This window comes from Rattus norvegicus, chromosome X (assembly GCF_036323735.1).
Source record: "Rattus norvegicus strain BN/NHsdMcwi chromosome X, GRCr8, whole genome shotgun sequence".
Lineage (NCBI taxonomy): Eukaryota > Metazoa > Chordata > Mammalia > Rodentia > Muridae > Rattus > Rattus norvegicus.
This window is the reverse complement of record NC_086039.1, coordinates 6,776,069-6,920,247: the sequence shown is the minus strand read 5'-3', so window position 1 is coordinate 6,920,247 and position 144,179 is coordinate 6,776,069. Positions and strand designations below refer to the sequence as shown.

Sequence of the window (144,179 nt, the reverse complement as noted above, 5' to 3'; positions counted from 1 at the left end):
GAAATCTAGATATATATGTATAAAGATTTAGAACTTGAATTTTTCTTGTTTTAAGTTTCACATCTATGGTAGATTTTTCAGGTGTCTACTGTAAAATATTGCTTACAAAAAGTATGATTATTTTTAAAGAAATATATATGGTATGTATCTTCAAGAGCTAAAATGTCAGACTGGTTTATTGTTAAATTGCAACTACTGCAATTACAGACAAATAAAAAAAAATCTGCCAAATGCAGTATAATAGAAAACAAATAGTGATTGAACTTAAAACTTCAAAGGGGGTTTTAGCACAGGCTTTTTGAACCCTCTACCTGACTCAGCATTTTTTATTGGTGAAAAAAATTCCAGGATGAAGAGCCCTGTTTTAGAATGCAAATAAAGTAAGAGGCTTATTTTTTAATGTTAGGCAATTTTGAAATCTTATGCCTTTCTGCATGCATGACAGTGGAATGGGCAACTACAAATTCCATATTGCCATTAAAATATATTGGATTATATTAGCATTCACAGATTACTTCTAGTTAATGCTGGGATTTCATTTTTGAATAATGGCACCTTCCATTTGTACCTCCATTTTCTGAAGTACTTTGGAACATATTTTCATTTTAGAATATAGTTCTTAAGAATTTTCTACAAAATTAGTGAAGAAACATAGAGAATGCTATAAAAAGGTGGGTAGGTGGGTTGGTTGGTTGGTTCATTGGTTCATATGACTAAAGAGAGTCTCTAGTTTTATCTGTTGTACTGTCATGCTGAATACGTTATCTTTTCAGATAGTTTTTAAGAGTATGTCTTAGGAGCAATTTGAGGAATGAAAGTCTAGAATCATTTTATTCAGTTGGTTAATAACTTAGTAAGCATTGAATTTCTGTTGGCATTCATATTTTTTCAGGAAGGAATATTCCAAATCACTTATCCAAATACTGATCCAGATATTTAACCACAAATATTTTAAATAGTTATTTTGTGAAAGTCCAGAAAGTCCAGCAGAATGAAATAAGGAGGTAACACTTTTGTGAACAAAAATTCTCAGCCAACCTTAAAGGAACAAAACTACATGCAACTTTTCTTACTCTGTTCTAGTTTGTCTTACTGACTTATCATTTGTGTGATTTTGTTAAGGATAATTTTTGTCAAGATGAATGTGTTGTCTTACATCTATATAAGAGAAATTTATGTAATCCACATTTGAATAAATACATCAAGATTAATGCTTGCTTAGGAACTTAGTCTTTGAATAAGTAGAAATAAAAATATGGAGATAGGAAGTAGAAATCAAATTGATAAAATTTTCAAATAGATGAGTGAAGGTCTTTATAAACAGCTTTACTTCAACTAACAGCCTTTATGATTTGCATTTTTCAGTTTTAGAAGGTAGTTTTATTTTCTCTACTTTTTGCATGGGTAAATCCATTAAGTCACACAATATCCGGATGGGTTAATAATGAAACAAACTTGCATCGTAGCACATACATTGTTCAGAGAAAGAAACTCATTCCACAATACATAAATAACAAAGCAGGTGTTGATCCAGAGTGCCAACAAAATTCTTTTCTCATTGGCACCAATTAAAAAGTTACTCTTAATGAGCATCAATATAGCAATTTGGTTTGCCTAGCTTATTATTTAATAGAAAATTCTAGATTTACATTTTAAAATAAAACCAAAGTCACTTTTCCATGATTTAACACCTTTCAAAGTATTATTGACCAATCAAAGTTAAGGATCAAATAATGTAGTAGCTTAAGTGAAATATGAAAATGCTATTTTTATTATGTGTCCAATGGGAGGGATACACATGTGCCATGCCATAAAGTTATGTGAATTTTCACTTACTCCTCATATTTGTCCTGCACATGAGTAAAATGTGATTCCTGCTTTCTAGCCTTTTTATATACATCTAGGAAGGGAGGTTTATATAAATATATCCTGGGAACTTAGAGGAGATATCAAGTAGCAGGAGTGACATTGGGGCATGCATTTCAGCATCGTCATACCTAACAGGACAAGATGATTTGAGAATTCAAATGTGGCTGAAGTTGAAGGAATGGGAAGAGACAGTTTGAAAAGAGATAAGGATTCAGCATTGGAAAGCTGTTCTTGCCATATAGAATGTTTGCATTTCATCTTGTAGTTAATGTGAAGCCATCTATTAGATTTAAGCTAAAGAATAGTGAGTTTACAATGCTCTTACTCCCTGTTTACTAGTTTTATGTTTTCTTTTGAGACAAGATCTCACTGTTCCTTATATTGATTGCCCTTGAAGTCATGTCCCTCTTACCTCAGTTTTCTGAGCACAGAGATTACAAGTTTACACTACCATACCCAGCTTTATTGCCCTTTTCATCATCTCTGCATTGCAACTAGATATTTCTAAAGTTCAGAAGGAAAAGATGATACAGGCTTGAACTTCAAATTTTAAAGGCCAAGTCTGTATTACCAAGTAGATATTTTTCAGGTAAGCAAGGGTACTTATAGCCAGAACAGGAGATAACATGTGAGAAGTCCTGGAGGCACAATACTTAACTGTAAAAGTAACGATTGGATGTGTGAAAGAAATTAGGATTGACTTGGACCACAAGTATAACTAAATGTCCTTCGAGGTGGTGCTAAAGACCGGAAGGATAATACAGGAACTGTCAGATGAGAAGACAGGTAGGTTAAATACCCAATACAAATATCAGCACATAGAAGGCAGAGTAAAAACGGAGGGCAAAAAGCTTAAGGTAGCTAGAGTCAGGCTAGAACTTTTGCGGGGTGGGGGGACCGGGGCAACCATACCATGCTGCAAAGAAAACGATTAGCCAGTTGGCTTTGGGTTGCTATTTAATTGTTGGTGATATTTACCAGAGCTACTTCAATGAAGTAACAACGTGATTGCTGGGAAAGGTATTAATTTTGAGAGACATGGCTTACATTTGGTCTTTCTATGACCTCCAGATTAGAAATTAAGTTGCTACTCCTTGGTGACTAGCAAGTCATCAATCTTAAAACCATATGTAGGGTTGGTGAGATATGGATGAAGGAAGAGCACTTGCCCTAAAGTGGCAACTTGTGTTTGATCACCAGAACTCAACATGGTGGGAAGAGACCATTCCCTCAAGTGTGTGTAGTATGTGTGCATATATGCATGCTACCTAAATGTATGATGATGTTTTGTTTTTTAAAAAGTTGAACAAGAAAATGGGAATTGACACTGTCATGACTTCACTGTTTCTGCCATGGACTTACATTTGAAAGAAATGATACTTCCTTTCATTTAGCCCTGAATTAAGTACTGGTTTGACCTGATCTTTACATATAAGTAAATTGAGGCAAATGGACATCATGTAATTTGCATTAAGGGTTGTGGTTATTTAATAAGGAAGCCAAAATACCTCTTTGCAGTCCCATTCCAAAGTGTACTTCTTACTAGAGATCTAGGAATTGCTTAATGCTTAGTCCACCATTGTGTTAGTAGTAAGGACTTAATCCTGTTTGAATTTTTCTTTACCAAGATCAAGTTATCTTTAAACTTAAATTTAATTGACCGTATCTGATACAACCTAAAGGAGACTGCCTTCAGACTAAAAGAACACTGTTAATTGAGTTGGGCAACTGCCATGAAATGGAACAGCCCTTGCCAAACCAAGTATATAAAGTACAAGGCCTATTTTTCTAAGTGACTAAACATTTTAATACCAACAGGCAGAAAGATTGATTCATAGTGAACATAAGGACTATTATAAAAGATATTCTGCTGGGTAGTGGTGCTACACGCCTTTAATCCAGCACTTGGGAGGTTGAGGCAGGCTGATCTCTAAGGTTGAGACCAACCTAATATAGAGTGTGTGTCAGAACAGCCATGGTTACACACACTGTCTCAAAAAAAAAAAAATTCATAGATAAGTTTAGTGGGCTAGAGATGTAGGTCATTGGTTAACTGCATGTATTGCTCTTCCAGACGACTCAGGTTCAATTCCCAACACTAAACGTCAATCAGCATATATATATATATAATTTCTGCCTGTTGGTATTTATAAAACATTACTCCAAAATAAACTTACCTTCAAAGATGCCCGAACACAATATACTTATTTTAAAAGAGAAGGGGGAAAGAGTAAGTGAATCTGTAATTCTAATGCATCAGAAATTTTCATCTAAAAAAGACTAAATTCATCCAAGATATGAAAGTATAAGTCCTATGTATAAATTCCAGGTAGGTTTGTGTGTGTGCGTGTGCGTGTGTGTATTTGAGATCTCAAGTCACTTTCTGCCTAACTGCTTTGAGATGGGGTCCCTCATTGACTTGAAAGTTGCTGGTTTTGACTAGTTGATTGGCCAGCAGGCTCTCATGATTTATTTACCTGTCTCTGCCCCACAAAATGCTCTGGTTACAGACACATACAGCTATTCCTGTCTTTATGTGAATAGAAAGGATTTAAATGCAAATTCTCGTGTTTGTACTGCAAGTATTTATCCATTAAAACATCTCCCCAGTCCCCCTGAATGTTTCTTTTTTCCCCAGTATATTATGGTATGCATACAGGTAATAAGATAATTACATAGTGAAGCATATCTTTTTGTACATAGTAACATTTTTTAAAGAGTAGCTAAGATCTCTGTCCCTACCACAATGCCAGTTCATTAACTTTAGTCCATGCTATTTATTACAATTTTAAATTTGCTTATAGCCTGTATCTATTTTGTCTCCTTTAACCTCCCCCACCCCCAACTTGGGGTCACTAATTGATTCATTCTCTCTGTATTGATCAACATGTAAATTATTTTGCTATATATCATACTAGATCAGATTATAAATTATAGTGCATGATTTAGAATTCCCCTAGTCTTATCTCCATTTCCAGAAAAGGCCAGTCAGCTGCAAGAAAGTTCCAGGAATCAGAGGCCATTAACGGAAGACCAGGAAACCTACCTCCCTTTTAGCTTTTCTGCCAATTCTATGCAGTACCCTTTTGCTGCTGCTGCTGCTGCTTTCTCTTCCTCTTTTTCTTCCTCTTTCTCCTTTTTCTGTATTACTGTTTTACCCATATACTTTCCCTCCCAATTCAAATACTCTGATAATTTAGGCCAAATTTTTGTTTGGACCTTTGATTATCTTAATTTTTTTATATCTTAGATTAACCTACATAAAGCACACAGATAGTAACAGTGCGACTTGACGAGTTACTACAGAGCAAGCACACACGTAAGCCACCAATCATGTAAAGAAATGGAATATTACTAATGCCCTAGATTCTAAAAGCTACCTTGTCCACCCATACTCTTCACCAAAGGTGAATATCTGCCTATTCTCTAAAATGACTCAAGTTCTTTTATCATTTACTTGGTAGTATGTGATATAACTATTCACTATGAGTTGAAGTATTGTCTCTTGGAGAGGGGAAGGACTCATCAAGACTTGGGATAACAAAACTTAGAAGTTCTAAAGGCTCTAGAAAGTTACAAGATTCATAAGGCATTTTACCTAGATGACAAGAGCAGTAAACAATTGCTCAAGGAGTGGATCCTTTTCTGTGGAGCTGCCTCCAAGCTGGGTAAGGAATTACAGGGATGTAGTCTTCTAAAGTTATCCCCATGCTGAGATAGGCTTTTAAGTGATGCAGCTGCCTTTTACCCTCCATACTCCCATAAGTAACCCAATAAACTGTTCCCAGGCTGTACATGAGTAGAATCCTTGCTTTGGTCAGCCATGGGTAACTCATCTGAGGTCAACCAGCATATATTACTCTCAGGGAAAGTATACAGCAGTATACCACAGATACACATTAGTTTCTGGATTTCAAATTTGTTTTCTCTCATTTAGAGATAGACACATAAGTTTTTCATTATCATTGAATCACAAGTCTCCTGAACACTCATGACATTTTTGCATAACAATTGACTTCATCCTGTGCATCTCAAATTTCCTCATGGCATCATTTAGCTTAGCTGACATTTAATAAAGTAATACTGTATACCTGATATTATGTCACATCAAAAAGCACGTGATGTCAGATGTCTCACTTGATAGCGTTTGTCACTAATCAACTATTTGATACAGCACAAGGCTAGGGAAATATCTCGGTGTACAATAGGTGCTTAGTACATAAGTACAAGGATCTAAGTTCAGATCCCTTATGACCTACATAAAAGCCCAACAGAATGTCATGCATCTGTCTCCAAAGATCAGTAAACTTCCAGGTTCAGTGAGACAACCTCTTTGAAAACATGACCGAGAGCAATAAAGGAAGATGGTGGACACTGACCTTTGGTATCCATGTCTATACTTTGACACTGGCAGTACACAGCATGCAGATAAATACGTATTTGACAAGTTGATCACTAGACGTTTCTACCATAATCTCAACTTTCTGAGTAGTATGTGTGTGTTGGGGGGAGAGAGTAACTTGTCTTCACACAAATATTACAGCCTCAACACATTTTACTTTAGATTTTAACCCATTGATCCTGACCCTCCTGCGTTCACCTTCCAAATATTTGGATTACAGGCATATGTTATTAAACCTAGCTATTTTCAATTCACACTTTTTCTTGCCATATATATAATTTCCCCTTTTAGGTATATGGAGCATTTTTTCCTAATACCTTTTTATTTATCTTGCAATAAACAGCAAAAGTTCCAAGATTGAATTTAGAGGTTTTGAGAAGAGCCAGGGTGACAAAAGAGAAAGGAAGACATTGGGAATGAAGAAAGAGGTGGCAGAGCTAATTAAAAAGCATGGAAAAACAGCTCAAGAAAACTAGGCAACAACCTTAATGCCTCTCACATGGTCCTGGCACAGGAGAAAGTTGCAGCCACAAAATAAGCCCTATAACCCTCATAAAAACAAGTTATGTTGGCAGCCAAAGGATAAATAAACCCCAGTTCTCCTAAAAACATATTGGGCAGATTTGTTGTGATGTGACTCCTGTTTAGTTGGTCAGCAAGGGAAAAGAAAGCCATTCTGACCCCATTGTGGATCATGCCATTAATCCCAGCAGTAAGGAGGCAGAGGCTGGTGGATTGTTGGTATTCTGGCTTATGCTGAGTGATTGAAGAGAGACACTGCAGTATGAATTTAGGCTTCTCAAGCAGCAGAGGCATCAGCCTCCCAAGAAAGAACACCACCCTTTTTGCAGAACCTCTCTCTTTTGTTACTCAAAAGGCACCTTTAGCAAATCAACTTCACATACCAAAACTTCTGATCTAGAGGTTGACTTGAATAAGAACCATCACCTTAAGCAATTTTCAGCCAAAGAGACTTCCTGGTTTGCCTGGCATTTCTTCCGACTAAGTTATGGAAGAGCTCTGAGAATCCTTCAAAAGAACAATCCCTCAGAGAACAATCAGGCTGCTTCAAGGCTTCATGCCCTTGCTCCTGAACTCATGCCAGATTCAATGGTTATGGTACCTCCGAGTCCCAGGCCAGCCAGGGTTACATAGATAGAGCTTCTCTCAAAAAAAGAAAAAGGGTGGGGAAAAATAGAATTAATGAATAAGAAAAGAAGCAAGCCATTCTAGTGTTTCCCATATTTCAAAGTGCTATAGACAGTCACCATCTTGAGAGAGGACCTATTTGAGACTGAGCTACTCCAGGTACCTGAAAATAGAAAACAGTCACAAGTCAAGGAGGCAGCAGGCAATATGCCAATCTCTCAGCAGGTGAAGAATACAAGAGGCAGTTTGTAGAGAGGACCCAGCAGGGAATTCAGATAAGGAAGGCACACTGGGGGCCTTGCCTTCCATAATGAGAAGTCCTATTGCTTGTGGATTACTGTGGAGACAAAAAACCCTTAAGTATGCTGTCTGTGGCTTCCACAGCCATAGAGCTGCATTCCCACTATATTCCATTTGTTCTTGGGTGGGTCTGATTTCTCAACCCAGGTCTGGCCAAGTGCTCAATTTGCACATACCATTTCCTTACTGCTGGATAGTATCTGAAAAGTGTGGAGGGAGGCTTGAAGACACAGTGCCCAGTTTTCTTGGACCTTGCCCTCAAATTCAGAATGCAGTGTTGTGTTTGCTTCCCCCAGTGTCTGATGCACCCAGCCACATGGTCAAACATCAGCATGGATATATGCCACCCCTGGGTAGAGTTGGGGAGTGCTGGACAGAATGGAAACGTGCCTCTCCTACAGACTGCAAAACCTTTCAAAGACAAAATAGCTTCTAATGAAAGGACAGCATAAACCCCATTTGTCTACATTTAAGGACCAGGCCTGATTCAGAAAGAAGACCATAAGGCACCAGCTCCAGGAACAGACCATAAGTCTCAGGAACTAGTGTGTGTTTTATATAAAAGAGAGAGCCAGGATATGTTTTATAGAGCCAGGTATGGTGAGGTGGAAGGGAATGCCTCTGTGGGAGCATGCTGAGGCTCATCTCTTCTGTTAGCATTTCATGTAGGCTCTGCCCCACAGTTACCTGGCAACAGCAAGGTGTGCCTGACTCACTATACTAGGGACTGCTTGACCCCCTCCCCCTCTCTTGCTCCATTTTCTTCTACTCTTGCTTCTGCTCCCTTACACTCTTGCCCCTCTCTCCACATTCCCCTCTCCCTCTTTCTCCATGTGGTCATGGCTGGCGTCTACTTCTCTCCTCTCGTCTCCTACCCCCTCCCCTCTCCTCCCCTCCTCTTCTCTTCTCTTCTTTTCTCTCCTCTCCTCTCCTCTCCTCTTCTCTTCTCTTCTCTCTCTCTCTCTCTCTCTCTCTCTCTCTCTCTCTCTCTCTCTCTCTCTCTCTCTCTGCCTTACTCTCAAATCCCCTCCCCATGCCCTGAATAAACTATTCTATATTATACCACCAGTGTGGCTAGTACCTTAGGGGGAAGTAATGACTCAGCATGGACCAACAAAGGCACCCCCTTCCATCACACCTTACCACACCTCTACCAAACATATTCCTTCTTCCTTTTTATAAAACACAACATGGGTGCCGAGACTGAGACTTAGAAATTTGAAGATTCACAGCCCTCACTGCTACATGGGGAGCCTTCACTCACTAGACCTATCTACCCAAACTTTGGAGAACTGGTAAGCTCCCTTCTCCCACTGGTCAATGTAAATGTCCCCTGATCCCAAGGGAGGGTTGTTGAGTTCGGAGTCACCCACTGTGCTGTCCTTGAGGATGGAGACATTCAGTCTTTATGACTGGTCTTCACTAACCCTTGTTCTAGGACCTCTAATCCTTGGGCGACCGCTTCCACTTCTCAGAAGTAGTTTTTGTGACCCCTCCCTCGCGGGCTATCCCTGAACACACCTAATCTTGTCTGAAGTGGTTCTTTTCTCTTGCTGCCACAGAAAAAAATCCTGAGCTTAGATAAACCTATATTTTCCTGTTACTCTGAGATTCACATATAGCCACTAGTGTCTGAATGATGATCCTGCAGGTCTAGACCTGACTGTTTGTTATTAATTTTGTTCTTGGGACGCCAGTAGGAACATTTTAATTACTCTCACCCAAAGAGTTGGTCTTTGCACCCTTGTCCCTGCTTACTGGGGACATCTCTAGGTCTAATCCACCATACCCAGCAAGCAATATCTCTATATGGCCACTTAACTGACACTTTAAAAACAACTCTCTCCCTAGAGATCTGTAGGCTTTTCCCCTCACCCTTCCTCGCTGCTTGCTCTGCTCTTGCTCTGGTCCTGTCGCGCCCAACTCGGCCAGCAAGGAAGACTCAACACTGTTGGATTCTTCTCAACAGCCTTTATTGCAGGACCACCTCATTGTTGATACGGGGACCCCAAGCGACAAAAGTGCTCGCCTTTATGGATAGCAGGCAATGGTTATGCTGCTTGTCCCCCAGGGATTGGTGGACCATAAATCGTCTCATTAGCATAGTGTCACCCAAGTTGGGCAAGCGCCCAAGGCAACTCTGCACATGCACAGTGCTGTTGTTTACCACCAGAATGGCACTGGTACACCGGATGTCCGCGCCATCTTTATATATGCGTGCCACTCCCTACATCTCCCCCTTTTTTGTTTTATAAAAAGATCACCTCGGGGAAATTTTGGAGAGTGATGACTGGTCTAGATCAGGATACCCTGCCAAAATGCTCCTGTCTTAGGTTGTTCTCATCCAAACTCGGACTTACCCGTCATAGGGTTACCCTATCGCCACCGGGCCCTGTGTCTTAGGTCAGTCCGAGCTCATGGAAAGTTGGCCGTCTCTGGATACAATGACCTCATATGAGAGTGATACAAATGATCTAGGGCGAACTCTCAATTCTTCAGAGAGGCCAGCCAGATATTGGGAGAGGCACCGTTCTCCAATGCAAACATTGCCTGATAAACAACAGCTTTGTGTCGGGCATGCTCTCCTTTTAAACGGCAGAAGAGCCAGAGACATACTCCGCATCCCAGGAGGACAATAGCTCCCCAGGCTGCCATGCCAGCCCATTCCTTGAAAAAGGAGAGAGCGTTGGTGATCCAGGAGGTAAAGTCTTCAAGCGTGATGGGGTTCAACTTAGTACTGTTAAGGATCGCAATCTGCATTAGCAATTGTCTCGATAGTTGTTCTGCTTTAATGGACCAGTTTCCCTTCAGATAGTTCGAAATTTCTTTGCTCTGTTGAGAATGCTAAGAAAAGTTAGCTTGCAAGGGGGTAATACACAAACCTCTAAGGGAAGCAACGCAGGAGAATTGAGCCATATGATACAGTGCTTCTATTTGTTCTTGAATTAAATCCATCCTTTGATTAGCTAATAAAAGACCCGATGTCAAATGTGTATTGAATTCTTCTTGCATGTCTAGTGCCACTGCAGTTCTTTCTACAATTTTATTTATAGTCTCAGCTGTCTGTCTGTACTTGATAAGTCATGGCTATTGCGGCTGTAGTTGCTGCAGCGGCTGATAGCACAATGGCTGAAATTATAGCTGCCGTAATTCCAAAATCCCTTTTGGTTCTTAGTAAATGAAGTAAAATTATGAAGTAAAATGAATGAAAATTATCTGGATTAGCTTCCACAGGGATAGGCACAAAAGAGGGAAGTCTAACCAGTACAGCAGTACTGTTAGTGTCGTCCCAACATTCGGCCAAATAGCATTCTATATCTGAGCTATTACAATTTAAAGCATCATTACTTGCATAACTACTTACCAAAAAGAAGAAGGGCGGTTTGACACATACTGAAGCATTAGTGGCAGCATCATTTGTCAAGAGACTATTATACTGAATGCGATACAAACTGGTATCATTTTTTCTAGTAGCTGACACATTATATAGTGTAAAATTCTCACCCATCAATTTAGCAAAAGGGGTCAAGGATGTATATGCTCCTTGCTCATTGGATAACATCCATTGATACCATGGCCAGTGATTCCCTACACCAGACTTATTTTGTTCCCAATTATATAATGTCTTGCCAAGGGGTGGGGAAAATTCAAACCCTGGCAAAATTTGTTTTACTGGATGTGCCGGACTTTGACATGGGGTAAAATCAGGTGGGAACTCTTGATACATGGGGCAAATGGGCAAAACTCTACGGTGGGTGGAGTTACATAGTGTATGGTTACTTTGCCCCGGGGGCGATGGTATGCTACAATTATGTATCATAATAAATGTTGTGATGTTCAGATCAGCGGATTGGCTGTTCGATAAGTTACCGCTGCCTGACTGCTGCCCCTGGATGATTTGAGTCAAAGCTTCTAAGATTGGTCTAGTGCCCATAGTGCTTTGGCTCATAGGATCCAACCAATTAGCTAATGTGGCTCTACGTATCCAAATGCAGGGCAGAGAGGAGTTCTGAACAGTAAAACATAAGGTATGCGATAGAGAAAGATTAGTGGCATCATACCATTGGGGTACTTCTCCATTTGGCACTATACATGGAGTATCACGCAAACAGGAGGTGGAGAAAAAGGTTGGCAAGACAGTGGAATTGCTATGAACTGGCATGGGTACTGGATAGGATCTGGCAATAGCCCACAGGGTGAGCGAAGCAACCTGTATTACCATTCCCAGTAATAATAGTAGGGTTTGTAGTCTCATCTTCAGGAAGAGCAGAAGGCACTTTTCGAGTCAAGAGCTCAGGTACCCAAATTGGATTCTCTTGATTCTGCGGAAAAACACAAACAGCTCCCCTAGATCTCGAAATCACAGGATCTGGGCCACACCATTCATCAGTTAAGACATCCTTCCACTTTACTTCTGCATTAGTCATAGGTGTAGTAGCAGCATGGTGATCTGCAGCAGAGCGGCCATGCGCATCCAAAATTAAGAAATTTAGAGTAAAAAGAGCTAAAGAAAGTTGTTCTTTTGATGTTCGGCTGCTGGCAATTCCCTCTTTTTGTTTTTGTATAAGCTCTTTTAAGGTACGATGTGCTCTTTCCACAATTCCTTGACCCTGGGGATTGTATGGTAATCCTGTAGTATGACCGACCTGCATTGTCTGGCAAAATTCCTGAAAGGACTTTGCTGTGTAGGCAGGCCTGTTGTCTGTCTTGAGACTATCAGGCTTTCCCCAGGCCGCCCATGCCTCTAAGCAATGACTAATGGCATTACGAGCCTTTTCACCTGTCATCAGAGTAGCATGTATAATACTGGAATAGGTATCAATGGAAAAATGAGCATATTTTAAATTTCCAAATTGAGATATGTGTGTGACATCCATCTGCCAAAGTTTTAGTGGGATCAGACCACGAGGGTTAATCCCCACCTGAGGAGGGTGGTGAAATTGAACACAATTCTGGCAACGTAACACCACATCACGGGCTGTAGCTCTAGAGATGTTAAATTTCTGTTGAAGAGTAAAAGCAGGAACATGAAACTTTTGATGAAATTCTCTAGCGAGATCAACCGGAGCAACATGAAAAATAAACTCTCTACGAGTACTAGCATCCACCAGGGTGTTATTACTGGTCATGGGACCAGGCAAATTAGTATGGGCTCGAATATGTTGTATATAAAATTTATTTCTTCTGGCCCGTATTAGTTTTTGTAATTCCAAAAGAATGTGACAGATGGTACTGGATGACCGAATCAGCCCTGCCATTTCAAGTAAACGCACAGCATTAACTACATAAGCAGAGTCAGAAATTAAATTAAAAGAATCATGAAATCTTTTAAAAACTTCCAATACAATTTTACATTCTGTAATTTGGGGGGGTGCCTGAACTGTACTGAATTAATACTGGTTCTTGAGAATCAACCATATAGACACCTACACCTGTTTTGGAGCCATCTGTATAAATATCTAACGCTCCAGACAAAGGCTCTGAGGCAGTGATCTTAGGAAAGATCACTGGATGTTCAATAAAAAATTGTAGCAAAGGATCCTTAGGATAATGATTGTCAAACTCTCCATCAAAACAACAGCGTAATATGGCCCAATCATCTATCAAGGCACACAATGTTTCTATCTGAGCTGTAGTATGGTATAATAAATTTCTTGGGTAAAATACCAAAATGCTGAATGCAAGGTTTAACGTCTAACACAGCAAGCTGTGCAACGGCAGAAGGGTAATATTCAAGGGTCTTATTAGGAGAAATATGGAGATAAATCCAAAGAAGCGGACCTTGTTGCCATAGCACTCCTGTAGGCCGACGAAAGTTTCTCAGTATACACAAAAACAGATCCTCCTTTTCCTTGTACCTTCTTAGCATTGCATTTTCCAGTCTTTTTTCTACTTTCCTCAAGGATAATCGTGCTTCCTTGGTTAAAGCACGGGGTGAAGTAAGCTGGGAATCCCCTTTCAGGATCTCATAGAGTGGTTGCAAATCTACATTGGGCATTTTAATATACGGTCGAATCCAATTTATGCTTCCTAGTAATTTCTGAAAGTCATTTAATGTTTTTAAATGACCTTTTCGTAATTCTATTTTCTGAGGGGAAATACTATAAGGAGTGATTTTAGTTCCTAGATATTCCCCCATTTGGCCCATTTGAACCTTTTCAGGTGCTATGAACAATTGATTGTTTTCAAGCACCTTAACCACTTTCCCATAGGCCACTCCTAGGGTGCCACAATCTTTATCGAAAAGCAAAATATAACCTTAGCCAGATTGGTGGGGCATTTTCCAGCCCCTCGGAGACCCACCCTTGCAGCCTGGTGGTAGACCTGGGTGTTAGATGTCAAGTGGCTGACAAAAGAATTGTAACCAGTTCACCTGGGACTTACTTTCAGGAACTCAGTAGCAACCCTTTAACAAAATGTCTCAGTGGGCTAAAGGCTCATGGAAAAGAAAACATTAATCTTTTTTTTTTTTTATTAACTTGAGTATTTCTTATATACATTTCGAGTGTTATTCCCTTTCCCAGTTTCCGGGCAAACATCCCCCTCCCCCCTCCCCTTCTTTATGGGTGTTCCCCTCCCCATCCTCCCCCCCCCCCTTGTCGCCCTCCCCCCAACAATCTAGTTCACTGGGGGTTCAGTCTTAGCAGGACCCAGGGCTTCCCCTTCCACTGGTGCTCTTACTAGGATATTCATTGCTACCTATGAGGTCAGAGTCCAGGGTCAGTCCATGTATAGTCTTTAGGTAGTGGCTTAGTCCCTGGAAGCTCTGGTTGCTTGGCATTGTTGTACATATGGGGTCTCGAGCCCCTTCAAGCTCTTCCAGTTCTTTCTCTGATTCCTTCAATGGGGGTCCTATTCTCAATTCAGTGGTTTGCTGCTGGCATACACCTCTGTGTTTGCTGTATTCTGGCTGTGTCTCTCGGGAGAGATCTACTTCCGGCTCCTGTCGGCCTGCACTTCTTTGCTTCATCCATCTTGTCTAATTGGATGGCTGTATATGCACGGGCCACATGTGGGGCAGGCTCTGAATGGGTGTTCCTTCTGTGTCTGTTTTAATCTTTGCTTCTCTATTCCCTGCCAAGGGTATTCTTGTTCCTGTTTTAAAGAAGGAGTGAAGCATTCACATTTTGATCATCCGTCTTGAGTTTCATTTGTTCTAGGCATCTAGGGTAATTCAAGCATTTGGGCTAATAGCCACTTATCAATGAGTGCATACCATGTGTGTTTTTCTGTGATTGGGTTAGCTCACTCAGGATGATATTTTCCAGTTCTGACCATTTGCCTACGAATTTCATAAGGTCATTGTTTTTGATAGCTGAGTAATATTCCATTGTGTAGATGTTGGAGTAAGCTGAAGAGCCGGTGCCAAGACTTTCTCCTCTTATTGAAAGACCCCCTCCCAGAAAGGGAATTGTACAAGCCCAAGGCCCTCAACTATAGAAATAAAAAGTAAGTTTTTAGATATGTGGGACAAGCTGACCCATCATTTAGACGAAACAGACCATAAAAGAAAACAAAATGCAGAAACCAGACTAAATTACGGGCATTGCTCCATGGGCCACCTGGCAGGGAAAAAGAAACAGTCCCTGAGCCCCCAGAAGCCCTGACCACCATGTACTTTTTGCTAACTCACTGTTATGATTATAGCCAAAATAGGTAACATACATGTATGCCTCATTTACTCCACCAATCACATCCCTGTAACCATGCATCTGCTTCTGTAAGCCTGCTTCTGCTCCCCAATGCCCTATAAAAACCCGTCCCTGGTTCTGCTAGGGCGCCAGTCTTCCGAATTCACTGGGACGCCCACAGATACCTGTGTATCCTGATCAATAAAAATCCTCTTGCAGATTGCAGCCTGTGGACTCGGTCTGGTCATTGGGCTTGAGGATCTCCCTCCTGAGGGAAGATTCTCTCTGAGAGTCTTACATTATCAATATCTTAGAGTATAGCCTGTTCTGTCTGGCAAAACAAAGTTACTTGCAGTCTCCTGCAGACTCTTTCTGAAATTACTTTAGGGGCTCCCCTGTCCCCAAACCTGGAGCATCTTGACCATAGGGGCAAGAACTGGCTGCTGAGGGGATAGGATCAAAGGCACTCTCCATGTCAATGATGACCAACGGGAAAGGTAACTTAATGTTGGAGATCAACTCCTCTCTTGGAATCAGGCCAGCAGATAAGGTAGGCTCCCTTAAAGAACTTCTCTTAATGAACGCTCTCCTTCTGTGAGCAAGTGTTGAAGGTCAGGCCACTAAAGGCAGCAACTGGAATTTTTTTTCTCTGACCCTGTTCTTTGAGGGATGGATAAATTCCTTTCTTGTTCTTGTTTTCCTTAGAGTCCTCCCCCACCTCACTCTCAGCCTTTTCAGATCGGTCCTCCTGTAGCATTTCTAACGCAGCCTGTCCCCTTTTTATAGCCTGCTGACATTATTTCTGATCTTCTAAGATCAGAAGCGCCATACCAACTGAACCCCCGCCTTTAAGGTTCCTTGCTCCCAAGCAAAATCCAAATCCTTCCCCAGCTTATCCCAGCTGCCCACCGTGAGATTCCCAGAGACAGCGAACCAAGGTGCAATGGCATCGCACTCACTAAGAAATCTCTCTATAGTGCTTCTTTTCATCCTAAGCCTTTTTCTTTCAAACAGCTCTTGAAGAGCCAGGAAAATTAGGTGAGACTGAGAAGTCCCCATGCTCGCTACAGCAGCTCCTCGGCTAGTTTCGCTCCCCCCTACTGTGTGGGCTTCGAGCACAAGCACAGATAAAACACTAGGCTTCAAAAAATAACGTTGGCTATCAACCAACACACCACTACTAGAGCGGGGTCCATAAAATTAAATTTCCTACTCACTACACTTGCTCCATACCTGGAGGCCTTATCGCCGCTTACTACCACGGACTTGAATTGTCCCACGTTATCTGGGGATCTTTTATTTACGAGAGGTTTTACGAGTAGGGTGGACTAGCGTGTTTGTTTACACACGACTTCATAGCCTGGCACTTGTTGGCTATTCCCAGCAAATGCACTCCCGTCCGGGACGGTGGCAATTCAAAAGAAAACAAATCCACTACACAAAGAAGAAAAGAAACAAAATTACAAGTCCTACCCACAAAGGATCAATCTGGAAGAAAAGCATTGCTCTACCTTGTATCCCCCTTATCACTTGGCCTCTACACCGAGGCTTTCATCGTCTCTGCTCATCTCCAGAGAACTTTATTGTCCCTTACCCGGGAAATTATGGACGTCGCCGTCCTGAGGCAGGAGTGTTCTGAATCCACGAGGATGCCCTCGAGTCACCATACGGGCCACCAGTTGTCTCGCCCAACTTGGCCAGCAAGGAAGACGCAACACTGTCAGATTCTTCTCAACAGCCTTTATTGCAGGACCACCTCATTGTTGATACGGGGACCCCGAGCGTCAAAAGTGCTCGCCTTTATGGATAGCAGGCAATGGTTATGCTGCTTGTCCCCCAGGGATTGGTGGAACATAAATCGCCTCATTAGCATAGTGTCGCCCAAGTTGGGCAAGCACCCAAGGCAACTCTGCACATGCACAGTGCTGTTGTTTACTACCAGAATGGCACTGGTACACCGGATGTCGGCACCATCTTTATATATGCGTGCTGCTCCCTCCATGCTCCCAGTTCACAGCCCTTTGATTCTGCTGGTGCCACAGGAAAAGCAGCCATCATCACCCCCACCCCCACCTCCGCACTTCTGCATTCTGTTTGGGAGGAGGAAGCTCAGCCCAGAGAGCCTGGTGCCATCCCACCCCTTGTTCTTCCTCTGTGAGAAAGCAGCTCCCCCCATACCCCCACCCTGCACTTCAGGGTTATGCTTGGGACCCTGTTTTGCTGAGACACTGCTTTCCCTCGGCCATCTGCCCCACCCCACCCCCTCAAGCTCTACCTGCTGTCCAGTGGCCACCAGCCACTGCTGCCACCAGCATGAACACAAGTTCTCTTGCAATGCCTGAGCAGAGTTGCTAGGAGACTAAGAGAACCCTGCTGTGGCACCAGTTCTTGCCCCACCCTGCTAGCTATGTCAGCTCTGCTATGGCTGCCACCCAGTGCAAGGTCCCTGTCAGCCACTTGGGAAATGGGCCTGCATGCCTGCTCTCTCAGCCCGTGGCACAGGCCCAAACCAGTCTAGGCACACTCTGTCCCTGGTTGGTACTTGGTTCAACCAAGCTGCTGCACAGCCACCACTGTTAGCCCTCTGATACTTTTCCATTCCAGTCCACATCAACTCTAAGCTAAGTGTACACTAGACAAAATGCAGCCATTTGTCTCTTTGTGTGTCTTCATCTGTTTTTCTCTCCTGATACCACAAGGCTGAGATTTCTAAACAGTGCAAAATTTAAAGATCACTGCACTATATATATATATATATATATATATATATATATATATATATATATATATATAATGTGTGTGTGGTGTGATGTGTTTACCCTTGTTTTTTGCTACTGTCATTAAGTTATAGTGTGCTCCATTTGTTATACATTCTCAAAGAGTAACTAAACAAACACAAGTTGTCTAACTCAGATATTCTTCATAGATACTGCTCTCAGTCTTGTCAGAAATCTGCTAAATGTTTAAACTTATGACAGAGACTCCCAAAGCCTAACAATTACCACCAAGGTCTCCAAGAAGGTAATGGGCATAGTGACAAGACTACCTGGAGTGTGTTATGACAACTAATAAGAAACACTTCCATTGCCTTGCCCACCCCCAGGGCTTGGTCTACACTGTGAACAAACAAGATACCCAGAGAGTTAAATATCTCCCATTGCCTAAGTCAAGGTGGGTCATTTCTCATTTCACACATATCTACTCTACAGGAAAAAGCTTGTCTTCTGAGCTTCACAGTCAGACTGACTCTGCCCAAGTTGTGATGGAGACCTCAGGGGCCTGGGAACCGTTTAGGTAGTGGACTACAGACCAATCTCTATATTTTTATTAATACATGATTCCTAGATTATAATTTATTCTTCCCAGATTTCTGATTACATTGACAGCTAAGGTATCTGTAGCTTGATAGCTAGAAAACAAACAAACCTAGCTTTTAACCCTAAATATATTAACTAAGACTGCCAGATTTCTTACAGGCTTCAAAATAAAAAATTAACAAGTTTAGATGTAACCTTCTGTTACTTCTTTATCAGTTTCCAGTGACAAAACGCTTCATATTTCCTTTTCTTGCCATGCCATTGTCCTAATATTAATCAATATAGTTCTTATAAATTAGTCTAACCCTAATGAAACATTCCACTATATGATCCAACTGTATAATCACAAGTTCAAATATACATTTCCATTGACTGCCTTTAAGATAAAGTGTTTCTTGTACTGAATCTACACTATAAGCTATCAAGCTCAAATGTTTCCCTTGGTTGTCTTTTAACTATGGACTTAAGATTGTTTCTCATTTTGCTAAATGTAATAAATTCAACCTCTTAGACAGAAGGAAAAGGCCCTTCTTGCTCCTTCTGCTCTACAAAAGGTTTTTGTCTTCCATAAGTTCATCTTAAAGAGTGTTCAAACTGTTAACTTTTGTAAACTCATAAGCTACAGGAAATTCACTAAGACATACCTCTCAGGGACCAAATAGACTTCACCTAGATAAGTACACCTGCCAGTCAATACCCTAAGTTCTCACTTGCTTCCTATCCTAGAGGGTGGGATTCCTTTCCTGTGCCCTGGGATTGGAACTCCTCTTACCATGACCACCAAGACCTAAGGGTTTTAAATGTACACATAAGAAAAAATTCTCCTCACCCAAATGTATTTAACTTTATTCCCTACCTATAATGTGTGTGTGTGTGTGTGTGTGTGTGTGTGTGTGTGTGTGTGTTTGTGTGTGTTTCAGCATCTTGCCAAGTCCAGTCCAGGCATTTACTATATCCAGGACAGCTCCAGAAAAGCAACCCACAGATGTTCCAATCTACACTCACAGACACTGATTTCTACTCCTGGACCTGCTCATTCCCTGCCTTCTACTCCTCCTGGGTATATTTGCTTCTTTTTGTTCTAGAGCTTTTAGGTGTGCTGTCAAGCTGCTGATATATGCTCTCTCCTGTTTCTTTCTGCAGGCACTCAGAGCTATGAGTTTTCCTCTTAGCACAGCTTTCGTCGTGTCCCATAAGTTTGCATATGCTGTGCCTTCATTTTCATTAAATTCTAAGACGTCTTTAATTTCTGTCTTTATTTCTTCCTTGACCAGGTTATCATTGAGTAGAGCATTATTCAACTTCCATGTACATGTGGACATTCTTCCCTTATTGTTGTTGAAGATGAGCTTTAGCCCGCGGTGGTCTGATTGGACACATGGGATTATTTCTATCTTCCTATATCTATTGAGGCCTGTTTTATGACAAATTATATAGTCGATTTTGGAGAAAGTACCATGAAGTGGTGAGAAGAAGGTATATCCTTTCGTTTTAAGGATAGAATGTTCTATAAATATCTGTTAAGTCCATTTGGTTCACTACTTCTCTTAGTCTGTCTATGTCTCTGTTTAATTTCTGTTTCCATGATCTGTCCATTGATGAGAGTGGGGTGTTGAAATCTCCTACTATTATTGTGTGAGGTGCAATGTTTGCTTTGAGCCTTAGTAAGGTTTCTTTTATGTATGTAGGTGCCCTTTTGTTTGCAGCATAGATATTTAGGACTGAGAGTTCATCTTGTTGGATTTTTCTTTTGATGAATATGAAGTGTTCTTCCTTATCTTTTTAAATGACTTTTGGTTGAAAATCGATTTTATTCGATATTTGAATGGCTACTCCAGCTTGCTTCTTCAGACCATTTTCTTGGAAAGTTGCTTTCCAGCCTTTCACTCTGAGGTAGGGTCTGTCTTTTTCTCTGATGTGTGTGTTTCCTGTAGGCAGCAGAATGCTGGGTCTTCATTTCGTATCCCGTTTGTTAATCTCTGTCTTTTTATTGGGGAATTGAGTCCATTGATGTTGAGACATATTAAGGAATAGTGAGTGTTGCTTCCTGTTATATTCATATTTGGATGTGAGTTTATGTTTGTGTGCTTGTCTTCTCTTTGTTTTGTTGCAAGACGATTAGTTTCTTGCTTTTTCTAGGGTGTAGCTTGCCTCATTGTGTTGGGCTTTTTCCATTTATTGTCCTTTGTAGGGCTGGATTTGTAGAAAGATATTGTGTAAATTTGGTTTTGTCATGGAATATCTTGGTTTCCCCATCTATGTTAATTGGGAGTTTTGCTGGATACAGTAACCTGGGCTGGCATTTGTGTTCTCTTAGGGTCTGTATGACATCTGTGCAGGATCTTCTTGCTTTCACAGTCTCTGGTGAGAAGTCTGGTGTGATTCTGGTAGGTCTGCCTTTATATGTTACTTGACCTTTTCCCCTGACTGCTTTTAATATTCGTATTTATTTTGTGCATTTGGTGTTTTGACTATTATGTGATGGGAGGAGTTTCTTTTCTGGTCCAATCTATTTGGGGTTTGGTAGGCTTCTTGTATGTTTACGGGCATCTCTTTCTTTAGGTTAGGGAAGTTTTCTTCTATGATTTTGTTGAAGATATTTACTGTTCCTTTGAGCTGGGAGTCTTCACTCTCTTCTATACCTATTATCCTTAGGTTTGATCTTCTCATTGTGTCCTGGATTTCTTGTATGTTTTGGACCAGTAGCTTTTTCCGTTTTACATTATCTTTAACAATTGTTTCTATAATTTCTATGGAATGTTCTGCTCCTGAGATTCTCTCTTCTATCTCTTGTATTCTGTTGTTGATGCTTGTATCTACTGTTCCTTGCCCCTTGTCATCAGCTTGTCTCTGGTGTTACCTTGTTCTGCTATTTCTGACAGTGGCAAAACCATCCTACAGGCCTGTGTGTCAGGAGTGCTGTAGACCTGTTTTCCTGTTTTCTTTCAGCCAGTTATGGGAACAGAGTATTCTGCTTTCAGGTGTGTAGTCTTTCCTGTCTACTGGTTGTCAGCTCTTCCTGTGTGCGTGTGTCCTGAGTCCACCAGGCAGGTCACTTGGAGCAGAAAAGTTGGTCTTAACTCTTGTCCCGGGCCTGAAGTCCCTCCTTGGGGGCTGCGTTTCAGCTCTGCATGATGGCAGCAACCAGAAGGGCCTCCCCTGCCTTTTCTCGTGGCCCTGTGCACAGGGGTCCCAGATGGCGCTAGGCGTTCTCCTCTAGAGTCAGAAATGTGGGCAGAGTGTGGTCTCTTCTGGCTTCCCTGGTGTTTCTGCCCCTCTGAAGGCTTAGGTCTCTGTCCCACGTGATTTGGGTGCAGGGAGCTGTTTGACTGGGTCCCTTCAGAACCAGGTGGTGTTTGGACAGCCAGTTTATAACCCTTTAATGACTAAATCCAAAGACACCGAACTGTTTAAAATGCCAGAGGGGGAAAAATTTAAAAGCTTTGTTGAGTTTTTGTCTTTTATTGTCTATTGTAATGCTAAGTGCAGGCCCCTAAGACTTGGAGTCTGCACATAGCTCCTGGTACCCTGTCCCCAAGAGAATTCCTATTAGTGAATAAAGGTGCCTATAGCTAATACCTGGACAATAAAGACACAGGACAAGAGAAAGGACCAGGAGGAGGGAAGAGGCAAGAAGAAGTCACCATGAAATAGAAGGAGAGGAGGAAGGAGAGCCACCATGGCTTAGCTGAGCCATCGAAACATGGCCACGTGGGCTGGCCAAGTAGAGCTAAGAGCAGCCCAGATGAAACATAGTAAGTAATAACTTGGGTTATGATAGGAAGGTAGATTCTAACAGCATGGAGGGTAGGGAGTTGCCCAGCTATTGTGCTACCTAAGGCATATTAAGATATAAAGGCTGCTTATATCTTTCTTCTGGGAACTCAATAACCAATAGTGGGTTAGATGCCCTAGGCCAGGATAGTTAATATTACTACAAAGTGTACTTTCAAAATCTGATTAGTGACGTGCAAGGGGATTCAAAAAGGTGAAGAAAATAGGGGGAAAAAGTGCAAAAATGAAAAACTCAATAAACCAAATAAAAATGTCCATGTAGATAAAGCAATGATTCTCAACCTTCCTAATGCGGTGACCCTTTAATATAGTTACTCCTGTTGAGGTGACTGTGGCCTTCTGTCTAAGCTCCACCCCCACAGTAACCTGGCAATAGCCAGGTATGTGACACCCCCACAGCTACCTGGCAACATCCACGTATGCTCCATTCCACAATTACTTGGCAGCAGCCAGGTTTGTCTGACTTACTATAAAAGGGGCTGCTTGCTCCCTCCTCATTCTCTTCTCTTTTCTCTTGTTCTTGCTCTCTTGCTCTTGCCATCTTCCCCTCTTCCCCTTTGTGACTTCTCTCCCCATCCCTCCCCCGATTTCCCTCCACGTGCTCATGGCCAGCCTTTACTCCTCTCTTCTTCTCTCATTAAACTTTTCCACGTGGAAACATGTTGATTTGATGTGGTTTGTCAGGACGAGAGCGGAGATTTCTGCCCCAAGGTTGGTGGCCCATATGGGGAACTTGACTTCCCTGTGACCATGCCTGGCCACAGCAACCTGTTGGTCCACAGCCTGCCCCAGGACCCCTGGGCACAGGAAGGCATGGGATTGTGTTTGCTCGGCGTGGGCTGCACACTTGCGCAGGGTTGTGGTGAGGAGGGACAGAGACGCTACACGCACCACCCAAATTCGATTGCCATGTCTTCTAGGTATCCGCCGTGCCATTGGACACCACCCCCTGCTGGCTGCTGTGAGATTCCAGACTTCCACCATGTGAGTTGCTGCTGCAGCTAGCAATGTAGACTTCTGCGTGAGCTGCTGCCCTCTGTGGTTTACCACATGGTGCCAGCTCTTGCCACTTGGGTCACTTAGACAGGCTCTCACCAACCACACAGTTTCACTTTTCCTGCTACCAGACCACTGCTAAAATTCCCACACAAACACTGGCAGATTGGTAGGTTTCTTCCTCTAGTTGGCAAGGAGGACCCTCGATTTCCCACAGTGGGCCTGGCCAACCTTTATGGAATAAAGGGACCGCCTAGCTGACATATGAAATAGGACTTTGATCATTGGGTGGAGATTCCCTCAAAAGTGGTTCCTTGCTCCCCTTCCCCTCTGGGCTCTTTCAGCCGATTAGAAATTCCCAGGTCTTGATAGGAATGCTTTCTAGCTGTATGGCCTCCAGTAGGCTTAAGTGATGGCTCAGACACTTGGCCTGGCAGAGTGCTACTGTTATTGAGTTGATCCTCCAGGACTTCAGTACAGATAACTCAATAACTCCCCCCAAAGGGTAATTCGATGTCTTCAAACATACCTCCAGATTTCCCAGTGGGATGTTTTCTGGAAAATTTCAAAACTCTAAAACTAATGCCTCACCTGAGGACATCAAATTGATACACCTTTGCTATAATGTTTGGACCCAGTATTCATTAGACAATAGTTCAAAATGGCCACATAATGGCTAGACTCCTCAATTTTACAGGACTTTCATACTGCCAGCAGTCTGAAAAATGGGAAAAAAAGTCCTTTATGTTCAAGTGTTCATCTACCTCTGCTTTAACCCCTATCTATGTTCTGCTTCCTGTGGCATCCCACTGAGGTCCAGCAGGCCTCCCCATCACCAAGATGCCCTGCGTGCAGCTGCCTGCCAAGGAGAGTGCCCTCTTCAAGCACGTGCTGGTAAGAGGTGGCCTACTCAACCTCTCTGCATGTTTTTTACCTTAGAGTTTGACTTTTTATGATGTACATATGGTCCTTACTAATAATTTACTTCCGGAGGAATGCCGGCAAGTTTGGGAGCAGATGAGAACACATACAGATGAGATCCATCAAACAGATGGAACATATCCAATTGGATCTGAGGCAGTACCTAACCAAGATCCCTGATGGAATTATAATTCCACAGGTGGTATTTTAGCCAGAGATAGATTCATGACCTGGCTTCTGGCCAGTCTTTGCAGGGCAGCCTTAAAACCAGTGAATTTTGAAAAACTACAAGAGGTCATGCAGGAAAAACAGGAAAACCCATCCCAATTTTTAGAACGCCTTACAAAGGCTTTATTGCAATATACTAATCTGGACTCTGAAAATCCAGAAGGTGAACAACTTCTGATGACCTATTTCTTTTCTCAGAGCTACCCTTGTTGGTGCCAGCACCGACACGGTACCGAGAATCGGGTGAAAGCCTGTGGGATTAAAGAAACACACACACACACACACACACACACACACACACACACACACAGAGGTTATTCGTGTCAAGCCAGAAGAGGAAGGGCTCCCTTGTAACTTTATTCACCAAACTATATACCCCAAGTACACCAGTTAGCAGGTATCTGTGAAGCACAGTGGGAAACCCTGGCTCGAAACAAAAGACCGACTACGTGACCTGAATAAATTAGGGAAATAACCAGGAAGGCCAGCCTAAATCTGACTCAGGTGTGAATTACCAGGCCAGAAATGCTCCTAGTTAGGAACAAAAGGCTTCCACATGCATCAGCAGGGCTCAGCAGGGGTCAAACCCTGCTGGAGACACAGAAGGGTTTTGTTCTGGCTGAAAGCATTCCGTGATTGTAATCTTCTTGTGCCATAAATTCATGGAAGAGGCTTTTTGTCCAACAATCTCAAGACTTATGGCAGTAATCTTAACTGTGGCCATACAGTCACAAAGTGGCCAGGCCCAAATCCAATATGGCTCCCTACAACCATGACCCAAAAGACAAACTTAAAAAAGCTAGAAAGGGGGGCCCTACTTCCACAGGCAGAAGTGTTGGCACTGGCCTTTAAAGTGTACCATGGAAGGGATGAGAAGGCTCAAAGACTACAGTACCATATGCTGGCAAAGGCTGTCCAACCAGCACCAGCTACTGCCCTGAACTCCTGGTCTTCTAAGGCTTAGGGATCACCAGACTCCTGCTACTAATGTGGTCAACAAGGTCACTGGGTGAGGGTTTGCCCTAACTTTGGCAAGGAAAGGGGCCATGTCCTAGGTGCCCTGAGGAGGGACATTGGGTTGTTGATTGCCCTCATGTTGCACAGGACAGAGGGATATCACATCCAAATAACCCTCCAGCTGATCTCCTAGGCTTGGATATGGATGACGAAAGGGGCCTGAGTTCCCTGAACCTAACCACTGCCATCACTAGCAGGGAGCCCTGGGCAACTATCATGGTATGTGGGCAGTCCATCTTCTTCCTCTTGGACACTGGGGCCACTTACTCAGTCCTAATGGAGTTTTAGGGACCCACTTCTCTCTCGCGTTTTCCTATTGTCATGGTAGGGGGGCAACCTTACCTTCCTCACCAAACCATTTAGGTGCATTTTAGAGGTGTACCTCTCACCCATTCCTTTTTGGTAGTGCCAACATGCCCTGTCCTCTTATTGGGAAGGTATTTTCTATCTAAGTTGGGAGCCTCTATTTTGCTCTACCCATTTGCCTAGACCCAAGCTCATTTGCAGCCCCTCTGGTCCTTCTAGCCAGCCAACCTACCAACACAGACATGTTGCTTCCTTTACCAACTTCTCAGGTAGACCCCGAGTCTGGGAGGTTCAGAACCCCATTTTGCTAAAGAGTATTTCCAAATAGGATCTGGAAACTGCTTTCTTTATCTGTCTTTTTGGCATGGCAAACTGTTTTAAGACCTCCGGGACTTGTTCTGTAGGAACGCTAAGCTCCTTAGACTGCAATAGAACCACAACCCTTGATACCTCATCTCTGCCACAGTGCCCTGCAGTTCAAAGCATGTCAATTCTTTATGGTACTTGGGTATATCATCGCCTACCTGCCAGCTGGTGAGGAGTTTGCACATTGGTACCCCTTTTCCCTGAACAAGATAAGACTTTGACTCTTGGGTGAGTATTCCCTCGAAAGCTATTCTTGATCCCATCTCCACTTTTCTAGGTTCCCTAGAGACATGTCACCCCAAAGCAAGCAGGACATAGTCAGAGATCACAATGCCCCTACTCCTGCTCCATGGTCGCCTCTAATTTTTCATTTTTAATTAAACCAAAACAGCAGAATGTTGGCATTCTGTCTAAGTTCCATCCCCACTGTTACCTGGCAATAGCCAGGTTTGCCTGACTTACTATAAAAGGGGCTGCTTGCCCCTTCCTCATTCTTTTCTTTCCTCTCTTGCTCTTGTTCTTGCTCTCCTGCTCTTTCCCTCTTGCCCTCTTCCCCATTCTCACTTCTCTTTCCATTCCCCTACCCACTTCCCTCCACATGCTCGTGGCTGGCCTTTACTCTTCTCCTCTTCTACTCTTCTTCTCTCATTAAACCTTTCCCTGTGGAACCACGTTGGTTTGGTGTGGTTTTTCAGGATGCAAGCCAAAATTTTTATACCAACAATGACCCTCAGCCATATAATTGTTTTTGTTGCTACATCACAACTGTAATTTTACTAGTTATGAATCATAATGTAATATGTAGGATATCTGATAACGACTCCTGTAAAAGGATTGTTTTACCCAAGATGGGTCATGGCCCAAGGTTGAGAACCATGACTAGTAGAGCATCACTAATATAGTTGACCAGGTAGAAGAAGAAATATCAGTGGTTTGAAGACAAGATTGATTATTACATGTGGGTAGCAAAAGGGGATGCAACAATCTCATAACGACATTTAAGCCATCTGAAGCATAAGACCAAACCTATAAATCTGCAGTACAGAATGGAGAACCAATACAGACTATAAAGTGATTGAAACCCTATTTCAAATTTCAATGACATTTATAAAAAAAAGTTCTTAAATAATAAGAAATAAATGAACATCCAAGTACAAAAGGAATCTAGAACCCAAAATAGACTTTCTAGGTTATGTTTAAAATGACAAAAAATAACAGAATACTGAAAGCTGAAGGAGAGAAGGGCCAAATAACTTACAAGGGGAAACTATCAGTATAACAGCAGGCCTCTCAGCAGAAACCCCAAAGGCTAGGAGAGCACAAACCAATGTATTCCAAGCTCTTAAACTAACTGCCAACTAACATAGCTTGTCCAACAAAGTTAGCTATAAAATTAAAGGAAAAAAAGATATTTGTGACATGTATAAAGTAAAAAAATCTGAAACCACTAAGGCAGCATTGCTAGGCATTTAAAGGAATGCTGTACACAGAAGATAAAGATATACATAAGACTGTGAACTCAGGACAAAATATATGTCAACAGAAGAATAGATGGAGAGAATTAGGAAACAAATAGATATTAGTCAGTAATGTAAACTAGCAAATCCCTAAGATAAAAAAGAAATAAGTACATACTTTCAAATAATAATCCTAAATGTGAATGATCTTAGGTAACATACGCTATCTAATGAAATAAAAAACTATTATACAACTGTGAGAAATTTCCAGGAAATTCGCCACATTGGCAAAGACATTTGCAAACTGAAAGAAAATGATGGAAGATAATATTGTATGTACATTGAATTGAAAAGCACACTCCAAGCCCAAGTTAGATTGGATAAAGCAATTAACCCAGTACATATTAACAAATGGAAAAGTCAGTTAGGAACATATAATGATTATAAACATATATTCACCAACTGTATTTATATCTCATTTCATAAAAAGCAGCAACACAACACCACTGGACACAATAGGACAGATAGGTTCAGATGCAATTATAGTGGTTAACTTTAGTTCTCTACTCTTATCAATTGACAGACCACCCAGACTAGAAAATTAACAAAGAATCTTAATACATAAGCAATGCCATAAGTCAAATTAATTTAATAGACTCCTGCAGAAAATTTTATCCAAAAGTTGCAGAATATGCATTTTTCTTTACAACCTTTATGGCATCCTTTTAAAATAGTCCACCTTATAGGCTATAAATTAAGTCTTTTTTTTCTTGGTAAATAACTTTATTCCCGTTCATTATAGGTATATGCTGTAATCTTGAATGATCCCTGTCAAAAGTATTCAGAACAGTATAGAAATGCATGAACAACAAAGATGATAAATAGTCATGAGAGCACTTCCTAGATGTGGGTCTCAGACTAAATTAAGTCTTAACAAATACAAAAATGTGCCTAGTACCTCATCAGATTATAGTGGAATAAAAGTAGAAATTATTAAGAACAGAAACTATAAAGATGGTATAAACCATGTGAATATGAACATTTGAATAGTCAATGGCCTATTGAACAAATCAGAAGAGAATGATATAACCTAGGATCATATGAAAATTAAAATACCACAGAAGGGATAGGAGACAGCAAAATCAACTCTAGGCAGAATTTTATCATTATGAGTACCAACATTCAAAACATCTGAGAGGTTTCACTAGGTGTGAGGGTGGATAACTTTGATCCCAGAAATTCAGAGGCAAAGGCAGAGTCAATCGGATTTCTGTGAGTTTGAGAGCAGCTTAGTCTACTTAGCAAGTTCCAGAGCAGCCACAGCTATGTAGAGAGAGACCTTATAAAAAAATAAACATTGAAATTAAGAATCAGGCAATATTCTGAGAACATACCTCCTAATAAACTGGCAAAATATCTAGAAGATATCAACAAATTTCTGGACACATATGACTTACCAAAATTGAACCAAGGGCTATAAATAATCTAAACCCATACTAGGAAACCAGTGTTATCCTGATAACAAAACCAGATTAGAATACAACAACAAAAAGAAAAAATTAGGTCAATTTGCTTGTGTGAAAATCCTTTAAAAACACATACTGAGGGCCAGTGAGATGATGGCTCAGCAGATAAAGATGCCTGCCTACAGCATTCAATTACCTCTTTCAAGTTGTCCTCTTACCTCCATATACATACTGTAACATATGTGCATAAACAATTTACACACAGAAACACACACATGCAAAAATAAATGAAATATAATTTTTAAAACTGGAAAAATGCATACTTGTGTTTTATAAAAAAAATACAAGGAGAGAAGGAATATGTTTGATGGATGTGTAGTCAGGTATGTGGGAAGGGGGTGCCTCTGAGCACCCATGCTGAGGCATCCCTTCCTCCTGAGGGACCAGTCACACAATAGTATAGTATAGTATAGTGTAGTATAGTATAGTATAGTATAGTATAGCATAGAATTTATTCAGGGAATGGGAATGGGAATTGAGAGGGTAGTAGAGACAGAGAAAGGCAGAGAGAGAGAGAGAGAGAGAGAGAGAGAGAGAGAGAGAGAGAAGGAGGAGGAGGAGGAGGAGGAGGAGTAGAGGAGGAGGAGGAGGAGGAGGAGGAGGAGAAGGAAGAGAGGATAGAAGAGGAAAGGACGGGAAGGGAGGGGAGGGGAGAAGAGGAGGGGAGAGGAGAGAAGTGACAGCACCTGAGCAGCCATGGTATGGAGAACTGGATGTAGGCCTCGGGGATTTAAGAAAAAACGCAGACTCGGGTCATTTGTGCTAAGACAATGCAAAAGTTTTACTGAGGTTCACAATATATATACACCAACAACCAGGTGGAAAAATCCCTGGAAATAAAATGGAAAAGTGAGTTTACGTTCTCAGCAGGAAATCAGAAACTGAAACCAAGAAGTGGCATCAAAGGTGTTAGCTCTCAGGGGTTATCACCCATAGCCAAACAGAAAGCCCAAGGTGTTCCTTTCTAAAGAACAAAGGCTTCCACATGCATCAGCAAGGTTCAGCAGGGGCCAAACACTGAGGGGACCCAGGAGGGTCCGAAAGTCCCCCTTTTTTATTTTTAAAGTAGCGCCTGTCTTAAGTCACTATGGGAAAACCAACCCCCTTGCCTGTCTTTGGGAATCTTTGCCAGTCTCAGAGCTCCTTGGGCATTGGTCTCAAAGAGTTGCCCAATTTTGGCTAACTACTTCTTGTAAAGGTCAAGCCAGATTTGGGCAGAGGAATTGTCTCCTGCCAAGGAGAGCAACCCCTGCTTAGTTGCTGCCCCGGACTGGGAATGTTGTCTGAGCATGTGATAAGATGCAAAAGGCCATCTGCTGTGGCACCAAGAGCCATAACACCAAGAGCCACTGAAAGGTTTTACACAAACATGTAAAAATAGGAGAACAGAAGGCCATAAGAGATCAAACTGTTCCAGTAAAAGCACTGAGTGTTGATTTAATTTAGAATTCTCAATTGTCAGCAACTTCTGCTGAAAGTTTATCCATTGTGCTTGCCATAACAACAGATTAGGAGAGGGCAATCCCAGACACTGTAGCCGCAGTGGCCACAGTGTCAATGGCTGCTACAGTAGCAGTGATGCTATCAAAGTCAGGTCAGCCAACCTTCTCCCGAACAACTGGCAGGCAATGGAACTATGCCTGAGATCCATACACCCAGGGCAGAGTTCCCTGGTCCCCAGCAGCTTCATGCAGATGGCATTCCTGCAAAGAATAGTCAGCACTATCCCCAGCTAATTCAACCAGGCAACACAAACAGTATGAGAAAGAAGGCACATGAGCATCCCACAACAACTGTTTCTGTAACAAGGAAGTCCACCGATTCAAGTTCAGAATTCCTAATTGGATCTGTGAATTCAAACCATTCCAAATAGTTAAAGCTGCAGACTTCTCCAGACAGTTTATCCAATGTGTGAGCAGAAGCCACAGACTGCAATACAGCAACACCAGCCACGGCTGCGATGGCTGTTGGGGGAATAGGGGTCAAGATGGAGTCTGCCCTCCTCCTCTGGCATGCAGCAATGCGTGGACAGGTCTGACCACAGGGCATGGCAGGGCTGCCTCTGCAGCAGCGGCCACAGCAAGGAGCACCATCGCTAGTAGCAGTGGTGGGAAGGGGAGCACAGAGGCTGTAATAATGACAGCAGCAACACCAAAATCTCTTTTGTGATGATGTAAAATGTGGGTAAATCTTCCATCATCATCCAAGGGCATAGAAATTACTCCAGGGACCCTAACCACAAGAGCTGAATCTTTCTGTCCCAGCATTTAGTCAACAAATAGGACAGTTGCTTTTCCTGTCATGCTATTGGTGGCAATCACCGATGGCCAAACTGTGCTCTTTATTCACTGGTGTCAGGATTGGAAGATTTTTTTCCTGAAGCCCCAATAGGTATCAATTTGTACCAGATTCCATAGCAACAGGACATATACAATTCTCAGGAACCCAAATGGGTGCTTCAGCATCTCTAGGAAAAACACAAGCAGAACCCCTAACCCTAACTAGTACAGGGTCAAGTCCCTTCCACAATTCTGATTTCTATTTTTTCCAATGGACCAGACCTTCCTTAGATCTTATTCCTTTCCAATGTCTATCGGCTGGTGAACAATTATTCTTATCTACTAACAGAAAATTTAAAATATAGAAAATAAACGAAAGTTTAGCAGGTGGGGGAAATCTGGTCCCCTGTTTTTGTTTTTTCAAGATAATTCTTAAGTGTTAAATGGGCTCTTTCTACTATGGCTTGTCCTTGAGGATTATAAGGAATGTCAGTTTTATGTACAATATCATAATTCTCACAAAATTTCTTAAAAGGCCCACTAGTATATGTTGGACCATTATCGGTTTTTAATTGTTGTGGGACTCCCATAAAGGTGAAGGCCTGCAAACAGTGACTTTTAACATTCTTAATTTTCTCTCCACTATGAGCAGAGGTAAAGAGTAAGCCAGAATCGGTATCAATAGACACATGGACAAACCGTAATTACCCAAAGGAAGGAATATGGGTAACATCCATTTGCCAAATATCATTAGGCTATAACCCTCTTGGGTTAACTCACAAATTGGGAGAGGAAATAAATGGAGACATTGACTGACTATTTGGGCTGCTTGTTCTTTAGTTACTCCATTGTGAAACCTCAAAGAATTAGCATTAAGATGAAATATTTTATGCATCTGAAAAGCTTTATCATAGGCAGTGCCATTCATTAACATAATAACATGGAGTCTGAGTACAAGTATCAGCCAACTCATTGCCTTGTGCTAAGGGGCCAGGTAACATGGAATGTCCTCTTATATGGCCCACAAAAATAGGTTCCCAATGCTGCCATAGAAAAGCCTGTACTTATAATAGGCAGGCACAAATGGATGAAACAAGAACAACAAAGGCAGCAGTCTCAAGGAGTGAAACAATCTGAAATACATACACGCTATCAATGTATATGTTATAAGGTTCACCAGGAAACATTACCAAAGCTTTCAATTCCGCTAGCTGTGCAGAACAATTAGGAATTTTTATACCTTCCCTCCAGACACTAACACAGCACATCCATTGGAGGAACCATCAGTAAACACTAAACACTAAATGAGCCTTTTGCAAAGGGGAACTAACAATAATTTCTGGAAAAATTACTGGATGTATTTAAAAAATCTGACAAATCTTACTTTAGGAAAATGGTAATCAAACTAACAATAGTGCACATTAAAATAGACAATCTTTAAATCCCTGGGCTAAATATTGTAGCTGTTCCTGGGTATAGAGGGTATAATAAGATCTGGTTCCTTGCCAAAGGTCTGTAAGCTAATTTTTTGAGCTTTGAACAGTAATTGAACAATAGCCTGAGGATAAGCCATCACTATTTTTACAGGTAAAGCTTGTAAATAAACCCACATTAAAGAACCATTCTGCCAAAAAGCCCAGTAGGGGAATGAGCAGATACAAAAATCAAAAACAAAAGAGGTCTAGAATAATCGATATAATTAAGGTGAGCCTCTTCCAAAGCCTGTTGTACTAAATCTAAGCTTTCACGTGCTTCTGGAGTTAATTTTCTAGGTGAATTTGGAGAGTAATCACCATTTAAAACATCAAATAATGGCTTCAATTGTCTCGTGGTTAATTTTAATGTTGGTTGAAGCCAATTTATATCTCCTAGTAAGTTTTGAAAATCATTTAAGGTCTTAATCTAATCTAATTTTAAGTTTTTATGGGTGAGTTCCTTTTTGTAATATTTTTTGTCCTAAATATTGATATGGGACGCTCTTTTGAACCTTTTCAGGGGCAATCATTAACTATGTAGCGTCCAAATCTTCTTGTAAATCAGCATATATTGTTAGTAAACTTTTTTCATCTTTAGTTGCTACTAAAATATCATCCATATAATGGACAATATATGTCTGTGGATACTTCCATCTCAAAGACTTTTGGGCAGAGGCTACATACACCTGACACATAGTAGGACTATTGGCCATCCGCTGAGGTAACACAACCCAATAATGGCAATGAGAAGGCTCCTGAAAATTTATGGAAGGAATGTTAAAAGGAAATCTCTCATAATATTTAGAATCTAGTGGAATAGTAAAGAAACAATAAAGCCTGAAAAGGTGTCACATATCTAAAACCAGAAATAGGAGTAACATCTATTTGCCATAACTTATAAGGTATAAGTTCTCAAGGATTAGCACCATTATGTGATACAGGAAGAAACTGAGGACACTAAGGACTTGTATTTACAATTTGACTTGTATATTTTCTAGGAATATCACATTATTGTTCCAGGTATTACTATTTTGATGATAAAATGTCTAATTATTCCTATGTAAGGCCTAAAATCTGCCTGGTATATAAATCTATTGTGGCATTGCCCTTGCTAAGAGGTCCAGGCAATCCAGTCTGAGTTCTTAAATGGCCTACAAAGGAAAAATACATTCTCTTAAATCAGTTGTATTAGCATAAATAATTGTAAAATTTGAGGGTTAGCAATATCTAAAAGGGAAAAATTTTAATCAATTGTAAACCATAAGCTACACATTAGCTATCAGTATACAAATTGAAACTTGATTTTAACATCTTAAAAACAGTGGCTACAACATGTAATTCAATAGTCCATGCTGAAGTAGGCGGTAACTCAAGAGAATAAACATGTAATCAAAATACATATGTTGCCTTCTCAGTCGATTAGCTGTCTGTAAATATAGTGAGCACATTTTTATGGGCTATATGTATAAATTTACAGGAAATACAAAAGCATGTATAAAGGAAAATTATCAATATTGTCTGAAAAGTTTGCACATGTATTAGACCAAATATCAATATTTTATAATAACCAATTTAATTGTTGCCTGGGACAAGGAATGTTTCATCAGTTTCTTTCTCAAAATACTTCTATGACTCTATCTTACAATTCTGTATTAACACAATAATAGCTTCATAATAGGGTGTTAAAACGTTTACTTGGAGAGGAAAAATGAGTCCACATTCATGGCCTCTTTTGTCAAAGGACTACTGTGGGTACAAACAACCAACAGTTGATCACAGTCTATATAATTAATGTATCTGTTGTTGACACATAGCTTTCTCTACTTTCTGCAAAGCCATTCCTCCCATATCAGTTAATTGTCTAGGGGAATTAAGATTTGCATCTCCCTTGAGGATATCAAACAAAGGCTTAAGTCCTCCTATGGTGAACTTAAGGTGAAGTCTTAGCTAATTAACATATCTTAGAAGCCTTTAAAAATGATTTAAAGTAAACTATCTTTTCTTATTTGAATTTTTTGTGCCATAATTTGTCTAGGATATAACTGATGTCCCAAATATTGAAAAGGACATTGTCTTTGAATCTTTTCTGTAGCAACCACTGCTCCAAAAATTTAAAGCTCGTTGTAAGAACAAAGGCTTATAGTAATATTCCTTCAGAGGGAGAAGCTAATACAATATCTATATAATGAATAATATACACTGGAAGATTTAAAGTCCTAACTTCTTGTATTGAAGCAGTGGCAAATTTACATAACGTAGGGATATTAGCCATTCTTTTGTAAAACTTTCTATTGATATCACTTCATGGGCTCTCCAAAATTATAAGCAAGCAAGCTCAGTAAATGTAAATCTTTTTACAATCAACAGGATGTAAAGAAACTGCATAAAAACAATCTTCCAAATCCATTGTAAGACTCTCAGAGAGAATCTTCCCTCAGGAGGGAGATCCTCAAGCTCAATGACCAGTCCGAGTCCACAGGCTGCAATCTGCAAGAGGATTTTTATTGATCAGGATACACAGGTATCTGTGGGCATCCCAGTCAATTTGGAAGACTGGCGGGCCTAATAGAACCAGGGACGGGTTTTTATAGGGTATTGGGGAGCAGAAGCAGGCTTACAGAAGCAGATGCATGGTTGGTGGATTCAAGTGAGGCGCAGATGTATGGTTACACCCAATTGGCTATTCAAATGAGGTTGTCACACAGCAAGAGAATACGTGCAGGTTGGGGCGTCTGGAATGTCAGGGGCTAGGGGCTTATCTCTTGTTAGGTGGCCCATAAAGCAATATCAATAATTTAGACTGGTTTCTGTATTTTGTTTTCTTTTATGGTCTGTTTCGTCTAAATGATGGGTCAGCTTGTCCCACAAAGCTTGGACACATCTGAACTTTCCCAGGCTTATTTTAGTTCTGAGTCTGTGTATCTAAAAACTTACTTTTTACTTCTATAGTTGAGGGCCTTGGGCTTGTACAATTCCCTTTCTGGGAGGGGGTCTTTCACCATAATAATTCTGTACGTATTTTTTGAAGTAGCAGCTGGAATAAGCAAACAGGCTGTAATGGTCTCACAAGTCCCATAGCCCCATCAAACCTTTGTAAATCCTGTAATAATCTGCACCTGTTTGATTTTTCTTAATCATAAATATGTGTCAGAATCCTGAACCTGTGATTGAACTGTAAACTGCAGCCAATGGAACACTGGCAATTTAACCACAATCTTCAAGTTTCCCTTGCAACATCAGAGCACAATCACAGCTCTGGAAAGCAAAACTTGACCTCCAACAAACAATCTAGTCTCTCCAAAATCAACACCAAGTGTATCACTCCCATGTTACAAAGTTTGGCTGCCAATTCCTGCACATGAACACAGGATGGTGTAGCCTCCAATACCTCAAGGAGATACTTCCCTAAATCTTATCTTTTATAAGTATGGTTTCTAGGATAAGAATTACATAAAATAGTACCCAAGTTAGATTTATTTTTAGAAACCTGTTTCCCTGGGTTGGCTTATGCCACATGTTGTCTAGAATGACACCGTCCAAATTAGTAGTTTTTAAGCTGACTCTCTGTTAACAATATTACAAATTTTTAACCATATCCAATAACTTAAAAGCAAGACATGTAGAGAATATTTATACATTTAAAACCATTCAGAAACAAAAAATGAAGTGGGCACACATATCTTTAATATTTAGATCAAACACAATTATTTTTTCTAGCTGTAAATTTAAGAGAAGTACCTTGTCACCTGTTGAATCTAATAAACACAATCAGAGATTTTCCTAAAAGAAACAGCCATCAGATCCCTTCCCGTAGAAACTGAGAAGGTGCTGGTCCCTTTAAAATCGGCTAGTATATATACTCAGCCCCTGGGGGATTCTTCAGCTGGCCTAGATTCCTAACTACAGGTTCAGGACTCCAAAGGCCAATTGATACTGCTATCTATCTATCTATCTATCTATCTATCTATCTATCTATCTATCTATCTATCATTTTTGAAATGAGTGAAAATTAAATCATGGGATAAACAACCAGCATTTAAAGTTTTAACCATTTTTTTCTTTTGAATATGAAACACAAAACATTCAAGCAATGAGAAACAAAAACCACAGACATAAACTGACAGACATGGACAGCTTGGTCCACCAAGGACAGACAAACAGACATAGAGTGGGAGAACTAGATGACGTCCCAACAAGAGCACCCAAATATCTAGAATTTAGTGTAACTCTAAAAGAACACATATACAAAAAAACTTTACCATTACCTTGTCACTTTTTACAAGGTTTATTTACCGCTGGCCCAATTTTTTTTAAACTTTCCTTGGCATGTGCTTTCAATTCCTGCGGTGTCCTTCACTGTATCTCTCTTACTGGGGCTCCAACGTGGTGGCCCATTCACCCAATATGTTCCTTCCACTTCACTGGCTGGCTCCTGGAACGATCCCGTCAAAGGCTCCTCTCTTTTCCCATCTTGGTGGGACTTTCACTTGACAGCACCCATGCCGCCATGGTACCAAGGACCGGATGTAGGACTGGGGAATTTAAGAAAAACCACAGACTTGGGTCATTTGTGCTAAGAGAATGCAAAAGCTTTACTGTGGTTCATGGTATATATACACCAACCACGGGGTGGAAAAACCCCTGGAAGCACAATGGAAATTCGAATTTACATTCTCAGCAGGAAAACAGAAATTGAAACCAAGAACTGACATCAAAGCTGTTACGGCCCAGGGGTTACCACCCATGGCCGAACAGAAAGGCCAGGATGTTCCTTTCTAAAGAGCAAAAGCTTCCACATGCATCAGCAAGGCTCAGTAGGGGGCAAACACTGAGGGGACCACAGAGAAGCAGAGGCTGACCATGAGCACATGGAAAGAGGAGGGAGGGGAATCGGGGACAGGGGAAGGGGCAAGAGGACAGAGTGGGAGTAAGCAGCCCCTTTTATGAGTCAGGCATACCTGGCTGTTGCCAGTCAACTGTGGGGCAGAACTTAGACAAAATGCTAACATTCCCCAGTTTTGGTTTAATTAAAAAAGAAAAATTAGAAAAAGGCAATAGCAGAGCAGGAATATGGTGATCATGATCTTTAGCTACTTCCTGATGGCTTTGGGGTTGATGTGTCTGTAGGAATCCTAGGAAAATGGGTATGGGGATGTTGGTCCAGTCTTAGGAGAATTGGCTTTTTTTTTCCCTGCTGTTCAGGGTCTGTGGAACCATTTGTGGATAGATCAGAAGGAACATGTCCTGTAGAAGACTCTTTGTCTGTGAGAGAAGATTAGAGCATCTGGGGGCTAGAAAGAGCCCATTTTTTTTCTTGCAAAGGAACCTGGGTTCAATTCCCAGATCTCACACAGTAGCCTATGGATGTCTGCAACTCCAATCCTAAAAGACTGATGGCCTCTTTTGACCTCCGTTGGCATTAGACATCCAAATAGTTCACAGATATATATGCAAGCAAAACACATATACATAAAAAGTAAAAATTTAAAAGCGTACTGAATTCAACAATACAGTTTTAAAAAATCCTATGTCGCGATAAAATTGTATTCATTCTAGGAATGCAAGGGTAGTGCAATAATTTTAAAAAATCAATAAATGTAAAAGAGCATATTAATAGAATCAAGGACCAAAAAAATCAATATTGTTTCCATAGATGCATAAAAGGCCTTCAAAAAGGCCATCCCTTCCTGAGTAAGATGAATAAACTAGAAAGAGAAGAAACATACCTCAACATAGTAAAGTCTGTGTATGACAGGTCTGCAGGCAACATTATACTGAATGAGGAAAAGCAAATGTATTTCTTTTTAAAATCAGGAACAATCCCAATGCTTGGGAAGTAGAACAGGTGGATCTCAGTGAATTTCAGGCCAGTCTGGTCTATATAGTGAGTTCCAGAACAGTTAGAGTGACATAATAGAAAAACTCCATCTCCAAAAAAAAAAAAAAAAAAAAATCAGGAACAAGACAAGTTTGTTTTGTTTTGTTTTGCTTTTTAATTCTAACAGTAATTTCCAATATAATGCTAAAAATTCTAGCCATAGCAATAAAATAATAGAATTAATTATTTGCAAATGATATAACTCTATAAAAAGAGATCTTAAAGACTACCCTAGAAAATGCTTAGACCCAACAAATCTTTGAACAACTGCCAATAACTTCTCAGGCATTAAACTTTTGTAAATCCTGCACAGGCAGTCACAGCTGCTGAGATTCAGGAATGCAGCAATTCTTTTTATCAAAAAAAAAAAAAAAAGAGTTTTCTCTCTGGTCCTCCTGGACCTCCCTGCTCGTCCAGTCTTTCTGCCCTGCCTTCTAGGATGCTTCCTGACACTGGGTGGTAGGAGTGATGTAAGATGTTCTTTTTTGATTAAGCACTCCTCCAATACTTATTCTCTGTACTTTAAGCTGAGTTTCTGTTTTGACCACCATCCACTATACAAAGAAACTTCTTTGATGAGTACTGAAAGCTGCTTTAATCTATAGGTATAGATATGAATTTAGAGAACTATTTAATGCTAGTCTGATTTAGTAGAATATTAGTAGTAGATTCATTACTGGGATCTGTGACCTCTGCAACCATGGGTTCTTGGTCAGATTTACAATAGTGAACATGCATTCCTTCCTAGGGAACAGACTTTAAAACCAACCAGAAAGCAATTTGTCTGCATATTGTTTTATTTCTATAAATATTTTAGGTTGGTTTGAGAATGGAGTTGAATCACTGGAAGCATTTTGAATCTTTCAGGTCTCATTTGGAAACATTTAAGTAAGATTAGAACAGTGTTCTATCTAGTTCTAATTTTGTCCCACTACTGCAAAAGAACCAATCAGTAATTGATACCATGTTCGTTTGGAGGGCACCTGCTGAATTTCTAGGACTTTATGTTCTGCAATCAATTAGGTCAGCAACACATGAATAGTGGTAAAAATAGAGACAGTTTATCAAGGAAGAAAAAAAATACTCAAAGTAGAAATGAAATAGGGTGAACAAAAGAGAGATTCTCCAAATTCTCAAGCCACGTGGCTTGTAACCTTTTATAGGTTATTTGCACATCACCCATGTCTCTCCATATTTGTGTATCATGAGATTTTCTTGTTTACTGTTTGTTATATGTACCTCAGATTGGGCGGGACTTCTTTTTTTTTTTTTTTTTTAGAACAGCTGATATTTTATTTTTTTATCTAGAATTCCCTCTGGCGATTAACATTTTATTCCAATATGCTTTATTATACTCTTTTTTTTTTCTTTCTTTTTTTTTTTTATTAACTTGAGTATTTCTTATATACATTTCAAGTGTTATTCCCTTTCCCGGTTTCCGGACAAACATCACCCTCCCCCCTCCCCTTCCTTATGGGTGTTCCCCTCCCAAACCTCCCCCCATTGCCACCCTCCCCGCATAGTCTAGTTCACTGGGGGTTCAGTCTTAGCAGGACCCAGGGCTTCCCCTTCCACTGGTGCTCTTACTAGGATATTCATTGCTACCTATGGGGACAGAGTCCAGGGTCAGTCCATGTATAGTCTTTAGGTAGTGGCTTAGTCCCTGGAAGCTCTGGTTGCTTGACATTGTTGTACTTTTGGGGTCTCGAGCACCTTCAAGCTCTTCCAGTTCTTTCTCTGATTCCTTCAATAGGGGACCTATTCTCAGTTCAGTGGTTTGCTGCTGGCATTCGCCTCTGTATTTGCTGTATTCTGGCTGTGTCTCTCAGGAGCGATCTACATCCGGCTCCTGTCGGTCTGCACTTCTTTGCTTCATCCATCTTGTCTAATTGGGTGGCTGTATATGTATGGGCCACCTGTGGGGCAGGCTCTGAATGGGTGTTCCTTCAGTCTCTGTTTTAATCTTTGCCTCTGGGAGGGACTTCTGGTCTTGTTTTTTTTTCAACTGGATTGTCTCACTTGTTAGTCTTGATGACTTTGTTTCCACATCTTTATTTTCCTGCTGTGAGTTACTGATCCTCACCAACATGGTCCTAGAAATCTTCCTGGGGAACTGAAGGGTTTTTTTAATCAGTCAGCAGCTTTTTCTCTGCTGATAAGAGGTATAATTTCTGCCTAAGAGGGTCTATAAGTCTTTTTTCAACTTTACCTATGGGTTAGAGAGGAAACTCTAGATTTCCTGTAGCAGGAGTTGAATGCAATCCTTGTATCATAAGCATTTTAATTTGAAACTTTCACATATCCCAGAAGACAAAAATTCAAGATAAAAAAATGCAAGGGTTTAACCAATATTATTATATCAACAAATAACCCCAGAAAATGCAAAAACCAGGAAAGCCACAGCCATGCTTATTCCAGAAAAGTCATCTTTAAAAAAGCACTTTCCTCTCTGCTCCCAGACCCCGTGGGAAAGAGACCTCACCGCCTGGTCAGGTGGGCACTCCTGAGGCTGCAGAGCGGAAGAGACCACCAACACTGCCCACCCCTGCCCACATCCCTGGCCCAAGAGGAAACTGTATAAGGCCTCTGGGCTCCCGTGGGGGAGGGCCCAGGAGCGGCAGGACCCCTGCCTGAGACACCAACGGAACCTGAAGGAAACAGATCGGATAAACAGTTCTCTGCACCCAAATCCCGTGGGAGGGAAAGCTAAACCTTCAGAGAGGCAGACAAGCCTGGGAAACCAGAAGAGACTGCTCTCTGCACACACATCTCGGACGCCAGAGGAAAACACCAAAGGCCATCTGGAACCCTGGTGCACTGAAGCTCCCGGAAGGGGCGGCGCATATCTTCCTGGTTGCTGCCGCTGCAGAGAGCCCGTGGGCAGCACCCCACGAGCGAACTTGAGCCTCGGGACCACAGGTAAGACCAACTTTTCTGCTGCAAGAAAGCTGCCTGGTGAACTCAAGACACAGGCCCACAGGAACAGCTGAAGACCTGTAGAGAGGAAAAACTACACGCCCGAAAGCAGAACACTCTGTCCCCATAACTGACTGAAAGAGAGGAAAACAGGTCTACAGCACTCCTGACACACAGGCTTAAAGGACAGTCTAGCCACTGTCAGAAATAGAAGAACAAAGTAACACTAGAGATAATCTGATGGCGAGAGGCAAGCGCAGGAACACAAGCAACAGAAACCAAGACTACATGGCATCATCGGAGCCCAATTCTCCCACCAAAACAAACATGGAATATCCAAACACACCAGAAAAGCAAGATCTAGTTTCAAAATCATATTTGATCATGATGCTGGAGGACTTCAAGAAAGACGTGAAGAACTCCCTTATGGAAACACAGGAAAACATTAATAAACAAGTAGAAGCCTACAGAGAGGAATCACAAAAATCCCTGAAAGAATCGCAAAAATCCCTGAAAGAATTCCAGGAAAACACAATCAAACAGTTGAAGGAATTAAAAATGGAAATAGAAGCAATCAAGAAAGAACACATGGAAACAACCCTGGATATAGAAAACCAAAAGAAGAGACAAGGAGCTGTAGATACAAGCTTCACCAACAGAATACAAGAGATGGAAGAGAGAATCTCAGGAGCAGAAGATTCCATAGAAATCATTGACTCAACTGTCAAAGATAATGTAAAGCAGAAAAAGCTACTGGTCCAAAACATACAGGAAATCCAGGACTCAATGAGAAGATCAAACCTAAGGATAATAGGTATAGAAGAGAGTGAAGACTCCCAGCTCAAAGGACCAGTAAATATCTTCAACAAAATCATAGAAGAAAACTTCCCTAACCTAAAGAAAGAGATACCCATAAGCATACAAGAAGCCTACAGAACTCCAAATAGATTGGACCAGAAAAGAAACACCTCCCGTCACATAATAGTCAAAACACAAATCGCACAAAATAAAGAAAGCATATTAAAAGCAGTAAGGGAAAAAGGTCAAGTAACATATAAAGGCAGACCTATCAGAATCACACCAGACTTCTCGCCAGAAACTATGAAGGCCAGAAGATCCTGGACAGATGTCATACAGACCCTAAGAGAACACAAATGCCAGCCCAGGTTACTGTATCCTGCAAAACTCCCAATTAACATAGATGGAGAAACCAAGATATTCCATGACAAAACCAAATTACACAATATCTTTCTACAAATCCAGCACTACAAAGGATAATAAATGGTAAAGCCCAACATAAGGAGGCAAGCTATACCCTAGAAGAAGCAAGAAACTAATCGTCTTGGCAACAAAACAAAGAGAATGAAAGCACACAAACATAACCTCACATCCAAGTATGAATATAAAGGGAAGCAATAATCACTATTCCTTAATATCTCTCAATATCAATGGCCTCAACTCCCCAATAAAAAGACATAGATTAACAAACTGGATACGCAACCAGGACCCTGCATTCTGCTGCCTACAGGAAACACACCTCAGAGACAAAGACAGACACTACCTCAGAGTGAAAGGCTGGAAAACAACTTTCCAAGCAAATGGTCAGAAGAAGCAAGCTGGAGTAGCCATTCTAATATCAAATAAAATCAATTTCCAACTAAAAGTCATCAAAAAAGATAAGGAAGGACACTTCATATTCATCAAAGGAAAAATCCACCAAGATGAACTCTCAATCCTAAATATCTATGCCCCAAATACAAGGGCACCTACATACGTAAAAGAAACCTTACTAAAGCTCAAAACACACATTGCACCTCACACAATAATAGTGGGAGATTTCAACACACCACTCTCATCAATGGACAGATCATGGAAACAGAAATTAAACAGTGATGTCGACAGACTAAGAGAAGTCGTGAGCCAAATGGACTTAACGGATATTTATAGAACATTCTATCCTAAAGCAAAAGGATATACCTTCTTCTCAGCTCCTCATGGTACTTTCTCCAAAATTGACCATATAATTGGTCAAAAAACGGGCCTCAACAAGTACAGAAAGATAGAAATAATCCCATGCGTGCTATCGGACCACCACGGCCTAAAACTGGTCTTCAATAACAATAAGGGAAGAATGCCCACATATACGTGGAAATTGAACAATGCTCTACTCAATGATAACCTGGTCAAGGAAGAAATAAAGAAAGAAATTAAAAACTTTTTAGAATTTAATGAAAATGAAGATACAACATACCCAAACTTATGGGACGCAATGAAAGCTGTGCTAAGAGGAAAACTCATAGCGCTGAGTGCCTGCAGAAAGAAACAGGAAAGAGCATATGTCAGCAGCTTGACAGCACACCTAAAAGCTCTAGAACAAAAAGAAGCAAATACACCCAGGAGGAGTAGAAGGCAGGAAATAATCAAACTCAGAGCTGAAATCAACCAAGTAGAAACAAAAAGGACCATAGAAAGAATCAACAGAACCAAAAGTTGGTTCTTTGAGAAAATCAACAAGATAGATAAATCCTTAGCCAGACTAATGAGAGGACACAGAGAGTGTGTCCAAATTAACAAAATCAGAAATGAAAAGTGAGACATAACTACAGAATCAGAGGAAATTCAAAAAATCATCAGATCCTACTACAAAAGCCTATATTCAAGAAAACTTGAAAATCTGCAGGAAATGGACAATTTCCTAGACAGATACCAGGTACCAAAGTTAAATCAGGAACAGAAAAACCATTTAAACAGCCTCATAACTCCCAAAGAAATAGAAGCAATCATTAATGGTCTCTCAACCAAAAGGAGCCCAGGTCCAGACGGGTTTAGTGCAGAATTCTATCAAACCTTCATAGAAGACTTCATACCAATACTCTCCAAACTATTCCACAAAATTTAAACAGATGGAGAACTACCGAATTCCTTCTATGAAGCCACAATTACTCTTATACCTAAACCACACAAAGACCCAACAAAGAAAGAGAACTTCAGACTAATTTCCCTTATGAATATTGACGCAAAAATACTCAATAAAATTCTGGCAAACCGAATCCAAGAACACATCAAAACAATCATCCACCATGATCAAGTAGGCTTCATTCCAGGCATGCAGGGATGGTTTAATATACAGAAAACCATCAATGTGATCCATTATATAAACAAACTGAAAGAACAAAACCACATGACCATTTCATTAGATGCTGAGAAAGCATTTGAAAAAATTCAAGACCCCTTCATAGAAAAGTCCTGGAAAGAATAGGAATTCAAGGCCCATACCTAAACATAGTAAAAGCCATATACAGCAAACCAATAGCTAACATTAAACTAAATGGAGAGAAACTGGAAGCAATCTCACTAAAATCAGGGACTAGACAAGGCTGCCCACTCTATCCCTACTTATTCAATATAGTTCTTGAAGTTCTAGCCAGAGCAATCGGACAAAAAAGGAGATCAAGGGGATAGAGATTGGAAAATAAGAAGTCAAAATACCACTATTTGCAGATGGTATGGTAGTATATTCAAGTGATCCCAAAAGTTCCACCAGAGAACTACTAAAGCTGATAAACAACTTCAGCAAATTGTCTCGGTATAAAATTAACTCAAATAAATCACTAGCCTTCCTCTACACAAAAGAGAAACAAGCTGAGAAGGAAATTAGGGAAATAGCACCCTTCATAATAGTCCCAAATAATGTAAAGTACCTCAGTGTGACTTTAACCAAGCAAGTAAAAGATCTGTACAATAAGAACTTCAAGCTTCTGAAGAAAGAAATTGAAGAAGACCTCAGAAGATGGAAAGATCTCCCATGCTCATGGCTTGGCAGGATTAATACAGTAAAAATGGCCATTTTACCAAAAGTGATCTACAGATTCAATGCAATCCCCATGAAAATACCATTCCAATTCTTCAAAGAGTTATACAGAACAATTTGCAAATTCATCTGGAATAACAAAAAACCCAGGAGAGCTAAAACTATCCTCAACAATAAAAGGACTTTAGGGGGAATCACTATCCCTGAACTCAAGCAGTATTACAGAGCAATAGTGATAAAAAAAAACTGCATGGTATTGGTACAGAGACAGACAGATAGACCAATGGAATAGAATTGAAGACCCGGACATGAACCCACACTCCTATGGTCACTTAATTTTTTATGAAGGAGCCAAAACCATCCAATGGAAAAAAGATAGCATTTTCAGCAAATGGTGCTGGTTCAACTGGAAGTCAACATGTAGAAGAATGCAAATCGATCCATGCTTATCACCCTGTACAAAGCTTAAGTCCAAGTGGATCAAAGACCTCCACATCAAACCAAATACACTCAAACTAATAGAAGAAAAAGTGCGGAAGCATCTCGAACACATGGGCACTGGAGAAAATTTCCTGAACAAAACACCAATGGCTTATGCTCTAAGATCAAGAATCGACAAATGGGATCTTATAAAACTGCAAAGCTTCTGTAAGGCAAAGGACACTGTGGTTAGGACAAAGCGGCAACCAACAGATTGTGAACAGACCTTTACCAATCCTACAACAGATAGAGGGCTCATATCCAAAATATACAAAGAACTCAAGAAATTAGATCGCAGGGAGACAAATAACCCTATTAAAAATGGGGTTCAGAGCTAAACAAAGAATTCACAGTTGGTGGATGCCGAATGGCTGAGAAACACCTAAAGAAATAAGTCATAAGGGAAACACAAGTCAAAACAACACTGAGATTCCACCTTTCACCAGTGAAAATGGCTAAGATCAAAATCTCAAGTGATCAAGCAGATGCTCTTGAGGATGATTAGAAAGAGGAATATTCTTCCTTTGTTGGTGGGATTGGAAACTGGTACTACCATTCTGGTAATCAGTCTGGAGTTTCCTCAGGAATTGGACATTCCACCTTCTGAGGACCCAGCTATACCTCTCCTGGGCATATACCCAAAGGCTGCTCCAACATACAACAAAGACACATGCTCCAGTATGTTCATAGCAGCTATATTTATAATAACCAGAAGCTGGAAAAAAACCCAGATGTCCTTCAACAGAGGAAAGGGTACAGAAAATTTCGTACATCTACACATTGGAGTACTACTCAGCTATCAAAAACAATGACTTCATGAAATTCATAGGCAAATGGAATGAACTAGAAATTATCATCCAACACAAATGGTATGCACTCATTGGTAAGTGGATATTAGTCCACAAGCTAGAATTACCCAAGATGCAATCCTCAGACCACAGGAAGCTCACGAAGTATGATGACCAAAATGAAGATGCTCCCACTCCTTCTTAAAAGTGGGAAAATATCCATAGGAGGGGATATGGAAGCAAAGTTTAGAGCAGCAACTGAACGAACGGCCATTCAGAGACTGCCCCACATGTTGCCCATTTATATATAGCCACCAAAAGTAGATAAGATTGATGAAGCTAAAAAATGCATGCTGAAAGGGACTGGATATAGATCTCTCCTAAGAGACACATCCAGAGCATGTCCAATACAGAGCCCAATGCTAGCAGCAAATAACTGAACTGAGAACAGGACCCCCTTGGAGTGAATTAGAGGAAGTATTGAAAGAGTTGAAGTAGCTTGCAACCCCATAAGAACAATGCCAACCAACCAGAGCTTCCAGGGACTAAATCACTACTGAAAGACTATATGTACTGACCCAGGGCTCCAACTGCATGTGTAGCAGAGAATAGCCTTGTTGGGGCACCAATCGAAGGAGAAGCCCTTGGTCCTACCAAGGTTGGAATCCAGCGCAGGGGAATGTCGTGGGGGGGCAGTAAGGGGGAAGAATGGGGGAACACCCATATGGGGGAGGTAGTGGGGATGGGGGCTTATGGACAGGAAACCGGGAAAGGGAATACCATTTGAAATGTAAGTAAAGAAATATTTCTAATAAAAAAAAGAAACCCACCAACCAATGAGTACACATGGAGGGACCTATGGTTCCAGCCACATATATGGCAAAAGATGGCATTGCCTGGCATCAATAGGACGAGAAGCCCTTGGTCCTGTGAAGACTCATTTCCCCAGTGTAGGGGAATGCCAGACCGTTGAGGTCGGAATGGGAACACTTCACAGAAGCAAGCAAAGGGGGGAGGGGGGAAAGGGCATAACATTTGAAATGTGTATATATATAATTCAATAAAAAGAAAAAATTTGCAATGGCAAATTATATAATAGAATTATTGACTAGGAAACAGACAGAATAGCATAAAGGGTAGCTATCTGCCCAGCTTTTGAGCTGATTAAGGCTTAATGTGAATAAGGAAAAGTTGTGTGTCTTTTATCCAGAAAATGAATGATCAAAGGCAAGGTGGAAACCCTGGATTGAAGTTAAATATTTTTTGCAACATAGAGCCCTTAAAGGACATATTATACAATGCCATTTAGATGAAGCTTAAGAGCAAGTAAAACTAAGGTTTGGGTTTGGTGGGCTCCCACATGTTAGGCAATTGCTCCACTGCTGAGCTATACCCCAAAGTGCTCCTTCTCCCTCTCCCTCTGTCTCTCAACATTTTATTTTGAGACAGGGTCTGAAATTGCCAAAGTTGCCCTTGAATTTGTTATGCAATCTGCTGTAGCCTCCTGAGTAGCTAGGATTACAGGCCTAAATTACCAGGCCTGAATGACATTTCTTGAAAAAAGAAAATTGTTTACATTGTGAGGACACTTGTGTGTGTGTGTGTGTGTGTGTGTGAGAGAGAGAGAGAGAGAGAGAGAGAGAGAGAGAAAGAGAGAGAGAGAGGGAGGGAGAGAGAGAGAGAGAGAGAGAGAGAGAGAGAGAGAGAGAGAGAGAACTTCCAGAAAAAACATATTTTCAAAATGCTTTTATACTGCAACTAAAAGGAAGAAAGAACAGGAAGGGAGGAAGAAAGAAAGAAAGAGAAAAGGAGACCAAAGAACAGGAGTGCAAAGTGGGAAATGAAGCCATTGATAAACCTAAGAAAGCACAAAGGGATGCTAATAGGACCTGCTGTGCAGGCATTGTGTGCTAAGCTGAGCAGAGGCAGGCAGTTGCTTTCCAGCATCCCATGAGGGAATCTGTTCTGGCCCACAGGCCCTTCCTGGTTACTTCCTGCTAGTACCCACTGCAGAGTTGGCCCAAGGCTGTAGGAAGGAATTGTGGCTTGCTCTTGGGGCCAGGATTGTCTTTACCAGAAAGCTGGCTCCTCATTCTCCAGAACCAGTTATTATAGCCTTTCTGGGAAGCCAGATAATTCTGTAAAAATGATTGCCAGTCCATTTCAGCCTCTTAACCTCCTGGCAGCTGCTTCTGAAGCAGAGGAGTGCAGAGCCAGCTGAAGCAATTTCCATAGCACAGCAGAGTGGGCACTAATCTCACAAACTGGCTGCCAAGCAGGAAAGAAAAAGAAAAAGAAAGAAAGAAAAAGAAAAATAGACAGTGTCTCCCAAAGTTCCAGCTGAGTTCCAAGCTGGGTGTAGTTGCCTCTTCTGACTTTCTGACTCCCAGAAGATGGAAGTAATGACTGGGATTGCAAGGTGTGTGTGTGTGTGTGTGTGTGTGTGTGTGTGTGTGTGTGTGTGTGTGACACACTTTCTCTGCCCTCTTCCTTCCCTCCACTTCCCTCCATCCTAAATCCTAATTCCTAACACCATTGCTTTACTCCTGGGTCTATGGCAAGATTCCTGTCTTTCCCTCCTCTCCTCATTGCCCCCTTCCCTTTATTAAGTGATGGGGAATCAATGTGAAACAGTTAAGGAAGTGTTCTTTAAATCACAGCTCTTTCACTCCCTTCCTCTCAGCCCAGAGTTGCCCTTGGTTCTCTCTGATTCCTCTGCTCCTAAGAGCATGATGAATTGGAGAGAGAAGTTCTTATTTCTCCCTCATTGCACAGACATCTGGGTGGAAAATCATCCTTAATGTAACAAAAACCAAATAATAAGCACACGCAAAACAGATGCTTGCAGACAGGAGCCTAGCATAACTGTCCTCTGAGAGGCGCCAGCCAGCAGCTGATGGAAACAGATGCAGAGACCACAGCCAAACATTAGATGGAGCTCAGTGGAAGAGTTGGGGGAAAAATTGAGGAACCTAAAGGGAATAATAGGGCCTCCATAGGAAGACCAAGATTCAACAACCCTGGATCACCAACCAAAGAGCGATCGTGGGTTGGCCCTAGCTTCCCCCCACCCCCACATATATGCAGCATATGTGCAGCTTAGTCTTTATGCACATCTCTCAACAACTGGAGATGGGGTGAGGGTTGGAGGGGGGATGTCTCTGTGTTTGTTGCCTGCCTATAGCTCCTGTTCACCTAACTGGGCTGCCATGTCTGGCCTCAGTGAGAGAGGAGATGCCTAGGCCTTCAGTTATTGATGTGCCAGGGTGGAGTGATACCCTCTCTCTAATAGCCTCATATGTTAGTACTTCAATTTCTGAGACTTAAAAATAAACATAAATATTGATTCACACTTTTGGTTTCATTTTTTTTTTTTTTGAGTCAAGATCTTGCAGTGTGTTTCAAGTTGACCTTAAACATGGTTGTCTTGGCAGAGAGACCAGTGGAATAGAATTGAAGACCCAGAAATGAACCCATACACCTATGGTCACTTGATTTTAGACAAAGGAGCCAAAACCATCCAATGGAAAAAAAAGATAGCATTTTCAGCAAATGGTGCTGGTTCAACTGGAGATCAGCATGTAGAAGACTGCAGATCGATCCATTCTTATCACTCTGTACAAAGCTTATGTCCAAGTGGATCAAGGACCTCCACATCAAACCAGATTCACTCAAACTAATGGAAGAAAAAGTGGGGAAGAACCTCGAACACATGGGCACTGGAGAAAATTTCCTGAACCAAACACCAATGGCTTATGCTCTAAGATCAAGAATCGACAAATGGTATCTCATAAAACTGCAAAGCTTCTGTAAGGCAAAGGAGACTTTCCTTAGGACAAAATGTCAACCAACAGATTGGGAAAAGATCTTTACCAATCCTACAACAGATAGAGGGCTCATATCCAAAATATGGAAAGAACTCATGAAGTTAGACCACAGGGAGACCAATAACCCTATTAAAAAATGGGGTTCAGAGCTAAACAAAGAATTCACAGCTGAGGAATGTAGAATGGCTGATAAGCACCTAAAGAAATGTTCAATATCTTCAGTCATAAGGGAAATGAAAATCAAAATAACCCTGAGATTCTACCTCATACCAGTCAGAATGACTAAGATCAAAAACGGAGGCGATAGCAGATGCTGGCGAGGATGTGGAGAAAGAGGAACACACTTCCATTGTTGGTGGGATTACCGACTAGTACAACCATTCTGGAAATCAGTCTGGAGGTTCCTAAGAGAATTGGACATTGAACTACCTGAGGACCCAGCTATACCTCTCTTGGGTATATACCCAAAAGATACCCCAATATATAACAAAGACACATGCTCCACTATGTTCATAGCAGCCTTATTTATAATAGCCAGAAGCTGGAAAGAACCCAGATGCCCTTCAACAGAGGAATGGATTAAAAAAATGTGGTACATCTACACAATGGAATACTACTCAGCTATCAAAAACAATGACTTTATGAAAGTCATAGGCAAATGGATGGGACTGGAAAATATCATCCTGAGTGAGCTAACCCAATCACAGAAAAACACACACGGTATGCACTTATTGATAAATGGATATTATCTCAAATGCTCGAATTACCCTAAATGTACAGAACACATGAAACTCAAGAAGGATGACCAAAACACGAATGCTTCACTCCTTCTTTAAAAGGGGAACAAGAATACCCTTGGCTAGGATAGGGTGGCAAAGTTTAGAACAGAGGCAGAAGGAACGCCCATTCAGAGCCTGCCCCACATGTGGCCCATACATATACAGCCACCAAACTAGATAAGGTGGATGAAGCAAAGAAGTGCAGGCCAACAGGAACCAGATGTAGATCTCTCCTGAGAGACACAGCCAGAATACAGCAAATACAGAGGCGAATGCCTGCAGCAATCCACTGAACTGAGAACAGGACTCCCGTTGAAGGATTCAGAGAAAGGACTGAAAGAGCTTGAAGGGGCTTGAGATCCCATATGAACAACAATGTCAACCAACCAGAGCTTCCAGGGACTAAGCCACTACCTAAAGACTATACATGGACTGACCCTGGACTCTGACCTCATAGGTAGCAATGAATAGCGTAGTAAGGGCACCAGTGGAAGGGGTAGCCCTTGGTCCTGCCAAGACTCCACCCCCAGTGAACGTGATTACTGGGGGGAGGGCGGTAATGGGGTGAGGATGGGGAGGGGAACACCCATATAGAGGGGGAGGGGGATGTTGGCCATGAAACTGGGAAAGGGAATAACAATTGTAATGTAAATACGAAATACCCAATTTAACAAAAATGGAGGAAAAAAAAAAGAAAAAAGGAAAAGAAAGCATGGTTGTCTTATTCCCAAGCTCAACTTCAACCTCAGTACAGAAGCAGACTACAGGAGCTATAGAAGAGCTGCTTTGTTATATACATTTAGCATCAGGAAGGCATGTGAAACTGTTACATCTGCTTGGTACAGTTTAAAATCAATGGTGATCTTGGCACCTCTGACAGTCATGGCCATTCTCAGGCCACTTTATGCATATCAAGGAGACCGTCTCATATTTTAATATGGGATTTTTATCTGGATTTCTTTTATTTTCTATTTAGTCCATATTAATATTTTTCAAAATTCTACATGAATACATCAATATTATTGGAAATTATATAAGAAATTTAAATTTAATATAAATAAAACAAAAATATAAATATAAATAAAATTTTATATATATATATATATATATTTTTTGAGATAGAGTTTCTGCATGTAGTCCTGGCTGTCCTGGAACTCACCTGAAGCTCTCTGTATATCAGGCTATAGTAGAGAATTATTTAAACCAGGCCCAGGGTTTCTACTCTAACTTTTGTTATTGTGTTCCTGGATGAAAGACACACTCAGCTTTTATATTTTTAAAAAGCCTTAAGCAGTACAGGAGTTGGGCAGATACCTAACCTCCATGCTATTAGAATCTACTCTCCTATCAATAACCCTGAGTTATTACTTACTGTGTTTCCTCTGTGCTACTCTTAGCTCCAATGGGCAGCCCTCAGGACCACACTGTCTTGACTCTTAACTCAAGGCCACTTTCATTCTCCTCTTGCATGTTCCACTTCTCCTTCTACTTCTCTGACCCTCCCTAAATCCCACCTATTTTTCTTCTTCCCAGTTATTCGCTGTTGGCATCTTTACTTACCAATCACAATTAAGTTGGGGCAGTATCTTTGCTAGTATCTAAGTGTGGACTCTCTCACCTCTGGAGCAACCAGTTTTGGGGGCCCAAATTAGTATTAGACTACAAACAGCATCAGGCCAACCTACCAGGCTGGCCTCAAGCTCACAGAGATCCATCTGCCTCTACCTCCTGAGTTCTGGTATCAAAGACATGCGCTACCATATCTGCCTATTTATTTTTGTTATATGTATATGAGTGTTTTGCCTGCATGTATGTCTACGAACGACATGCATACAGTGCCCAAGGAGGCCAGGAGAGGGCATCGAATCTCATGGAACTGGAGTTACAAATGGTTGTGAGGTGCCATGGAAGAGCCATCCCTGTAACCACTTTTCAGTTCTTGAAATCCTTTTAAAGTTCCAAATCAACACTTGTTAAAGACAGAAATATAGTTTTGGAGATTCTGAATTCAACCACTGGCAATACTGTATCTTTATTTCTATTCTTTCTATGCAAACTCTTATTTTAAAAACAAAAACTCCAATTCAAACCCAAAAACCCAAAAAAACTGAAATGATCCAGTCACAAAATACTCCATATCTGGGTCATAAGTGTTTTCTTGTGGCATAATCACTTTCTAAGCAATATTTCAGTTTAGTTATATATAAAATTCTGCGGATGTATCCCAAATTTTGGAGCCATTTCCCTATTCATTTGAGCTGAAACAACTGTGCTATTTAAAATATGTGTTATCAACCAAAACAGAGTTTGTATGAAGATGCCATATGAAACCTGTGGCTAGTATGGTAATTAAAATATAAAGGAGTGATTATCATTTTAATGCACACATGTTCTGTTTTTTCAGTTTCAGTTAAATTGTTAGTGTTGATTTTCTAAAAATAGAATATATTCTGGGATAGTGTAGTATTGCAGAGTTGGTTATAAAAACTAGCAGCCCATTGTCTCCCCCTCCCTTTGCCTTACCACACAGACAATGATAGACAACTTTTAGCTATGTCCTTCTATTGAGTGCACAATCTTTAAATAACATGTTTGAATGTAAACTTCTTAATTTTGTCTGTGCTAAGCATTTTCTTTCTGAAATTCCACTGTGGCAAATGAAGGTTCATTTTACTATATTATCTTTTCCTTAGCCCACACCTCTCATAAAGTTTTTCCTATATCCCCAGTATAGATCATACCATTACTTCAGTTAAATCAATATTTTGTGTCTGAAGCACTATGTTTGCATAAATACCATTCAGAGGTCCCCCACGAGGTATACAATATCCATTTTTATTTTTTTTGCATAATTATTCGACTCAGAAGTTAATTGTTAAAATGCTTTTGTTTGTGTTTTTCAACTATAATTACTTTTAATTTAATGTAAATTCTTCATCAGCGTAAGTTTTCTCTGCAAACAAGCAGATACTCTGGATTTGTGTTTTCTGTCTGAGGGAGTATCTTTTGAATCCATTTGAGCTGGCTTTCTGGGTGTGTCGATGCCTAATGCAAAATCAACTCTAGGAACTACTTTACTAGTGTCCTAGGTTTCTTGCCATCTGACGCCAGCTCTCTGGTTTTCTACAACTCATATCTTCTTTACTATGACCCATTGTGGTCTTTAAGCAAAACAAAAACTCAGACCTTGAATTCCTGGAAATATTTTGGATAGTGTGAATAGACATATAATCAACTATTCAAGGCTGGAAATAATTTTTCTTCAGAAATTAGAAGTCATCATCTTAAGATGTCAAATGTTCTTGACAATACAATCACCACCTCTGAGAAAAATTTGAGCATTAAAACAAATGCCAATGAACTATAACCCTTCCAATGTGAATCCACTAATCCACACATAAATAGTAAGTAGGTGGAAGGGAAAAGTTCTTTTTGTATAAGGATTGCAACTAATCAATGGAACAGGAATGAAAGAATTAGAAAGTTACTACTTGGCAACCATGATAGTGACAATTGATTCAGATAAGAATTACCAATGGATGCTAATATTAGTACGTGGAAGTTTGAGGAATAGAGACTATTTTGATATTTTCAAAGTATTATTTCTTCAGTTATATGTTAACTTTACAGTGGAGGTTTGTGAGTAGAGGTCATCTTAACCACATCAACATCACCAATCATCTCATAAACTGACCTCATATGCCCTCTGATAGGACACAGTGACCAAATTGCAGTGTAACTTCTTACCCTGATTGCAAAACCCAAATTGAATCAGACAACCCCAACTGAATGATATTGTACAAAGCAAGCAGTCTCTCCACTTAAGAAAAAAGACATCGAAGTGATAAAGCACATATACACTGGTGGAGAAATCATTTCGAGTTAATGGAGACCAGAGACAAACAACAGCTATGTGCAATGTGTGGTTCAGGACTAGATCCTGAGACAGGAAAAACAACAAAAACAACAACAACAACAACAGTAAAAACAAATTTTCTTGAAGGACACTTTGGGTGAAATTGACAAAAATTGAAGATGTGCTGAAGTCAGCTAATAGGATTCTAGTGCTACTACTCTGGTCTGGGCCCCATGTTGTGATTATAGAAGCCTTTGCTTTTAGGATAAGGCACATTTATAATCTCTCCAATAGAAAAGAGTGGGGATATAAAAGCATATAAAAGGCAGAGCATGAGGCATCAGAGACATCCAGGAAGGGAGACAGGGAGACGGTGAAGAAGGTAGTGAAAGCTGAAGTAGGCACGGGGAAGAAAGCAAACAATGAGCAATGCAGGTGCACAGAGGTATTTGGATTTTTATGTCAGCTTTTCTGAAGGTTTGAGATAATTTCAAAATAATGCTGATACTCAAAACCAGAAGGAAAATAAAAGACAGAGAACTGAAAAATAAGACTCTGAAAAGCCCAGAACCCTCCTGGTGGGCACCTGGTGAGTGACTTATTGAAGGAGCTTCTTATGTCAATCTCCTGCATGGGGTTCTGGGAGTCTGATCACTCCTCTATTCTCCAGCCTAGATGTTCGAGAGAGGGTAGGGAACATGCAGTCTTCATACATACAAACTTTCAGGCCCTCTCTGCATGCACACTGTCTAGGGAGGGAGTGTCTGATTTTTGTTGTTGTTGTTGTTGTTGTTGTTGTTGTTGTTGTTGTTGTTGATCTTTGAGGACTCTGACTTTGGATCTGAAAGCTGGGGATAGGGCAGAAATCCAATTGCTTCTAAAAAGAAGTCTTATCCAGATGCCAGCCACTTCTTTGCTCTCAATACTGATGTCATGTGGTATTGTCAGTCCCAACCTTTTGGAGGAAAGGGATTTATGGTATGAATTGAGCTAGTTCTCAAATTCTTTGCTGTCAGCTTAGGATCCTGCTCTCTTGGTCCTAAATTATTTGCTTTTTGGCTTTCAAGTTTGTGATACTGTTTTCTCCTTTCCCACGTTACACTGTTTTGTAGTTTATACCTATTAAAAATACCACTTATTCTCATTTAGTAGATGTCATGAATACTCAATACTTGATTTTTGCAGGCAGTCTGCACATACATTTCCCTGAATTTTTGAAGACTTCCTTTGGCTGGCATCAGGAAGTGCAATTACTGGGTAGATCATGCTATCTCTTTACGCTTTTTCTTCCTGCACTCCCCTCCTCTCTCCTTTTAAAACTCTTAAAGAACTTTAACAAATTGATTTTCAGTGGGGTGGTGTTCTTACAAAGTTTTCATGGCTTGTCTCTTTTCCTAAAACTTTGCCTGCCCTGGGTAATATTATTAAAAAACATATTAAAATATTTGTTATTTTGATAAGCCAATTTACTTACTTACCTGGTACAATTCCTCTTAAAGAGTAATTTTTTAAGGGAGTTGTTACAAATATAGGCAAGATTCAAACAGATTTGGCTAAATGATGACTGTGGAGATGGCAGGATAGGGAGATTGGAGTGGGTTAAGCTGTGCTTGGTAGCTTCTCTCCAAGGGACACTGTGGTTTGTGTATAACAGGGAAAGGATCTGGGATGGGCATAGGGAAGCCTCAAGTATAGTCCAATCAGCATTGGTCCCAGGATGGATACATTCACATAAACAGATTGGATCAAAGAGATGGGGAGAAATGGAAGTAACAATGGAAAATGGAGCAGTAATGTTTCTATCTGATGAACTCTGCCCTAGACTGTACTTCTTTTTTTTTTTTTTTAATCGTTCATCAAGTTTATGGATGACATGAAATTGGGAGCAGTTTCTAGCCAGAGGTTAAAATCATAAAACAGATTGGCTTTCGCAAATGAGGCTGTGGCAAGACAGAATCGGAATTGGATGACGTTCATTAAGTAACCGGTTTGAGGAAGTCGTCGCCGGGAGGATCCAGGAGCTGGAGACATGAATGTTTCTGTGCACGTTGCCACACAAGCTGTGGGTGGCGGGCTGGACGCGGAGGGGAAGAGGCTGATTCTCAAGGGCTGGGCTGGAAACAGGGTCAAGGCCAGTTTCCAAGCTCTGGAGACACCCTTGTCCTAAGACCTGCATCTAGGAAGCCACTTGGAACCGTAGTACGTCTGGGGAGACCTAGATGATTTGGGGAAGCAAGGGACAGATCAGAATTCAGAAGTGAGGTTAAAAACAGAGGTTGCTGATTCTGGAAAGTAGAAAAGCCTGTTTTCCAGTAGACTTTAAAGGAAGGAGCCATTCCCAGGCTTCACTTCTACAAGGATCTCAGAAAGAAAAGGACAGACTGGGAGACCAATGCAGTACTCCCCCAACCCTTCCACCCCATCCATCCACCCCCTCATCCTCCCCAACCCTCGACCCTCCCATAGCCACTGCAGCCTCCAGAACACCCCCGCAGCCTCCGGAGTTCCCCCACCCCCTGCAGCCTCGAGAGCATCCCACAACCTGAGGGGCACCCCTCAGGCATCAGGAGCCCCACCCCACCCCTGCAGCCTCAGGAGCCCCCATACCCCTCTGCAGCCTCGGGAGCTCCACCACCCCTGCTGTTTACACTTTTATCTGTTGCAATGAAAACCATGATGTGTGTGCCGCTGTATTGATTGTGCCTTTTAGATTTTTATGTCTTTATGGAAAGCAGCAATTATAGTCGTCTGCTCTGGAGGGAGCAAATGGCCCCGGGGGAGGACTTAAAAGGCAGCCCAAGGGGTCTCCCGATCTGGAGCTGGGAAGTAGAGGATCCCCTGGAACCTGAGAAGGAGAAGGTTCAACACACCCTCTCTCTTGGTTATGGGGCGCTTATTAGGTGCCTGTGGTGTGGTAGTTGTAGTGTTCCCTCCGTGCACCCCCACAGAAACCTTCCAGTAGCTTCCTGTCTGCATCTGAAACAGAGCCACTATGCACCCACCATCTGGTCTCACCTCCCACTCTCCCTTTGTTCATTGCCGGTTTCCTGACCTGCCCATTTTCCTCTGTGCCAAGGCCTTTCTTTATGGCCGCTGTTCCCACTGCCCATGCTCACACTCGGGCCCCAGCCCAGGGCTCACTTCCTCAAGGTTCCACCATAAAGATCCGTGTCTCACTCGCTCGCCAACTCACGTCACACGTGCCAACTGTCACGTCCCCTTCACGTCATTGCAACTTCATTCAGCAATACTGTCTGCTCTGAGTCCCTTGTCTCTCTCCCCTCCAAATATAAACACAAAGAAAATAGGGACCTCACTCTTCAGTTTTGGCAAAGGAGTTCTTGGCCCACAACTGTGGTCAAAATGCCTAGCCCAGTTAATAGTAGACAGTGAGGCTCAGAAAATGTATCCAATACACACAAAAGACCCATCTACTCTCCGGAGAGCCATTGACTACAACTGCTTGTACTGTGGGAACCTAGCAGGCAGGCTTTCCTTCAGGATACTCTCAGCTTGCCTGTCACGTGGCTGCTTCTTCCATGATCATTTGACATTTCAAGCAAGAAGGGAGAGGACAAAACAAAAATCCAAGTCTTTCTATTTAAGTTTGGCCCCTTTTTATAGGGCCTTTCCTATTACCAGGGCATCATTCGTGGAGATTCTGTGAATCTCTGGCTCTTGAGTAAGATCTGTGCCACCTGCTGCAAGGCAGACCGGCAACGAGGCCCTACACAGGTGAAAACTACTATGTGGGTTGGACAGCATAGTAGAGTGAACAACCACGGCGATGGCCACGGAGAGGTGAGATTTCTTACTCATGGCCATGACTATAAGCAACGGGAGTGAGACCTGAGCCCTGCTTGACTGATTCCAGTATGTGGCTGCCCCCATCTGCCACATGCTGCTGCGGACATCCTGGCCCCACGTTGGAGAGGAAAGACAGTCCATGCAGGTGAGCAAGCTAACAGGTACAGACCTGCATGTTCAGCAGGGCCTTGCCTACTCATCTCTCTGCACCTCCCTCCCATGAACACCTAGCCCAAACTCAGGGCGTGGCAGCCCACTCAGGCCCCGAACTCACTCATTTGCCCTCTTCTGCCCACACGTGGTAGCCTTCTCTGCGCAGTGTCCCTGCTTACCCTGCACCATTCTGCCTACCCTCCGAGCACCCTAGAGGTCGTGTTCTCTAACTCTCTTTGTCCCCGAGTCATGCGACACCAACAGGGTGCCCAGGAAGATGTGAGGTGCCACATCCTGCCCTTGCAGAGTTCACACTTGTGAGGTGGGGACAGATGATATACCTAGACTATACTTATTATGGGAGACCCAAATCCTATTGTGATGCCAGGCCAGTTTCCAGGTGTTTTTCAGAGTCAGGGCCATCTTGTCACAGAGATAATGCTTTGGCTTTTTCAGATATGTGTTTTGTTTTGCACAGCACAACCCTGACATGCAAGCCAACGTCTCTACACAGTGCCAATTAATTTCTGCTCCATGAGCTAAAGTTTAAAAATAAAATAAATAAAATTAAACCCTTAGAGCTAGCAAGATGATTCAGAATGTAAAAGGTTCCTGCTACCAAGATTGACAACCTGAGTTTGAACCTGAAGGAATCATATGGTAGGAGGAAAGAATTGACATCAACTTGAATGGTGTGGTATACACACACACACACACACACACACACACACACACACACGGGGGGGGGGAGAGATACACACATATACACATATACAGAACACACATCTACATATATACAGCACACACATACAGCACACACACATACACAAAACACACACATATACACATAACACACAGGGTTAACTAATGTTTTTTAAAATGTTGTCTTTATTTTGCAATAATTTTATACTTATAAAAAGCTACAAAATAGAATGCAGAGCCCATTTATATTGTTTAGTCAGGTTCCGCACATGTTAACACATCACTTAACTTGAATCTTCACTGGTGCTCAGAAATTAACATTGATAATAGCCCTATTTATTGACCTATAGACTCTATTTGAATTCTACCAGTTGTCCTACAGAGAAGGAGACATGAATCCTTGAGAGGTGGAGTTGGGTTGGCACAATCAGTTAGGCCTTAGCCTCAGTGTTACCCACAGCTGGCTTGGCCAGGACAATACAGCCCTTGTTTTCTTCTTAGACATAAACAATTTCTCAGATTGCCAAAACCAAACAAGGCCACGCTGTACTCATGTCTTAACACAACAACAACATGAACATTGTGAAGACAGAATGACCAAACATTTCTCACTCCCACCCAGACCATTTTCCTAATGGAGCTCCCATCCCACTTCCTCTCTTCTAGCCTGTGGATGCATTAAGATGTACAATCAAATCATTTCTCCCAATTTCTCACAGCATCTACTTTAGAACATTTCAAGTGAGCAAAATGTAAATGGGGTTTTACATGTCATGTTTCTTTCCTGCACACAAAGTAGCCTCCTATAAATACCCATGGCGCTTTTCCTCATGTGAGTTCTTGGAGCCCATCATCATCCCTCTATACAGGATATGGCATGCTGTTGTGTGGATACACTGTAGTTCGTTCTGCTCTGTCATGTGTAGCCACTTTTATGGTGTTTCTAACATTTTGCTATTATAGTGCATAATTATTTACCACAAACAATATGTTTATTACTCAATTGTAATGAATATCATTCCTGCAAAGAATAACTTTGATATACTGTTTTTTGCAAATGACTGCAGCAGAATCCAAAAGGACCCATGTTTTCTTCCAGAGCCAGTTTTTCCAAGGGGTTGCCAGGTCATAGTCTAGACCTGAAGCCATTCTTTGGACACCTGAGTAGAACAGGAATGTTCTTGTTTCCTTACTGTGTCTTCAAAGTTCTTATGTATGGGTCAATGGCATAGCCTGTCTTCACTGAACAATGCTTCCAACTTGCTTTCTTATAGTGTTGTTGCATCTGCAAATGCTGTTGTCCCCTGCTTGGGTGTCAACCTTTTTCTATGGTTTAAAGTTCCTTCTAGAGCTGCAAGCTGGTCAGAGAATATCCTATATTCTTGTGAGTTCTACTGGGCCAATGTCTGTGGACAAAAGGAATAGAGTGGGTGGGGGAGCCATATCACCATAAACCAGGTGGATGCTGGTGCACATTTGGCCAAGATGTCCTCATTTCTCTTCATATAATGAGCACAGGTGGACTTGGTAAGGCTCCCTGTACCACATTCTCTGGAAGATTTTCTTCTGAGCCTGCTGGAGGGTGAGGACAAGGAGGGAGGGATGGAGGTAGCTCAACTGTCTTTCATGACTGCACCCAAAATAGCCACAGTCAGACTATCCAACAGCAAGTGTCATTGTGTGGGCTCCCTGGGTAGGAATCAGTATTGAGGTTTGGTCTTGCTGTCTATTGTAGTGGTGTGTATGGGCTCCCAAGACCTGGAGTCTGTACGTAGACCCAAGTGACCTTGTCCCCAAATTATTTCTGATTATTTAGTAAAGATGTCAACAGCCAATAGCTGTGTAGAAGAGTCATAGGTGAGATTTAGGTTTCCCAGCCTTGCAGTCAGAAGAGAACCTTAAAGAGGCGAGGAAGGTAAAGGAGGAGAGAGAAGCTGTCGTGGGTTAGGTGAGTCATGAAAACATGGCCATGAGGGCTGGCCAAGTGGAGTTAAGAGTAGCCCAGATAAAGCATAGTAAATAATAACTCTGGCTTATTGATAGAGAATTAGATTCTAGTAGCATAGAGGGTAGATAAGTGCCCAGTTCTTGTGCTATTTAAGGCTTATTGTAAATATATAGGTTGTACGTATCTTTTATCAGGGAATTGAATGATTAAGGCAGGGTAAAAACCCCTGTTGGAACTAAAAATTTCTACAACAAATTAGGATTTCCTCCAAGGTAGCATTATGGGTCTCTATTCTTTATGGAGACAGCCTCTGTTCTTTTCCTACATTTGTCTTCAAATAGAGACATCACATGACTTACAGGGGACAATATTTCTTCAAGAGTAAAGCTAATGTTTTAAAGCACACAAAAAGCAAGTCCCAGAAAAGGTAAACAACAGTATTTATTTTAATTTCAGAGAAAATGTCCAGGCTTAGATGTTGCAAGAACACTGGCAGGGTCAACAATTGCCATACTTACCAAACCACGGAAACCAGCATACTCCTATACAGTCAGGCTTGTGGGCTGGGCTGTTGTTACAATTCCTGAGTCTGATCTCATAGGCCTTAAGCATACATTTTATTTCATCTTTGTCCTACATCTGCTGCCTTTCTGTGTGGAAGGCAAACAAACCCACAATAAATGGTAGCAACACTTAATGACAAGTGTAAGGAGGATCTGTCTCTGCAGTCCTTGCCTGCTTGGTGAGCCTGTAACCTACACAGTAGAGGGCCTCAGCTTAGCTTTGTTTACAACTAGGAGCTGTTTCTGAATAGATCCATCTCATGTTTCCATTTTCTTTGGTTCCTACAAATCATATAGCCCAGCTTACAGGCTAAAAGGTACAGCTAATATAAACTGGCAAAATAATGCCTGCACTCAAAATCTCCGGCAGCAGAATATAGCTGACAACAATTGTATTCTGGTTGAAGTCTCTTGCATGTTGACTCACTTGTCTCTTGGTTACTGAGAAGTGACTCTCTCTGATTGGTAGCCAAGAAAGCACATGAACAAAGTAGGGAAGGGCTGAAGAAGCATTTTCTAGCCTCTGCTTTGTGTCTAGTCCTCCCTTTTTATTGTAAACACAAAGTTTTTCACAACACCGCCAGACTTGGGAAGCTCTGAGTTGGATGGCAAGCAAGACACAGATCTTCCTAAAACCAAACTTAAAAGAGGCACAAACATGTGGACCAGAACTTTAGGGACACAGTTCAGAAAGTGGTTTCTGGTGGCTGGATTATCAAGAAAGCCTCTGAATAAACATAAGACTGAGCAGGGTCTTCAGTGATGTCTAGAGCTTTGGAGGAAGGAAACCCTCAGCTCTGGATGAGGATCGATCCTATACTTCCCCATGCCAGGCCATGATTTTGCTGTATTGGGGATGGAAACTAGGGCCCTTGCTTGCTAGGCAAAGGCTCTACTAGTGCAGTACATTCTTAGCTCAAGTATTACTTTCCATTTGCCCACAGTAGACTGTGGGTGAATGTTGCAAGTAGAGCTCTTTGGAAGCTGATATTTAGTAGATTTTAGAGTGCTAAAGCAAATTACTGTGAAGGAGGTGGTGCTGCCCAGTAGAATTGTATTCTCTCACAATTCTTGGGGCTTACTGGGTAGAAATTAGGGGATTATTAAAGCCATAGTTCCTCTGGAGGATCTGGCAGAAGGATTCCTCCCTTGCCACTTCATGGTGACTGCTGGAGTTTTTTGGCTTATAGTTGCATCCTGTCAGTCTTCACATCACTGGTTCTTCTCTCTCAAAGGTCCCTCTGCCTCCATTTTACAAAGACACATGGGCTTCCATTTAGCATCTACCTAGATAATCCTGGAAAGTCCCATGATCCTTAAACATGTCCTTTCTCATATAGGTAACTGTCACAGCTTCTGGGGATTAAGATGTGAATAATGTGGAGCCACCATTTTGGCCACTCATTTACACCTGTGAAAAGAATTCATAGGAAAAGGAGGAGCAGGGTCAGTTAAACCATGATTCAGGCCCAGCAGAAATCTTGGTCTGATGCAAGTAGAGTTTTGGGATAAAAATTACCCATACAAGGTGTAGTTAATTGGCCCAAATTGGTTGAGGCAACACATTTTATCCCAAGCCCGGTGACTAGGTATCGATCAAGTGAAGCCACAGAGTGACCAAGGCAGAGCCCAAAGGGCTGACAGCCAGTGCTGCTTGCTACCTACATTCCTGCACTGGAGGAAGAGGTGTCACTTGTGGAGGGAGGACTGGTGACTCTGTTCTATGTCTATCACATGTAGGGACCGGTAGAGAATCAACAGATGGCAGGGAGTGAATAGGGAGGATGTGGCTTGGAGATAGCATCTAGGAGGGGGTCTGTAATCTTCAGTCATGATGGCAAGAAAAGGTCTGCTTTCCCTTCAAAATGTAAGAAAAAAGGAACTTCTTAACTTCCTGACCTGGCAAAAAGCCACTAGATGGGTAGACATTACCAAAAGTGTTAGACCCTGCCTAAACGGTTATCTGTCTTCCTTTGGCCTGAACTGCAAATATACACAGCTGCGCAAACCCGCAGTGTTTGCTTTAGTTCATACTAAAAACAAGTCTCCCACTCACCTCCTGCGGATATTCAGGTAGTTTTATTCTTTGATCACTTCTGCGACTCCATCAAAGAAGACATAAGATTTCTTTGTTCTGATTCAGTAGCTATTTAGGGCTGTGTTTCCTTTCTAGCTCCATGATTTTTGAAGGGCCATTTTTCAGAGTCCCAGACCATTGGTCTAGAGGATCTGTTCCCTCCTTCTTGCCGTCCCCACAGATATGTGGTGGAGAGGTAAGAGGAAGATTATTGTGAGCTCCATTTCTCAACTCTGTGGACCCTAAATCAAAGTCACTCACAGTCTTCAGTGGAAATGCAATGGTTCTATTGAGAGAGGCTGATGCTGGCATGAGCACTGGAGAGTTGTGGGGGTGGTCTTATGTCCATGTACATCTTTGGATAGTCGAGGCTGCAGCCCCTTCCCTGGGTTCTTTGGTCAGGAGGCTGCCTGGGAGCACATACTGCAAGCAAGTCAGTGGGGAGAGGAAATCATGATAATGCAGGTATGAAATGTTCATTCTCTGCAGCTAGCCAGAGGACTGGCTTCTCAGGTGTGGCATCAGTTTGGTCTGTTATTCTCAATGCTGTGGTTGCCATGGGACAATATCTGAGACTGTTGTCAAAAGGAAACTTTGAAAGACCACCAGGTATATCACAAGATAGGATCCTTGGGATTCAACTTTAAATGTGAATGAAAATAGAATTGAATAGTCCGAAATGAGAGTCTGAGACTGATGAGGAAGGGAACTGGGGAATGGACTGGTAGGGAGGGTTTCAGCAGTGTTCCATCAAATCTCAGCCTCCCTGGGCCTGTTTTTCTGTGTATGCAGTGAGGTTTGTTTAGTCAGGTATTCTGACTGCCAAGGTACTGATTTAGAGGTAGAGAAAGGAGGTAGACCAAACAATCCCCACAAGTAGAGGCCTCATAGGAAGGCTAGGTAAAGGTCTAAGAGACCTTTATGATTGTTATGGAGGGCAGACAACATTATGCGCAGAGGCCCATAAGCCACGTAGTTGAGTACTTTAAAGGTACGACAAAATAGTTGTTGAGTAAAATGTATCCCATTGGTTGACCTTGAAAACAAATGTTTTTATAATGACTTGTAAGGCCACATTTGGATGAGAGTTCTAGGACTCCTCGGGTTGTGCAGAGAGACCAGACCTTGATCTCAGGCTGCAGCTACAATGAACAATGGAATCTGTTTATTGCCCATAGGCTGCTGTGTTCTGAAATCTGTTTTTGCAACTAAGCTGCAGTCACATTTGCCACAGCTTAATCTGGCTAGCTCTGAACACAGCTGGATAATAAAATGGATCTATTCATGGGAGATGTAGGGCTCCTTTGGTGTATGTCTCTGTCTTGGTCCTGTAGAAGCTCAGACTGTTTTTCCTGCATTGCCTACCTTCATGAGTTGGCCTTTCAGTCTTTGCCAGTTTCCCCTTTTCTGCTTTCCCTGTATGCATATCCTCTAAAAACCTCAGATAATTGGGCTTTGACCCTTGCTTTTAGAGGACTTAAACAAAAACATTAGCCCCAGTTGTCCCCCTTCTCTTTTTACCCTTGGCTCTTTTCCATGTCCTGAGGTGACTTCTGCACATGCATAAGGAGACCCAGGTGCCCAGAGCGTTCAGGAGCTAGGAGCAGGTGAGAACATCCTTCTGGTTTATAGTCTCTTCTCACAGATGCAGGAGAGTAGGAATAGGGGGCTTGAGTTCCAATGGCCCAAAGCCCTGCCTTCACCTGGCCTTTTATCTCCACCAGGCTACCAACACATGGGATTTTCTCACTTGCCCAATCTGTGTATGCTTATGGAACATGCTTTGTAGGTCACAACGGTATTTGTCGGCCCCTTATATCTCTGTTTTCTTTAAACTTGCAAAAGTCTGGTAAAATATACAGAAAATGGAGGTTCAAAGATATTGAGTGTTCACACCTGGTTTTCCTATGCCAACCTTCTGACTCTGCCACAGTGACATCAGTGATGCAGTGTCAGAGTTTCTCCTACTAGTTTTTTGTGTTTCTTAGGAAATCAATGTACTTAAATATTCAAAATGGAATTGCTTCTTACAGTTTGACAGTAACTCAACCGGGGACATGGAAGAGCTTGCAGATGGTCTCTTCAGCCACTCAGAATCTGTCATTATATTTGCAGTCTGGGTAGCGGTAGGCAAATCTAGGATCACAGGTTCTCAGAGATCTCAAGATATTCTTGAGCAGACTGGTGGCCCCAAAAACTTCTAGGTTTGTGCTGGCATCCTTGCTACATAAGCTGAGAGCAGAGTCTATCTCCTGTTGCACAGGGGAGGGAAACTTTCCCCGGAGAAGTTGAGGCAGCAGCTGCTGACACACCAGCACAAGGTTTTGCTTCTCAGGGACAGTGTCACAGGAAGACATCTGGACCTGGCATCCAGAAACCAGGCAGCTAAAAATGTCTTCATTCTCTCCAGTCCTGTCAGCTGCTTGGCTGGCTGGAAGAGAAATGGAAACTATCAGATACTGTACAATCTATTTTTGCACGTGGGGAGATGGGGTAGGGTAGGGTGGGGCACTGCCAATTAGAACTGCTGAGAGAAGTGCTTTAGTCTCCAAGCATTTTCCTATCACCAGAAGATTTAGGGCTCAGGAATGCAACAGCCCCTTCAGAGACCAGCACTGAGTAACATTCTTCAACAATTAGGCTAAGGTCCAAGCATGAGAAATCCACTGTCCCCCCAGAAGCTGGGCTATAACTGTAGAAATCATGACCACTTCCTGGTATTACTGAATTAAGGAAGTGAGGATGCTATGAGGATTGGTTTCATTGCACATTTAGAATAGAAAGTCGGGGTAGGGGGCATGTCATCAGAATATGCCTTCAGTAGGTTGCAATAGGACCAATGTTTGCATAGCCTGATTATTCTGGAATCAATCTTTCTTCTAATTTGATTCCTCTTAATAAAGGTAAATCAGGAAGTGAGAAAAAGAGTTTGTTTTTTTGTAAAAAAAATAGTGTCATAAATGTGAAAAGTTTCTTGTCCTTTTATTGTGCTTAGCAAATTTGGTCACCTTGAGAAACTGGAACTCAGTGGGCTCTAGAACATTGGCTGAGCCTTTGTAAACATTGAGAAACACAATTTTCTCACACATCTCATTCCATTCCTTGTTTTTATAATTTTCAAACTTTACAGAGGCAGTTTCAACACTGATTGCAAAGTGTACTAGTGCAAAAGGTCGACAATTATGTCTTAGATTAAGGCTAAAAACATCTAAGGAGAAAAGCTCCAGTGGAAGAGGGACCTGTGACTTTTGTATGAGTGAGATACAGAACCATCCTGGGAGGGTTCGTCAGGGTTCATACCACAGTGGACAATGTTTCTGACAGGCAAGGCAAAGCTCACTTTCCCTTTGGAAATGAAGATGAAACAGAAACTCAAATGGGGGAGAGGAAACATTGTTTTATGACTAACAACAGCCCCCAAACTTGGATTACTCTGTGACACAAAGAGCGCAAAGGGCCAGGAGTGTGACCCCACATCATTCCTCCTTAGCTTTGGTCACCCTGATAACCCCCTTGACAGCTGCTCAGTCAAGCCCATGCTGAGTACCTTCCTGCTTGTCGATGATGCCTAGCGCACTGGCATCCCGGATGAACAGATGCCCATTGTCAAAGATGCCAAACATGCCTGCATCAACATGGGTGAAGTAGAAGAAATAGTTCAAATCATTGCTCCTCAGGGATTCCAGGACCCCAAGGAGTTGGTAGGCAATGTCAGCAGCTTGCTCTGGAGGGGCATCATAAAATTCTTGCAGCGGTCTGGTACTAGTACTGACCAGGAATCTACCACAGGAGCCCAGGTACTTGGGCATCGGCCAGCCCTCTGCTCCAGGGAAGATCTGCCAAGTCAGAAGGAGCAGGCATTAGACACAGAAATCTCACAGAAGCGGCTTGCTTTCTACCTCTCGCTCACAGCCCACATAAATAAGTCTTACTGCTAGCCTGGATCTCAAAACATGCTGGCAAAACATTTGTCTTTTTATACATTTTGCCACATGATAAAGCCCCTGCCCTTCCCCCACTTTTGTGGTGCATTGCTAGTGGAACGAAGACTTTAGGAAGGAGGAGGCTGCTATTATCTGTGCTATGGATCAGATTTCACAACTTTCTCCAAGTGACCTGAGAATGGTAACTGGCCTTCAGTGATTTTCAGTGGTATCCAGGATTCAGGGAATATGTTTCTTTTAACTTGTGTCATTTAAAAAATATGGTAGTCTGCAATTTCCAAGCTATCATTGCTTAGAAGTCATGGAAAAATAATAAAAGATCAACTTCAGTGTAACTGCAAGACAAATAACAAGAACAACAACAACAACAATAATAATAATGATAATAATAATGATAATGATACTACTACTACTACTACTACTACTACTACTACTACTACTACTACTACATTACTGCAAACAGGGTATCAAGTATGTATATAGTTTTAGCTTTTCAGGAGGCTGAGGCAGGAGGGTTGAGGCCAGCTGGTTCAACAGAGCTCATGAATAAATAGAAGAATACAAGCACCTGGTTCTGGAATAGGACAAGAATCATGCAGGTGGATGTTCCTTGGCTGTCCCCACTGCTAGGCTGAGCAAATCTGCCTGGCTCTAGTAATTACATATTCAAAGATTCTTTTCAACTGGAGGGAAGCTTCCAGATAGACTAATACTGATCTGGGGGAGTGTGGCTCAGATTGTCTCCTTGTAAGAGTTTTCAACTTGTGGATTTGGGAGATGAAAAGTGGGGAGGGAATCCTAGCTGGAGTTTTCTTGACCAGTTTTTTCAAAATAGTTTTTTTTTTTTTAGCACTTCATAAATGAGCACTGCATCTCCATCACTTTCAGCTCTTCATTCTTCCTTAGCTCTTCCTGTGTCCCTCTTCTATCTCCAAAATTCATGATATATTCTTTATTATCACTACACATAGATACCTATATTTATATGCAGATATCTTCACAGATGTATATATAACCTACTGAGTCCAGTAATGCTTACTCATATGTATATGTGACCAGAACTGACCATTTGGAATTGAACAATCTCTGTGGGAGTTTGTCCTGGAGGAGACTGATATTCCTATTGACGACCACCTGTAGCTTTTCATCTTAGGGTATGGCCATATAGAAATAGTCCATGTTAGAATCTCAACTGCTGATTTTTTTCTTTTTTATTAATTGGATATTTTTAATTTACATTTCAAATGTTATTCCCTTTCCTGGATTCCCATCCATAAACTCCCTATCCCATCCTTCTCCCCCTTTTTCTATAAGGGTGTTCCCCCTCCCCGATCACCCCCTCCCTTCCCACCTCCCTGTCCCACCATTCCCCTACACTGGGGGCATGGGGGTGGGGTGGTCCAGCCTTGGCAGGACCAAGGGCTTCTCCTCCCATTGGTGCCCCACAAGGCCATGCTGAACATTTTTTAAATGAAGCTGTAAGGAAGTGATAACAAAACCTATATATATCACTTTACTCTTTGATTGCCTTCTTAAGAAAACAAAGTAAGTCCAGTTCATAAGTCTTAGTAGCAGAGTGCTTATCTGGCATACACAAGGCCCTGGGTCTCATCCTCAGCACTACAGAAAACAAAACAAAAATAGACCTTAAAGTCCCTCCCCCTGACAATTTTCTAGTACCTTCTACCCATTTTTAAGTCATGTTATAAAGAACTCATGCCCTTTGTGCTTTGAGTTTCACCTAACTGGGGCATCTTACATACTTTGTGTCTCACAGGGACATCCTACACCTATTGAACTTGTCTAAATGTATGAAGCCAGTCCTGGGTCCCATCCCACATTCTCTCAGGGTAAAGGCCAGGGTTGAGTGAAGTATCTCAGCCCCATGGTCCCAGGCCAGGTCTCTCAGAAGCCAGGTCTTAAAGTAACCAAAGTGCCAACAAAAGTTAAAATTGTGGGTAAAAGACCTCCAAGAAGACCCCTGAGGCTGTAGGGCAAGTGACAGCTCCTTCTCTGTCATTAGCATATTTAATGTCAAAGATACTGGGTAAGTTTTAGGGGAAAGAGTACAGCTTTTGTTATCTCTGACGTGAGACACCTTTGGGGTTAGGCTTCATGGCTGAAACTTGCTGAGTCCTGATGGGGATAGTAATAACGTTCTGGGGAATTGCAATGAGCACTGGCAGTGGTAGCAAATCTTCAGCAGGACACCAGGCATATAGCAAGAATCCAATAAGCAACACTAACCTTTTAGCTAGTCTTTAGGAACTGTCTTTGTTGTGGCTCCTTTCTTCTCTACATGCATCTTTATATTTAGCATTTTTGAAAGATGGTTTCATTATATAGCCTGTTCCACCATGCCCTACTTTCCCCCTTCTTTTCCTCTCTTCTCTTCTCTCCATCTCTCCCTCCTACTACTCTCCCTCTTCTTCCTCTCCCACCCATTCCTCTACCCTTTACTCCCTTTTTCAGCCTCTTTTCTTCCCTTTCCTTCTGGCATCCTTTCTGTCCATTATGTGATTTAGGTGTCCTGACCCTTGGTCAGAGGGATTTAGCCTCACAGGCTCTATGTATGTCTATTAATAAGGTAAGTGTCTCTGTCTTTTTGACTAAGCATGTCCTCAGGCTTCAATACAACCTCACTTATTTGACCACTCTTCAATTATGTCGTTTCCAGTTTGTTCTCCTTTCCAAACATAGTTTCAGGGTACATCTATGGGTGGCTGTTTCAACAGCCCCTGAGTTTGCTCAGATCTTACTTATCTTAGTGGTAGAGATTAAATTTGCCTTCCTCCACAAAGCCCTTCTTGGCTGCCTCAACTTGTAAAGTTGGATGCTGTTCTCTGCTACCCACACCCTCAGCCTTGCATGCCCGTACCTCTTTCTTCAATAGCTGCCAAGGCTGTCAAACATTTACCTAATGTTGCAAATGTACTGCCACAGATTTGTGGCCCCAAGACATGCAGCAAAAAGGGGAGAGAAATCAACCCAGGAGTAGTAACAATCTGGGAGGGGAAGCTCATGGGGGTCACTTAGTACCTGCAGGATGATGGGGTGTGCATTGACAGCCAGTGTGTAGAGGAGACGCAGCTTGTCACGGTCAGTGAAGTGGTCCATGAAGATGCTGCCAGCATCAACTACTTCAGCATATCGTCGAACCACACGGTCCAAGAGTCTTTGTGAAGGGCAGTGCAGGAAGGGACTGGGCAGGCCCTGGTGACACACAGAGAGATCCAGGATGCAGAGGTGTTGCTGAATTTTTGTAAGTGATTCAGACACTGGAATGGGGGCCCAGATGAGTAGTAGAGGAGAAACCCATGGATGGTTGAGGACGATGCTGAGCAAGAGGATGAAAACCCCTGGGTGGGACACAGGGAATGGACACTCCTGTAGGTTGGGGCAGGAGAAGGCATAGTGGGCTGTGGAGGAATGGGGCATAAGGAACATGGAGGCTGGCTCTGATTCTTTGAAAGTTTGAAGCTTACTTTTTCTTCTTACACAGCAATTATAGCTTCAAAAGAGAATAGTCCTAGCCCTACTGCTGTCCATGTGCTTCGAGAGCAAGCTTTTTTCCCATGGATGCCTCTTTACAGATGTAGGATAAGGCTGTCTTTGCTGGATACAGAGTGTCTAGTGTAAAGGCCCTTTCTAATGAGGCAGTTGGTAAAGTTAGCTCATTATCAAGATTTCCCCTGATGATTTAGATTTGGAGATTCATCTGAGAAAGAGGATATAGCTATGAGGAAAGCAACAGATGCTATAAACCAAAGTGACTGGGAATTAAAGAAAATTCAGAGAACAACAACAACAACAACAACAAAAACAGCAACAACAACAGCAAACCCACAATTACTGCATTTCAGTGCTCAGGCCTATAAGCTGCCATGTTAAATTCTGAGTCAGGGATGGTTCTATGATTGGAACTTTAATTCCCACAGTCATATGTTAATGGTATTTGGAGGTAGAATCTTCGGGTGGTAATTAGGATTGGGTGAAGCCAAGAGGGTATCCTGATCATGATATTAGTGGCCTTTTAAGAAGAGGAAAAGAGGGACTCAGTGTTTAATAACACTGACTGCTCTTCTAGAGGTCCTGAGTTCAATTTCCAGCCGCCACATGGTAGCTCACAACCTTCTGTAATGGGAGCCAGTGCTTTCTTCTGGTGTGTCTGAAGACAGCGACATTATGCTCATGAAATAAATAAATATTAAAAGAAAAAGAAGAAGAAGAAAAGAGACCTAAGCTAGCACACTTGCTCTGTCACAGCATGTGATGCCTCTGTCATGATACAGCATGAAAGCCCATACCAGATGCTAGTATCAAATTCTTGGACTTCCTTTAATGAAACAAATAGTTATTCTTTAAAATTGGCCTGTGATGTTCATTTATTGCAATAGAAAACAGATTAAGATGGCATCATCACAAATTCCTTTTCTAGAAAGTGGACTCACTGAGCCTTTGTTCCTTGCTCCAGGGAAGTCAAGCAACTTTACCAACACAGGGAAATGTGGCCTTACTGAAGCACTAAGGGAAAGGCATGAATGAGAATAGGGACTCCTGAACCCCTTGAAACTTAACCTTTGCCTCAAGAGGATAATGGTGTCATTTCTCTCACATCGCAGGAATGAACCTTAATTTTTTTAAAGCATTCAGCATCTTGGGTCCCCCAAAACCATATTATGTTAAAGCTAATTTATATATCAATCACCTAAGATGTTCTGAGTGACTTTTGTTGCTTCCAAAAGCAAATATTGTTCAAAAGGTAAAGATTTATCACTGCTGAACACATCTGAACACTTGATCTACTGGAAATACAAATCTGTGAAAGAAAAGAACTTTAGTTGTTCTTAGAAAGAAAATCTTATTTTTAGAAAGAAAAGGAGCAGAAGAATGACTTTCACCCTAAGGTTGGAAGTTGGCTTTTCTCAGTAAGGTCACCTCCAACAGCTAGGCATAGAATGTTGAATGAAATGTCCAACAAATGACATTTTACTCTGCTGAACATAGCTGCTCTAAAGCTCTCTTAACTCCCAGAGGGAGAAGAGAAAAACTTTAATTTTAATATACCTATTTACAGTTATACACTTGAACACCTTTGATATGATTTTGCTGTTAAGTATGCTTATAAAATAGAGCTGAGTAATTATGCATCACAGTTAATCAATAGACTTTCATTAAGACAATGACAATTTAATAATTGTCTCAATTGGTATGGATAGTTAAACCTTTTTTTTTTTATTTAAAGCAGGACATTCCTGTTCTGTTTTATTGAAAAAACAACTGACAGTTTTATACCTACTCCAATTTTGTGCTTTTGTTGGGGGGTTGTGCTGAGATAGGGTTTTCTCTGTATAACATTCATAGCTGTCCTGGAACTTGCTTTGTAGACTAGGCTGGCCTCGAACTCACAGAGATCCACCTGCCTCTGTCTCTGCCTCCTGAGTGCTGGGATTAAAGGCATGTGCTACCACCTCCTGGCTAATTTTGTTCTTAGTAATTTTGGGCTATTTCTTTCCTCTAAACTGCCAACACAACATGGAGTATTTTGATGTGTCAGTTTCCATCTATAACTATTTTTTAGTATAGTGATGCTTTTGAAGTAACCACATGGATGACTTTAAATGGTCAAAAAATCAATAACAACCTTGTTACTGTCAGACAGGTGACTCTATAGGCAGAGCTCATATTCCTAGCTCACTGCTACATGTATTAGAGGAGGGAGAAGCTATAAATCATTTCAATTTTGCTTTAAAACCCGTAAGTTAGGGCAGGCTTATGATAGGTCTCTTTCCCCTTAGGAAGTTGTTGTCTGCTACCTAGGCTGATCAACCCGGATTCCCTGAAATTAAATCACTGGTACTAAGTCAACTACAAAGGATAGAGGCAGAAGAGAAAATGAGCACAGGGTGAGTGTCAAATTTGGAGTTTGTTGGAATCTAGGATGGAATAAGGACATTGGAAGAAGGAAGATTCACTCTTCTTCACCTGTTTGCATTTACTTGGCAGCACATCTGTTGGAATCTACTTCTACAGAAGACCAGCTAAAACTACTAGCCTTGTGGGAATGAGCAACTACTAGATCCTTGAACTTCCCATTCACATTTGACCACTGTTGGGGTAGTTGGATTACAAACTTCTTTTTTTAGACCTGGGAATGCCTGCAACTAAAAGTTGCAGTGGGGAGTTACAGGAGATGGTGGACAGAGAAAGACAAAGGGAGAGTAATTGGAAGGAAGATGGAGCAGAAGCACATGACACGGAGAAACTACTTCACCATATGCAAAACCACAGTGGGTATTCAGAGAAAGTGAAATATCGTATGCTGTGATTTCATCTTTGGAAGGGAGAGTGCCAGTGGTCAAAAGTATACAAAGTTCTGCCAATAGTAAAAATGGTGGCAGAGGGGAAATCCAACTGTATCTTCAATATGTGACTTAGAAATAGCTCATGTGAAATGTGGAGCAGCCAGAGCCATGCAGCCAGGGACATGATCCTTCCAGTTTCCATCTGCCTCACAGGGATGACCCTGTGCCATAGCTATCTGTACCCTAATGTCGCCAGGAAAGAGCGTATCTCCCAAGAGTGCTGATATACATAAGACCACAGGCTCACAGGCAAACAGGCTCACAGGCTCACCTGAGGGACAAGCTCCAGTCAGAGATAGCAAGACCAGCAAATACCAGAAATAAGCAGATGGCAAAAGGCAAGCTCGAGAACATAAGCAATAGAAACCATGGTTACTTGGTATAATCAGAACCTTGTTCTCTCACCATAGCAAGCCCTGGATATCCCAGCACACTGGAAAAGCAAGATTCTGATTTAAAGTCACATCTTATGATAATGATAGAGGACTTTAAGAAGGCCATAAATGACTCCCTGAAAGAAATACAGGATAACACAGTAAACAGGTAGAAGTTCTTAAAGAGGAGACACATAAGTCCCTTAAAGAAATAGAGGAAAACACAACCAAACAGGTGAAGGAATTGAACAAAATAATCCAGGATCTAAAAATGGAAATAGAACCAATAAAGAAATCGCAAAGGAAGACAACCCTGGATATAGGAAACCTAGAAAGAGATCAGGAGTCATAGATGCAAACATCACCAACAGAATACAAGAGATAGAAGAGAGAATCTCTGGTGTAGAAGATACCATAGAAAACATTGACACAATAGTCAAAGAAAATGTAAAAATGCAAAAAGCTCCTAACTCAAAATATCCAGGAAATACAGGACAAAATGAAAAGACTAAACCTAAGGATAAGAGATACAGAAGAGAGTGAAGATTTCTAACTCAAAGGGCCAGGAAATATCTTCAACAAAATTATAGAAGAAAACTTCCCTAACCTAAAGAAAGTGATGCCTATTAATATACAAGAATCATACAGAACCTCAAATAGATTGGACCAGAAAAGAAATTCCTCCCATCACATAATAATCAAAACACCAAATGCATAATACAAAGAAAGAATATTAAAAGTATTAAGGGAAAAGTCAAGTAACACATAAAGGCAGACAGGTCAGAACTATAATAGACTTCTTAACAGAGACTATGAAAGCCAGAAAATCCTGGGCAGATGTCATACAGACCCCAAGAGAACACAAATGCCAGCCAAAGCTAATATACACAGCAAAACTCTCAAACCAAGATATTCTATGACAAAACCAAATATAAACAATATTATTACCACAAATAGATGAAAAACTCCAATACAAGGAGGGAAACTACACCATAAAAAAGCAAGAAAGTAATCTTCTTTAAACAAACCTAAAAGAAGATAGCCACACAAACATAATTCTATCTCTACCAACAAAAATAATAGGAAACAAGCATTGGTCTCTAATATCTCTCAACATCAATGGACTCAATTCCCCAATAAAAAGACATAGACTAAAAGACTGGATACATATACAAGACTCAGCATTTTGCTGCGTACAGGAAATGCACCTCAGTTTCAAAGACTGACACTTCCTCAGAGTAAAAGGCTGGAAAAAATTTTTCCAAGCAAATAGTTCCAAGAAACAAGCTGGAGTAGCCATTTTAATATCAAATAAGATCAACTTTCAACCAAACATTGTCAAAAAAGACAAGGAAGGACACTTCATACTCATCAAAGAAAAATTTACCAAGATGAACTTTCAATTCTGAAGATCTATACCCCAAATGCTAGGGCACTACAGATGGGGAAAAGATCTTTAGCAACTCTACATCTGATATAGGGCTAATATCTAATATATTTAAAGAACTCAAGAAATTAGACTCCAGAGAACCAAATAACCCTGTTAAAAATGGGGTACAGAACTAAATAAGAGTTTTCTTTTTTTTTATGAAATAAATGGTTTTAATAGACATTTATAGAACCTTTTATCCTATTTTTTTTAAGTAAGAGTTTTCAACTGAGGAATATTTAATGGCTGAGAAGCACCTAAAGAAATGTTCAATATCCTTAGTCATCAGGGAAATGAAAATCAAAACAGCCCAGGGATTCCACTTCACATCAGTCAGAGTGACTAAAATAAAACTCAGGTGATGGCAGATGCTGGTGAGGATGTGGAGAAAGAGGAACAGTCCTCCATTGTTGGTGGGTTTGCAAGCTGGTAGAAGCACTCTGGAAATCAGTCTGCTGGTTCCTCAGAAAACTGGACATAGTACTACCTGAAGACCCAGCTATACCATTCCTGGGCATATACCCAAAAGATGCTCCAATAAATAACAAGGACATATGCTCCACTCTGTTCATAGTAGCTTTATTTATAATAGCCAGAAGCTGGAAAGAACCCAAACGCCCTTCAACAGAGGAATGGATATAGAAAATGTGGTAAATTTACACAATGGAGTACTACTCAGCTATTAAAAACTACATGAAATTCTTAGGCAAATTTATTGAACTAGAAAATATCATCCTGAGTGAGGTAACCCAACACAAAAGAACACATAATCACTAATAAGTGGATATTAGCCCAAAAGCTCAGAATACCCATGATACAACTCATAGATCATATGAAATTGAAGAAGAATGAAGACCAAAGTATGGATACTTCAGTATTGCTTAGAAGGAAGAACAAAATAATCACAGGAGGTAGAGGATGGGAGGGACTTGAGAGGAAGAGTGGAAGGGGAGGGGAAAAGGGGGACAGGATCAGGTATGGTTGGAAATGGAGTAGATGTATAGAAGGTCAGGAAATTGAACAGAGATGTGTAGCAATAGGGGATGGGAAACTGGGGGTATCCATCATAAAGTTACAGATTCCTGACTGTGAGAGGCTCACAGGACTCAACAGGGATGGCTTTAGCTGAAATACTCAACAAAGGAGAAAGAGAACCATATCCAGAGGTTAGGGATAGCCCCCGGTTGAGGGATGGAGCCATACACCTATCTCAAAAATTTTAACCCAGAGTTGCTTCTGTGTAAAGGAAATATAGGGACAAAGAGTAAAGGAGAGACTGAAGAAAAGGCCATCCAGAGACTGCCCCACCTGGGGATCCATTCAATATGCAGCCCCCAAACCCAGACACTATTGCCAAGAAGTGTTTGCTGACAGGAACCTGATATAGATGTCTCCTCAGAGACTCCACCAGAGTCTTACCAACACAGATGTGGATGCTTGCAGCCAACCATCAGACTGAGCATGGGGACATCAATGGCAGAGTTAGGGGAAGGACTGAAGGAGCTGACAGGTTTTGCAAGCCCATAGGAAGAACAATACCAACTAACCAGACACCCCAGAGCTCCTAGGGACTAAACCACCAAACAAAGAATACACAAGGAGGGACTCATGGCTCCAGCTGCATATGTAGCAGAGGATGGCCTTATCTGGCATCAGTGGGAGGGGAGGCCCTTGGTCCTGTGAAGGCTTGATGCCCCAGTGTAGGAGAATGCTATGGTGGTGAGGTGGGAGTCAGGGGGTGGTTGGGGGAATACCCTCGTAGAAACAGGGGGATTGGATAGTGGGTTTGTGGAGGGGAAACCACCAAGGGGGATATACTTGAAGTGTAAATAAATAAAATAACCAATAAATAATTTTTTAAAAAATTGCAGTTTGTCTTAGATTATGTTAGAGTGGATAGCATACCCAGGAGAGTTGAGTGGACATTAAAGCTGCATTCAATTACCTGGATGACTTGGTGGGATGGGGTAAATAATATGGAAGGTATTGCTTGCACAAGTCTCTCAAAGACCCAGTTTCTATGTAAGAGAGGTCCTCTCACTTCTGATGACATCTTCTCCTTAGGCAGCCTTTCTGTTTGTTTATATTCTTGGTGCTTTGCAGAGACTCTAAGTTGAACCCTGATGGAGTGTTCTGTGAGGAGCAGAGGGGTTAAGATTTTGTTCCATTTTGGTTGCTTGTGAGGGTTCCTAGGAGTGGAGTAATGAGACACTCGTGTGTGGAGTTGCATGGGTAGCTGTATCCTTTCTACAGTAATAGCCTCTACTACAGTCTTCTAACACAAGCTGACTACCTAATTCCTGTTATTCAACCTTGTACTCCAGTGATCTGAGGAGGGATTTCTGCTTGGTTGTGTAGACAGCACTCACTCAAGCTAGGCTTTCTAGAATGCAGGATGATGAAATAGTTGCAAGCACATCATTTACAGTCAAGCTGCTGGCATTTGAATCCCACATCTGTCACTTAGTGTTCTAATTAGGGTTTCCATTGTTGTTAAGAGACACCATGACCAAGGCAACTCTTATAAGAGCAACATTTAATTGGAGCCAGCTTACAAGCTCAGAGTTTCAGTCCATTACCATCAAGGTGGGAACATGGCAGCATCTAGGCAGGCATGGTGCAGAAGGATCTGAGAGTACTACATTTTCATTCAAAGGCAGGCTGGAGATGACTGGCTTCCAGGCAACTAGAAGAAGGGTCTCAAAGCCCACCCCCACGAAGACACACTTTCTCCAACGTGGCCATATTCTACTTTAACAAGGCCACATCTCCTAACCTCCCTGGGGCAAGAGTATTCAAACTATCACACTTAAGGACTGCAAGAACTGGGAGAATTTCTTTATTTTACTGAGGAATACTTATTAAAGAGATCATGCATCTTTTGAGCCAGGATGCATTTTTGAGAATGAAAGAGATTATTTCAAAAGTTTGATTAATTAAAAATATCAGTATCATACTTGCATACAATGCATTGCGATTACATTCACCCCTTTCACTACGCTCTCTCATCCTTCTTCTATTTTGTTGAGACCTTCTTTCCAATCAGTCTTCCTTTACCCTTATGTCCTTCCTTTTTTTCCCCCTGCCCATGTCATCAGTCACAGCTGCTGTGTGTTCATGATTACAGGTCTGTGGCAAATCCAAAAGATAGTGCTCCACTGCACTCCTCCCAGTTAGTTCTCACATTTCCCTCTACTCCCTCATCCTCAGTGTTCCCTGCATTTTAAATGGAGAGTGTTCCTTTTTTATTCAAGCATCCGCAGTCACATATTCTCAGCACTTTGACCAGTTATGGATCCCTGCTTTGGTCATCACCTACTCCAAAAGAGGCTTCTCTGACCAGAACTAGCTGCACTAGTCTTTTGGTATAAACATAAATATTTACAAAGCAGTTTAACTACATTTCTACTTAGCAAAATATCAGTAGTAGATTATACCATAGAGCTGTGACCACTCTAGTCAGCTTTTGGCTAAGTTTACAGTGCCAGACATGTATTTCTTCCTACAAAATGGGCCTCAGAGCTAGTCAGGAAATGGTTGGTTAATCCCAGAGCATCTATGCCACTGTTGCACCATTGTCCATATCTTAATAGCCAGTACAGCATTTTAGCATACATGATCCATAGACAGGTATGATTGTTGATGATGATTATTACCCAATAGACTACACTGCATCTTCCAGTGCTGTGAATATTAGCTAACGAGGAAGAATCTTCTATCTCAGTTCCAGCTTGGTTTGTCTGTGTTCTATATCCAGAATGTGTGGTGTCTTTGGCAAGTGGGTCTTATGGTCTAGTTCTAGTGGGCAACGAAGGGCAATGGTGTTGCCTCTATTGTTTTGGGATGCTTTAGGGACTAACTAGCTGGCTTACACCTCATAGAGAAGTCCTATAACTGCTACTGGTATTTTGGTTTCAAAAAGTATGGCTTCTGGAACTGGACATGGTAGCACAAGACTAGACCTTAGGAGGCAGAGGGAGGTGGATCCCTGAGTTTGAGGACAGCCTGGTCTACAGAATAAATTCCAGAGCAGCCAGGGATACACGGAGAAACTGTCTGGAAAAATAGAAAAAGAAAGAGAGAAAAAATATAAGAAAAGAAAAGACAAGGCAGACCATGGGCTTCAGGGATCCATGTTAAGCTGTGTGGTAGTTTCAGTTTAAAAACAGTCCCTCATATACTCGTATGCTTAAATACTCAATCCCCAGTTGATGAAACTAATTGGGAAAGAGTAGGAAATATGGCCTAATTGGAGGAAGTGTGTCACTGGGTGTGGGTTTGAAGTTTCAAGAGGCTCATGCCAATCTCAATGAGGTGTCTACTTCCTTATTGCAGTTTGAGGTGTGAGCTCTCAGGTGTTCTGGTTGCTATGCCTTTGTTCCACCCTCATGGACACTAGTGCTTTGAAGTTCTAAGCTCAATTAAGTGCTTTCTTATATAAATTGCCTTGGCCATGGTGTCTGGTCACAGGATTAGAAAAATAACTAATGCAATATGAGCTACACACGAAAGAGAGAGAGAGAGAGAGAGAGAGAGAGAGAGAGAGAGAGAGAGAGAGAGAGAGAGAGAGAGAGAAAGAGAGACAGACAGACAGACACACAAGGATAATTTATATAAGAAAGACTTTATTTTGCTTAAGGTTCTAGAGGGACATATGCCCATAATGGTGAAAAATAATGCATAGCAACAGTAGCAGGAAGCTGGGAGATCACTTCCTCACCAGTACACAGGCCACACAGATAGCCAGCAGGAAGTGGGGCCAGGCTATAAATCCTCAACCCATTTTCAGTGGCACTACCTCTGAAAGGTCCCATAGCCTGTCCATATACTGCCACCAACTGGGGATCAGGTGTTCAAGTACATATGTATTGCTCATTCAAACCTCCACAGTTAGCATATAAAGTAGTAGGCTTGTGACTTTTCCATACATTCTTAGTTTTAGTTTACCATCTTTGAATCCCAACATTTCTCTTATCCTCCTCCTTTTGTCCTTTGTATCTTACCTCTCCCAGGATTCTTCCCTTATACTTCCACATTATATGCATTTTACTGACCTCTCCTTCAGGCATCTTCCTCTCATCCACATGAAAAAGATGATTTTATCAATGAAATCAATACAGTAGGCATGCATTGAGGCCACTTCAGACAAGCCTGAACAGATAGTTCCCTGCTTACAAGTGTGTTGAAAGGTCAACTGTGTAGAAAGCTAATAGGTATTATGTCCATTGATTTTATGAAAATAAAGGCAGTAGTGAGTATTATTGAATGCTTGTTCTGTGCTGGGTATATGTTGCTGTGTTAATTTTTATAATTTCAGGGCAACAGACTCGGTGGAAACTCACAGTTACCAAGGAGTCGAGAGACACATTGAGAATTTTGTATATGATGATGGAGCCAGAATTCTAACCCAGGCTTGCCTGAGTACCATACCATATTTCTTCTTTGTATTAAATGTTCAGTTTTCTTGTTATACCTTCTCTCTCTAGTACTGTCAGGCAATCCAGATATCAAATGCAGGAAGTGGATTTCCTGTGCCTTGGTTTCTCCAGAATGGTTCCTCCCAGGCATTGGAGCCTTTGGCTCTTCTCTCCCTTCTTTCTCTATCAGTTGGGTGCAGCCTGACCTACTACTCCCAGGCAGCCTCTCTAACCCTTCTCTGAGTCCTTTCATACTCCACTAGCATACCATATTTAGGTTTCTTTATGGAAAGATCCCACTGTTCTCAAGCTACTTTTCTTTCTATCTACAAATTCTCAGAATCTGCTGAGATCTTCTGAACAAGCATCGCTAGGGCTAGAACCCAGCTATATATATGGTAAGAATCCCTTCAGACTTCCTAATGCATGTTGGCAGCTGAGAACCACTCCCAACCAATGACCATTATGAGTTGCTACCTAATTTGTTCGCCTGAAATTAGAAAAATTAACACAGCAACATATACCTAACACAGAATAAGCATTTAGTAATATTAGCTACCTGCTCCCAGCTCCAGTCTGGCCATCACAATGCTTGCCACTGACAATAGGTCAATGTCCCACAACCACACCTTATTTTCCCTTTATGTTGCATCCAGAAGAGCCATGACCTTTTTCTCCACCTCATTCTTCCTCTTCAGGCCATACCTCCAAGTGGCTTCCTGGCCCTTACAGCACTCATTTTCTTTGCTCTTGCTTCCTGTGTTTCACAGGTCTTAGGTTACGTTTTCATCACCTCTCTCTAGTTCTTTGGTGCCTTATTGAGTTTGAGATTCATGGACAAGGGGATGAGGTGCATATTTACATACCAAAGCAGACCTGACCTCCAGGTTCTCCCAGTATCTGGCATACAATGCCTTTTACCTTGATCTTTCCAGCCCAGGGGCTGGGTGGCCCTTCCTCCAGAGGCTTTTTCCTAATCCACACATTTTGGTCTCTCTGCTTCCCTGTTTTCCTTCTTTTTGTGTGTGTGCTTTCTCTCTTTCTCTTCCTACTCTCTCTGTCTTCCTCCCCATGGTGACTTCCTTGTCTCCTTCCTTGGGGTCAGTGGACTTGCCTGCACGAGAGCTTGAAGGTGTAATTCACCATTGCAGCAAAGGCATGGCATCAGGATCATGAAGCAAATGGCTACGTTGCACCTGCTGTCAGGATGCAAAGAGAGGCGAATGCTGGTACTTAGCTCAACATCACCACTGCTGCGGCTGAGGCTGCAGCTGCCGCCTTCTCCTTCTCCTTCTCCTTCTTCTCCTTCTCCTTCTTCTCCTTCTCCTTCTCCTTCTCCTTCTCCTTCTCCTCTTTCTTCTCCTCCCTCTCCTCCCCCTCCTTCTTCTTCTTCCTCCTCCTCCTCATCTTCTTCCTCCTTCTCTTCCTCCTTTTCTTCCTCTTCTTCCTCCTCTGCTTCTTCCTTTTCCTCTTCCTCTTCTTCTCTTCTCTTCCTTCTCTTCTTCTCTTCTCCTCTTCTCCTTCTCTTTCTCCTTCTTTCTTTTTTCTTTAGTCTGTATCTCCAGTCCATGCAATGATGCTACCATATTCAGGGTAGATCTTTACTCTTCCACTGAACTTTTCTGGAAACAACCTTATAGTCGTTAGTAGACATGTGTCTCTTAGCTGATTCTGAATCTAGTCAAATTAACAAACAAGACCAAAGATAATGCTAACTCCTTTTTTGACTTTAAATTGTCTGAGCCTACTTTTTGATCCTTGTAAATAACCTAACCCTAACCTTAACCCTGAAAAGCTGAATGTGGTATCACACTCTTCTAATCCCAGCATGGGGAAGGCTGAAGTAGGAAGACCAAGTTCTAGGTTACTATGGGCTGCAAAGTTAGATCCCATTCAAACCCACCAGCACCATTACTATCATCACAAGCAGTAGCACCACATGAATAGTTTAGCAGATTTGCCTCATCATTCGAAGTAGAGGACCATCTTAACTTAACATCCTATACTGCCATGCTTAGTGTCTATGTAGCCATAGCTCTAGTTAGGCTCCTTCCTTTAGGTTCCATGTCTCTTGTTGACAAACAGCTGATATCCAAAGTCTCACCTGGTAGTGCTTACAGGGTTACCAACATCTTGAACTACCTGGCAGATGGAAGTCTGACCTGGTTTTCCTCTCCTGATGGAGACTTCTTTTCTTTCCTCCCACTTCCAGTCTTGCATCTTCCTCTATCCCAGGGCCCCTGGAGCTTTGCCAATAAAATGTTTGACAATAAAATGGGTTGGTAAAATATTTTCGCTGTGTCATATGAAATCATCACTGTGGCAGGCAAAGCAGCTGACAGCTGGGGCAGTCAGGGCAGTTGATGCAGAGCAAAACACATTATTTAATGGTCTGTCACTCTGATTCAAGTATGCTAAGGTGGATTGCAATTTTCCACTGGGCCACTTTTTTCTATGGGTTACTGATTCTAGTTTCTACTTCTTTTTCTAATTAAAAAAGGAATCTAAGCATGTCTGACAACTCTGCTCCAGAAGGATCTGAGAATTTTGATTGGAAAAAAAAGTACTCTTGCTGGCCTAGGAAAGTAGCTGCTAGGCTTTTTCTCTACCCTCTCTCTGAGCCTCTCTGGTGAGACTGTACCATGTGTATCAGGCAGGGTTCAAACAGAGATAGAATTATGGAACTTTTCCTGTTGGTGTTTTTCCTGTTGGTACTTGGGGGCTTTGCACCTGCTGATCAAGTGTTCTATTTCTGAGCTATAGCTCCAGCCATTGTATCTTCTTTTTCATTTTCTATCTTAACTCTGTGTTCCCACTTGTTAGTGTACCCTAGGTAGCTTCATAGGGCGCCATCTACTGTGTCTTTTTATGGTGGAAGGAAGTGCTGTGGGCAGAAAAAAGCAAGCAGTTTCCTGGGCATGAGATAGCAGCTCCAGAAACAATGGCAAGAGAAGTCACAGAGTCAGGAACAGGCTCAGCTAAGCTCTCCTTTCTCCCAGCCCTGAAAAGGAAGTGTTATCAGTCCAAACTCACTGTGATTGTCTCTAGGCTCAACTCTAGGCATTGCATTTTAGATATAATCAGAAAGAATTAGAAAAATTTTCCTCCAACCAAAAAAGACCACTCTAATCATACACATGTGTTAGAAAAATTGCAAAAGCTCCCTCTGAGGGTGCAGCTAGTCATTCATTCAACAAAACTTTGTTAAAATTTATTTAATTCTCTTATATAAAGTAGGGAATCATAAAAATAAATAGCAGAGTGTACCTACCTCTAACCAGCTGGTACTTTTGAGAACCAGAGTAACATGTCTACCACAAAGTTTCCTATGGGACAGAATGTAACAAATGTTATAGGAGGGGTAAATCATGTGCAGACCAATAGGAGAGTGTGGCTAGATGTCACAGAGGTTGTGATATGTACCTGGTCTTGAAGATCAAGTAAGATTTGGGTAGATGGATATCTAATGTCAATGCATTTCCAGCTGAAGCATTCAGAATTGAACAAAGATGAAAATTAAAGATCAACTCTGGCCTAGAAGATACAGACATAGCGTCACCGAGGGAGAAGATGGGTAAAGCAAGCTGGGGAAAAAATAGCTTGTCATTTGAATGTTTTATTTAGTACTTTAGATTTGGTTTAGTAGTTAATGTACATAATATTAAAGTCAAAGGTCATGGCTTATGAAGTTGCTATGAGTATGCTTTGAAACTTGTAGTGGGCAGGGAGCAGCAAGATGGCTCAATACTTGCTGTGTTTGATGTCTGGGACCCACATGGTAGAGAGTGAGCAATGTTTAAGACTGTCATTTCTGGAGTCAAGTGATAGACCTGGATTCAAATCCAAGTTCCAAAATTTACTAGCTGGGTAGGTTGTAAACACACATCTTAGATTCCCCACCTATAAAATGGGAACAAGAATGTATAAGGTGCCAAAGATCAGGTATCACCACTGTGTATGAAGGGTGCTTGGCTAAGAGAAAATAGTATGTGGGAGCTTTGAAAAGGAAATTTGCCTTAAGAACATAAAAAGAGAGATAAAGCCTTTGCACAATATGTTCTTCAAAATGTGATTTTGATAAGTGAAATAAATAAACCAATAACAGCATTTGACAATAGTAAATTAAGCTGTGTTATATCAACATGATGAGATGCTTCTTATCACTCCAATAGTAACGGGAATAGTATGGAGTATGCAATTAAGCCATAGGGAATATTACATACAGAACTCTGCAGCCATGTTAAATATATCTAGAAAATATAGATGGAAGAACTTTAATATGTTCACATTCATTGCCTCTGTTATATCTGACATTTGCCTCCTCATCTTTCTAATGTTTTGTTTCATTGTTTTATGGTGCTGGGTATAAAACTCAGAGCTTTTTTTTTAATTACTTTTTTAAATTAACTTAAGTATTTCTTATTTACATTTCGAGTGTTATTCCCTTTCCTGGTTTCTGGGCCAACATCCCCCTAACCCCTCCCCCTCCCCTTCTTTATGGGTGTTTCCCTCCCCATCCTCCCCCCATTGCCGCCCTCCCCCCAACAATCACATTCACTGGGGTTTCAGTCTTAGCAGGACCAAGGGCTTCCCCTTCCACTGGTGCTCTTACTAGGATATTCATTGCTACCTATGAGGTCAGAGTCCAGGGTCAGTCCATGTATAGTCTTTAGGTAGTGGCTTAGTCCCTGGAAGCTCTGGTTGCTTGGCATTGTTGTTCATAAGGGGTCTCGAGCCCCTTCAAGCTCTTCCAGTTCTTTCTCTGATTCCTTCAATGGGGGTCCTATTCTCAGTTCATTAGCTTGTTGCTGGCATTCGCCTCTGTATTTGCTGTATTCTGGCTGTGTCTCTCAGGAGCGATCTACATCTGGCTCCTGTCGGCCTGCACTTTGCTTCATCTATCTTGTCTAATTGGGTGGCTGTATATGTATGGGTCACATGTGGGGCAGGCTCTGAATGGGCGTTCCCTTTGTCTCTGTTTTAATCTTTGCCTCTCTATTCCCTACCAAGGGTATTCTTGTTCCCCTTTTAAAGAAGGAGTGAAGCATTCACATTTTGATCATCCGTCTTGAAACTCGGGGCTTTTTACACACTAAACTAGCACTCTATCGTTGATCTGCATCCACAATCCTGATTTTTTAGAACTATATATGGACTATTAATTTTTATAATGAATACAGCTTTTCCTCAGTATCTATGGAGGATTAGGAACTGTACTACCCTATAGGTACCACAAGTCTCTTGTGTAAAATGACAAAGAATTTATGAAGAACCTAGGCTATATATCCTTCTTTAGGTACTAAACAACCTCTAAATAATTTTGTTAGTGGTTTAAATTGAAAATTTTCCCCGTGGGCTTACGTTTTGAAGGTTTGCTCCACCCCAGGTGGTAGCACTATACTGAAGTGTGTGTGTGTGTGTGTGTATGTGCAAAACTTCTAAAAGATGAGACCTGGCTGGCAGGTCACTATGAGTAGGACATTGAAGGTTAAAGTGTGATTCCTGGTTCCCAGTTTCTGGCTGTGTACTTCTTGGTTTGTCTTTCTACCTTACAGTGAATAGAGACTGAGGGTATGGAGGATCATTTGGTTGGAAGGTGCTTCTAAATACTGGCAGGCATGTGCAGAAATAAAGAGGTCAATAAGAAGTTATTTAGAATATACATATATGATAAATAAATTATATTTAGGACATAAATATGTAACTTGTGAAAATCAATAACAAACACAGAAAACTGTACAAAATGGACATATTTAAGTACCTTTTCAAAGATGAAAGAAACCAATAAATATGCAAGAAAGGGCCACACATCCAGCGTCATCAGAAAAATGAAAGTGAGTTCACATAAAAGACTGCTAGACACCTACTAAAATACCCGACGTTCCAAATTATAAATAGTGCTGATACAGATAGGAATCAGCAGTACTCTCTTTTCTGTTGTATATAGGCAGAAGCATATATTTCATACTGTGAATAGGAAAACTATTTGGTAGTCCTTTTAGACTCTATCCATATGTAATATTATGACCCAGAAAATTCACTTCAACATGCTTGTGTTCAACTGTAGGCACATGTAAGAATGTTGGCATCAATTCCAATTCACAATAGCCCAAACTAAATATAACTTAGATGTTCATCAATAGCTGAATATATAACCTGTATCACTGAAAGTAAAGTATTGTACTTTAAGAAAAATTCTTTTGATCCTTAAAGTAAAATGAATAAATATCATGACTTGATGATATTCTAACTTTCTAATACTGTACTATTCCATTTAAATGGAGTTCACAAATGGGCAAAAATCATCAAAGGTGATTCAGTTCATAATAGTGAGCACATTGACGGGGAGACAGGGTGAGCTACTGCTTCAGTTTGGCTGGGATTGTGAGGTTTTCTGGGATAACTCATTTGGATTTTCATTCCAAAAATCAAATAGATCTGAGGAAATTGGAATGGTTTGTTATCCTAGGAAGGAACTTTTTTTTGAAAGTGACATGAAAAAGCCTTTGGAGGTGCTAGAAACATCTTGTTGTGGGTGGTATCTCTAAGTGAACCCACATGTTAAATTTTACCCAATATACTTAAGATTCATGTATATTATTTATACTTTCATTAGAAGTCTTTAAAAATAGCTATTTTCCCTGAATAGTGATGCATGGTGATGCATGCTTGAAATCCCAGCACTCAGGAGGCCAAAGGAGAAAGATCATGAATTTAAGACTAGCCTGAGATACATAGCAAGACCTGGTCCTAACCAAACCAAACCAATTAACCAGCCACCAACCAACCAACCAATCATCCAACTAGCTAACCAACCAGGCAACCAACCACCAACCAACCAACTACCAACCAACCAACAACCAAACAAACAACCAAAACCAACCAATCAAACAAACAAACAAAAAGCAAATCTCAAAACAAACAACCTCAATAATTGACATTGTACAGGGGTTTTATAAAAAACAGAAAGCAAAGGCTTGCTTAGTAAGGTCATGGGAAGAATTTTGATAGCAAACAAAATGAAGTCTTTGCTTTTGCTTAAAGTTTGACTGACTTCTCTGCCAGATGATGAGACTTTGATCTGAAATAGCATGGAACAAAGTAGGCTGAGCAGGAATGGAAGGCCAGCTGCACCAAACTGGATTGTACTATTCTGATAAAGTTCCCTGGCACAAAGGCCCACAGAGACTTGCAGACATATTTCTGAACCATAGGCAGTGGATACAAAGATCAGAAAAATACTCAAAAACTTGTTTTTGATATTCAGAAGGAGCAAGGGGTGAATTAGAGAAATTGGTGAGTAATGGACTCATCCTGGATCATGGTAAATATCCTAAAATGAGATGTAGAAGCTTCTGGGGTGACAATTGATATTATGGAGCTACTGAGAATTCTGTTAATCAAATAATTTCTGACTGACATTTTTCTTGAAATGGCTATTTGATATTTTTAATCTTATAAATAGAATACATGAATGTAGTGAGATACTCAACAGTGATTCTTATTTTAATACTAAAGATTTTGGCTGTAAAACCAAAGATAATTAATAATAATTTACTAACTGGGTTTGTCTAAAAGGTAGTAGATGAATTTTCATGGAAATTAAGGCCTTTTGTTTGGGTGTGTCCTGTGTAACAACTTTATTAACAATAGTATATAACTAAGTTTTTGTTAATTAAAACTGAAGATGATGTGCATTTGGGATGATAGTAGTGTGAGAAAGAATCAGAATCAAGAGGCTGGAGAGATAACTCAGCAGTTAAGAAGACTTGCTGCTCTTGTAGAGGACCCGGATTCAGTTCTCAGTGCTCTTACCATATAGATGCTAGCATATCAAATCAGTCCCTCTGGTTTGTGCTGGCAACAGCACACATGCAGTGCACATATAAGATAAAAATAAATATTCTTTTTTTGAATCAGGATTAAGTGGATAGGCTAAAGAAATAGATGTAATTTAAGATCAAGATCCTTCAAGTTTTCGTCTGCACCTGGAACTGACCTTGTGCCACAGCTCTCTGTACCCAAGTCCCACTGGGAGAGAGGTGGACTCCTAGGAGTGCTGACACACCCGAGAACACAGTTAAGACCACTACTTCTGCTCAGAGGGACCCAGCTGGAGCCCTCAGGACACAGGAACCAAGGAGCCATCTGGGGCAAGATTCTTCCAGTTTCCATCTGTGCCTGGAGCTGACCCTGTGCCACAGCTCTCAGGACCCAAGTCCCTCCCAGAGAGAGCTGGTCTCGCATGAGTGCTGACACTCAGACTTACAGGAGGGTCAAACCACTGTCAGAGACATCAGGAAGAACTAACACAAGAGGTAACCAGATGTCAAGAGGCAAGTGGAAGAATGTAAGCAACAGGAATCAAGGCCACTTGACATCATCAGAACTGAGTTCTCTCACCAAAACAAGTCCTGAATACAACAACACACCAGAAAAGCAAGATTCAGATTTAAAATCACATCTCATGATGATGTTAGATGATATTAAGAAGGACATTAAAAACTTCCTTAAAGGACAGCACAGTTAGCAGGTAGAAGTCCTTAAACAGGGGACACGTAAATCCCTTAAAGAAATATAGGAAAACACAACCAAGCAGGTGAAGGAATTGAACAAAACCATCCAGGATCTAAAAATGGAAATGTAAACAATAAAGAAATCAGAAAGGGAGATAAACCTGGATATAGAAAACCTAGGAAAGAGATCAGAAATCATAGACAAAAGCATCAACAACAGAATACAAGAGATAGAACAGAGAATCAGGTATAGAAGATACCATAGAGAACACTGACATAACAAACAAAATGCAAAACACAAAAAGCTCCTAACCCAAAATATCCAGGAAATCCAGGACACAATGAGAAGATCAAACCTAAAGACAATAGGCATAGAACAGAGCAAAGATTCCCAACTGAAAGGACCAGTAAATATCTTCAACCAAATTATAGAAGAAAATTTCTCTAACCTAAAGAGAGAGATGCTCATAAACATTAAAGAAGCCCACAGATCCCCAAATAGAATGGACCAGAAAAGAAATTCCTCCCATCACATAAAAGTCAAAACACCAAATGCACAAAACAACAAAAGAATATTAAAAGTATTAAGGGAAAAGTCAAGCAACACATGAAGGCAGACAGGTCAGAATTACAATAGACTTCTTAACAGAGACTATGAAAGCCAGAAGATCTTGGGCAGATGTCATACAGACAATAAAAGAACACAAATGTCTGACTAGGCTATTATATCCAGCAAAACTCTCAATTACCATAGAAGGAAAACCAATGTTTTCCATGACAAAACAAATGTAAACAATATCTTTCCACAGATCCAGCCACATGGTGGATAATAGATAGAAAACTTGAACACAAGGATGTAGACTACACCCTAGAAAAAGCAAGAAAGTAATTTTCTTCCAACTAACCCAAAACAGGATAGCCACACAAACATAATTCTACCTTTAGCAACAACAACAAAAAATAACAGGAAACAACAATCACTAGTACATAATATCTCTTAATATCAAGGGACTCAATTCCCCAATAAAAAGACACAGATTAACAAACTGGATACACAATGAGGACCCAACATTTTGCTGCCTACAGGAAACACACCTCAGAGACAAAGACAGACACTACCTTAGAATGAAAGGCTGGAAAACAACTTTCCAAACAAATGGTCTGAAGAAGCAAGCTGGAGTAGCCATTCTAATATCAAATAAAATTGACTTTCTCCCAAGAGTCATCAAAAAAGATAAGGAAGGACACTTCATATTCACTAAAGGAAAAATCCACCAAGATGAACTTTCAATCCTAAATATCTATGCTACAAATACAAAGACACCTACATACATAAAAGAAACTTTACTAAAGCTCAAAGCACACATTGCACCTCACCCAATAATAATAGGAGATTCCAAGACCCTACTCTCATCCATGGACAGATCATGGAAACAGAAATTAAACAGAGCCATAGACATACTAAGAGAAGTCATGAACCAAATGGACTTAACAGATATTTATAGAACATTCTATCCTAAAACAAAAGGATAAGCCTTCTCACCACCTCATGGTACTTTCTCCAAAACTGACCATATAATCGGTCATAAAACAAGCCTCAACAGATACAGAAAGATAGAAATAATCCCATGCGTCCTATCAGACCACCTCGGGCTAAAGCTGGTCTTCAGTAAAAATAAGGAGAGAATGTCCACATATACGTGGAAGTTGAATAATGCTCTACTCAATGACAACCTGGTCAAGGAAGAAATAAAGAAAGAAATTAAAGACTTCTTAGAATTTAATGAAAATGAAGGTACAACATATCCAAACTTATGGGACACAATGAAAGCTGTGCTAAGAGAAAAATTCATAGCTCTGAGTGCCTGCAGAAAGAAACAGGAGGGAGCATATATCAGCAGCTTGACAGCACACCTAAAAGCTCTAGAACAAAAAGAAGCAAACACATCCAGGAGGAGTGTTTCAACCAAGTAGAAACAAAAAGGACTATGCAAAGAATCAACAGAACCAAAAGTTGGTTCTTTGAGACAATCAACAAGATAGATAAACCCTTAGCCAGTCTAACGAGAGGACACAGAGAGTGTATACAAATTAATAAAATCGGAGATGAAAAGGGAGACATAACTACAGAATCAGAGGAAACTAAAAAAAATCATCAGATCCTATTACAAAAGCCTATGTTCAAAAAACTTAAAAATCTGCCGGAAATGGACAATTTCCTAGACAGATACCAGGTACCAAAGTTAAATCAGGAACAGATAAACCATTTAAACAACCCTATAAATCCTAAAGAAATAGAAATAGTCATTAAAAGTCTCCCAACCAAAAAGAGCCCTGGGTCCATATGGGTTCAGTGCAGAATTCTATCAGACCTTCATAGAAGACCTCATACCAATACTATCCAAACTTTTCCACACAACTGAAACAGATGGAGCACTACCGAATTCCTTTTATGAAGCCACAATTACTCTTATACCTAAACCACACAAAGACCCAACAAAGAAAGAGAACTTTTAACTAATTTCCTTATGAATATCGATGCAAAGATACTCAGTAAAACTCTTGCAAACTGAATCCAAGAGCACATGAAAATCATCATCCCTCATTTCAGGGATACAGGGATGGTGTAATATACAGAAAAACTTCAACACTATATAAACAAACTGAAAGATAAAAAACACATGATCATTTCATTAGATGCTGAGAAAGCATTTGACAAAATTCAACACCCCTTCATGACAAAAGTCATGGAAAGAACAGAAATTCAAGGCCCATACCTAAACATAGTAAAAGTCATATACAGAAAACCAGTAGCTAATATTAAACTAAATGGAGAGAAACTTGAAGCAATCCCACTAAAATCAGGGACTAGAGAAGGCTGCCCACTCTCTCCGTACTTATTCAGTATAGTTCTCGAAGTCCTAGCCAGAGCAATCAGACATCAAAAGGATATCAAAGGGATACAGATTGGAAATGAAGAAGTCAAAATATCACTATTTGCAGATGATATAATTGTATATTTAAGTGATCCCAAATGTTCCTCCAGAAAACTGCCAAACCGGATAAACACTTCAGCAAAGCGACTGGGTATAAAATTAACTCAAATAAATCAGTAGCCTTCCTCTACACAAAAGAGAAGCAAGCCGAGAAAGAAATTAAGGAAACGACATCCTTTATAATAGTCACAAATAATATAAAGTACCTCAGTGTGACTTAAACCAAGCCAGTGAAAGATCTGTATGATGAGAACTTCAAGCCTCTGAAGAAAGAAATTGAAGAAGACCCCAGAAGATGGAAAGATCTCCCATGCTCATGGATTGGCAGGGTTAATATAGTAAAAATGGCCATTTTACCAAAAGCAATCTACAGATTCAATGCAATCCCCATCAAAATACCAATCTAATTCTTGAGAGAGTTAGACAGAACAATTTGCAAATTCATCTGGAATAACAAAAAACCCAGAATAGCTAAAACTATCCTCAACAATAAAAGGACTTCCGGGGGAATCACTATCCCTGAACTCAAGCAGTATTACAGAGCAATGGTGGTAAAAACTGCATGGCATTGGTACAGAGACAGACAGAAAGATAAGTGGAATAGAATCGAAGACCTAGAAATGAACTTACACATCTATGGTCACTTGATTTTTGACAAAGGTGCCAAAAAATCCAATGGGCAAAACATAGAATTTTCAGCAAATGATGACGGTTCAACTGGAGGTCAGCATGTAGAAGAATGCATAAGGATCCATTCTTATCACCCTGTACAAAGCTTAAGTCCAAGTGGATCAAAGACCTCAACATCAAACCAGATACACTCAAACCAATAGTAGAAAAAGTGTGGAAGAATCTCGAACACATGGTCACTGGAGAAAACTTCCTGACCAAACACCAATGGCTTATGATCTAAGATCAATAATCAACAAATGGGAACTCATAAAACTACAAAGCTTCTCTAAGGCAAAGGACACTTTCATTAGGACAAAACGGCAACCAACAGGTTGGGAAAAGTTCTTTACCAATCTTACCACTGATAGAGGGCTCATAGCTCATATCCAAAATATAGAAAGAACTCATGAAGTTAGACTGCAGGGAGACCAATAACCCTATTAAAAATGGGGTTCAGAGCTAAACAAAGAATTCACAGCTGAGGAATGCCGAATGGCTGCGAAACACCTAAAGAAATGTTCAACATCTTTAGTCATAAGGGAAATGCAAATCAAAACAACCCTGAGATTTCCCCTACACCAGTCAGAATGGCTAATATCAAAAACTCCAGTGACAGCACATGCTGGTGAGGATGTGGAGAAAGAGGAACACTCCTCCATTGTTGGTAGGATTACAGACTGGTACAACCATTCTGGAAATCAGTCTGGAGGTTTCTCAGAAAATTGGACATTGAACTACCTGAGGACCCATCTATACTTCTCTTGGGCATATACCCAAAAGATGCCCCAACATATAACAAAGACACATACTCCACTATGTTCATAGCAGCCTTATTTATAATAGCCAGAAGCTGGAAAGAACCCAGATGCCCTTCAACAGAGGAATGGATACAGAAAATATGGTACACAATGGAATACTACTCAGCTATCAAAAACAATGACTTTATGGAATTCACATGCAAGTGGATGGAACTGGAAAAATCATCCTCAGTGAGGTAACCTAATCATAGAAAAACACACATGGTATGCACTCATTGATAAGTGGATATTAGCCCAAATACCTGAATTAACCTAAATGTACAGAACACATTAAACTCAAGAAGGATGACCAAAATGTGAATGCTTCACTCCTTCTTTAAAAGGGGAACAAGAATACCCTTGGAAGGGAATAGGGAGGCAAAGTTTAGAACAGAGGCAGAAGGAACACCCATTCAGAGCCTGCCCCTCATGTGGCCCATACATATACAGCCACCAAACTAGATAAGATGGATGAAGCAAAGAAGTGCAGGCTGACAGGAACCGGTTGTAGATCTCTCCTGAGAGACACATCCAGAATACAGCAAATACATAGGCAAATGCCAGCAGCAAACCATTGAACTGAGAACTGGACCCCTGTTGAAGGAATCAGAGAAAGGACTGAATGAGCTTGAAGGGGCTTTAGACCCCATATGAACAACAATGCCAACCAACCAGATCTTCCAGGGACTAAGCCCCTACCCAAAGACTATACATGGACTGACCCTGGGCTCCAACAGCATAGGTAGCAATGAATAGCCTAGTAAGGGCACCAGTAGAAGTGGAGACCCTTGGTCCTGCCAAGAGTGAACCCCCAGTGAACAAGATTGTTGGGGAGAGAGTGGTAATGGGGAGGGAGAATGCGGAGGGGAACACCCATATAGAAGGGGAGGGGGAGGGGTTAGGGGCATGTTGACCTGGAAACCGGGAAAGGGAATAACAATTGAAATGTAAATAAGAAATACCCGATTAATAAAGATGGAGGAAAAAGAAAACCAATTCTGCTCTGTGTACTTACAGGTTATTATTAATGTTCTTTAGGGTTGGATGACCCCGGGCTTTGTATGATTAAGTGGGCAGTATCTTATCAATTGGGTCAAAGATTATTGTGTTGTGTGTTTTTTTAAGTGACTGTTTGAGTGTAGGAAATCGTGCGTCGGCAGGAGACACTGGTCCGCTGTGGAGCTGGGATGTGTTTCCGCCAAGATATCTAGCATATATCTTGGGGCATAGTGGTACCGAACCTAGTGAGGTAAAAGACAAAAATACATTTTTTATTTTTATATTTTTACTACAACACCAGAATAGCGAAAAGGATACTCAACAAAAAAAGATGGTAATGGGGGAATCACCCTCCCTGACCTCAAACAGTATTACAGAGAAGGAGTGGTAAAAACTGTATGGTATTGGTACATAAACAGGCAGATAGATCAGTGGAACAGAACTGAAGACCCAGAAATGAACCTAGACACCTATGGTCACTTGATCTTTGACAAAGGAGCTAAAACCATCCAATGGAAGAAAAATAGCATTTTCCACAAATGGTGCTGGTTCAACTGGAGGTCAGCATGTAGAAGAATGCAAATTGATCCCTTGTTTTCACCTTGTTCAATGCTCAATTAAAGTGTATGAAGGATGTCCACATAAAACCAGATACACTGAAACTAATAGAAGAAAAAGTGGGGGGGGGTCTTGAACACATGGGCACTGGAGAAAATTTCCTGAACAGAACACCAATAGATTATGCTCTAATATCAAGAATCAACAAATGGGACCTCATAAACCTGCAAAGTTTCTGTAAGGCAATGGACACTGTCTTTAGGACAAAACAGCAACCAGCTGATTAGGAAAAGATCTTTACCAATCCTACAACTGATAGAGGGCTTATATCCAAAATATACAAAGAACTCAAGAAGTTAAGATAATCATTAATATACTTCAATATGAAGTCAATTGACAGATAGGAAAGAGAATTGGGGATTTTTAGATAAGAGATGCAACAATTCAGGAGGAAGAGTTTAGGGGAAGTGAGTAGAAACAATTTATATGCATGATCGTTACAAGAAAAAAGACAAACTGAACTTTCAGGTGATGTTTATAGCTCAATTAAGAAAACATAGCTTTTTGTTTTTCAACGCATGTGTTTCCTGCCATTGTGTGGGAAGGTAAACAATCTTTTTGCTGTTTATCATACTTTTTAAAATTGGTGATGTTTCAAGTTTATTTCAAGAACTTCTGACAAACAGAAATAGAGCTGCTCCCTACTCCAGCAGCTATACCTTTCTCAGTATAGTGGACTGTATCCTCTAAAACTGTATACCTCAAATAAACCCTTTCTTTCTCTCTCAAAAACTTCAATTAATTAATTAGTGTGTGTATGAAAGGAGCACACAACACGGCACTTATTTGGAGATTGAGAGGACAGCTTGCATGAGTCAGTTCTGTCCTAGCAAGTGTGTTCCTGAGATTGAATTCACACTGTTAGCCTTGTGGACAGATACTTTTACATGCTGATCCATATTACAGTCTTTAGATATCTATTTTAATCTTGCTTTGAGGCCTGCTGTATAAACTGGGAGTAAATTTACCTCTTAACAGGCCTGAAAAGTTTATGAATCTTACCTTCCATTGGAGTCTAGGTAATATTCAGAGAGGAGAATTATTCCAGTTGGGAGAATTACGTCTATTGTAAGTAACCCTGATTTTGGTTGAACTAACATTCATTTTTGTATCCTTTTGTTCTTCCACATCAGGAACCAAAGACATATCAACAGCTTCCCAACACACTTCTGTATTGATTTCTGACTTTCCTGTGAATAGTGACCTGGCAATGGCTACTAAATCATGTACATAGTGGTAATATGAAATTTCCCTCATTGTTATTTTCTCCACATTACAATTTTAGTTCTTTGCTCTATGCTCTAAAAATATTGTTAAATCACCATGTTTTTCCAAATCCCTGTGCTTTTGTCTTTGTTTTTTTATTTTTTGTTTGATGTTATTGTAAGAAAATGGTCTTTAATATGCTTGTTCCAAAATTTATTGAGAGGTTCTATGGCCTAATAAACACTTTTTAAATGTAATATATAAGTTGGTTCTATAATTTATTCTTCCATGTGACTTTCTTTACATAATGTATTCTATAGCTATAATGTTTAGCCTCTGCTTTCTTCATGTTATGTGAACATACATACAGACATAGTCAGTCAAGAAGCCTCTGAGCCAAGTCACATTTACAGGAAAAGCATCCATTTCTTATCTGCAGGTAAGTTGTTCTAAGCAATTCTGTACATGAGAAAAACTATATATAGCACCAATTCTAAATAAACCTATTCAAAATTAACTAGGTTTCTCCACATATCCAAAGAACCCTGAAAAAGTTTAATTTGTAAATTATTCACAGTAAAGTATAATGATAACTAATACTAAAATACAATAATTGTGGGGTGAGGTGGAGAGTTGGCTCCATTAATAAAGTATTTTCTGTGCAAACTTAAGAGCCTGAGTTTGGATCCTTAGTATTCATATAAAACCTTGGGATGGCGGCATACATACATCTGCAATTTGAGAGTTGGGTATTAGAGACAGGTGAATCCTGGGGGTCAGTCAGCCTAGCCAAAGTGGTAAGTCTAGGTTCAATGAGAAACCGAATCTTACAAAAAGGAAACATAATGTTGTTATTAGGGTTTTATTGCTGAAAAAGGCAGCATGACCATGGGAGCTCTTTTTTTAAAAAAATAATTTATTTTTGTTTCATACTTATTTTTCTTGGATATTTTGTGTACTTACATTTCAGATGTTATCCCCCTTTCCCCCCTGTCCCATCCCCTTCCCCTTTTCCTGTTTCTATGAAGATGCTCCTACTTCTACCCATCTACTCCTACCTCAACACCCTAGTATTCCCATACACTGAGGAAATGAGCCTTCACAGGACCAAGGGCTTCTCCTCCTATTGATGCTAGACAATGCCATCCTCTGCTACTTATGCAGCTGGAGCCATGGGTCAGTCCATGTGTACTCATTGGTTTGTGGTTTAGTCCCTGGGAGCTCTGGGGGTCTGGTTGGTTAATATTGCTGTTCTTCCTATGGGTTGCAAATCCCTTCAGTTACTTCAATACTTTCTCTAACTCCTCCATTGGGGACCCTGTGCTCAGTATTTGTCACACTTTGTATTTGTCAGACTCTGGCAAAGGCTCTCAGGAGATAGCTATATCAGGCTCCTGTCAGCAAGCACTTCTTGGCACCAGCAGTAGTGACTACATTTGGTGGTTGCATATGGCTGCATGACCTTTCTTTCATTTCCTGCTCTGCTCTTTGTCTCTGTATTTCCTCCTGTGAGTATTTTGTTCCCCCTTCTAAGAAGGACTGAAGAATCCACATTTTAGTCTTCCTTCTTCTTGAGCTTCATATATCTGTGAGCTGTTTCTTGGGCATTCCAAGCTCATGGCACATCTTATAAAGAAAATATTTAATTGGGGTTGGCATACAATTTTAGAGGTTTAGTCCATTATTATCATGGCAGGAAACATTACAACATATAGGCAGGCATGGTGCTGGAGGACTCAAGAGTTCTACATCTTGATCCAAAGTCAGGAGGAGTCTATGTGCCACACTGGGCATAGCTTGAGCATAGGAGACCTCAAAGCCCACCCCCACAATAGCACACTTCCTCCAGCAATGCCATATCTCCTAATAGTGCCACTCCTTGTGGGCCAAGTGTTCAAACAAGTGAGACTATTGGGTCATACCTACTGAAACCACCACACATAGCGGCATGTTTGAGACATCCTTGTGCCAGTGAAATAAAAAAATATAATAATTGCAACAAACACTATAATAAGACTTATTTCAAGGCTATGAATTGATTATGGAATTTTTCATTTAATATTTTTAACCGTGGTTGATTGTAGGTAGTGGGAACTGTAAAGAGAAATTTCAAGAGAGGGGCTCATGTAAATCAGAGCAGAGGTAGTAAGATCTCAAAGGAAGGATTTTATAGTAAAAATGGAGGATGGCTGAATGTCTTTTTGAGGGGACTTGGTTTACTAACATTTAAATGCTGGAAAGGTTCAAAGCCCTCGTCTTTAGACATAACTCTCTTGCATGGTCTATCTTGACTCTTCAGATTTTAGGTATGCATTGGCCGGGTACCTCCTCTATTCTACATTTGAGTGCCATTTGGACAGGCCTGAGTATCTAGGTGGCCTATCTTATACCCATTTTTCTAATATTCTTGCCTCCTTTTTCTGCTTAAACTTGTCTCTGTTAAGCCTGGAAACCTTTTACCATGTTTTGTTTTCATTCATAAGGTCTGTGAAGAACGGTTTAGGAGTCATTTTATTGGACTGAGTAGATGACCTCTCTCTCTCTCTCTCTCTCTCTCTCTCTCTCTCTCTCTCTCTCTCTCTCTCTCTCTCTCCCTCTATCTCTGAATCTAGAATGCAGTGAGGGCCTGGAAATTAGTAGGTCAAGTGTATTAATCGCTTTCCTTTTGCTGTGATAGGACATTATGACCAAGGCAACTTAGAAAAGTGTTTGGTTTGGGCTGATGGTTTTAGAAGGTTAGTGTGCTTGATGGTGGAACAAAGGCATAGCAACATGAACACTTGAGAACTTACATCTGCAAGAAGGAAGCAGAGAAGGGCAATGTAAGAGAGTAAGGGGGATAGAAACAAAAATAGATGGATGGATAGATAGATAGATAAATAGATGAGAGTGGGAATAGCAGTATTTTTTTATTTATTTTTATTTTTTTATTTTTTTTATTAACTTGAGTATTTCTTATATACATTTCGAGTGTTATTCCCTTTCCCGGTTTCCGGGCAAACATCCCCCTAATCCCTCCCCTCCCCTCCCCTCCTTTATGGGTGTTCCCCTCCCCATCCTCCCCCCATTGCCGCCCTCCCCCCAACAGTCTAGTTCACTGGGGGTTCAGTCTTAGCAGGACCAAGGGCTTCCCCTTCCACTGGTGATCTTACTAGGATATTCATTGCTACCTATGAGGTCAGAGTCCAGGATCAGTCCATGTATAGTCTTTAGGTAGTGGCTTAGTCCCTGGAAGCTCTGGTTGCTTGGCATTGTTGTTCATATGGGGTCTCGAGCCCCTTCAAGCTCTTCCAGTTCTTTCTCTGATTCCTTCAACGGGGGTCCTATTCTCAGTTCAGTGGTTTGCTGCTGGCATTCACCTATGTATTTGCTGTATTCTGGCTGTGTCTCTCAGGAGCGATCTACATCCGGCTCCTGTCGGTCTGCACTTCTTTGCTTCATCTATCTTGTCTAATTGGGTGGCTATATATGTATGGGCCACATGTGGGGCAGACTCTGAATGGGTGTTCCTTCAGTCTCTGTTTTAATCTTTGCCTCTCTCTTCCCTGCCAAGGGTATTCTTGTTCCCCTTTTAAAGAAGGAGTGAAGCATTCACATTTTGATCATCCGTCTTGAGTTTCATTTGTTCTAGGCATCTAGGGTAATTCAAGCATTTGGGCTAATAGCCACTTATCAATGAGTGCATACCATGTATGTCTTTCTGTGATTGGGTTAGCTCACTCAGGATGATATTTTCCAGTTCCAACCATTTGCCTACGAATTTTATAAAGTCATTGTTTTTGATAGCTGAGTACTATTCCATTGTGTAGATGTACCACATTTTCTGTATCCATTCCTCTGTTGAAGGGCATCTGGGTTCTTTCCAGGTTCTGGCTACTATAAATAAGGCTGCGATGAACATAGTGGAGCACGTGTCTTTTTTATATGTTGGGGCATCTTTTGGGTATATGCCCAAGAGAGGTATAGCTGGATCCTCAGGCAGTTCAATGTCCAATTTTCTGAGGAACCTCCAGACTGATTTCCAGAATGGTTGTACCAGTCTGCAATCCCACCAACAATGGAGGAGTGTTCCTCTTTCTCCTCATCCTCGCCAGCATCTGCTGTCACCTGAGTGTTTGATCTTAGCCATTCTCACTGGTATGAGGTGAAATCTCAGGGTTGTTTTGATTTGCATTTCCCTTATGACTAAAGATGTTGAACATTTCTTTAGGTGTTTCTCAGCCATTCGGCATTCCTCAGCTGTGAATTCTTTGTTTAGCTCTGAACCCCATTTTTAATAGGGTTATTTGTCTCCCTGTGGTCTAACTTCTTGAGTTCTTTGTATATTTTGGATATAAGGCCTCTATCTGTTGTAGGATTGGTGAAGATCTTTTCCCAATTTGTTGGTTGCCGTTTTGTCCTAACCACAGTGTCCTTTGCCTTACAGAAGCTTTGCAGTTTTATGAGATCCCATTTGTCGATTCTTGATCTTAGAGCATAAGCCATTGGTGTTTTGTTTAGGAAATTTTTTCCAGTGCCCATGTGTTCCAGATGCTTCCCTAGTTTTTTTTCTATTAGTTTGAGTGTGTCTGGTTTGATGTGGAGGTCCTTGATCCACTTGGACTTAAGCTTTGTACATGGTGATAAGCATGGATCGATCTGCATTCTTCTACATGTTGACCTCCAGTTGAACCAGCACCATTTGCTGAAAATGCTATCTTTTTTCCATTGGATGGTTTTGGCTCCTTTGTCAAAAATCAAGTGACTATAGGTGTGTGGGTTCATTTCTGGGTCTTCAATTCTATTCCATTGGTCTATCTGTCTGTCTCTGTACCAATACCATGCAGTTTTTATCACTATTGCTCTGTAATACTGCTTGAGTTCAGGGATAGTGATTCCCCCTGAAGTCCTTTTATTGTTGAGGATAGCTTTAGCTATCCTGGGTTTTTTGTTATTCCAGATGAATTTGCAAATTGTTCTGTCTAACTCTTTGAAGAATTGGATTGGTATTTTGATGGGGATTGCATTGAATCTGTAGATCGCTTTTGGTAAAATGGCCATTTTTAGTATATTAATCCTGCCAATCCATGAGCATGGGAGATCTTTCCATCTTCTGAGGTCTTCTTCAATTTCTTTCTTCAGTGTCTTGAAGTTCTTATTGTACAGATCTTTTACTTGCTTGGTTAAAGTCACACTGAGGTACTTTATATTATTAGGGTCTATTATGAAGGGTGTCGTTTCCCTAATTTCTTTCTCGGCTTGTTTCTCTTTTGTGTAGAGGAAGGCCAGTGATTTATTTGAGTTAATTTTATACCCAGACACTTTGGTGAAGTTGTTTATCAGCTTTAGTAGTTCTCTGGTGGAACTTTTGGGATCACTTAAATATACTATCATATCATCCGCAAATAGTGATATTTTGACTTCTTCTTTTCCGATCTGTATCCCTTTGATCTCCTTTTGTTGTCTGATTGCTCTGGCTAGAACTTCAAGAACTATACTGAATAAGTAGGGAGAGAGTGGGCAGCCTTGTCTAGTCCCTGATTTTAGTGGGATTGCTTCAAGTTTCTCTCCATTTAGTTTAATGTTAGCAACTGGTTTGCTGTATATGGCTTCTACTATGTTTAGGTATGGGCCTTGAATTCCTATTCTTTCCAGGACTTTTATCATGAAGGGGTGTTGAATTTTGTCAAATGCTTTCTCAGCATCTAATGAAATGATCATGTGGTTTTGCTTTTTCAGTTTGTTTATATAATGGATCACGTTGATGGTTTTCCGTATATTAAACCATCCCTGCATGCCTGGGATGAAGCCTACTTGAGCATGGTGGATAATTTTTTTGATGTGCTCTTGGATTCGGTTTGCCAGAATTTTATTGAGTATTTTTGCGTTGATATTCATAAGGGAAATTAGTCTGAAGTTTTCTTTCTTTGTTGGGTCTTTGTGTGGTTTAGGTATAAGAGTAATTGTGGCTTCATAGAAGGAATTCGGTAGTGCTCCATATGTTTCAATTTTGTGGAATAGTTTGGATAATATTGGTATGAGGTCTTCTATGAAGGTCTGATAGAATTCTTCACTAAACCCATCTGATCCTGGGCTCTTTTTGGTTGGGATACCTTTAAGCACTGCTTCTATTTCCTTAGGACTTATGGGGTTGTTTAATTGGTTTATCTGTTCCTGATTTAACTTCGGTACCTGGTATCTGTCTAGGAAATTGTCCATTTCCTGCAGATTTTCCAGTTTTGTTGAATATAGGCTTTTATAGTAAGATCTGATGATTTTTTGAATTTCCTCTGAATCTGTAGTTATGTCTCCCTTTTCATTTCTGATTTTGTTAATTTGGACGCACTCTCTGTGTCCTCTGGTTAGTCTGGATAAGGGTTTATCTATCTTGTTGATTTTCTCAAAGAACCAACTTTTGGTTCTGTTTATTCTTTCTATGGTCCTTTTTGTTTCTACTTGGTTGATTTCAGCTCTGAGTTTGATTATTTCCTGCCTTCTACTCCTCCTGGGTGTATTTGCTTCTTTTTGTTCTAGAGCTTTTAGGTGTGCTGTCAAGCTGCTGACATATGCTCTTTCCTGTTTCTTTCTGCAGGCACTCAGCGCTATGAGTTTTCCTCTTAGCACAGCTTTCATTGCGTCCCATAAGTTTGGGTATGTTGTACCTTCATTTTCATTAAATTCTAAAAAGTTTTTAATTTCTTTCTTTATTTCTTCCTTGACCAGGTTATCATTGAGTAGAGCATTGTTCAATTTCCACGTATATGTGGGCATTCTTACCTTATTGTTATTGAAGACCAGTTTTAGGTCGTGGTGGTCCGATAGCACGCATGGGATTATTTCTATCTTTCTGTACCTGTTGAGGCCCGTTTTTTCATATGGTCAATTTTGGAGAAAGTACCATGAGGAGCTGAGAAGAAGGTATATCCTTTTGCTTTAGGATAGAATGTTCTATAAATATCTGTTAAGTCCATTTGGCTCATGACTTCTCTTAGTCTGTCTATGTCTCTGTTTAATTTCTGTTTCCATGATCTGTCCATTGATGAGAGTGGGGTGTTGAAATCTCCTATTATTATTGTGTGAGGTGCAATGTGTGTTTTGAGCTTTAGTAAGTTTTCTTTTACGTATGTAGGTGCCCTTGAATTTGGGGCATAGATATTTAGGATTGAGAGTTCATCTTGGTGGATTTTTCCTTTGATGAATATGAAGTGTCCTTCCTTATCTTTTTTGATGACTTTTAGTTGGAAATTGATTTTATTTGATATTAGAATGGCTACTCCAGCTTGCTTCTTCCAATCATTTGCTTGGAAAGCTGCTTTCCAGCCTTTCACTCTGAGGTAGTGTCTGTCTTTGTCTCTGAGGTGTATTTCCTGTAGGCAGCAGAATGCAGGGTCCTCATTTCGTATCCAGTTTGTTAATCTATGTCTTTTTATTGGGGAGTTGAGGCCATTGATGTTGAGAGATATTAAGGAATAGTGATTATTGCTTCCTGTTATATTCATATTTGGATGTGAGGTTATGTTTTTGTGCTTTCATTCTCTTTGTTTTGTTGCCAAGACGATTAGTTTCTTGCTTCTTCTAGGGTATAGCTTGCCTCCTTATGTTGGGCTTTACCGTTTATTATCTTTGTAGTGCTGGATTTGTAGAAAGATATTCTGTAAATTTGGTTTTGTCATGGAATATCTTGGTTTCTCCGTCTATGTTAATTGAGAGTTTTGCAGGATACAGTGACCTGGGCTGGCATTTGTGTTCTCTTAGGGTCTGTATGACATCAGTCCAGGATCTTCTGGCCTTCATAGTTTCTGGCGAAAAGTCTGGTGTGATTCTGATAGGTCTGCCTTTATATGTTACTTGACCTTTTTCCCTTACTGCTTTTAATATTCTTTCTTTATTTTGTGAGTTTGGTGTTTTGACTATTATGTGACGGGAGGTGTTTCTTTTCTGGTCCAATCTATTTGGAGTTCTGTAGGCTTCTTGTATGCCTATGGGTATCTCTCTTTTTAGGTTAGGGAAGTTTTCTTCTATGATTTTGTTGAATATATTTACTGGTCCTTTGAGCTGGGAGTCTTCACTCTCTTCTATACCTATTATCCTTAGGTTTGATCTTCTCATTGAGTCCTGGATTTCCTGTATGTTTTGGACCAGTAGCTTTTTCCGCTTTACATTATCTTTGACAGTTGAGTCAATGATTTCTATGGAATCTTCTGCTCCTGAGATTCTCTCTTCCATCTCTTGTATTCTGTTGGTGAAGCTTGTATCTACAGCTCCTTGTCTCTTCTTTTGGTTTTCTATATCCAGGGTTGTTTCCATGTGTTCTTTCTTGATTGCTTCTATTTCCATTTTTAATTCCTTCAACTGTTTGATTGTGTTTTCCTGGAATTCTTTCAGGCATTTTTGCAATTCCTCTCTGTAGGCTTCTACTTGTTTATTAATGTTTTCCTGTGTTTTTCTAAGGGAGTTCTTCACTTCTTTCTTGAAGTCCTCCAACATCATGATCAAATATGATTTTGAAACTAGATCTTGCTTTTCTGGTGTGTTTGGATATTCCATGTTTGTTTTGATGGGAGAATTGGGCTACAATGGTGCCATGTAGTCTTGGTTTCTGTTGCTTGGGTTCCTGTGCTTGCCTCTCGCCATCAGATTATCTCTAGTGTTACTTTTTTCTGCTATTTCTGACAGTGGCTAGACTGTCCTATAAGCCTGTGTGTCAGGAGTGCTGTAGACCTGTTTTCCTGTTTTCTTTCAGCCTGTTATGGGGACAGAGTGTTCTACTTACGGGTGTGTAGTTTTTCCTCTCTACAGGTTTTCAGCTGTTCCTGTGGGCCTGTGTCTTGAGTTCACCAGGCAGGTCACTTGCAGCAGAAAAGTTGGTCTTACCTGTGGTCCCGAGGCTCAAGTTCGCTCGCGGGGTGCTGCCCACGAGCTCTCTATGGCGGCAGCAACCAGGAAGATCTGCGCCGCCGTTTCCGGGAGCTTCAGTGTACCAGGGTTCCAGATGGCGTTTGGTGTTTTCCTCTAGAATCAGTAATGTGTGCAGAGTGCCGTCTCTTCTGGATTCCCAGGCGTGTCTGCCTCTCTGAAGTTTTAGCTCTCCCTCCCATGGGATTTGGGTGCGGAGAACTGTTTATCTGGTCTGTTCCTTCAGGTTCTGGCGGTTTCTCAGGCACAGGGGTCCTGCAGCTCCTGGGCCCTCCCCCACGGGAACCCAGAGGCCTTATACAGTTTCCTCTTGGGCCAGGGATGTGGGCAGGGGTGGGCAGTGTTGGTGGTCTCTTCCGCTCTGCAGCCTCAGGAGTGCCCACCTGACCAGGCGGTGAGGTCTCTCTCCCACAGGGTCTGGGAACAGAGAGCTGCTGTGGGCAGGGATCCGCGGGTGTGGGACTCCCGGTAAACACAGTAAGTGCCCGGTCCTAGAGGAATTCTGCCTCTGTGTGTCCCGAGTTCACCAGGCAGTTCTCTTGCAGCAGAAAAATTGGTCTTACCTGTGGTCCTGAGGCTCAAGTTTGCTCGTGGGGTGCTGCCCACGAGCTCTCTGCGGCGGCAGCAACCAGGAAGATCTGCGTCGCCGTTTCTGGGAGCTTCAGTGCACCAGGGTTCCAGATGGCGTTTGGTGTTTTCCTCTGGAATCAGTAATGTGTGCAGAGTGCAGTCTCTTCTGGTTTCCCAGGCGTGTCTGCCTCTCTGAAGGTTTAGCTCTCCCTCGAATAGCAGTATTTTGAAACCTCAAATTACCCCATCTTACACCCAGTGAAATAAATACTTTTTCCAACACTGCCAGCTGGGTACCAAGTCATCAAACATATGAGCCTATGGGGTCGTTTTCGCTCACAGTATTCCCAATGGTTTGTGACAAATGTGAGTTGCCTAAGTCTCAATGATTCCAACACCAAACACAACCCATTATTAGTTCTTTAAGCTTTCCGCAATTCCATGATTAGCAGGAGAAATCACACTGTGGAGACTTAGTCCATCGCATTGCACCTTCAAAACTCCTGTGAGCAACAAACTGCAGTGGTTACTTCCAAGGGTGTCCAGAAGCAAGGTCTCATGATATAGTTATTACGAGCCTTTGATGGCTCTGATTTGAAAGACTTCAGAAAAGACTTTGAAAGAAACAAATCTGTCCTATGTGATACTGTAGGCAAGACACTTTGGTTGCTTGTCTTTTCTTGTTCATTAACAATCATTTCCTTTTTTTTTTTTAATATAGTCCAGGTTGGCTTTCTACTTAAGTAGCCCCAGCCTCCCAAATACTGGAATTACAGATGTACCTCATCCAGTCAGGGTAGTCATTTAAATTTTGACTCCAATATGAGACAAGTGTGAAAATGATGCAGCCAATAATGAGCTATTTTTATTTTTAGCCTCAATATAGTCACCCTAATATTTAAAGTAAGAAAGAAACAAGCAAAAGCCCATTGAAATGTTTGGAGGGTTCTTGAGCTAGTAGTGGCTTGTGAGGAATTAAAAATCGTTATTCTGAAAAGTAGCTGTGAATCTAATATAAAATTGCATTTCCATGAAAACACCTTGTCTGGTAACAGAATGTAGGTAGTACAGTCTGTCACCACATTGAGGTGTCATCTTCCAGAGTGCAGGAAACTCATTACCTTCCAGTGTCCTCCTAGGTCCTGAAAACCCAGAGTCTAGCATGGCTGTCCTCTAAGAGGCTCCACCCAGCAGCTGACTCAGACAGATGCAGACACCCACAGACAAACAGTGGATATTGCTTGGGGACTTTTATGGAAGAATGGGAGGAAGGATTGTGACCTCCTAAGGGGATAGGAACTCCACAGGAAGACCAACAGAGTCAACTAACCTAGACCCTTGGAACTTCCAGAGACTGAACCACCAACCAAAGAATGTTCATGGGCTGGACCTAAGCTTCTGAGTGGGGCCTATCCCAAAACTGTTGCCTATTTGTGGGATATATTCTTCTAGCTGGGCTGTCTTGTTTGGCCTCAGTGGGAGAGGATGTGCCTAGCCTCACAGAGACTTGATGTACCAGGTTGGGGAGGATAACCAAGGGGGGCCTCACCTGCTTAGAGGAAAAAGGGAGGGGTGACCAGGAGTGAGGCTGCCAGAGAGTGAGATGTAAAGAATATATATACTTTATTCCACTGTTGTCCACCACATACCATTGTTGTCCACCAGTGTCCATCACTCTCCACTACTGTTGTCCACCATTGTCCATTGATGTTCACCACATTCTACTGTTGTCCGCCACTGTCCACTACTGTTGTCCACCACTGTTCATCACTGTCCACCAATGTGGTCCACCACTGTTTTCCACTACTGTCCAGCATTATCCACCACTGTTGTCCACCAATGTTGTCCACTACTATTTTCCACCACTGTCCACTACTGTAAAGTATATATAAGTATATACCTTCCAGATCCAGGGGATTCTGAGGCATTCAATCAAATAAATTGATAAAATGGTCAAACAAGACAATACAAAACAAACACTCCCCCACTTCCAAAACAAAATCCCCTAGATATTTTTGAATTAAATTTAAGCAGAACTGAATTTATCTTGTTCAGCAGTCACATATAAGCCTATATTTTGATTAAATGATTAAGCTGCGTTTTGATGAATTTGCATATTTCCCCGATTTTATCTATTCAAAGAAATAATAGAAACTGGGAAGTAAAATTGTCCACTGTCCGGGTTTAAACAAAGCTGTTGAAAGAATCTGTATTGCCATCTTGTGGTCAAAAACTCCTCATTCATTCTCCTTAGAGATGGTATCCTGACTTGCATCTTCAATTATGTCCAGGCAGATTAGATGGTTCTAGAGAGGATGGAAGGCAGACCCCATGGGGCGAATGTTATTTTCCCTTTCCAACCCCTGGCTGGCTGGGGTGCTTGCTTTTTTGCCCTTGGCATAATAACAGGGAAGCCTTTTTTTTGTAGTTTTGCAAACAAGCACATTCTGAAAAAAAGAGTCATGTTCTTGGCTGTGCTTCTGTTTGGGGACTAGCAATTTAGGCTGTGGGATATTTCCATCAGAACAATGTGGAAAAGTCACAGTTTTATTACGGTAAGTGCTGGGCACACACAGCCACACACGCCCTAGATTTTCAACTTCCTCTTGATTATTGCTTCTGCTACCATTGTTGGCAGCTCCTATTGTAGATATTCTGTGGCTTCAGTATTCACATGACAAAACTGGACTTGCCCCTGCAGGAGGGGGAGCCCCAGACTTCAGGCTCTGCCTCTGATGAGGACCAGTGGGCCTTTCACCCATGCTAACTTTATTAACAAAAAAGAAGACACAGGTCCAGATCCAAGACCCAATGGCCACCTGCAATGCCCCTTCTATTTACTTTTATTTCTTTTAAGTTTTTCTCCTCTCCTCTCTGCATTGTCAGTTCTTTGAACAAGGGCTGTTATTTTATTGTGGACCTTTCCTACTTTTCCTGAACACATAATATCCACAATTGTACACCCCCCCCACACACAAGGGATTTCTTCTAGATCACTGTTAGAAAGTAGCTCTTGACAAAATGGGGTTGGCGTAGGCAGCTTAAGTCAAACACTGACAGAATGCCAGGCTTGACTGGTAGGTTGAGCTGGCTCTGGGCTATTTGGTGTACATTGAAAGATGAGTTACATCTTGTTCCTAGCCATCCTGTAATAGCTCCCCATTTGGTGCATAAAACTCCTACAGAAGTATAAGCAGAATTTCCCAACCATAAATAAGTCCCTATGCCTGATGGATTGTCAGAAAAAGAGGGCAGAGCTGTTCGGCCAAATCTAGGACTAAGAGATCTCAGTTTGTTCCAAATGAGATCACGGACAGACACTGTTTGCTTAGAATGCTGTTGAGAAGGGTTCTGGTGGTGTATCTGAGTTATATGGAAAGAATATATCAGTATGTGGTTGGGTACATGGTCCTCCACAACACTTCATCCTTTATAGAAAGTGTTGGAATATTTGTGTAGAGTCTAGGTACATCTCCAAAATTTTAATCATTTCTAGATGACTTACAATAACCTATATCATATGTAAATAATTATGCTGTGTTGCTTAGGGAAAGATAAAAAGGGAAAAACATGTTTACAGTTAATACAGATACTTTCATTTCAGAGTGTTTTTAGGTGGGTTCTCACTATGTTGCATAGACTGGCTTAGAACTCTTGAACTCCAGGGGTTCTTCTGCTTTAGAATCCAAAGTAACTAGGACTACAAGTAAGTACCCAGCTTAGTTTGGATCTGTGGTTGATGGAATCCACAGACATGGAATCCACTAATACAGAAGGCTGGCAGTATTAGGAACATCCGAGCTAGTTAACAAAACACCACTCTTATTGTTATGTCAGAGAATTACACTCTTGGCTTTGTATCCAAATGGTTTCTTGGAGTGGCAGTTAAATGCTTTTCACTGTTATCATTTTGGCCTAGGGTACGCTAATAGGTTAGGTGTCTATCACACGCTTTTAAAAGAATGGACTCACAAGATAGGCTAGGATTTTAATGACTCCATCCTTTTTTGAATTGGGATTTGTTCAGTGCACTTAGCATTAAGTTTTTTAAGGATATATTCATACCCAGACACAATGTTCTTGGATCATTTTTGTCCCCACCATATTTTCTTTTATTACAGAGCTAAAGTTCACATAACATGAAGTTAAACACTTTAACTACTGATTTCTTTTTTGATAAAAGGTCTCACTATGTAGTGCAGAATTGTTTCAGACTTGCCATTTTCCTGCTCCAACTTCCCAGAGCATAGGCAAACACTGTAATGCCTGGCCACTTTAGTTGTTTTAAACTATACAATTTGATGAGTTTTAGTACATTCACACAATGGTATGAAAACATCATTGGTACTTAAGCATAGAATCTGTTGATCCCCAAAGGAACTGTATCCCAAAAATAGTCACTCCGAATTCTCTCCTATTCTTAGATTTTTAGTCAACTACTAATCTATTTGTCTCTATTAATTGACCCACTGTGTCCATTTCTTATAAATAGAATTACACTTACCCTCTCTGTCTGATTTATTTTGTAGAGCATGTTTTCAAGGTTCATCTATGTGGCGGTGTGAATCAGTACTTTTTCCCTTGTTAGACCTGATTAATAAATAGTTCATGGTTTGAATATGACCCATTCTATTTAGCCATTCATCAGTTGATGGACATCTGGGTTGTTTCCACCATTTGTCTATTATAAGAGCACTGTTATATTTATTACAAGATTGTTTTAAACTCTTGTCTTCAATTTTCCTGGGTTACACTAGGTAAGAGTTTTTTCTATTTGAAACCAAATTTTGTGAAGAATATAAAAATAGGCATATGGATGATAATCAGATGAGATCTGAGAGCAGCAAAAAATAGCAAAAATTCAAGAGCTGGCAGGTTGTAGATGCCAAAGGCAAAGGATCTCTGGGAAGAAAGTATGACAAGAAAGGGAGAAGACTCTGCCAGAAAAGAATACTGATGACTTTGATCTTAGTGAATGAAAATCAATGGGATATTTCTAGAATCTATAAAATGATTGTTGATATTTTTTGTCTTTTGTTTTATAAGGAAGAAGAAAGTCTACTAGAGATGAAAAGATGGGTTAGGGAGGACCAAAGGAAAGTGTGGTTATGGTATGGGCTGTCTTACTAAGTGCTGGTAAGAGATGTTTGGGTAGAAAGAAGTGAAAACTTGTAAGTACATGTCAAATGCAAAATTAAAAAAAATGGATGGAGAAAATATTTGCATAATAAATAAAAGAAAGGGGATCATTTATTATCAAAACACCACATGTATTTCTTTGATGGCCTTTTTTTCCAATGCATTTCCTATCTCTAAACATACTAGGATGAAGGAATCAGGCAGAACAGAGAGCATGCACTGCCATTTTAGAAATGAGAAAATCCAGTGATAATAGGCTTCATGTCTGTCTGTGAAATAAACACAGCAGAGCCACAGAAGTCAAAGAATGTCAAATCTTGGAGGGCCTTTGAGCTTATCCAGAAGCCCTGTTCCTATTTCATTCTTCAGCAGGAAGGTCAAAGCAGAGTGAGGTAAGTCTAAGGCTTAAATTTAAGGCCACTGGTCAGTGAATGAAAGACTCAAGTCAGTAGTCTTTTCCTTGTCCTCTTAGAGATATTACAACATGAAAGAATTGGTAGTTTGTGAGCTTTCTGTCTCCATCATTGAGCCCAATGCTCCCGGGAGAGTAGGCTACATGTGATTCATCTCCAAATCCCAGTTGAAGCACAGTAGTTTGTTGAATGTATGAATGAGAACCCAAAGCACTCAATTTTTCCTGGGACTCTGTTTCAGCTTTTAGTGATAGAGTTGAGATTCAAGCACAGTTTTAATGCTCCATGGGTGTCTTAGTTAGGGTTTTCATTGGCGTGAAGAGACACTATGACCAAGAGCTCTTATGAAGGATGACATTTAGTTGGGGCTAGCTTACAGGTTCTGTAGTTTAGTCTATTATCATCAAGACAGAAAGCATAGCAGGATTCAGGCAGATGTAGGGGTAGAGGAGCTGAGAGTTCCACGTCTTGTTCCAAAGGTAACTAGAAGACCGGTGTCTAGGCAGCTAGGAGGAGAGTCTCCAAGCCCAACACCCACAGTGACACACTTCTTCAACAAGGCCATGCCTACTCCAACAAGGCCACACCTTCAAATAGTGCCACTCATTGGGTCAAGCATATTTAAACCATCAAAATGGGTCTCTGGCCTACACCTTGATGTCCACATATGCTAATACAGGTGACTCCAGATGTGCTTTGAACTTATCAGGACTTGCAGGATAATTCTCAGTCTATTGTTATTATGAAAGTGTCTAGGGCACAAGGGGAATAGTTTACCTTAGTCTACAGCAGTGTTTTTCAACTTCTGGGTTGACACTCATATAGGATATCCTGCATATCAGATATTTACATTATAGTTCATAACTAGCAAAATTACAGTTATGAAGTAACAATGAAATAATTTTATGGTCGAGGGTCATAACAACAAGAGGAACTGCATTAAAGTATTGCAGCATTAGGAAGGGTGAGAACCACTGGTCTAGAGCCTAAGACTGATCTAGCTACCTTGTAATGACTGTAATTTATGGGAGGCATGAAGGTTCTTGTGTTCACAGATAAGGACTAGAGGAACCAGGAATATTAAACACATATAGCTGTCTCTCCAAGGAGAGAAATGTATAACCTGTTTTCCACCCATAAGGCTGGGAGAAGACTGGTGACTTTTCTATTGTATGACAGAGACATGAGCTTGTCTCAAGAGCTTGTCAATCTATCGGACCTATAATTATGGAAGATGTCACAGGTACTTTATGAAAGTATAAATGAAGTCATGTCTTAAGCTTTCTTGTGCACATGGGATTTAGTTATCACCAGGAAGCTATTCACCAAATTTTGCTGAGTTTAGCTATGTCTTAAATAAACATCTTGAGTTCAGACTCCTGAAGTTTTAACCCACTGGCTACTTAGTTGTGTTGAATGAACTATTTTCATTGCTCCCTGGAATGGGATCATCACTCTGCTGTCTGGTGTGATAGCAGAGATCCTCACAGACTTTGGAATGCATCTTGTATATCAGAAAGTTCCTTCTTTTGCAATGTTTCTCAGTTTCAAGATGGAAATAGTCTTGCCTTGGGGGACTGTGTGTCTCACTATGAACTTGTTAGCTAGGGGAAAAGGACTGCCTTGGAAACCACAACTTTATCCAGTGTCACATGGTACCTTTTAGACCAGGACCGTTCTTTTTCTGACACCAGATTTCAGAACAGTTTTCACATGTACTAGTCAGGATTCCTAAAGGAACAGAACAGAATCAATGGTGTGTGTGTGTTGTGTGTTGTGTGTTGTGTGTTGTGTGTGTGTGTGTGTGTGTGTGTGTGTGTGTGTTACAGTCTCATTATGTAGTTAAAACTGGCCTCCAACTTTGTGGCATGCTCCTGCTTTTACTTTCTGACTACTGAGATGACAGTCACATGCAACCATTTCTGGCCTTTGTGTGGGAGCTTCTGTAGAGAGCAGCACAGCTCACCTGAGGGTTGAGAAAGCACCCAGGGGGAATGTTGCAGGTAAGTTTAACCCTGTCCGAGGAGTGGTCTGGTAAGGGCTCCTAAGGGTTTCAAAGCTTCAGGTCAAAGATGACAGTCAGAGACTATTTATTAAATAACCACTGAGGATCACATAGAAGAGAGTGGTAGATGACAATATGACAGAGCGTTACAAGACAATTTTGATTAGTTCCTTTCTTGTCGCAAGCCACTCTGTTTTATAATTGTTTTGTCACACATTAGATAAACCAATATTTCTGCTTTTTGTTAGAGCAGTGGTTCTCAACTTTGCCAAGGCTATGACCCTTTAATACATATAGTTTCTCATGGTAAGCTCCAACCATAAAATCGTTTTTGTTGCTACTTCATAACTTTATTTTTGCTACTGTTACGAATTGTAAACCAATATCGGTGTTTTCTGATCATTGGAAGAGACTCCTGTGGGAGGGTCATTCAACCCCCAAAGGGGTGATAACCTACAAGTTTGAGAGCTTCTGTGTTCTGAGGTATAAGGTGTGATGTATGAGTGAATGTCTCTTGCCACCCCTCATTCCACCCATGGCCCACACTCACCTGCACCAGGTCAGGTGTGAGGCGCTTGGCCTGAAGCCATTTCTGGAACCTTCCTGTTTTCCGAAGGATGCGCTCAATGCTGCAGGTCTTTGGTCCTGATGCAGAGGCACAGATCCTCTTGTCAGAGATCTCACTTTGGTACTTGCTGACCAGTCGAGAAATCTCCACAGGGCGCCAGGTTTTAGAGTCATCTGAGTAATTTGCAGCATAAGAAAGCAAGTCCTGAGAAGGCAGTCCCAAGTGGGAAACCAGTGAGTTGTCCAACCTGCAGGAAGCATAGGACAAACATGTAAGTTAGAGGTCAGCAGAGCTGAGAAGCAGAAAAATGGGACAATAGCCTGTCTGATCATTTCTCTTCCTTTGATTTATTCTAAACTCCTTTTACAAAAGGATTATCTGTATTTGGCCAAACATAAGATGTGAAAAGAAGTCACTCGGAAACTATCAGGACCTCCAACGTACAGAAGGGCCAACTGTGGCTCTTTGAACATCAACTTCATCATCCTGAGTGAGCTAACCCAATCACAGAAAGACGTACATGGTATGCACTCATTGAAAAGTGGCTATTAGCCCAAATGCTTGAGTTACCCTAGATGCCTAGAACAAATGAAACTCAAGACGGATGATCAAAATGTGAATGCTTCACTCCTTCTTTAAAAGGGGAACAAGAATACCCTTGGCAGGGAAGAGAGAGGCAAAGATTAAAACAGAGACTGAAGGAACACCCATTCAGAGCCTGCCCCTCATGTGGCCCATACATATACAGCCACCCAATTAGACAAGATGGATGAAGCAAAGAAGTACAGGCCGACAGGAGCCAGATGTAGATCGCTCCTGAGAGACACAGCCAGAATACAGCAAATACAGAGGCGAATGCCAGCAGCAAACCACTGAACTGAGAATAGGACCCCCGTTGAAGGAATCAGAGAAAGAACTGGAAGAGCTTGAAGGGGCTCGAGACCCCATATGTACAACAATGCCAAGCAACCAGAGCTTCCAGGGACTAAGCCACTACCTAAAGACTATACATGGACTGACCCTGGACTCTGACCCCATAGGTAGCAATGAATATCCTAGTAAGAGCACCAGTGGAAGGGGAAGCCCTGGGTCCTGCTAAGACTGAACCCCCAGTGAACTAGACTGTTGGGGGGAGGGCGGCAATGGGGGGAGGGTTGGGAGGGGAACACCCATAAGGAAGGGGAGGGGGGAGGGGGATGTGTGCCCGGAAACCGGGAAAGGAAATAACACTCGAAATGTATATAAGAAATACTCGAGCTCTCTGCTCCCAAACCCCGTGGGAGAGAGACCTCACCGCCTGATCAGGTGGGCACTCCTGAGGCTGCAGAGCGGAGGAGACCACCAACACTGCCCACCCCTGCCCACATCCCTGGCCCAAGAGGCAACTGTATAAGGCCTCTGGGTTCCCGTAGGGGAGGGCCCAGGAGCGGCAGGATCCCTGCGCCTGAGACACCGCCAGAACCTGAAGGAAACAGACCGGATAAACAGTTCTCTGCACCCAAATCCCGTGGGAGGGAGAGCTAAACCTTCAGAGAGGCGGACACGCCTGGGAAACCAGAAGAGACTGCACTCTGTGCACATCCAGACGCCAGAGGAAAACACCAAACGCCATCTGGAACCCTGGTGCACGGAGGCTCCCGGAAAGAGCGGCGCAGATCTTCCCGGTTGCTGCCGCCGCGGAGAGGACTTAGGCAGTACCCCACGAGCAAACTTGAGCCTTGGAACCACAGGTAGGACCAACTTTTCCCCTGCAAGAAACCTGCCTGGTGAACTCAAGACACAGGCCCACAGGAACAGCTGAAGACCTGTAGAGAGGAAAAACTACACGCCCGAAAGCAGAACACTCTGTCCCCATAACTGGCTGAAAGAAAACAGGAAAACAGGTCTACAGCACTCCTGACACACAGGCTTATAGGACAGCCTAGCCACGGTCAGAAATAGCAGAACAAAGTAACACTAGAGATAATCTGATGGCGAGAGGCAAGCGCAGGAACCCAAGCAACAGAAACCAAGACTACATGGCATCATCGGAGCCCAATTCTCCCACCAAAGCAAACACTGAATATCCAAACACACCAGAAAAGCAAGATCTAGTTTCAAAATCATATTTGATCATGATGCTGGAGGACTTCAAGAAAGACATAAAGAACTCCCTTAGAGAACAAGTAGAAGCCTACAGAGAGGAATCGCAAAAATCCCTGAAAGAATTCCAGGAAAACACAATCAAACAGTTGAAGGAATTAAAAATGGAAATAGAAGCAATCAAGAAAGAACACATGGAAATAACCCTGGACATAGAAAATCAAAAGAAAAGACAAGGAGCTGTAGATACAAGCTTCACCAACAGAATACAAGAGATGGAAGAGAGAATCTCAGGAGCAGAAGATTCCATAGAAACCATTGACTCAACTGTCAAAGATAATGTAAAGCGGAAAAAGCTACTGGTCCAAAACATACAGGAAATCCAGGACTCAATGAGAAGATCAAACCTAAGGATAATAGGTATAGAAGAGAGTGAAGACTCCCAGCTCAAAGGACCAGTAAATATCTTCAACAAAATCATAGAAGAAAACTTCCCTAACCTAAAAAAAGAGATACCCATAGGCATACAAGAAGCCTACAGAACTCCAAATAGATTGGACCAGAAAAGAAACACCTCCCGTCACATAATTGTCAAAACACCAAACGCACAAAATAAAGAAAGAATATTAAAAGCAGTAAGGGAAAAAGGTCAAGTAACATATAAAGGCAGACCTATCAGAATCACACCAGACTTTTCGCCAGAAACTATGAAGGCCAGAAGATCCTGGACAGATGTCATACAGACCCTAAGAGAACACAAATGCCAGCCCAGGTTACTGTATCCTGCAAAACTCTCAATTAACATAGATGGAGAAACCAAGATATTCCATGACAAAACCAAATTTACACAATATCTTTCTACAAATCCAGCACTACAAAGGATAATAAAGGGTAAAGCCCAACATAAGGAGGCAAGCTATACCCTAGAAGAAGCAAGAAACTAATCGTCTTGGCAACAAAACAAGGAGAATGAAAGCACACAAACATAACCTCACATCCAAATATGAATATAACAGGAAGCAATAATCACTATTCCTTAATATCTCTCAATATCAATGGCCTCAACTCCCCAATAAAAAGACATAGATTAACAAACTGGATACGCAATGAGGACCCTGCATTCTGCTGCCTACAGGAAACACACCTCAGAGACAAAGACAGACACTACCTCAGAGTGAAAGGCTGGAAAACAACTTTCCAAGCAAATGGTCAGAAGAAGCAAGCTGGAGTAGCCATTCTAATATCAAATAAAATCAATTTTCAATTAAAAGTCATCAAAAAAGATAAGGAAGGACACTTCATATTCATCAAAGGAAAAATCCACCAAGATGAACTCTCAATCCTCATCTTCGGTTGGTTTATATACAAGTGTGCAATTTCTAGGCTTGAAAGTAAAATGATGCTATCTGGTGCTGGATAGAGGAGCCTTATTTTTTATTATGGCAGCTTGCTATTTTTGTAACATGGTGATTTGGTTGAACACAATAAAGTACAGTAGTAACTGATCTCCCCCTCTTCCTGGATGAGTGAGGAGATGATTAAATGTTGATGTCAGCATCCATGCGCATATTCAGATGAGCTTCTGCTTCTGTTGAAAAGGATGCTGTGTTTGATTGTGGTCCGAAGCTTTGAAGCACTACTTGGCATCTCCTTCCTTGGAGGTCTCACTGTTTAAACATAACAGATTTGATAGCTTGTTGGTAAGGTGAGGTCCAGCTTGTCTCCACTAGGTCATCTTCATGTGAATCCGGTGGTTATACGGTTTTGTTCTAGGGATATTTCATTTTTTTAATAACGGTTTTAGCTGACATTCATGGAGAGAATGAATCCTTAGAAGTGTGCCACTAGTGAAAGGAAATCCTGTCTAGAGTATGTTTCTTTACAAAGCTGTGTCACACCATCCTTTGGGCCCTCTGCTGGAAAAGTAGAATCAAGTCTCAAATAATGCCTTTTAAATTGTATCCTCTAGTATTATAGATGTAGGACAGTACTGTATCATACCTCTGTGGATGTAAAATAGCTTGTACCTGCTTTATGATACGTAGTAGTGACCGTGCTTTATCAGAGCTGTTTTTAATGATGTTGCTCAGAATGTTTTCTTTCCAGATGATGATTGAGAAGCTAATTTAAAAAAAAAATGGTGCCAGGTACCACAAGAGTAACAGAACTGTGCTGTTTTCTCGGGTTTTGTTTTTTTACTTTTTTTTTTTAATGGAGTGTGCTGGATGTCTCTACAGTTTTGTTCAGATGACTGCAGAACCTGGAAAAGCTGTTGCTGCTGTTGATGCATAACACACTGCTATTATTGGTCTTTTTATATAAATATAAATATATATATACAGATATATAATTTGAATTTTTTGAAACTTTACCTGTGCTGTCAACTTTCGAAAAAAGTATCCCCGTTTACTGTGTTGAGTTGGCACTGTACAGAAATTAACAGCCATATTGGTCTAGAAATGTTGAACTTAAGTTTTTTCCATTTGTACAGGGGTAACACACTGTATTAAATATGTAAGGTCTTATATACGTGGGTTTGATTACAAAAACTAATAAAGTATTCTCTAAATAAAAAAAAATGAAAAAGAAAAAAAAAAGAAAAAAAAATAAGTTACAAGCTAGTTTGTGAACACACCTAGCTTATGACCTAGGCTTTTATTCATGAATAAATAGCCTCTGAGTTATTCGGGAACTGGGGTGTGGGTAGAAAAGCTCATGGTTATAAATGATTTTAAAATATAAGTTATTTTTAAATTTGGTCAAATGCAAAAAAAAAAAAAGGGGGGGGGAAACAAGAATACCCTTGGGAGGGAACAGAGGCTGAAGGAACACCCATTCAGAGCCTGCCCCACATGTGGCCCATACATATACAGCCACCAAACTAGATAAGATGGATGAAGCAAAGAAGTGCAGGCTGATAGGAACTGGATATAGGTCTCTTCTGAGAGACACAGCCAGAATATGGCAAATACATAGGCGAATGCCAACAGCAAACCACTGAACTGAGAACTGGACCCCGGTTGAAGGAATCAGAGAAAGGACTGAAAGAGCTTGAAGGGGCTTGAGACCCCATATGAACAACAATGCCAACCAACCAGAGCTTCCAGGGACTAAGCCACTACCCAAAGACTATACATGGACTGACCCTGGGCTCCAACTGCATAGGTAGCAATGAATAGCCTAGTAAGAGCACCAGTGGAAGGGGAAGCCCTTGGTCCTTCCAAGACTGAACCCCCAGTGAACGTGATTGTTGGGGGGAGAGCAGTAATGGGAGGGAGGATGGGGAAGGGAACACCCATATAGAAGGGGAGGGGAAGGGATCAGGGGGATGTTTGCCTGGAAACTGGGAAAGGTAATAACAATTGAAATATAAATAAGAAATATCCAATTTTATAAAGATGGAGAGAAAAAAAAAAGAGTAAGCTGCCTAATTAGCAGTAGATAGCCAACAGAAAATGAACTCAATGGTATCTTTGGAGGTTCTTTGTCTTATAATGTTAAGTAAGGGCTTTCCTCCACCCTTACAGATCTTTTTGTATATTTTATGGCTTCTAGGTTTGTGTTTTCATGGGATTCTTGTGTGTGAGACTCTGTGTGTCTCTGAGTCTATGTGCATTTTTTTAAATGCTTTTTCTTTGGCTCTTTTGTCACATTCCAATTTGTTTTTTGATTTATCTTAGTTTATTCCTTAGATGCCTTTTCTTTTAGAATGAGAGAAAGAAAGGATGTGGATCTGAATGAAAGGAGATGTGAGAAGGACCTGGAAAGAGTAGGGTGAGTGGAAACTGATCAGAATATATTGTATGAAAAAAATCCATTTTCAATTAAAGGAAAAAAAATTTCCAGTTCATAAAGTGCTCTGGTTAATCATTCTGCACTTCTTTTCTGATTCATAGTGGTTATCCTGTGATGTAGATATGATTATTCTCAGTTTGTAATGAGAAGAGCAAACCCACAAAAGAACAACTCTGAGTGTCAGGCCTACAGCCAGAACTCAGCACAGCTCAGCCCTACAGTGCTAAAGATTTCACTCTTTTGCTTTCCAGAACATCGATGAAAAATGTTCAACTTCTGACCTTTCCACCTCCACCTCCCAGTACTGAGATTATGGTGCACCACTATTCTTGATTTAAATGGAACTGTGGATTGAAACAAAGCTTTGTGCATGTCAAGCAAACACTCTACCTATTTAGAGAAATAAAACAAAGACCAGAGGTAAAAACAGAAGATTTCACAATTTCCTTTTTAAAGCTAAAATGATGACAATGATGATGATTTTGTTGTCGTTGTTGTTTGGGAACATTATTTTGCCATTATGTAGCTCAGGACAGAGCTACTTATCGCTCCAAATATTTTGATGTTTGATACAATGCAAGAGAGATGAGAGATCAGTGAGCTTAGGAGTCACTGAATAAGGTGACGTGAAATTAGTCAAAGATTTCAATTGATTAACAAGCAATAAATAACAGTGTAAATTTCTTGTAAAAAAAAAAGAAATACTCAAATTAATAAAAAAAATAAATTAAAAAAAAGATAATAGCTTTACACTTTTGGTTCTTTTTATACTCCACTCTTGCCTTACAGATATGGAAACAGAAGCAAATAGAGCTTAAGTGTCTTGTTCAAAATCTAACACAATGTTGACAGTCAGGGTCATAAATCCCCAAGTATTTTGCTTAATGTACTCTTATTTGTCTAAGCCACTCATATTTTGACCAATGCTTGGGTCTTGAAAACAGTTTTCTCCAAGAGTCTCTTGGGCTTGAGCTTGAAAGACCACAATACCCCCATATCTAACCCCAAGAAGCACCACCAACATTGATTTAAGTCATCAACAACAAGCAAATTTCAGGCAGCCATGTCTGATTAATTTCCATTAAATTTGAAGCCATCTGGTTCCAGCAGGTATGTGATTGTGCACTGTGGTTTGGTCAGCTTTTAATCCTCCTCAGGGGAAAGGCACCAGTCTATTATCATCTGCTGATTTCCTAGACTCATGGCTACCCTATTTAAAGAGTCACATCTCCAGCTGTGTGCTGACATTTCCATCAGGGAAGAATGTTGAATCTGCTTTTGATTTATGTGTGAAAAAATTACTCAGAAAAGTTTGCCTTTATTATTATTAACTGAAGGTCATATTGCAAGTGAAAATCAGACTACATCAAATACTGAACTTAAAGGAGATTTTTAAATTCTTGCCATTAAACACTATTAAATGACTGAGTAGCACCTGCTAATGAGTTTTGACTAGTATATTTTCAATGAATTAGAATTTTGATGAACCCCAAACTGTATATTGTTTCATTTGCTTACTCATAATTCAGCTTTGCTTAGAGATTACATGTTTTCCACTGATTATTTGTTTGTTATTTGTAGTACTGTGGATGAAGCTCAGGGCCTTGTGTATGCTACCAAAATGTACTACAACTGAATCACACTTCCAGTTAATTCCTAGTATTTAGATAGTAAGGCAAGCCACAGACAAAATTAAGGGGAAAAGGTCAACAAGGGACAAGAGCTGGAGCATTCAGGTCTCTGAGGCTCTTTCATATTAGAGCTCCAGCCTCTCACAGTTGGTAAATGCTCTCAGCAAGATACTTCTGCAGTGCAATGGTGCAAATTGCAATGGTTGCAAGCACAAGGGGTTCTTCTCAAGAACCTTGCCATAGGAATATTGAAGATTAACTTGTAAAAAGCTCAAAAAAGTAAACATTTCCAGAAGCTTCAGGACAACTGTGGGGACTCATTTTCCCTTCTAAGAAGGACTAGAAAGGGCTCAGGGCCCTGAGGTAGTCCTGCTTCCAGTAGCTTCTCTTAGTCATGAAGTACCAAACCTACAAAGCTCCTGGAACTTCAGATTTACAATGAGATGATAATGATAGTAATATACACTTAAAAAATCTTTAAGTATGTCAACTTCCTTCTTAAATGCTTTTTGTATAATTAATCTGTTTAATCTTTGTTTTTTTTTTTTTTTTTCGGAGCTGGGGACCGAACCCTGGGCCTTGCACTTGCTAGGCAAGCGCTATACCACTGAGCTAAATCCCCAACCCCTTGTTTAATCTTTGTGAGTGATATTAAAAATTGTACCCAGGTCAACAAACACATTAGGCAAATGTTCTACTACCGAGCTACCTCTTCAGCACAAAATCCTTTCAATATACCTATGAGGTTGATAGCATTATGAATTGTACAGATGAAGACCCTGAAACATGGAATGACTACATCATTTTTCCAAAGACATTTGATCAGGAATTGGAAAAAATGGCATTCAAGGATGCAAAGCTTGAAACCTTCACTACTTTCCCAATGTTTATTCCTATAATAGTCCATTTTATGAATTTAGCTCATAAGAGAAGTTCAATAATATTATTAAAGGCTAGAACTGACAAATCCTGAAAGCATATTCTGACATTGTGCCCTTGTTTTGGGGTCCTTGTGCATTTTGTTTTGGGGACAAGAAAGGGGAAGACAGAGTATATGTGACTTGTCTGAAGAATCAAAGAAAGTTAGTGATAAAGGGACGTAACTCCCAGGGCTTCCACTCAACTAACTTGTAGAGTTGAATGGAAAGAAATTTCCTACTCTGTGGGACAAGGTCATTGTCCTTTTTTTCTGTTGTCATTTTCTGAGGAGATTCTGATGTGATGACAACATGTTTTGGTAGGTGATCTGTAGGTTCAGCAATGGCTAAGGGAATTCCCTACTGAATTTGACAGAAAAACAGACAGGTTCTCCCCCATTCAAAATCATGTGACATTTACTACTGCAAAGGGGAAATGTGTATCTCCCAGTGTCAGTATCTGCCTACTTCACTAACTAGAAGAATGAAAACATGGACCCTGATCTTCATTTACTAAAATGTCTATAATCCTGAGTTTAGAATATCAAAAAGAAAACAAATGAAACAAACAAAAATGAAAACAAACAAACAAACAAACAAACAAAAAAACAAAAATCAACCCCGAAAACAACAGGCAACATTCGATTTTCTTTTGAATTGAGGTCACGGGCATGATTGAAGTGAGATTGGTCGAATTTCTTACTCCGTGAAAGGTAGACTAACAGGACTATACATCCTCAGAACTGGGAGAAATATTAAGGTGAGTAGGACAATTAGGTGTTTGGTAGTAATGGTGGGAATTGGAGAGACTATACTAGAATTAGAATGAAATTTTCTCTTCTACTGTGTTCAAACATACCTCAAGTATTTCTTTTCTCTTTTCTCTTTTAATCCCTCAGCTCTATACTGAACCCAAAAATCATCAGTCTTCTTTCTAAAACTCTCAGGATACAGTCATTGTTATTAGCACAGTCCACAATGCTCTTAAAAGGCTCATCACCTGCTGTTTATTCTCCTTGTAAGCTTGGGTTGTTCTCACTAAACTGCTGGCTACTCTTAGATAATTGTATCCTTTCAAGCCCCTGACATGCCCTTCCCTTTCTCTGAAACAATCTTCTTCTTTCTTATCTGGATAACACCTACTTAACCTTTTAAACCCCAGACAAGTAATGCTCCTTCTGATCTTCATTCATTTTACTCTTCTTTGAGATAACTTTCTTTTTACGTGGTCCCATGACCCTCTGCAATGACCATTTTATATATTGTGCTTTAGCCATGAATTTGCTCCCTTGTTTTCTCAATAATAAGATCCTCCAGGGAAAGGAACAGTTTCTTCTTTCAACTTTATAACTCAAGAGTTTAGCAGAGAGCTTCTTACCAAGATAATACTCAATATCTTGCAGTTGGATGAATGAATGCTTCGATGTGTAGATGGGCCATGGTGAATATTTAGATGTAAGATGCATATGTGAGGAGATGTTCAAAGAATAGGGTCATAGAATGGGTAAAATGATGGTTGGGGTGGAAGAATGCATGAAAGACTGTCTGGATGAGTGAGCAGTTAAATAGTAGATGAATGGGCACAGGGAAAGGTTGATGAATGACAGATTATGTAGGTACTAGAACTGCCAACGCTTCTGAATTGGGGTTAGGTTCTGAATTAAAGCAATAATTACTGCCTGCTTTGGTAAGAGTTAAATTTCACTGTGAATTTAAATGGATTCTCAATTACCTGAGGCCTCTTGGATGTGCCTTTTAGGGGTTTCTAGAAAGGTTGGACAGAGGCAGAAAGACTCATCCTGAATGTGGGTGGCACTATTCCATGTACTAGGGCTCTGGACTAAGTAAAAAGAGAAAAAAGGAGAAAGCCAACTGAACACCAGCATACACCTCATTCTATTTCCTGACTGCCAATGCTATACAGCCAGCTGCTGCTCCCTCCGGTGGCCACAGAGCTGCCAAGTCTTCCCTGGCATACCTTCCCTGCTATGATGGACTGGATTGCTCTCAATCTATAGGGTACAATAAACTCTGCCTCCATCAATGTCCTGTTTTTGTTTGTTTGTTTTTTGTTTTCTTAATGTACAGAGCTAAACAGAGAAATCTCAACAGAGGAATCTCAAATGACTGAGAAGCACTTAACAAAATGTCTAACATCTTTATTCATCAGGGAAATGCAAAGCAAAACGACCCTGAGGTTCCACCTTACACCAACAAGAATGTCTAAGATAGAAAACTCAAGTGATTGGGTGCTGGAGAGATGGATCAGTGCTTAGGAGCACTATGGGCTCTTCCAGAGGTTCAACCCCCAGCACCCACATAGCAGGTCACAACTGTCTAACTTCAGTTCCAGAAGACCCCACACCCTTATACATACATACGTGCAGGTAAAACACCAATATCCTGAGTGAGGAAACCCAGGTCCAAAAGAGCAGTCATTCTATGCACTCACTAATAACTGTATATTAGCCAAAATGTACAGAATATCATGGTACATCCCACAGACCCAAAGAAAGGAAACAAGAAGGAAGGCCCAAGTGCAGGTGCTCGAATCCCACTTAGAAGGGAAAACAAAATCACAGGAGGCAGAGGGAGGGAGGGACATGAGTGGGAGGGGGGAAGGGAAGTAGAGTGACAGGATCAGGTGTGGAGAGAGACAGGAGAGAGGGCCAGAGGGACAGGAGAATGAACAGAAATATACAGCTGCCATTGGTGAGGGTGGGAGACGGGCAGAACCTCTAGAAAATAGGAGAGACCTGGAAAGGAAGAGGTTCCCAGGAGTAAATAATGTGGTGACCTTAGCTAAAATGCCCAACAATGGAGAGATGGAACCTGAATAGACCACCTCTGGTAGTCAGCCAGACTCCAGAGTGGAGGAATAAGGACACTAACCCACATACAAAACTTTTGACCCAAAGTTTTGGTCCTGTGTAAAGGAGATACAGGGACAAAAATGGAGCAGAGACTGAATGAATGGCTGACCAGTGACTGTATCAATTTGGGATCCATCCCATGGACAAGCCCCAAACCCTGACACTATTACTGATGCCATTTTGTGTGCACAGACAGGAGCCCTAGCATGGCTGTCCTCTGAGAGGCTCTAGCTAGCAGCTGACTGAGGCAAATGAAAATATAGCTGAACCTTGGACAGAGGTTGCAGGTCAAGGACCCCTATGGAAGAGTTAGGGGAAGGACTGAAGGCTCTGAAGGCGATGGCAACCCCACAGGAAGACTAAAAGTGTCAAATAAACTGGACCCCTGGGAGCTTCCAGAGATTGAACTACCAACCATACAGGGACTGGTTTGAGGCCCCTAGGCACATATCCAGCAGAGGGCTGCCTTATCTGGACTCCATGGGAGATGTGCCTAATCCTCTAAAGACTTGATGCCCCAGGGTGGGAGGGGCAGCATTTGGGATTTAAATAAATAAATAAATAAATAAATAAATAAATAAATAAATAAGGAGCACCTGAGAAAGATACCTGACATCAACCTCTGGCCTTCGCTCACACATACAAACCAGAGCATTTGTATTCAAATTCTCATGTCCATACAGTCACACACACACACAGCATATGCGTGCACATGTGAACCTGTGCAAAGATCCAGTCATTCTTATATACACTTTAAGGACTTTAGTAGTATATAAAGAATACTTGTTCTCATTATTAAATATTCTTTTCCAAAATCTGATTTTAATGGCTTCATGATATTCAGTTACATCAACCAGCTATAATATACTTAACTAACCCTCTATCTTGAGACAAAACAAACATTTTTCACTTTTCAATATAAACAGTGATGTGTCAAACATTCCTGCAGTAAGATTCTGTGCATCTCCCTTATTAATTCCCTGTGACAAACTCTTAAGAATGGTATATTTGGATGAATATACTTAGCCAAGATGCCTAACGGTGGGGACATGGAAGCAGAAGGTCCTCCTGTAGGTAGGACCTCCCTTCAATGGAGGGATAGGGAAATCAACCCACCTAACAAAACTTTCAACACGAATTTGTCCTGACTAAAAGAAATGCAGAGATGGAGCAGAGACTGAAGGAATGATCAACCAATAACTGGCCCAACTCAAAACCCAACCCATGGGCAAGCACCGAGCCCTGACACTACTGATACTCTCTTATGCTTCCAGTCAGTAGTCTAGCATAACTGTCCTCTAAGAGGCTCTGCCTAACAGAGGACTGAAACAGATGTAGATACCCACAGCCAAACATTGGATAGGGAACCCCACAGGAAAACCAACAAAATCAACTAACCTGGACCCCTGGGAGCTCTCAGAGATTGAACCACCAACAAAAGAACACACATGGGCTGGAATGAGGCTCCCATTTTATTTTTGAGACAAGTTCTCTCACAAGACCTGGAGCTCTCTGGTTCAGCTAGCCTGGCTGATCAATGAACTGCAGGATCATGCCCTTCTCTGCCTTCCCAACACTAAGATTATGTTTGTTTGTTCATTTGCTTGTTTGTTTGAACAGGGTCTCTGGAGATCCATCTACTTCTCCTTCCCAGTTCTTGAGTTACAAGCCTTCGTAGCCATATTTATGTTTGATGTGGGTCCTGGGGATCCAGGTTCATAGCACGCAGTTTACCTACACATTCATCTCTCTAGCCCACTTCAGAATGAGTTCTATATGATTTTTATTTTGAAATTTTCTTAATCAGTATTCCTAAAATAAATGACTACTATGCTTATAATAAAAGAAAATTATTTATAAGGTAGCAAGAAAGATGAGAAACAGGTCCATGCCCACAGAGTCTCTCTGCCTCTCTAAGTTGCACTTAAGCATTCTCAACATACCTTGCTGTGACACCATGAACCTGCCCTGTCATGTTTTCCTACATACTTCCTCTTCAGGTGCACATGGGGTATCTTGAACTCTTATGAAACAGTGTTGCAAGGACAACTTGAAGCTGATGAAGGAGATCAGAGCCTAGAACTCTTCAGTGGAATCCTGCAGTTTCTTTCTCTGCGAGCTTAAAGTACATCCATATCCTGATCACTGCTTTCTGAAAAATCAGCACTTCACTATATTCTCAGTTCTCTGGATCCCACTTCTTAGGTGGGAAGCCCTGAGTTCAAATGAAACATCTCCATATTTCTATTACTTCCTTTCACATTGTGTCAGTCAACAAAGTAAACACGGAGCTGAATCCAGGAGTATCCTTTCTGTCCTCTTTTGTCAGAAGTAATCTCTCTTCTGGTTCTTTAGTCCCTGAGATAACCCCAGGCCACCCTACTTACAGTTTTCTGTAAGATCCCCCTGAAACACAGGTTTTATCTCTCAGCTTAACAGCTTCCCTATTGTCTGCAAAAGACTAGTCTTAATTAGGGATCCTTCAATTTTGCAACCTTCACAAAAAGTTTATGAAAGGCTTGCTAGAGAGGACTGGAGATGTAGCTCAATGGTAGAACACTTGGCTAGCATTTGAAAGTCCCTGCCTGAGGTTTCATTTCATCACCAGGAAGAACAAAACAGAAACCAAACATGCTTAATACTAAACGCCCGTGTAAACTCCATTAAACATCTAAAAACCTTAGAAAACATTTTAATAGATCTAGAAAGAGAGCTCACTGATTAAGAGCACTCTTCCAGAGGACCCAGGTTGGATTCTCAGAACCCAAATGGTGGCTCACACTGCCTTTAGCTCTAGTCCCAAGGCTAGATTTGACACAATCTTTTGGTTTCCTCAAGATTAGCCATGCATTTCATGCACAGACACACATGCAGGCAAAACACCCATGCACATGAAACACAATTAAATAAAGTAAAATAAAATGAAATGAAGTGTAACATTTTCTGTGAGACACACACACACACACACACACACACACACACACACACACACACAAATGGAGTTTTATTCAGCCATACAGAATGACAAAAGTATGTCATATTTTAGGAAAATGGATGGAATTGAAGATCATTATATCAGATGAAATGAGGTAGACTCAGAAAAACAAAAATCACATTTTTCTCACATGAGGAATATAAATTTTTTTAAATATATGAAATGAAAATAAACAGGGACTAGTTAAGGAAAGAAAGGGTATTGGGAAAAGGGGAACAGGAAAAAATAAGATAAATACCATTAAGGCACATAATATATATGCATAAAATTGTCATAGAGAAGTCCATCATTTTGCACAATCGCAGAGTACCAAAAAAAAAAAAGAAAAGAAAAGAAAAAATAGAAGATAGAAATTTAACATTTTTGATTGTGTTTTTCCATTTGTTATTTTTAAGTGATTTAATGGAATAATCACAGGAATCTTTATCTAATAGAAAGTTTGCCTATGCCTTTTGCTTGGTCACAGAATCTTGCAGGCATAAGGTTAGGTTTTGGTGGAGGGAGGAGAAACAGTAAAGTTCAAAGGTCTTCACTGCTGAAAAGAAAAACTGGGAATCACTAGATTACAGGCTAAGTTCCGGATTACTTAGCCCAGCATTCAAGAGCCTGTGCCTCCTAAGTCCCTCCAGGCTTCTCTGTCCATAGCAACCTACACCTAGGGTCTCAGCCACCAGAACCTTTCACGTCTTCCCATGCTGCTGCCTTTGCTTAAGATGCTTCTGCTTTAATCCTTCCCCTTCCAAAAACTTTCAGTTCATCGTGTACGTCCTTGTTCAGAAGAAATCCTGTCCCCAGAAAAGCCCTCTCTGGAACCGGTGTCTCCTGTCTGTGGGACCCTGTACTCAAGTATGCATCAGACTAAAGCTCACAATTATTTGTAATTTTGTCCTTTTTTGTCTGACCACCTAGAAGGTAAGAACAGAATTGTGGTGGCTGTTCCCATTTGGTCCCTGCTTAATCTTAAAACAAGGTTCTTAGGCTTGCTGAATGCTCCATGACTGTGTTCATAGGCCACCTTTCTTTCTTTCTTTCTTTCTTTCTTTCTTTCTTTCTTTCTTTCTTTCTTTCTTTCTCTCTCTCTCTCTTTCTTTCTTTCCTTTCTTTCTTTTTCTTTGTAAGAGCAACGTGCATTGCAGTGAATTAAACTCTATTTTTTCCTCAGATCAGTATCACACAACAGAGAACAAGCTCTGAAATGTTGGAGCAAATTGACCTTGTTTGTATTTCGGGTCTGCCTTGGGCAAAGCCCTTAATCCACCATGTTTGCTTACTGTCTGAATAATGAGTGCAGACTGTCAACACTTGGAATAGTTTAAAATGTCTGCCACATAGTAGCTTTCTATATATTTCATTCCTCCCATTATGAGAAATGAATGGGAAAACTCACCAGTCCTAGGCAACTACAGTCATAGAAAAGAATGTTCAGTTAGTTTCAAAAGGAACGTTTGAATTTAGCATTTAGGGTGGCAATTTGGTTTCTACCCTTGCCCTCCTATATCAACCCATTTCGACTATTACATGCCTTTCTCTCAACTCCCACCCACAAACTAGACATCCTCACACTAAGAGAAGCTCAATTTGTCTTTCGAAGTTTTTTTTGGTGGCGATTCTGACCTTATTTCTTCTTTAAAGAACTTCTTACAAATGGATGTCCCGATGCAGGCATTGCATTTATCAAGACCGAGGAATGTCTTTCCCAGAGTGTAGCTGCTTCTGACTCGGGGTACCAGAGAAGGAGGGAGAGAAGCTGGCAAGGAGAAAGAACAGCTCAGGGTTGAGACCCACAGCAGCATCCAGGCTGGCCAGCGTTGACGGAAGGCGGTAGCTGCAGCCCCTGGTCGTCCAAGCTCCATCCTGTGCTCTGCTCTGCACCCTTGGTAGTCAGTGGTGCACTAAGAGCTGCACAGAGGTTAGGCCTGACCGGAAAGGAAGCTGCCAAAAGCAGCTGGCTTCAGGTTGCTGCCCTGTTCAAGCCTCTGAGGTTTCTGTCGGAGGATGCTGAAGAGCTAGCAGCTAATGAGGCTGGGCAGGAGGTAAGGAAGTCCATGGAGGATGCTGATAACACATTTCCAAAGTCACTCTTCCTCTGCTTGGGGCGGCTGCCTCAGTCTGGGGAGGGGCACACTGGCAAATTCGGGAAGGACAATGGTTATGGCTTCCCTGTGTAGTCCTTTCGACAAACACAGGATATCCCAGCTGGGCAGGAAAGGTTCATGCAGCAGGATGTGTGTTGAACCTAGGTTCCACCTGGGAGTTTAAAAGAAACCTGAAGGCCTCCACCCTCCACTGTTTTCATTCTGGAACATCTGTCTCTGTGGAACACACACACATACATACATGCTTGCATACATACATACATACATACATACATACATACATACATACATATACACACACACACACTCAACACTTGCACACCTTCAACAGCATACCATCTCATCATGTACCATATGCAAATATCTCTCATCAAATATATGCACTCTACACATGTATATATCACCTCACAAAATGAACCACACAACATACGTACACATAAACACCCAAATACACATACTACACATCCTTATCCCACAGCTCCCACAACACAACATGCACAACACCCCACATCTCACACATATCTCATATCACACACATATATATATACATAACATATATATACACAAATAACAGAATTATACAGTGCACACACCCGAACGCATGCACACTCTACCATACACACACATATACACAGAGTCTAACACACACACATCTACAGCACATACACTTCACAACATAAACCCTATAACACACACACTAACAATCACATACACATATACACAGTCAAACACTGACACACAAGACATACTATACACATCACACCAGAAACACACAAACCTCACACCATAAACACATGCACCTCACAACACACACATAACACTTCAAAATACAAATTCCATAATATACACATAAATACACAGAGTTTAACACACACACACTACACTCCTATTACAACCCTCCACAAGACACGTACATGAAGATATAAACATGCATACCATCCACATCATGCATGAATACCATCCCACATCACACAAACCTCTCACAGCACTTATACTTCATAACATAAACCCCATAACACACATACATACATACATGCATACATACATACATACAATCTATCACACATACCTACATATATATACAGAACCTAACACACACATACAGTATACGCCTATCCTTAACCTCCATACACACACACACACACACACACACATTTCATACCATATATACATTTACCCCACAACAGAATATAACACACACACACACACAGACTCGAACACACACACACACAGATGCTAACACACACACACACACACACACACAAACAAACACAAACACAGACTCCTCTAATACATACACATATACGACCACTACCGCCACACCCCAAATCCCCTTCTCTGTTGTGGATAATCTGTTCTGCACTTAACCAGCCATACTCCCTGATTTTCACCAAATTCCATCATATAATAAATAAGTAGAGGTTAGTTTGCTAGCCATTAAGCAACACATTTAACACTGCTTAAGGGATAGAAAAACCCAAGATTAGTCCATTTTTTGCTGATCTGAGAATAAGAGAAGGGAGAGAAGCTGGTGGCCTCTGTAGCTTGATGAAGGTAGTGGCAGAAAGAACCCTGCTGTACACAGCTGTGCCCAACCCTCTTTGGAGGCCTGAAAGCCCCTCTTTTCTTTACCACCTTGCCTCATTTTTTAGCAGCTGCCTGACTTGGGAGGATTTAAGTATTCAGGATTGGCTTCCTCTGGATACTAAGATGAGTTTCACAGCATGGAGTAAATGGAAATAGTCGGGGAGGACCAAATCAGTTTTTCCAACTTTGCACAAGGGGTGGGAGTACCTTGTTAGGCTACTGTGCACAGGAGGACAGGGCTGGGGGAGAGGAAAAGGAAGACGAGAGGCTATGGGAATGGTGCCAGGGGCATGATGAGTTTGGTTAAACAGTAATAAGCAGAGTGGGCAGGAATGAGAGTAATTAAGAGTAATAAGGGCAGCTCTCTGGGGATTAAACTTGTACTTATTACTTTCTTTGTGTTTTTGGTGATGGAGTTGATTTTACTGTTGATTTATAAAATGCATTCGTTTATATGTATGTGTGTGCGTGTGCATGTGTGTATGTGCGTGTGCGTGTGCGTGTGTGTGTGTGTGTGTGTGTGTGTGTGTGTATACAAGGAGTGTATGCAGAGGTCAGAGTACTGTTTTGGGAGTTGGCCATCTTTTTCTATTTTGTTTCTGCCATGCTCTCTATTCTAAACTAGCTGGCCTCTGAGGTTTAGGAAATTCCCATGGCTCTGTCTCCCACTTTCTGGACAAGTACTTAGATCACAAACAAGTGCCACTGTGTCAGCTTTCACATGAGATCCAGAGATCTGTACCCAGGCTTTCTTGTGTGCCAAGTGCTGTTCTTATCCACTGCTGAGTCATCTCCCTGTTCCCACTATTAATTTTTGAGACTTCAAAAACATATTCTAGATCTTATGTCCTTGGTGACTATGTGTTTGGACCTAGAATGTCCTCCACAGACAGATATGTTAAAGGATTGTTTTCCATCTGTGCTGCTGTTGGAAAGTTATAGAAACTTTTAGAGATGGGGCCTAGTAGGAGATCCCTCTAGGTCTGTCCTTTGATGGAGACAGTAGGCCCATGGGTCTCTTCATCTGTCTTTCTTTGCTTCCAAGTATAATTTATTCTTATACTGAGCTCTCTCCAGTGTGATGTACAGCCTCACCACAGGTCCCCAGCTGAGCCTTTTAATCATGTACTGAACCCACACACAAATAGTGCAAGATAGAAGTAAACCTTTCTTTTTTTTTTTTTTTAGTTTCTTTTTTTTAATTTATTTAATACGTAATAATAATTCTTTGGTTTCCGAGTAAACATCCCCCTCCCCCCTCCCCTTCCTTATGGGTGTTCCCCTCCCAACCATCCCCCCATTGCCGCCCTCCCCCCAACAGTCTAGTTCACTGGGGGTTCAGTCTTAGCAGGACCAAGGGCTTCCCCTTCCACTGGTGCTCTTACTAGGATATTCATTGCTACCTATGAGGTCAGAGTCCAGGGTCAGTCCATGCATAGTCTTTAGGTAGTGGCTTAGTCCCTGGAAGCTCTGGTTGCTTGGCATTGTTGTACATATGGGGTCTCGAGCCCCTTCAAGCTCTTCCAGTTCTTTCTCTGATTCCTTCAACGGGGGTCCTATTCTCAGTTTAGTGGTTTGCTGCTGGCATTCGCCTCTGTATTTGCTGTATTCTGGCTGTGTCTCTCAGGAGCGATCTACATCCGGCTCCTGTCGGTCTGCACTTCTTTGCTTCATCCATCTTGTCTAATTGGGTGGCTGTATATGTATGGGCCACATGTGGGGCAGGCTCTGAATGGGAGTTCCTTCAGTCTCTGTTTTAATCTTTGCCTCTCTCTTCCCTGCCAAGGGTATTCTTGTTCCCCTTTTAGAGAAGGAGTGAAGCATTCACATTTTGATCATCCGTCTTGAGTTTCATTTGTTCTAGGCATCTAGGGTAATTCAAGCATTTGGGCTAATAGCCACTTATCAGTGAGTGCATACCATGTATGTCTTTCTGTGATTGGGTTAGCTCACTCAGGATGATATTTTCCAGTTCCAACCATTTGCCTACGAATTTCATAAAGCCGTTGTTTTTGATAGCTGAGTAATATTCCATTGTGTAGATGTACCACATTTTCTGTATCCATTCCTCTGTTGAAGGGCATCTGGGTTCTTTCCAGCTTCTGGCTATTATAAATAAGGCTGCGATGAACATAGTGGAGCACGTGCCTTTTTTATATGTTGGGGCATCTTTTGGGTATATGCCCAAGAGAGGTATAGCTGGATCCTCAGGCAGTTCAATGTCCAATTTTCTGAGGAACCTCCAGACTGATTTCCAGAATGGTTTTACCAGTCTGCAATCCCACCAACAATGGAGGAGTGTTCCTCTTTCTCCGCATCCTCGCCAGCATCTGCTGTCACCTGAGTTTTTGATCTTAGCCATTCTCACTGGTGTGAGGTGAAATCTCAGGGTTGTTTTGATTTGCATTTCCCTTATGACTAAAGATGCTGAACATTTCTTTAGGTGTTTCTCAGCCATTCGGCATTCCTCAGCTGTGAATTCTTTGTTTAGCTCTGAACCCCATTTTTAATAGGGTTATTTGTCTCCCTGCGGTCTAACTTCTTGAGATCTTTGTATATTTTGGATATAAGGCCTCTATCTGTTGTAGGATTGGTAAAGATCTTTTCCCAATCTGTTGGTTGCCGATTTGTCCTAACCACAGTGTCCTTTGCCTTACAGAAGCTTTGCAGTTTTATGAGATCCCATTTGTCGATTCTTGATCTTAGAGCATAAGCCATTGGTGTTTTGTTTAGGAAATTTTTTCCAGTGCCCATGTGTTCCAGATGCTTCCCTAGTTTTTCTTCTATAAGTTTGAGTGTATCAGGTTTGATGTGGAGGTCCTTGATCCACTTGGACTTAAGCTTTGTACAGGGTGATAAGCATGGATCAATCTGCATTCTTCTACATGTTGACCTCCAGTTGAACCAGCACCATTTGCTGAAAATGCTATCTTTTTTCCATTGGATGGTTTTGGCTCCTTTGTCAAAAATCAAGTGACCATAGGTGTGTGGGTTCATTTCTGGGTCTTCAATTCTATTCTATTGGTCTATCTGTCTGTCTCTGTACCAATACCATGCAGTTTTTATTGCTCTGTAATACTGCTTGAGTTCAGGGATAGTGATTCCCCCTGAAGTCCTTTTATTGTTGAGGATAGTTTTAGGTATCCTGGGTTTTTGTTATTCCAGATGAATTTGCAAATTGTTCTGTCTAACTCTTTGAAGAATTGGATTGGTATTTTGATGGGGATTGCATTGAATCTGTAGATCGCTTTTGGTAAAATGTCCATTTTTACTATATTAATCCTGCCAATCCATGAGCATGGGAGATCTTTCCATCTTCTGAGGTCTTCAATTTCTTTCTTCAGTGTCTTGAAGTTCTTATTGTACAGATCTTTTACTTGCTTGGTTAAAGTCACACCGAGGTACTTTATATTATTTGGGTCTATTATCAAGGGTTTTGTTTCCCTAATTTCTTTCTCGGCTTGTTTCTCTTTTGTGTAGAGGAAGGCTACTGATTTATTTGAGTTAATTTTATACCCAGCCACTTTGCTGAAGTTGTTTATCAGCTTTAGTAGTTCTCTGGTGGAACTTTTGGGATCACTTAAATAAACTATCATATCATCTGCAAATAGTGATATTTTGACTTCTTCTTTTCCGATCTGTATCCCCTTGATCTCCTTTTGTTGTCTGATTGCTCTGGCTAGAACTTCAAGAACTATATTGAATAAGTAGGGAGAGAGTGGGCAGCCTTGTCTAGTCCCTGATTTTAGTGGGATTGCTTCAAGTTTCTCTCCATTTAGTTTAATGTTAGCAACTGGTTTGCTGTATATGGCTTTTACTATGTTTAGGTATGGGCCTTGAATTCCTATTCTTTCCAGGACTTTTATCATGAAGGGGTGTTGAATTTTGTCAAATGCTTTCTCAGCGTCTAATGAAATGATCATGTGGTTCTGTGCTTTCAGTTTGTTTATATAATGTTGTTTATAATGTTTATATAAACGTTGATGGTTTTCCGTATATTAAACCATCCCTGCATGCCTGGGATGAAGCCTACTTGATCATGGTGGATGATTGTTTTGATGTGCTCTTGGATTCGGTTTGCCAGAATTTTATTGAGTATTTTTGCGTTGATATTCATAAGGGAAATTGGTCTGAAGTTCTCTTTCTTTGTTGGGTCTTTGTGTGGTTTAGGTATAAGAGTAATTGTGGCTTCATAGAAGGAATTCGGGAGTGATCCATCTGTTTCAATGTTGTGGAATAGTTTGGATAATATTGGTATGAGGTCTTCTATGAAGGTTTGATAGAATTCTGCACTAAACCCGTCTGGACCAGGGCTCTTTTTGGTTGGGAGACCTTTAATGACTGCTTCTATTTCCTTAGGAGTTATGGGGTTGTTTAACTGGTTTATCTGTTCCTGATTTAACTTCAGTACCTGATATTTGTCTAGGAAATTGTCCATTTCCTGTAGATTTTCAAGTTTTGTTGAATATAGGCTTTTATAGTAAGATCTGATGATTTTTTGAATTTCCAATGAATCTGTAGTTATGTCTCCCTTTTCATTTCTGATTTTGTTAATTTGAACACACTCTCTGGGTCCTCTCGTTAGTCTGGATAAGGGTTTATCTATCTTGTTGATTTTCTCAAAGAACCAACTTTGGGTTCTGTTGATTCTTTCTACGGTCCTTTTTGTTTCTACTTGGTTGATTTCAGCTCTGAGTTTGATTATTTCCTGCCTTCTACTCCTCCTGGGTGTATTTGCTTCTTTTTGTTCTAGAGCTTTTAGGTGTGCTGTCAAGCTGCTGACATATATGCTCTTTCCTGTTTCTTTCTGCAGGCACTCAGCGCTATGAGTTTTCCTCTTAGCACAGCTTTCATTGTGTCCCATAAGTTTGGGTATGTTGTACCTTCATTTTCATTAAATTCTAAAAAGTTTTTAATTTCTTTCTTTATTTCTTCCTTGACCAGGTTATCATTGAGTAGAGCATTGTTCAATTTCCACGTATATGTGGGCATTCTTCCCTTATTGTTATTGAAGACCAGCTTTAGGCCATGGTGGTCTGATAGCATGCATGGGATTATTTCTATCTTTCTGTACCTGTTGAGGCCCGTTTTTTGACCAACTATATGGTCAATTTTGGAGAAAGTACCATGAGGAGCTGAGAAGAAGGTATATCCTTTTGCTTTAGGATAGAATGTTCTATAAATATCTGTTAAGTCCATTTGGCTCATGACTTCTCTTAGTCTGTCTACGTCTCTGTTTAATTTCTGTTTCCATGATCTGTCCATTGATGAGAGTGGGGTGTTGAAATCTCCCACTATTATTGTGTGAGGTGCAGTGTGTGTTTTGAGCTTTAGTAAGGTTTCTTTTACGTATGTAGGTGCCCTTGAATTTGGGGCATAGATATTTAGGATTGAGAGTTCATATTGGTTGATTTTTCCTTAGATGAATATGAAGTGTCCTTCCTTATCTTTTTTGATGACTTTTAATTGAAAATTGATTTTATTTGATATTAGAATGGCTACTCCAGCTTGCTTCTTCTGACCATTTGCTTGGAAAGTTGTTTTCCAGCCTTTCACCCTGGGGTAGTGTCTGTCTTTGTCTCTTAGGTGTGTTTCCTGTAGGCAGCAGAATGCAGGGTCCTCGTTGCGTATCCAGTTTGTTAATCTATGTCTTTTTATTGGGGAGTTGAGGCCATTGTTGTTGAGAGATATTAAGGAATAGTGATTATTGCTTCCTGTTATATTCATATTTGGATGTGAGGTTATGTTTGTGTGCTTTTCTTCTCTTTGTTTTGTTGCCAAGACGATTAGTTTCTTGCTTCTTCTAGGGTATAGCTTGCCTCCTTATGTTGGGCTTTACCCTTTATTATCCTTTGTAGTGCTGGATTTGTAGAAAGATATTGTGTAAATTTGGTTTTGTCATGGAATATCTTGGTTTCTCCATCTATGTTAATTGAGAGTTTTGCAGGATACAGTAACCTGGGCTGGCACTTGTGTTCTCTTAGGGTCTGTATGACATCTGTCCAGGATCTTCTGGCCTTCATAGTTTCTGGCGAGAAGTCTGGTGTGATTCTGATAGGTCTGCCTTTATATGTTACTTGACCTTTTTCCCTTACTGCTTTTAATATTCTTTCTTTATTTTGTGCGTTTGGTGTTTTGACTATTACGTGACGGGAGGTGTTTCTTTTCTGGTCCAATCTATTTGGAGTTCTGTAGGCTTCTTCTTCTTTTTTTTTTTTTTTATTAACTTGAGTATTTCTTATATACATTTCGAGTGTTATTCCCTTTCCCGGTTTCCGGGCAAACATCCCCCTCCCCCCTCCCCTTCCTTATGGGTGTTCCCCTCCCAACCCTCCCCCCATTACCGCCCTCCCCCCATAGACTAGTTCACTGGGGGTTCAGTCTTAGCAGGACCCAGGGCTTCCCCTTCCACTGGGGCTCTTACTAGGATATTCATTGCTACCTATGGGGTCAGAGTCCAGGGTCAGTCCATGTATAGTCTTTAGGTAGTGGCTTAGTCTCTGGAAGCTCTGGTTCCTTGGAATTGTTGTACTTTTGGGGTCTCGAGCCCCTTCAAGCTCTTCCAGTTCTTTCTCTGATTCCTTCAATAAGGGACCTATTCTCAGTTCAGTGGTTTGCTGCTGGCATTCGCCTCTGTATTTGCTGTATTCTGGCTGTGTCTCTCAGGAGCGATCTACATCCGGCTCCTGTCGGTCTGCACTTCTTTGCTTCATCCATCTTGTCTAATTGGGTGGCTGTATATGTATGGGCCACATGTGGGGCAGGCTCTGAATGGGTGTTCCTTCAGTCTCTGTTTTAATCTTTGCCTCTCCCTTCCCTGCCACGGGTATTCTTTTTCCTCATTTAAAGAAGGAGTGAAGCATTCACATTTTGATCATCCATCTTGAGTTTCGTTTGTTCTAGGCATCTAGGGTAATTCAAGCATTTGGGCTAATAGCCACTTATCAATGAGTGCATACCATGTATGTCTTTCTGTGATTGGGTTAGCTCACTCAGGATGATATTTTCCAGTTCCAACCATTTGCCTACGAATTTCATAAACTCGTTGTTTTTGATAGCTGAGTAATATTCCATTGTGTAGATGTACCACATTTTCTGTATCCATTCCTCTGTTGAAGGGCATCTGGGTTCTTTCCATTTTCTGGCTATTATAAATAAGGCTGCGATGAACATAGTGGAGCACGTGTCTCTTTTATATGTTGAGGCATCTTTTGGGTATATGCCCAAGAGAGGTATAGCTGGATCCTCAGGCAGTTCAATGTCCAATTTTCTGAGGATCCTCCAGACTGATTTCCAGAATGGTTTTACCAGTCTGCAACCCCACCAACAATGGAGGAGTGTTCCTCTTTCTCCACATCCTCGCCAGCATCTGCTGTCACCTGAGTTTTTGATCTTAGCCAATCGCACTGGTGTGAGGTGAAATCTCAGGGTTGTTTTGATTTGCATTTCCCTTATGACTAAAGATGTTGAACATTTCTTTAGGTGTTTCTCAGCCATTCGGCATTCCTCAGCTGTGAATTCTTTGTTTAGCTCTGAACCCCATTTTTTAATAGGGTTATTTGTTTCCCTGCGGTCTAACTTCTTGAGTTCTTTGTATATTTTGGATATAAGGCCTCTATCTGTTGTAGGATTGGTAAAGATCTTTTCCCAATCTGTTGGTTGCCGTTTTGTCCTAACCACAGTGTCCTTTGCCTTACAGAAGCTTTGCAGTTTTATGAGATCCCATTTGTCGATTCTTGATCTTAGAGCATAAGCCATTGGTGTTTTGTTCAGGAAATTTTTTCCAGTGCCCATGTGTTCCAGATGCTTCCCTAGTTTTTCTTCTATTAGTTTGAGTGTGTCTGGTTTGATGTGGAGGTCCTTGATCCACTTGGACTTAACCTTTGTACAGGGTGATAAGCATGGATCGATCTGCATTCTTCTACATGTTGCCCTCCAGTTGAACCAGCACCATTTGCTGAAAATGCTATCTTTTTTCCATTGGATGGTTTTGGCTCCTTTGTCTAAAATCAAGTGACCATAGGTGTGTGGGTTCATTTCTGGGTCTTCAATTCTATTCCATTGGTCTATCTGTCTGTCTCTGTACCAATACCATGCAGTTTTTATCACTATTGCTCTGTAATACTGCTTGAGTTCAGGGATAGTGATTCCCCCTGAAGTCCTTTTATTGTTGAGGATAGCTTTAGCTATCCTGGTTTTTTTGTTATTCCAGATGAATTTGCAAATTGTTCTGTCTAACTCTTTGAAGAATTGGATTGGTATTTTGATGGGGATTGCATTGAATCTGTAGATCGCTTTTGGTAAAATGGCCATTTTTACTATATTAATCCTGCCAATCCATGAGCATGGGAGATCTTTCCATCTTCTGAGGTCTTCTTCAATTTCTTTCCTCAGTGTCTTGAAGTTCTTATTGTACAGATCTTTTACTTGCTTGGTTAAAGTCACACCGAGGTACTTTATATTATTTGGGTCTATTATGAAGGGTGTCGTTTCCCTAATTTCTTTCTCGGCTTGTTTCTCTTTTGTATAGAGGAAGGCAACTGATTTATTTGAGTTAATTTTATACCCAGCCACTTTGCTGAAGTTGTTTATCAGCTTTAGTAGTTCTCTGGTGGAACTTTTGGGATCACTTAAATATACTATCATGTCATCTGCAAATAGTGATATTTTGACCTCTTCTTTTCCGATCTGTATCCCTTTGATCTCCTTTTGTTGTCTGATTGCTCTGGCTAGAACTTCAAGAACTATATTGAATAAGTAGGGAGAGAGTGGGCAGCCTTGTCTAGTCCCTAATTTTAGTGGGATTGCTTCAAGTTTCTCTCCATTTAGTTTAATGTAGGCAACTGGTTTGCTGTATATGGCTTTTACTATGTTTAGGTATGGGCCTTGAATTCCTATTCTTTCCAGGACTTTTATCATGAAGGGGTGTTGAATTTTGTCAAATGCTTTCTCAGCATCTAATGAAATGATCATGTGGTTCTGTTCTTTCAGTTTGTTTATATAATGGATCACGTTGATGGTTTTCCGTATATTAAACCATCCCTGCATGCCTGGGATGAAGCCTACTTGATCATGGTGGATGATTGTTTTGATGTGCTCTTGAATTCGGTTTGCCAGAATTTTATTGAGTATTTTTGCGTCGATATTCATAAGGGAAATTGGTCTGAAGTTCTCTTTCTTTGTTGGGTCTTTGTGTGGTTTAGGTATAAGAGTAATTGTGCCTTCATAGAAGGAATTCGGTAGTGATCCATCTGTTTCAATTTTGTGGAATAGTTTGGATAATATTGGTATGAGGTCTTCTATAAAGGTTTGATAGAATTCTGCACTAAATCCGTCTGGACCTGGGCTCTTTTTGGTTGGGAGACCTTTAATGACTGCTTCTATTTCCTTAGGAGTTATGGGGTTGTTTAACTGGTTTATCTGTTCCTGATTTAACTTCGATACCTGGTATCTGTCTAGGAAATTGTCCATTTCCTGAAGATTTTCAAATTTTGTTGAATATAGGTTTTTATAGTAAGATCTGAATTTTTGAATTTCCTCTGAATCTGTAGTTATGTCTCCCTTTTCATTTCTGATTTTGTTAATTTGGACGCACTCTCTGTGTCCTCTTGTTAGTCTGGCTAAGGGTTTATCTATCTTGTTGATTTTCTCAAAGAACCAACTTTTGGTTCTGTTGATTCTTTCTATGGTCCTTTTTGTTTCTACTTGGTTGATTTCAGCTCTGAGTTTGATTATTTCCTGCCTTCTACTCCTCCTTGGTGTATTTGCTTCTTTTTGTTTTAGAGCTTTTAGGTGTGCTGTCAAGCTGCTGACATATGCTCTTTCCTATTTCTTTCTGCAGGCACTCAGCGCTATGAGTTTTCCTCTTAGCACAGCTTTCATTGTGTCCCATAAGTTTGAGTGTGTTGTATCTTCATTTTCATTAAATTCTAAAAAGTTTTTAATTTCTTTCTTTATTTCTTCCTTGACCAGGTTATCATTGAGTAGAGCATTGTTCAATTTCCACGTATATGTGGGCATTCTTCCCTTATTGTTATTGAAGACCAGCTTTAGGCCGTGGTGGTCTGATAGCATGCATGGGATTATTTCTATCTTTCTGTACCTGTTGAGGCCCGTTTTTTGACCAACTATATGGTCAATTTTGGAGAAAGTACCATGAGGAGCTGAGAAGAAGGTATATCCTTTTGCTTTAGGATAGAATGTTCTATAAATATCTGTTAAGTCCATTTGGCTCATGACTTCTCTTAGTCTGTCTACGTCTCTGTTTAATTTCTGTTTCCATGATCTGTCCATTGATGAGAGTGGGGTGTTGAAATCTCCCACTATTATTGTGTGAGGTGCAATGTGTGTTTTGAGCTTTAGTAAGGTTTCTTTTACGTATGTAGGTGCCCTTGAATTTGGGGCATAGATATTTAGGATTGAGAGTTCATCTTGGTTGATTTTTCCTTAGATGAATATGAAGTGTCCTTCCTTATCTTTTTTGATGACTTTTAATTGAAAATTGATTTTATTTGATATTAGAATGGCTACTCCAGCTTGCTTCTTCTGACCATTTGCTTGGAAAGTTGTTTTCCAGCCTTTCACCCTGGGGTAGTGTCTGTCTTTGTCTCTTAGGTGTGTTTCCTGTAGGCAGCAGAATGCAGGGTCCTCGTTGCGTATCC

The 144,179-nt window shown here is 41.0% G+C and overlaps 1 protein-coding gene and 1 long non-coding RNA gene across 3 annotated transcripts; both read right to left on the bottom strand.

Annotated features, from left to right (window-relative positions):
- Nucleotides 1-57,328: 57,328 nt before the first annotated feature.
- LOC108349162 (uncharacterized) lies at nucleotides 57,329-58,583 on the bottom strand. The gene is made up of 2 exons (XR_005498364.2): nucleotides 58,422-58,583; nucleotides 57,329-57,584 (listed from the first exon to the last, which is right to left on the bottom strand). It is a non-coding gene; the product is annotated as an uncharacterized LOC108349162 (long non-coding RNA).
- Nucleotides 58,584-62,402: 3,819 nt separating this feature from the next.
- Dipk2b (divergent protein kinase domain 2B) lies at nucleotides 62,403-131,861 on the bottom strand. Of its 2 annotated transcripts, none has more exons than XM_039100232.2 (5): nucleotides 131,450-131,861; nucleotides 115,525-115,789; nucleotides 71,603-71,776; nucleotides 68,167-68,455; nucleotides 62,403-67,050 (listed from the first exon to the last, which is right to left on the bottom strand). In XM_039100232.2, exons 1-5 carry the CDS (start codon nucleotides 131,686-131,688, stop codon nucleotides 66,710-66,712), a joined length of 1,308 nt encoding a protein of 435 aa, XP_038956160.1. In that variant the 5' UTR covers nucleotides 131,689-131,861; the 3' UTR covers nucleotides 62,403-66,709. The 2 variants fall into 2 exon arrangements, with proteins under 2 accessions (XP_038956160.1, XP_038956161.1); XM_039100233.2 differs by having other exon boundaries at nucleotides 66,725-67,050; nucleotides 68,393-68,455; nucleotides 131,450-131,852.
- Between the last annotated feature and the right edge of the window lie 12,318 nt (nucleotides 131,862-144,179).

Coding starts and splice junctions, on each gene's coding strand:
- Dipk2b (XM_039100232.2), bottom strand. CDS start 131,688: ATGGAGCTTGGACGACCAGGGGCTGCAGCTACCGCCTTCCGTCAACGC. Junction 68,456..71,602: donor CACACCCCATCATCCTGCAG/GTACTAAGTGAC, acceptor CTGACTTGGCAG/ATCTTCCCTGGAGCAGAGGG. Junction 67,051..68,166: donor CATCATCGACAAGCAGGAAG/GTACTCAGCATG, acceptor TTTCTCTTCCAG/CCAGCCAAGCAGCTGACAGG.